General features: G+C 38.5%; 5 protein-coding genes and 1 non-coding gene across 12 annotated transcripts in view; 2 read left to right on the forward strand and 4 right to left on the reverse strand.

Moving 5' to 3' along the window:
• Window positions 1-7,176: 7,176 nt before the first annotated feature.
• Window positions 7,177-14,769, reverse strand: LOC132140831 (cytotoxic granule associated RNA binding protein TIA1-like). Of its 2 annotated transcripts, none has more exons than XM_059549844.1 (12): window positions 14,546-14,769; window positions 13,494-13,590; window positions 13,063-13,161; window positions 12,092-12,146; window positions 11,841-11,928; window positions 11,257-11,332; window positions 11,015-11,123; window positions 10,280-10,375; window positions 10,066-10,150; window positions 9,845-9,983; window positions 9,520-9,665; window positions 7,177-8,682 (listed from the first exon to the last, which is right to left on the reverse strand). In XM_059549844.1, the coding sequence occupies exons 1-12, from the start codon at window positions 14,572-14,574 to the stop codon at window positions 8,544-8,546; spliced, it is 1,158 nt and encodes a 385-aa protein (XP_059405827.1). In that variant the 5' UTR covers window positions 14,575-14,769; the 3' UTR covers window positions 7,177-8,543. The 2 variants fall into 2 exon arrangements, with proteins under 2 accessions (XP_059405827.1, XP_059405826.1); XM_059549843.1 differs by having other exon boundaries at window positions 9,520-9,668; window positions 14,546-14,768.
• Window positions 14,770-14,997: 228 nt separating this feature from the next.
• On the reverse strand, window positions 14,998-15,068 carry trnag-ccc (transfer RNA glycine (anticodon CCC)). Its single transcript has one exon. It is a non-coding gene; the product is annotated as a tRNA-Gly (tRNA).
• A 211-nt stretch (window positions 15,069-15,279) lies between these two features.
• On the forward strand, window positions 15,280-23,962 carry LOC132140833 (transmembrane protein 232-like). Its single transcript, XM_059549847.1, has 13 exons — window positions 15,280-15,425; window positions 15,576-15,687; window positions 15,934-16,039; window positions 16,319-16,479; window positions 16,710-16,806; window positions 17,399-17,520; window positions 17,599-17,747; window positions 17,869-17,980; window positions 19,328-19,490; window positions 21,883-22,052; window positions 22,856-23,139; window positions 23,326-23,404; window positions 23,610-23,962. Exons 1-13 carry the CDS (start codon window positions 15,292-15,294, stop codon window positions 23,775-23,777), a joined length of 1,857 nt encoding a protein of 618 aa, XP_059405830.1. The 5' UTR covers window positions 15,280-15,291; the 3' UTR covers window positions 23,778-23,962.
• A 1,494-nt stretch (window positions 23,963-25,456) lies between these two features.
• On the reverse strand, window positions 25,457-77,371 carry LOC132140832 (alpha-mannosidase 2-like). The gene is made up of 22 exons (XM_059549846.1): window positions 76,908-77,371; window positions 74,158-74,415; window positions 70,977-71,121; window positions 61,122-61,293; window positions 56,266-56,393; window positions 54,630-54,803; window positions 51,431-51,617; window positions 51,043-51,220; window positions 50,732-50,943; window positions 47,529-47,714; window positions 46,050-46,164; window positions 45,887-45,954; window positions 45,522-45,687; window positions 45,136-45,366; window positions 44,923-45,045; window positions 43,782-43,896; window positions 40,953-41,086; window positions 37,118-37,259; window positions 35,367-35,500; window positions 33,639-33,836; window positions 29,270-29,383; window positions 25,457-25,795 (listed from the first exon to the last, which is right to left on the reverse strand). Exons 1-22 carry the CDS (start codon window positions 77,031-77,033, stop codon window positions 25,643-25,645), a joined length of 3,459 nt encoding a protein of 1,152 aa, XP_059405829.1. The 5' UTR covers window positions 77,034-77,371; the 3' UTR covers window positions 25,457-25,642.
• Window positions 77,372-78,382: 1,011 nt separating this feature from the next.
• LOC132140834 (E3 ubiquitin-protein ligase Praja-2-like) lies at window positions 78,383-103,368 on the forward strand. Of its 3 annotated transcripts, none has more exons than XM_059549848.1 (9): window positions 78,383-78,498; window positions 80,678-80,869; window positions 82,155-83,093; window positions 84,118-84,289; window positions 85,037-85,222; window positions 85,713-85,827; window positions 93,142-93,256; window positions 101,771-101,886; window positions 102,957-103,368. In XM_059549848.1, exons 2-9 carry the CDS (start codon window positions 80,680-80,682, stop codon window positions 103,074-103,076), a joined length of 1,953 nt encoding a protein of 650 aa, XP_059405831.1. In that variant the 5' UTR covers window positions 78,383-78,498; window positions 80,678-80,679; the 3' UTR covers window positions 103,077-103,368. The 3 variants fall into 3 exon arrangements, with proteins under 3 accessions (XP_059405831.1, XP_059405833.1, XP_059405832.1); XM_059549850.1 differs by having other exon boundaries at window positions 78,384-78,498; window positions 82,155-83,094; window positions 84,125-84,289; XM_059549849.1 differs by having other exon boundaries at window positions 78,385-78,498; window positions 82,155-83,094; window positions 84,122-84,289.
• A 10,694-nt stretch (window positions 103,369-114,062) lies between these two features.
• The window catches only part of LOC132140843 (tyrosine-protein kinase Fer-like), a 42,319-nt gene continuing 12,202 nt past the window's right edge, over window positions 114,063-144,179 (reverse strand). For 3 of the 4 annotated variants that reach the window (XM_059549861.1, XM_059549860.1, XM_059549862.1), the window contains 18 exons: window positions 143,535-143,815; window positions 143,157-143,330; window positions 142,444-142,543; window positions 140,809-140,992; window positions 132,080-132,217; window positions 131,787-131,906; window positions 131,464-131,586; window positions 130,123-130,312; window positions 129,452-129,547; window positions 129,141-129,344; window positions 128,620-128,742; window positions 122,078-122,134; window positions 121,217-121,332; window positions 120,955-121,049; window positions 120,687-120,810; window positions 117,001-117,155; window positions 115,634-115,756; window positions 114,063-115,285 (listed from right to left, as the gene is read on the reverse strand). In XM_059549861.1, the coding sequence (XP_059405844.1) occupies window positions 115,149-115,285; window positions 115,634-115,756; window positions 117,001-117,155; window positions 120,687-120,810; window positions 120,955-121,049; window positions 121,217-121,332; window positions 122,078-122,134; window positions 128,620-128,742; window positions 129,141-129,344; window positions 129,452-129,547; window positions 130,123-130,312; window positions 131,464-131,586; window positions 131,787-131,906; window positions 132,080-132,217; window positions 140,809-140,992; window positions 142,444-142,543; window positions 143,157-143,330; window positions 143,535-143,744 (2,469 nt within the window). In that variant the 5' untranslated portion in view covers window positions 143,745-143,815 and the 3' untranslated portion in view covers window positions 114,063-115,148. The remainder of the gene's footprint in view (window positions 115,286-115,633; window positions 115,757-117,000; window positions 117,156-120,686; window positions 120,811-120,954; window positions 121,050-121,216; window positions 121,333-122,077; window positions 122,135-128,619; window positions 128,743-129,140; window positions 129,345-129,451; window positions 129,548-130,122; window positions 130,313-131,463; window positions 131,587-131,786; window positions 131,907-132,079; window positions 132,218-140,808; window positions 140,993-142,443; window positions 142,544-143,156; window positions 143,331-143,534; window positions 143,816-144,179) is intronic. The other variant, XM_059549863.1, reaches the window with a different exon arrangement.

A 144,179-nucleotide genomic window follows, 5' to 3' on the forward strand; every position in this document is an offset into this window, starting at 1 on the left:
TTTGAGCTAGAGGTGGGTAGTAAAACGAGCACTTTATCTCCCGGTGCAAATTCTCGTAGCCTAGTTCCCCTGTTATACGACTGACTCTGTCTGCCTTGGGCCTGCAGCAAATTCTCCATAGAGAGCCGCCCCAGTGTATGGAGTTTTGCCCTCAGGTCCATGACATATTGAATTTCGTTTTTACTCTCCGAACGTCCGTCCTCCCAAGTTTCTTTCAGGACGTCCAAGACCCCCCGGGGCTGGCGTCCGTAAAGAAGCTCGAAGGGGGAAAACCCCGTGGAGGCTTGGGGGACCTCGCGCACAGCGAATAAGAGGGGTTCCAGCCATCTATCCCAATTTTTCGCGTCCTCTTGTATGAATTTACGAATCATCAGTTTCAATGTGCGGTTAAAGCGTTCGACCAGTCCGTCCGTTTGTGGGTGATAGACGCTGGTACGTATCGCTTTAATGGCAAATAATTCGTACAATTCGCGTACCGTGCGTGACATAAACGCGGTGCCTTGGTCCGTGAGAATCTCTTTTGGGATTCCCACGCGGGAGATTAAACGAAACAGGGCGTCCGCCACACTCTTTGCCGAGATGTTGCGGAGCGCCACTGCCTCAGGATATCGGGTTGCGTAATCGACTATGACTAGCGCAAACCGATGTCCGCGTGCCGAACGCTCTAATGGCCCGATTAGGTCCATGCCAATTCGTTCGAAGGGGACCTGTACTAGAGGAAGAGGGCGCAATGGCGCTTTTGGGGTGGCCGGTGGGTTTACCAACTGACATTCACGACAAGACGCGCACCACCTGTGCACGTTCTCGTGAATGCCTGGCCAAAAGAACCAGGTCATTAGGCGATTTAGTGTTGCTGTCATTCCCAAATGCCCTGCCATAGGATTGCAATGTGCCGTCTGGAATAGCATTTCCCGACGGCTCTGAGGTACTAACAATTGGGCTGTATCCTCCTTTGTTTGCGTGTCGTGGGTCACGCAATACAACCGGTCTTTAATAATGGCAAAATACGGATAGGAGAGTGCGCGCTCAGGATGGAGGACCTGTCCATCGATGGTCCGGACCTGTTCAAACGCATGTTTGAGGGTTTCATCCTGGGATTGTTCCAGGGGAAAGTCATCGCAACTGGAAAGGTTCAGCCTTGCCAAGCCACTCAGTTCCCCTGGAGCTGTCCCGCTAGGTCCTGGCACAGATTCTCCCACCTGAGCGCTCGCTCCCCCGTCCTGCCGACTCTTACTCCCCGAGGCACCCACGGTTAAACACCTCAATAATTGTTCGAAGCCTGGCCAATTGGTTCCCAAAATTAGCGGGTGCTGGAGGCGCGGACTAACGGCCACCTCCACATAATGCTTTTGGTCCCTAAATTTAATAGCTATGGCTTTTACGGGGTATTCCACTATATCCCCGTGCACACACCTCACTTTAACCATGCGGCCCATATCCAATGCCCCAGATTGTATCAGGCTTTGATGAATGGAGGTCTGGTTACAACCTGAATCCACCAAAGCCCGATAGATACCCCCCTTAATACTCACGGGTATTTGGTACAACCCGGCTTGATCGGGGGCAGCCTGCGGGTCATCCGGGATCCGGACCAATGTCCCCACCTCCATGACCGGGCACCTATCCACAAAATGGCCGGATCCCCGCAACGCCAGCAGGCTGGCCCAGGCCTCCCCGCCGCCCTAGTGGCGGGAAGTGGGTCAGGTGATTGGCGTGGGGAAGTGACAGGAGGCTCCTCGCCCCCCTCCCAGCGAGGCGACCCCGTTCCCCTGGCCGGGCCCCTCGACCCGGCTGCCAGCTCCGTCCCCATCCTCCGTCCCCATCCTCCAACGCGGCGCGGCCCTCGGAGGCCCCCTGACTCGTGTCCTAGGAGAAGGAACATATTTTGGGGTGGGGGAAGAGAGAGAGAGAGAGATAGATGGCAGGGGTTCGCCGACCCCGGAACACGCCGCCAGCTGGTCCTCCGCCAGTTGGATGGCCAGATCCAGCGACGCCGGCCGGTGGCACTGGACCCACTGAGCAGTCTTTTTCGGGAGACGGGAGATAAACTGCTCCAGTACCACCGTGTTGATGATACTCTCGGCGTCGCCTCCTCCGGCCAACAGCCATTTGCGGCATGAGTCCCGGAGCTGCTGGGCCAGGACAAAGGGCCGGCCCGCTTCGGCCAGGTCCAGGGACCGGAAGCGCTGACGATGCTGCTCGGGGCTGAGGCCGACCCTTTGGAGAATAGCTCTTTTTAGGTCGGCATAAACCAGGAGGTTCGGGACAGGCAGTTGTTGGGCCGCCTTCTGGGCCTCTCCTGACAGCAGCGGGATCACCCGAACCGGCCAGCTGTCCGATGGCCACCCACATGCCTCGGCCGTCCTCTCGAACATGTCCAGGAATGCTTCCGTATCGTCGGTTGGCGCCATCTTCGTGAGAGGCATGTGGGCAGCGGCCCCGGCACTGAGGGCTGCCGGCCGCGTCCGAACCTCCCGGACTAGCAAGCTCCGGATCAGCTCGCGGTCCTCCTGCTGGACCTGCATCATCGCCTGGAAACGGCGATCGTGGTCAGCCTGCAAGTCCAGCAGGGCCTGATGGTGTTCTTGGTGCAGGCCCGCGAGCGACGTGATGATCTCCGCAAATGGCGATCCCGATGTTCCTGGGGTAGTCTGCATGGCAGGGTGATTCTCCTTCCTCCCGGGTTTCGGCACCAGTGTAATGAATTGAGGCTCAAGCTCGGCTGAGAAGGAAGGAGAACGGAGTCGGCGTTCTGAGGCTCGTGGGAATATTTATTAAACTCAAAAAGAAACAAAGTCGCGCCACATGCGCTTCACTTCACACGCTCACTGAACACTATTCACTGTTTTCTGGTCTACGGTCTCTCCCGCACGTCTGCTGCTTTCTCCCACGAGTCCTCAGCTCTCTCAGTCTCTGCCGGTTCGCGGGTGGCTTAAATGCCGATTCCCCATGCCAATCACTGCAACGAGAACCAGGTGTTACTTGTTTCTCACCTGAACCACTTACCACCGCTAATCTCCTCACTCTCTCTCCCGTCGCAGACCTCGCTGAACCACGCCTCCGCCGCGACACATATTTTACCAGAGAACCATATATTGTTAGCATGTGTACACTGAAACCGAGATTGATAAAGGACAATTTTATTGTTCATCAACAAGAGGGGGGGGGGGGGGGGGGTTAAACAAAGGACTGTTTAATTACTGTAGTGCTACTATGGAACAGTGAAGCCTTTTTACTGAGGCAATCAGTATCGCTCTATGTCTCCGTAAAATATTTAACTGGATATTTACCTACATTCCTTTGTAGGAGACAAAATGTGCAAATGTATTATATCATTTGGCAGCTCAGTACGCTGCTTGCAACTTGTGAATACTGCAGACCAAGGAAATTGATATTATTTACTAAATATATAACAGAACCAAGAAAAGTATCAAAATATGGGAATACTTTTTTTTATTAGTTTTATTTATTTATTTGGACTTGGGCCAATGAAACTGTATTAAAGGCTAGAAATGCTCCAGGTACAGTAATGGTATCAGATGGGAATACCACGTCAGTGGAAGGTTAACATGCCAACTGTAGGCTACTTCAGAGAGAGAGAGAGAGAGAGAGAGAACCATTGAGAAAACACATGTCCATGAAACCCTGGTGTTGGATTACAACGTCTAAAAATCCATATTACTTTATTTGAAAACCCATGACACTTTATTTGGCTAATGTAATCTCTGATCGTAAAATCCCAAGGCAATACATTTGTAGCAGGGTAAGATATTAGCCCAGATATGATTGGTTGATGTCATGCCAGCCTGAGAACCTACTCCTTCATCATTGGTTTAAATGGTTTAAATCCAATGAACCTATCAGTGTTGGGATTGATCTTATTAAAAAGGGAATGGTTTGATTACTCAAGATGCATCATCCTGGGTACTAGATCATTGTGGAATGTCATGGACAAATGATAGGGTTTGTTGCATCTCCCTGTTGGTGTTGCAAGTAGGCCTTTTTCAGGTTAGTTTCCCAATTCTGAGAAAAGGATTTGCTTTTTATAAAGGGGTTTTATTGTTGTCTTTTGTTCATCAGCATGCTAGCAGCCGTGGTCTTGTGTGGTAAGCAACCATGCGTTTTGCTACATTGGAATTCTCTCTTGGTAAGTATGATGGGAGGTTGTCATGTGTTTTTATGAGTGTAATGTAGGTCATCTTTGTGTTATGTTCAGCAGGTTTAACTACACGTCCAGGGGTTTCCAGTACCTTGGTTGAAGACGAATGTACATCAGTATGACTGCACTGCTGCTTTGTTTTTAGTGTTTATTGTGTAACCGTTTAACTGTTGTGATATAAATCTTAGTTTATACCAATTAAGTATGTGATTTATGAGTAGGAACTTTTAAAGCGGGGGTTTTATACTTTCATTGTGTCCACTTGGGGTAGTGTGGTGTTTGGCCAATTGTATTGCTTTCACAATTGAATGGTGCGAGGTGATAATCCAAAAGGCCCCTGCTGGTAATTTTTCTCCTCCTGGTCATTTTGTAACTGGTACACTTGTGTATTAGGCATGTTTTATATTGTATCCAAAAAACCCAATGTTTGAACCATTATAGTTGTATATAAATAAATTGCAAATGTTTTATACTATCTCTGTCTCCATGCTCACCCTGGCTGTTGGCCACGAACCTGTGTGCCCTTTCGTAGGGCTGTTATGTCCCGGTATATTCCGGGTGGCGTTGTCCATGTATATCCACTTTTGGTGGGTCCCCTCCCCTACCTGACTACTTCTTGCCACACATTGTCTTAAGTCCTATGATGAATAGTTATAGTATATACTTCATTATGTAATTTTAAACTGCGACCGAACACGTTAAATATTTCTTCAAATTCTTCAAGACCCATAACGTACTGTCACATTTGCACAAATGATATGAAAATGTCATTAATATGCAATCATACTGTACTACAGTATAAGATTAACAATGCATTCAAATAGACACGATACATTGGGACTGATTTGAGTTAAACATTAGCTGTGCGACAATGAACAAATTAAAGTAAATGATGATGAGAGACAGGCCAACCTCTACAGCGGCGCTCTCCAGGCAGGCGCTCAGTGGTCAGATTCAGTGGAGGATTTCACTTCAGACACTCCGCTGCAGCTGGAACGAGCTTCCCAGTTGACCACAGGGCCACTCAAATGCATACTGGGAACTGAAGTCAGTAGTGACTCTCATTATTTACTAGCTCATTAACATTTTGGAAATTAATTATTCCTCCCTCATTTCATTGGATTGTTCTTTGTTTATATGGACTTTTGGGAATTTACTAATAATTTAAAGAACTTATGTATAACAATTACACAATAATATATCTCTTGATAAGTTTTTATTATATATATATACATATATATATATATATATATATATATATATATATATATATATACAGTCGTGGCCAAAAGTTTTGAGAATTACATAAATATTATTTTTCAAAACGTTTGCTGCTAAACTGCTTTTAGATCTTTGTTTCAGTTGTTTCTGTGATGTACTGAAATATAATTACAAGCACTTCATACGTTTCAAAGGCTTTTATTGACAATTACATGAAATTTATGCAAAGAGTCAGTATTTGCAGTGTTGGCCCTTCTTTTTCAGGACCTCTGCAATTCGACTGGGCATGCTCTCAATCAACTTCTGGGCCAAATCCTGACTGATAGCAACCCATTCTTTCATAAACACTTCTTGGAGTTTGTCAGAATTAGTGGGTTTTTGTTTGTCCACCCGCCTCTTGAGGATTGACCACAAGTTCTCAATGGGATTAAGATCTGGGGAGTTTCCAGGCCATGGACCCAAAATTTCAACATTCTGGTCCCCGAGCCACTTAGTTATCACTTTTGCCTTATGGCACGGTGCTCCATCGTGCTGGAAAATGCATTGTTCTTCACCAAACTGTTGTTGGATTGTTGGAAGAAGTTGCTGTTGGAGGGTGTTTTGGTACCATTCTTTATTCATGGCTGTGTTTTTGGGCAGAATTGTGAGTGAGCCCACTCCCTTGGATGAGAAGCAACCCCACACATGAATGGTGTCAGGATGCTTTACTGTTGGCATGACACAGGACTGATGGTAGCGCTCACCTTTTCTTCTCTGGACAAGCCTTTTTCCAGATGCTCCAAACAATCGGAAAGGGGCTTCATCGGAGAATATGACTTTGCCCCAGTCCTCAGCAGTCCATTCACTATACTTTCCGCAGAAGATCAATCTGTCCCTGATGTTTTTTTGGAGAGAAGTGGCTTCTTTGCTGCCCTTCTTGACACCAGGCCATCTTCCAAAAGTCTTCGCCTCACTGTGCATGCAGATGCGCTCACACCTGCCTGCTGCCATTCCTGAGCAAGCTTTGCACTGGTGGCACTCCGATCCCGCAGCTGAATCCTCTTTAGGAGACGATCTTGGCGCTTGCTGGACTTTCTTGGGACGCCCTGAAGTCTTCTTTACAAGAATTGAACCTCTTTCCTTGAAGTTCTTGATGATCCTATAAATTGTGGATTTAGGTGCAATCTTAGTAGCCACAATATCCTTGCCTGTGAAGCCTGACATAATGATCTCCAGCCTTGTGCTCGTCAACATTCTCACCTGAGTTAACAAGACGATTACTGAAATGATCTCAGCAGGTCCTTTAATGACAGCAATGAAATGCAGTGGAAAGGTTTTTTTGGGATTAAGTTTTAATTTTCATGGCAAAGAAGGACTATGCAATTCATCTGATCACTCTTCATAACATTCTGGAGTATATGCAAATTGGTATTATAAAAGCTTAAGCAGCAACTTTTCCAATTTCCAATATTTATGTAATTCTCAAAACTTTTGGCCACGACTGTATATGAAACTTACCACGCCTTCAATAATTTTGCTACTTAAAATTTCATGTAGATTTTGATTTACCTTTGTTCCAGATCCGTCCATATGAAAATAAACCTATACAACAAATACATTTCATCTTTAAACCTATAATAACCGAACACCTAAAAAAGGGACAAACCAACCTTTTTATTAGTTCCATAAATTACAACTGTCCCTCACTTGTCATTTCCCATGTTTTCCCTAATAGTTTTTATTTATATTATTTTTCTAATTAACAAACCCAATATGTTCAGTTAGACAGTCTAGCTCAAAGACAGGACAGACAAATGTTGGTTCGCATCTGTATTTTAATAGGACAAAGCAAGAACACATTATAATAGGATGAACATTATTTTAAAAAATCCCTCAAAACACAAGGTCTCAGTTTATTTGTAGGCACTGCCTATGTTTAATTAACATCAGTTTCTTCAAATGAAATCAACTCATAAGGCAACACAATTGGTTTCTTCTTTTAAATCTCCAATGGGCAACAGTGCAAAATACTGATCCATTCAGGTTTCTCGTCTTGATACTGAATACTTCATTAAAAAAAGTCAACAATTCCATTTTATACACATAATTATCACAATTCTACCAAAACGTTTGTTACAGCGCAAGACAGCAGATTCTTCCCCAAGAGTTATCTGAAAGAATCCTTAAACCGTATGGACCAGCATTTAACAGAGCTGCTAATGCTGAAAGATAGTTGTGATGAAGCCCAAAACCCCCTATCCACCCACCATCCCTCCCACCTACCTACCTACAAAAAAAAAGCAGCAAGCAAGCATCCATAATCAACATCTGAATTATCTTTATATAGCATCCCAACAGTTGAACACAGTTGTTTGGTTATTTATATACAGAATGGTATACTGGAATTACAAGCCCTCAAAAAAAGTGGAATGCAAAACAATTTAAAATACCTAAAATTTGCGGAACATCAAATTCTTGTGAAAACGTATTAATATTGTGCAATATTCATCTGCCTTGAAGGAAAAAATGTGGCAGTCATCCCTGCAATTGGTTTAGTTTGAGAAATTGAATGTCTAATTAAAAAAAATACAACAGTTGACATCCATTTTATTCATTTTATAAACCAAACAAAACAAAAGTTGACATTTCACACGATTCATTGGTGTCATCGCTCCCCTCAACAAAACGATTTTGCTTTTAAAATGGCAAGTCCAAAAAAGAAAAAGGCAAAGCTTCATATTTTACAAAATCAGCAGCTGAAATCGCGCTTAAACCAAAAAAGCAAAATGGAAAAAGTTGCAGTTATTGTTGATTTTATTTATAGTACTTTGAGTTAAAAATGGAATAGTCCTCTTGGAATAAGTAAGTCAGACACCAGGCCGAAGACTTGTGGATTTATGTGGGTGTGTGTTATTGTGTCTGAATACATTTGTGAATCAGGGTGTGTTGTTTAATCCCAGTCTTGGGCAACTCGAGACCCCGCGATGACGAGCAAGATCTGCCTCAAAGTTTCAAACTCAAGGAAAATGACAAATGGAGGATGGTGAGGGTCAGGAAAAAAAAAATAAAAATTGGCACCCTTCCCCAGGCCAGGCATCTTGATGGGTGTTTAGGAATGGGGAGGGGGTTGCGTGTAGATCCCTGCTGCGGCCGCAGTGGAGTGCTAGAGTTGTCCGTCGCACAATCAGTGTGTGTGGTATCCTGCAGTGCCCATGCTGGAATGATTGGCTAACACGGTCCCGTTAACTCCCTGCGCAGGCTCCACCACGCCTCCGTTACTCACGGTGCTCACACCGGGCCACCCAGCACCAGCCTGTATGTGACTACAAGACAAAGTGACCGTTAGAAGCTGGAAAAGATATTTAGCAGATACTTTGATTTGATCATACTCACTGAAAACGGTCTCCCATTTACCTGAAAATGTATGAGTGAAAATGTTGACCACAGAATCGACACACGTTTTCCACTAATTTGTTTGATGGGATCTAAGAAATCCCTCATTTGAACTATTGAACACTGCATAAATGGTTAAACCACATGTTGTGTGTACAAAAAAAGTTCCCACAGATTTTGGACAATCATTTTCCCTACAGTTTAAGGATTTTATCCATATATATATATATATATATATATATATATATATATATATTTTTTTTTTTATGCTGCAGTGCACACACAAAAGAACAACTTAAGTATCTATAAGTATCTGAGCTACACACAACTAAGTTATTTTAAGTGGTTGCCAAATATTTGGCTTTTTTTTCTTATAGGTATTGGCTGATGGGTTCTTCACTTTGGCTAACAAGTGTCAGAATTGGGACTTTTATAATGACAATGAATCTGAATGTATCACTTTATGAACTATGTACTGTATATCTACACCACTGAGGTCTCTTAAGTATTGGCATCGGCCATCAAAAAAATAAAAACACACACACAAGTCAACCTCTAATTGTATCCAATGTCAGTGTCTACAGCTGATTTAATTTATTTTATTGTCAGGTTTTCCTGAAGCAAAAAGTACATACACCAATTCACCAACAGTAACTGAGATTATTACTACTACTACTACTACTATTAATTAGACCAGTAAATTGGACTATAATAAAGTAGTCTTCTGAAGTTAAGGAAAATGGAGGCATGTTGATCTGTAGACTCACTTGAAGCTCTGCTGGTTCCAGGCCTGTCCATACACACCGTAAGTGGGTACCTGCCAGCCGTTAGGGACGTACTGACTAATTTGTTGTGCGTTCCCGTACCACTGTCCCCACTGGCCATAGGGTTGTGCAGCAAAACCAACTTTGTTCTGCTATAAAATCAGAACATATGCCCATTAGTTATTTATACATTATCAGGAAACTTTGAAACAATTCTCACTATGCAACATTACCACAGAAGAAAAAATACACCTTTAAATATTGCTGAAACAATTCTCAACTTTTTTTTAAAGAATAAAACAGGGGATGGAAACATACTACTGCTCACCTGGGGTACCTGCACCTGCTGCATGGGGCTCACCATGTCTGTTGTCTCTTTACCCCAGTAACATTTCACCATGTGACCTTCTACGGATGTGCCATTAACAGACACTATCGCATGAGCTGCACTTTCGTGAGAGTTGAACCTGAAGAGATCAACGGTGTTACATCAGCCTCCCCCATTATGACCTGTAGCCAGCACATCTTACTTGAACAACATTAACATACCTCACAAATGAGTAGCCTTTGTCTGGAAACACTCGAATTTCCATGATTTGACCAAATGGGGAAAAGGTCTGTCTCATGAGTTGTTCTTCAGAGAAAAGAGAAGTGGAACACATTACAAAAATGACTTTCCATTCGCATAACTTTGAATTGAAAAAGGTTACACAGACAGCACAAAAATAAAAGTCCAGGTTCTCAAAAGGCAGCAAACACTAACCTGTAAGGCCTGTAGTGACTCCGCCACAATACACAGTGCAGTTGCTGGGGCTGGACTGGTTCACCACTTCATCAAACGACAAGTGCTTGGTATTTGCTGAGAAATTGATTAATTAAATGCTGATTAACTGATGGGCCCCATGCATTCATTTTAAAGGAACACTCCACTTTTTTGAAAATAGCCTCATTTCCCAACTCTGCTATTGCTGCAACTACACGGTCTAATCGGATTCAATGATCTATGCTAAGCTACAAGAGCTATCGCCAGACCCGGAGATCGTCTGAATGGAATCAAAAAACTTTAGGGGAGTTGGAAAATGAGCCTATTTTCAAAAGAAGTGGAGTGTTCCTTTAAAGTTCTTACACAATTTAATTTTTCATTAAAAAAAAAATGAATTTATTCAAAGCTGAGGTCCATTTTGCTGTAGTAGGTGTTGGTTGAACCAGGATTGACAATGATGCCAGACATGTTCTTGCAAGACCTATAGTTAAGGTTATACTAGTGTGACAAGACTTGACGTACCATATTTGAATCGAATGAAATGTGACTTTTAGTGAATAAGGTCTTAGATTAAGCAAAAGCTTTGCGTGGGTTGAAAAAAAAAACATGTAAGATGGGGAACATAAATGACAAAAAAAAAAACTAGCATTTATGGTGCTTTACTTATTCATGGAGCTCAAGGTTATCTCTTGATTAAAAGCAGTGGAGAAGTCTTTAACGCATATAAAAACTCACTTTCATAGGTTGCTTTAGGCGCTGGGGGTTTTCTTGTAGCCCAGTTAGTCCTGATCTGCCTGCCGCCCAACCACTGACCTCCCATTTGCTGAATGGCATTCTCTGCATCCTGCCAATAACCAGCACAACAGGAACATCAGCACATGGCCACAACAGAAGCTTCTGGGATAAGCATTCAAATGCAGATGTTCCCCACCCTTAATTCAAAACCTGCATTTCCTGATGTTGGGATCGTGACTCACCCATTTGTTGAAGAATGAAACAAAACCATAGCCTTTTGACTTCCCCGTTGCCAAGTCTTTGACTACACGTGCATCTCTAAGAAAATAAGAGAAAAAATTTGGGTGTGTTGAGAATAGACAATTTTAACTCCAATGTGCTATTTTAAGAGGGAAAAAATAAGCCAAAATCCTTTGAGACTTGTAAACATATTACTGAGGGAAAAGTCAACCAATGTTAACGCTGCTACACGTTGATGAACTACTAGTTACAAAAACCCATCTTAAGTATTCAAATGGGGAACAAAAAAGGGCCAGAAAACAGTTCACATGAGATTTTAAATGATCCAAGATTATTAAGCAAAGCAAGTAATCACGTATGTATTCAATAAAATGACAACTCCACTATCCATGCAACCTTAAAGTGTGGGCAATGTGTTTTGAATTAGCCATGCATGACCTCTCCTCGAGAAAAAAGTGCAAAGGCCTTAACATGACCTTGCACGTTTCTGGATTTAATAGTCTTTAAACAGGCCTAATGACTCAAAGCAGTTGAAGGCAACTCATTGGTTTTCTTTATTCAAAATGCATCATGTCATTTCACTTACGATATCCTCCCAAAGGGTGCAAAGGCAGCTCTGATGTCATCAGTGGTGATTTCTGGACTGAGGTCTCCAACAAAGACATGGAAGTGATCTGAAGCACACCAGACAAGAGTTCTTTGGACTGACCACCATTTGTAAGAATTCAGCCATTCAGAGTATGAATGAGTGACAGATCAATGTATGCTCTAGGTCTACTAATCAGACAATATTTGGTCTTTGTAAGATTACAGGCATTAATTGAGGTTGGAACTCACTGGTTGTGTCTTTTTTCTGGCTGCTAGGTGAAGTAGCCCAGTTGACCTTTACCTCCTAGAAGAGAGGGATACAGGGAGGAAAAAAATTGAGAGAAAGATTAGAAATGATACAGATATGGTCAAGCTGCTGCTCTCTACTTATCTATTAATAAAGTGCTCTCGTTAACTCTACAGAGGACTGAATGTACAGCAGAGAGGAGGGAGACCTGACCATACTATCTTCATACTCTACTGTCCAAGTGAAACTTAATTTAATGTGCAAAAAATTAAATAAAAAAAGATTGGTAGCAAAAAGGTCCAAATAACAAGGGACTTACTAAACAAGTGAATTTATCAACTTGTATTACTCCTCAAATGGTCCTTCATTACCTGTTGAGGATAAAATATTTTGCACTGAATAGGCAGAAGGCTTAATAATTTGAATCTAAATGTAAAATCTTGTTCTAGAGTCAAATTCTAGGCATATGAAAAAAATCTTACAAACCTCAAACTTTTAAAATGGTAAAATTAAATGAGAAGACTTGAAGCAAAAACTTAAAAAAGTTACAGAGGTGACATGGCTATAAGTGAATTTGATTGAAGTCAATCTTTTTTCAAAATGCTATCTTATGTACAATAAAAAATTGGTTATGGTTGTGATACTTAAGTTTTTCGTTTCCTGTCTGTACTTTAGCACAAAATTCAAATTTCAAGGAAGTGCTACATCCAACAAAGAAAATACAAAAGCATTGGTCAGGTGAATCATGTACTATTCGCACTAATCATTTTATTCAATTAAAGTACAAAATAATTGAGATTTGTATGGAGAAATGTCCAAATCTCCCTCTCAGTTCACATTGCACATCCAGTATACATGCTAACCTTGAACTCGGACTCAACTGGTCGAGTCTACTTCGCTAAAAGCCTGCAGCACATCTAAACTGTCCCACCCCCGTCCCAGCCCAACTCACCCTGTAGATACGATAGCTTACCTTACCCATTATTTTACGCCCGTTCATAGCTGCGATTGTGGCCGCTGCGTGCCTATGCTCGAAGAACTCCACAAAGCAGTATGGATCATTACCTGCCGCCTGAAGGAAAAGGAGTCGATCAGACAAAAGCAAGGTATGTAATGTGGTGTATATACTCATATTTATTATTGCAAATTTATAGAGTTTAAGATCAAGTAGCAGATAAAAGCCAGACTGGGTGGGATATCTTCATGAAAAAGTTACTGGTGCAAGAAACCTTGCAAATAAACCTGAGAGAAAAAGAAAAACTAATGCTAAAAATATATCTTTTAAGATACTTATAAAAAGTTACTGATGCAAAAGAAGTTGTACATTGCATATACACTTCAGGGGAAATATCTTGCAAAAAAAATATATATATAAGAGAGAGAGAGAACAAATCATATACTCACATCCACAATCATTTTACAACTCTTGCAGGGGCCAATTTGACCAAAGAGCTGCATTATAAGGGCCTCGGTCACATCCCGTGACAGGTTTCCTACATACCTGGACAAAAAATAAATAAAAAATGGATAAGCAAATAACAATGAATGACTTTATAAATATTAGAAACATGTTTTTAAAGCTATAATTTGACACACTAAATCATAGGCGCCCATGCTCGCAATCTGTGCCATCTTCAAGTACCTGAGTTCCAATGATCAACTGATTTACATTATAAAGGAATTAGGAAGGCATGAGGAACCAAGGGCCGGTACTTAAACTTAAAAAAAAAACCTCATTAGTCGTCCGACAATGAGCTGCTTTATTGTCGTGTATATACAGATTTGAAAAAAAGAGACGACAAAACTGAGCGCACAGCCAGCGTGAACGACAAGTAACAAAAACTCTCCACTGAGAAGTCTGCTATGACCAAAGGACTCGCATTTTTCACATTTACAATCTGTATTTACACACGTCTGAGTGTCAACTGCATAATCATGGAGCAATTTATAGAAGCGAAGTGTTATATATACGTGAGTGAAAACACTAGAATGGCTCTTTGTCTAGCAATGCTGTAACGACAATGAGCTTCCAGTAAGTACAAGGCAACCTCACACACTCAAACACAGAGAGCAGTGTGTGTGTGTGAGCGGCCCTGCTGGGGCCTCGACAGGCCTGCTGCAATTATCTAGATTAACTCAAACTAGCACATGGGGTACGAAACGCTTTGAAACCACACGACTGTCCTTTGACTAACGCTCGTCGGACACAAATATAACGTACATCTTTAACTCCAGCAATCGGAGCTTTTGTTAAAGGCACACAATGTACACGTCTGCTTTGTGGTTGTACGGTAACGTTAGTTCCCTTTGCATCGCACTTAAGACTGTTAGCAACCACAAGCAAGCTAAATGACAAATAGGAAAGTGTTTTTGAAGCGATAAAACAGGAATGCCTTTATATGATACGAAGCTGGATGTCTGAAGTGTTGGCGTGCAATGGCAATCAATATACGTACAGGGTCTTGGGCTGCTCGTCGTCCATCATATTTTTCCGTTTAAATTAAGACACTGAACCCTGAGAGCAAATCCTCTTGTGTAGATGTTGAGATGATCTCGAGTTCCGCCTGTGTCCCGCTCTTTCCAGTGTTGTTACCCTCTCTGTTATCCGCAAGTCCTGTTTTAACGAGAGTAAATGTGAAATGCCGCCTCGGCTGACTCCAGTTATGAACAATGGAAAGGCGACATAAAATGGCGGAGGAACCGGACCGGAAATGCAAGCGCGCATGCGCGTACGGACTACAAAGCGCGCAGAAAACAAGCTTTGAAAATGAGAATGAAAACGACTGAGTGCTGTATATTACAGTAAACAATAATTTAAGTACACTATATGTACAGTGTTTACAATGGAATGACAGTTCGACAACAGAGAATTTCACTGAAATGTTTGTATTTGCAGACAAAAAGCACGTGCGCCGCCCGGGAATCGAACCCGGGTCGCAAGAATGGGAATCTTGCATGATACCACTACACCAGCGGCGCTGTTTGATTAGTTTGGCGTGTTTAAACGTTTTATTTATTTGAAATAGCTTTATAAAGTTGTGCATCGCAATTAATTGACTCTTTAAAAGTATATATGCAGATTATGCATGTACTGTAATTCATGAAATTGTTTATTGTTGAACAATGTAACCATAGCAACATTTCGCCGTCACTGGCATTGTGGACATTTGGATGGTGAGAGACTTGTGCTGAAACTATCAATATGCCTATCCTCAAAATTCCCATCAAACATTATTTAGGAATAGTGTCTAAGTCTCAACAAGAGGATTTCAAAAAACGTTTCAGAAAAAGGGCCGAAGAAAGTAATACTGCTACAAATGACACCGACGTCAGAAGGTAAGTTATCTGAACAAATAAATTACTAATAATTTTTTTGCTGCGAAAGCCAAAACGAAACAACGAAAAATTGTATATCCATCAATTAAAACGTATATTATTGTATTGTAAAAAACTGACATTAACTATGATATTTGTCGTATTTTATAGGAACCCCTTTGAAACAACAGAAGGCTTCATTGAAAGATACAAGCAAGCACAAGACTGCAAAGAGCAGGAACAGTATGAAAATCTTGCAAAGCAGTTTCTTAGTCGATGCAAGGTATTAGGCCAAACATGCTTCCTTCATTTTTCACTCAGTTTAAATTGTTTTAAGAAAAAAAAACACTTAATTACAGAGATGTATTCGATTCAGAAAAACCATCGAAAAGAACCAAGTTGGGGAAGAACTTAGACAAGTTGTAATAAATCGTCATATTACTTTATCCAGCCACAAGGAGGAGACAAATCTCCATTGATGAAAACACTCGACTCAACCGCAGTGACTGACTTCTCTTTTTGTCCTCAGCGTCGTGCAGGATTCACATCTGGAGGCGAAGGCAAACATGTTGATCTCCCTGGGGCCTGGACACAGCTTCTCCTGTTGAGCTCGTGCAGTGGAAAAGTTAGAAATGGTGTGTCAATAACTTGCAGAGAGTGACAGCATCACATTTTTACAACTGGCTACAGAATTTACAGTGAGAGTCACAGAGACTCTCCACGTGTTGACTCCAGTACGTATTAGCACTTTTATATGCCATAAGACTGAATAATTACAATACTCACATACCATGGTTACACTCCAAGGTACTTCTAAGAATGTTATGGTACATCAATTTTAAAAAGCCATTGTATGTTTTGGTGTATTTTGCTTAGTGGAAAAATGACTCCTGATATATATATATATTTTTTAGATTCTTTGGATGTCCTGGTCGTGTCACTGGACCATGCACCTGTTGATGCAGATCAGATCCCTGTGCTATTCCACCTGGCAGAGTCAGCCCAGTGTTTCCTTTGCTCTGAAACAACTCTTTTGGACCAGCCATCTTCTTCTTATGAGATGAAGATGCTGCAGGTAAATGCCAACATGCTATCAAATCTCTAAACATGGGTCATCCTGTAATTGCAGACACTTTTAATTTATTCATTATTATTATTATTATTTATTCAGATATTTGCCAACTAAACACAAGTAAAGCCTTTTCTCTATGTAAATACAGAATGATCTATATATCAGTCCTTATGTAGCCTATATATCTTTCTTTAATTAACAGTTTCACTCTGATTATTTATTTAATTTTACAGCTTGGTTATTTAGTCTCTCTGAGGCTGTTCATCTTTAAACTGACTGGTCATTTGAAAGGACATCAGCCAAGCAGCAAATATCTTCACAGCTTAAAAGGTCTGAGACAGTCTTAGGTCAGACTTTTTGTCGTATAATAATGACTTTCTATTCATAGTTATGGTTTACCAATGATTCACAATAATTGTTTTTCTTAGATGGCAGAAACAGTCTTTCTTAAATATGTTATATGACATAATATTTACCGTTTTTTTTTTAACTGCTTACTCAAAGTCTTTACTTGTCACACAGTTTCTGAAACTTGACACTTAAACATCAGAACTAAACACCAAATCTGCAAAACCATATGCTAATCAACAGGAATTCATATTATGGCAATGGTGTTTGCAAATGTTTGCTTTTGAGATATCTATATGTGTTATTTTTTGAATGCATAATTTTGCAAGAGATGTGAAGCATTTTGCATTTTGTGTGTGCAATTATTGGACTTGTGTGTAAAGTTTTGAAAAAAAGAGGCAAAGTTTTGAAAATGTAAGCAGTTGAAAAAAACTTGGAAAAAAATAATGACTGAGTTATGTTCTCATGACAGGTGTTTTCGAAGTATAAACGTTGCTTATGTCAAAACTAATGGCAATTAAAATTGGCAATTGGAATGCATATAAAGTTGACAGCAGTCTTCATCTGTTGACAGGCCTGTTAAAATGTGAGACACGCTACCAAGAGTTCCCCAACATGTTATTTGCCGTTCACTTCATGCTGCGTGTCGGGGAGGATCTGTGTGCTCTCCAACTGACCAACGACAGTTCAGTGCAGGTTTGAAGGCTGGGTCAGCTGTATCAGAAAGGGAGTGCTGAATGATTCACTGAAGTGAAAACTCTACGTGATTGACAGGTCTCTGTGGAAGCACAGGAGCATGGTGTTAACCAGATACTATGGCACTGCCTTCTCAGCTATCACTGCGTGCAAAACAATGGCACTCAGCTCTCTCCAGTGATCAAACAGCTTATGTTGCTGAGAGATAAACTTCAACATGACAACTGGTGCGTGAAGTGTTTGGGAGATGCTTTCCGCAGGTTTTTACGTTATGTAAGCAGCTTCTAGGTGGAACTGTAGGTTAAATCCCATAGTAACGTCAGGCTTTTTCACGTTCTCTTTTCTCAGGGCCCACTGTGGGTTAGGACTGATGATTCTGGGAGAGGCTGCCAAATCTAGCATGCTGTGCCTTCAGACACTTATGAACCTTCACATGACCCAAAGACAAGAGAGTTCTCAGGTGCATAAGAAAGTAGAGGGATGGGGGAAAAACACATTGGATCAATGATTGAAAGGAATAGTTCAAACAAATGAGTAAATGAAAATCAGTTGGGTTCAGATACAGATAATGACAAAATTTCAAAGTTGTATGACTTTAATCTAGTTTTTCAAAAATTAATATGCAGTGAAGTAGTTTTGAGAAAATATTTTCCTGAGATACTAAACAAGATCAGGTTAAGTAATAAATTCTTTATTATGATTTATGATTATGATTATGTTTTTTATGCCCCCCAAAAACAATATCAAAATGAATATTAATTGAGATATAAAACAACAATGGTAGAGTAAGCTGCAAATTTTCTTTATTCATGAAGGACCTGTACGACATACTAAGTTTGCCAAAATGTGCAGATTACAACAAAGCACATTGTTCACAGTATCTCAAAATGCAATGCACTTGCCCATGCAGTTCAGCATACAGATGGCCTTAAAGGGGTCATGTCATATGATGTGATTTCAGTTGTTCCTTTCTCTTCGGAGTGTTACAAGCTCTTGGTGCATAAAGAAGATCTGTAAAGTTGCACAGACTAAACTCTCAAATCCAAAAGGGATATTCTTTATAAAAGTTGAGATTCAACCTCGCCTACCTAAAACGCCTCGTTCTAACACATCTACATCACGATCTGGGAAGATTTGCATAACACCGCCCAAATGTTCACACAAAGAAAGAAAGCGTTACTTTTATTCTTGCTGTTGCCGCCGGCACCATGTCATGCAAGAAAAAAAAAAATTGTGCGCACGATTTACTAATTCGTTCCCTCAATGTACTAAAACGTGCACACGATTACTATTGCGTTCCCTCAATTTACTATTGCGTTCCCTCGATTTGCTAAATCGGGCGCACGATTTAGCAAATCCAGGGAACTAATTAGTAAATCGTGTGCACAATTTATAAATTGAGTGAATGCAATAGTAATCGTGTGCACATTTTAGTACATTGAGGGAACGAATTAGTAAATCGTGCACACGATTTAGCCTACTATTTTTTTCCTGCATGTCATGTGCGGGGCTCCATAGGACACAACTAGAAATCAATGGTTATTTTACGGAGGACGAGGACTGTTCCTGAACCAGTAGCCTACAATGCCGGTGTCTGTTTCTATAAAGTTGTGTTATAATTGGAGATTGCTTTGTTGGGGCTGGGTAGGGTCGTTTATGGCGGGTGGGTTGGTATAAAATGTAAAAATGCAATTTGCAAAAAAAAACAAAAACAAAAAAAACACACACAGAAAGGTTCTAAATAAATCTCTATTCATTTGATTCATTAATACTCGTTGTATGATATTTTTGTATGATACTTTCGCAGAGAGCTTCCTGGCCGTGGCAGTTGGACTACATTTACTGCTCTGTTTTAATCAACATTTGCCGAAACAGCTACTGTGCTGAAATTAAGAAAACAGCCCTCGGTGGACAGTCAGACTCTCCTCGGTGCAGACATGCTGGAGGACTTATAACATTGCTAAAACAATGTAAGTGCTTTAAACCGAAAGATCTGCATACAACATCTACATGAGACTAGAATCATAACTCAGAAGGGGCTGTGGGCAATTCTGTCTGACAAAGTGACATGACATTCAGCCAAGTGTGGTGACCCATACTCAGAATTCGTGCTCTGCATTTAACCCATCCGAAGTGCACACACACAGAGCAGTGAACACACACACACACACTGTGAACACACACCCGGAGCAGTGGGCAGCCATTTATGCTGCGGCGCCCGGGGAGCAGTTGGGGGTTCGATGCCTTGCTCAAGGGCACCTCAGTCGTGGTATTGAAGGTGGAGAGAGAACTGTACATGCACTCCACCCCACCCACTCTCTAACCATTAGGCCACGACTTCCCTGTACAGCAGCTTCCAAAAAGTATAATGTCTCACAAAACTAAGATTTTAACTGATAAAACAACAGACAAAAGTAATGGGGAAGTTTTAGGGGAAGTCGTGGCCTAATGGTTAGAGAGTCAGACTCCCAATTGAAAGGTTGTGAGTTCGAGTCCCGGGCCGGCAGGAATTGTGGGTGGGGGGAGTGCATGTACAGTTCTCTCTCCACCTTCAATACCATGACTTAGGTGCCCTTGAGCAAGGCATCGAACCCCCAACTGCTCCCCGGGCGCCGCAGCATAAATGGCTGCCCACTGCTCCGGGTGTGTGCTCACAGTGTGTGTGTGTGTGTTCACTGCTCTGTGTGTGTGCATTTCGGATGGGTTAAATGCAGAGCACAAATTCTGAGTATGGGTCACTTCACTCTCTCACTCTCTAATGAGACACTTTTCTGGTTGTCAAAATGAGGGATCATGTTTGTAATTAATGTGTTGAGCTCTCATTGGTCGAATTGTAAAAAAAAAAAAATATTGAAAACCTCCTTCTGGGGCCTGGTCATATAATTAGAATATCATCAAATGTTGATTTATTTCACTAATTCCATTAAAAAAGTGAAACTTGTATATTATATTCATTCATTACACACAGACTGATATATTTCATATGTTTATTTCTTTTAATTTCGATGATTATAACTGACAACTAAGGAAAATCCCAAAATCAGTATCTCAGAAAATTAGAATGTACACTATTTTCTACCACATCTTTTCCTTCCCTTCACCTCTCTATTAATGTGCTTGGACACAGAGCTCTGTGAACAGCCAGCCTCTTTTGCAATGACTTTTTGTGTCTTGCCCTCCTTGTGCAAGGTGTCAATGGTCTTCTTTTGAAAAACTGTCAAGCCAGCAGTCTTCCCCATGATTGTGTAGCCAACAGAACTAGACTATTTAAAGGCTTTGCAGGTGTTTTGAGTTAATTAGCTGATTAGAGTGTGGCACCAGGTGTCTTCAATATTGAACCTTTTCACAATATTCTAATTTTCTGAGATACTGAATTTGGGATTTTCCTTAGTTGTCAGTTATAATCATCAAAATTAAAAGAAATAAACATTTGAAATATATCAGTCTGTGTGTAATTAATGAACAAGTTTCTCTTTTGAATGGAATTAGTGAAATAAATCAACTTTTTGATGATATTCTAATTATATGACCAGCACCTGAAATGAAACAAGTGAGCAGACCGTTAAATCACTGGCTCACTTGATTCGTTCAGAAACAGATTCAATCAAGGAATGAAACACCATGTTGCTTATTTTTTTCAAATGAGAATCTCACAAGATCTACAAAGTGAAAAATAAATAAACAATAAAATAGATATCAAATAAATAAATAAAAAATGTGGGTTGGGATGTATCTTTATATTGCATCAATTTACATTTTAATTAAAATAATAATAGTAATATTCAATTCTTAGAATGCCCATAGACCTCAACATTTTTATTCCAAGACCCCCTCCTCTCCAAATCAGTACTGCAAGCCAAAACTTTTCTATTCACTAAAACGTTTGTATTTGTTATTACTTTTCAATTACGTTATTTTTTTAATGAAAAACAAATTCAAGATAAATTTAAACATTCCATGTTCTTTTTTTGCAAACATACTTTGCAAAAATGTCACTGCAGATGTTCAACACAACTTAAAATTATGTAAAGCTCAATATACAGTAATTTTGACAAGCACAAGTCAGCCTGCCATACCAAACAATACCACCGGGAGATGCCAAAGGACTGCATAATAATAAAAATAATAATAAAACACACCATTATTCTTCTAAGGGGGTTAGTGGTTTTACTGAGGGGATGCTTTTTGTAATTTTTTTCCACAAGGGGGATGCCACCCTGAGCCCTGGTTACTCAGGTGTGAACTTAAGAACTGACTTCATACATCTGCTAAAAGTATTAGCAAATAGTGTGTCCAAATACTTTTTGGGGCCACTAGTCTTTTATCATACACTGAAAGTAAAGCACATATCTGTGTTTGTAGCACAGGAAGACACATGGAGGCAGCGGTACAGTGTGGTTCAGGGTTTGGCACAGATCAGCCACAGGATCACACTTCAGGAGGCTTTGAGGAACACAGCCCGGTTAACGCTGCAGAAGCACCTGAAGCAGGAGACAGACCCCCGTGTCATGAATGCTGTGAGGATCACTGAGGTACTCCAGCTTCCTGCTGCTACACAGGAAATGTAGCCCAAATATTACAACACTACTCCCAGCAAACTGGAGAAACCCTCATTTGCTTAACCTGGCCTAGATTCTTTAGATTTGTGTTCCTTAAGTCCGTAAACATTAGCTAAGAGACACTGAAGTCAACATGTCCTTATCTGGTAGTTTGAGGGTCATGTGTATGTGCATTGTGGGATATTGTGCACAATGTGCTTTGTTGTTTGGCAATGTATGTATATGTATATATATGTATTTGATATGTTTAATGTTACTGTTGTTTTGATAAATTTATGCATCCTTGCTTAAAAAAGTATGGATTTCTTAAAAAAAAAAAAAAAAAAAACCTTAGTGACCCCAAACCGATATACTGTAAAAATGGTAAAAGTAGAAAGTTACAGTAGTATGTTATCCTGAACAGTGGGCAGGACAGTGTTATTTACAAACAAAAAGTATGAAAGAAAGAAAGAAAGCAGATGTTTTGATATTTCACCCTCATCCAGCCAAATAATGCATAAGGCTTATGTAGATTCAGTCCAAATTTCAAGGAGTTACATTGTGCCTAACACTGAGGTGACATGATAATAGAGAGCTCATGAGGCATCAGAAAGGAAAGTACATCTGAATTTAAACAAAACACTGAAGCACATTGTTGTAATTTTAAACATTCATCTGGTGTGACTGCATTAAACTCTGGCACTATGAAATCAGACAAGTCTAAAACAGAATCTTAATTTGATCCTCTACATGATCAACAGGACTTCCGTTTCATCCTCTTATTATCTCCTTTCCAGGGTGATAAAAGGCTTCTGGAGAACCACAGAGAGAGGATGAGAAGTTCACACACAGTTGAAGTGTGTGTATGCACACAGAGCGAGCGGATCACTGGTCAGCTAGCACACTCTCTTTCCCAGATCTGCTCTTCAGTTCAGCTCACTACTAATTCTGAAGACCTCCGGCACAGAACAAAACCCACCAAACCCAGGAAAGAGGCAGTTTCCACAGCCAAGGCCAGAAGAGGTCGTCCTGAACCGATCACACCCCACTCTTTTACAAAAGACCATCAAAAGACACCAAGGTTATTAGCTTCTCTTCTAAAAATTGCATGAAATTTTGAGGTTGTTAAACTTGATTATATACCACCCATACACCACCCATCCAGTACCATTTGAATATTTCAAAATACCACAGTTTAATACCATCACTGTATCACATGTGCCTCATTTGATCTCTTTCATTTCAAATATGTGCCATATTTGATCAGACAGGGCAAACATGAAGCTTCTCATCTGGCCCTGAGAACCAGGATTGATATTGGTCTGATTAAAGTTGTGGAAGATCAAGTGAGTATTGCCTTCTCTTTGATTTAGTGCAGTAATCCATCAGCCAGTCAGAGACTGCCGATTCGCTAATGGTCCTAATGAAGTTTAGATTAGTATTTAGATAGAGGTACAGTAGCTGTTTGTTAATGGGACCCAAGGAGCTTGAGGCTAAATATGTGCAGAGAATTGCTAAAAAATCTATTACTATTCTTCTGAAATCTTTTAGTGGCAAAAGGAACTGAAAATAATGATGGAAAGAGACAAAGAGATGCAAAAGACCGAGCTGGAAAAAAGAAAGCTAGAGGAAGAGGAGAAGATCACAAAGAAACGCATGAAAAAGGTCAAAAAGAACACAGAACCTTATGAGTACACAACATACCGGCATGAGCAATGAGAAATAGTCCTTAAAATCCAAACAAAAAAGTCTGAACATTTTTTATTTATTTCTTTTTTGTAACATTCCTTTCAAATTACACAATTGTAATTGGCAACACTGGTAAAAAAGATGCATATCAGATAGTCACCACAATTTCCAAGATTTAAAAAAAAAGAATGTTCTCACAAGGTTGGAAAGCATCTGCCTGCTTTCATTATCCTGATTCACTACAGTCACAGACCAATTTGGTCATAAAAGTGTGAATTAAGCAGCTAGTTGGAATACAGTGATCACAGAACTTCTGACTGACCAACAGTACGGCAAGCCAGTTCATATTTTCATAAAAGCAAAAAGAAAAACATGCTGAATCAACTCAATTACCATTCGAAAGAGAACTTGGAGTAAAAAAAAATCACAGTAGCAAGTCAACAAATAATAATCCTTCATCATGCTCAAGACAACTCTTTTATCGACAGTCTGAAAGCAGATTTAAACAAGAAAACACCTCATAAAAGACACCCAGAGTGTAAGACTTCAGGAATAAACATCACAGAATGAAGGAAATGCATTTGAGGAAAACATTCATAACACATGCCATAACATGTTGCAAATCTACAACATACCAGAAAAAATTCTCAAGAACTTTGTCAGGTAAAGCGGGGAGGATTTCTGACTTGATTTAATATAAACCCCGTAGGTCCCATGTTTAAAAAAATAGATCATTGTTGCATAAGACACAAATGTACATTTGCATAGTTTGATTGTGTAATAAATCTAACTTCTAAGATCATTTTCTTTCAAAAACCTCAACACAATCACACAAAGTTTATAATCCATTATAACCACGTCATCATTTTATGATCCGTTACCCCTTTCAACTAAACCACTGAATGAATTTATATTTATATTGATAAAAATATATGCATGTTTATATTCATATAGCCTAATATATTAAATAAAACATTTAATTTCTTCTTTGATAATTATCATCTCTGGGAACAATGGAATTTAATTTTCAATATACATTCTATAGGCAATTATTGAAAGACACCCACCCACCTTTGATGAATTGAAATTGCAACTGAACCGATTTACAGTCCTTCAGACTGCATAAAATAGGCAAAAGGTGGCTTGTATACAGTATGTTTGAAAAAAAGCTAAAGATAGTATCTGAGACTTCTTCATTTCAATTTTAAGTTGCATTAAACCCATTTCAATGAATGTGATAAACCCATGTAACTTGCAGTCCTTTGCAAGGGACATTTAAAAAAACAAACAGACACCATAACAACAATTTATTTGATCTGCATTTGAAAAAACCAAATGTATGATTGTGAAGATATGTGGTTGTTTAAAGATGACAAAAATTTCATTACACTAATTTCTCACTTCCATTAAGACGAACACCACCACCCTGTGAGACTAAGGCACAGTTCTGAGCCAAAACTTTGGGATTGCAACAAAATAATAACATCAAATAAAATTTCTGGAAAGATTCCAATCAATTTTACAATCTGTATATATTAACTTTCATCTGGCGATTGCGAGGTTAAAATGGGAGCTTTTCTCTTCGTCATGTAAAAGAAGTAAGAAGAGCGTTCCTTGCAACATGCCCACTGTAGCAACACTTTCAAACCGTACAACTTGTACGTTCCCAGTGCAAAATTTCAACTCGCAGCACAGTGAATCACACATGAGAAGCGTCACGTTATGTTAAATAACCTGAGAGAGCTGGTTGGGAAATCTTGGAGATTTCATATTGCGCTTTGCAGTGAACCTGAAGGTTTCTGTCAACATTCGTTTACCGAGTCCTTGGCTGAAGGCAACAACCTCACGGCTCTCAAGTGTAAAACACGGAGGACGTGAGCTGATGTGACTGCAGCTTAGCTCAGCTGCAGGCGGTAAGTCCTGATTTCCATGGGTTTAAGGCTGATCTCCTGGGGGTCGGCATCACTATTGAGTGTGTGCATCAGAGACAGCGATACAGGAGTGATGCTTTTCAGCTTCAAATCTGTCAGGAGCTTCTCTAAATGAACCTACACACACACACACACACACACAGTATGGTGATTACAGCATTTCCAACACAACATGTTCAAGTATGCATTGAGTCACAGCTTTAGCTTTGACTTTTTACTTGTAAGAAGTGAGATGGTTAGTATATGTGACAGTCTGACAGGTTTAAGCTAAGCCTCAGTGGAAAGTAAACAACTTGAATTTTCTTATGGGACTTTTTCTGTAAATAGCTCATTTACATAAACATCTTACAGGTGACATATCATTTTTGAAATGTTTCTTCTGTCTCATGTTAATATGCACAGCAACTATCAAGTTCAAGTTTTAGTAATTTTGTTATGTGCTTATATCATTTTAATTTGAATGAGTATGCACCACATTATTGTTAATTTTCGTGTTATTCTTCTCTTTTGAGTCTATGGCACCTCATTGAACCACTTGTGGGAAAGTAATGAAATATGGCACACAGGACAGTCTGAACATTAACCACAGCAAATTTGGAGTCTCTAACTCCGTTCCTGTAGCGTCACCAACAGTCCAGATTTTTGAACCTTAAGGGCTACAAATAAATATTTTTTTCTGAAATTCTCTCTCTCTGAATCCTTGGCTCAAGACATCAGTTCTGTCACTTTGAGTTTTCCAACTTCCAACTCCAACTTTTTCAACTTACAATTTTTACCTCACCTTTAAATCATTAGATTATAAAACCAACCGTTCTGATTCTGAAATCTGATTGGATGAACTGTGTTCCAAGGCTTTGTAAAACAACCTTAATAAGCTTAAAAAAGTAGCCTCATTGGTGCTTCTGAACCCATATGATAGCTTGGTAATTACTGAAATAATGTTTTTACATCCATCCTAGCTCTCCTTGGTGAGCTCATGAGAATTTATTAATAAAGTGGCGATATCTAATTCGTCTTTTAGTTAAAGGGTTAGTTCACCAAAAAAAAAAAAATTTGCCAATAAATTACTCACCCTCAAGTTATCGTAGGTGTATATGACTTTCCTTCTTTCAGACTGAATCCACTCAGAGTTATATAAAAAATTTATTTGATCTTTCAAGCTGTTTAATGCCACTCAGCGGGTGTTGCAGTGCATCAGTCCAAAATAAGTGAAATAAAAAGTGCCCATCTTTAATACAAAGTGTCTCACACGGCTCCGGGAGGTGAACAAAGTCCTCTTGTAGTGAAACTATGTATTTTTGTAAGAAAAATAACCATGTTTAAAATGTAATAATTAATTTAATGTAACTTGTGCTCACTGTTGTACATGGTGACATATGACATATGGAGGTCGGCTTTGCGCATGCGCCGCTCAGAAGTGATGAACGTGGAAGTGCATGTGAAGGATCAAAACTAAACAACGGTCACTAATTAGAAGTACAAAATGAGGATTTGTGAAGAAGAAAGTCGGAGGATTTCGATATAATCCAAGAGGAGACTGGTTTTCCTTTGCTAAAGTAAGGAAACTTTTCTTCCTTTGTTCCTGTTAACAAACGTTGGTTTTCACGAGACTCACCAGCACATGCGCAACGATGACCTCATACTTCATCCGCCCGGAGCTGTTTACATGTACAACTGTTGGTGCAAGCTACATTAACGTGATAATTAAGTTTTGAATATGGATATTTGTCTTACAAAAATGCATTGATACGCTACAGGAGGCCTTGTTCACCCCTTGGAGCCATGTGAGACACTTTTTATATGGATGGTAGGGCTGCACGATTAATCGAACACAATTAATTGAAACTGTCATGCAAATTTTTTCAGTAAAGGTGGTTCTGTGATTAGCAGTAAATCTCCATCACCTGCTTTCAGGTGGAGCAGCATTTACTGCACAGCTGTAGTTCTCTGACAAGCTATGCAAAATCGCATTGATAATAACAGACGATATAATCATACGATTATGAAATTGACAAAATCATTCGCGATAATGACAGCTGTTCGCCAATCTTCTCAGTGTACTATGGCTCTGTGTAATAATGCTGCTCCATCTGAGAGCAAGTGAAAATACCACATTTAATAATGTTTTTACTCCAAACTCACATAACAATAGTCGACTGTGTCTGAAATAAATCTGTTTCTGTGAGATGATGTGGCTTCTTAAACAGAATAATTAAGGCACACAATATTCCACTGTATTCAAAGCAGTGATAATGGCGATTAGAATTTAAAGATATACTTTATTATGATGAAAATTATAATAATAAGGAACTCCGATAAACCATTTATTGCCATAGTCGTGTGTTTATTAGTCATGTTGAATCAATGAAAGCAGTTAAATCTTCTGTTTATTCAGCTGCGGCTATAGGCATTTCCTGGATTTCTTCTTCGGGGATATTTGGATTTTCAGCGCGAGAGCGCCCTCTGGCCTTCGGATGGAGATTTACTACTGATCACAGAACTGTGCTTCACTGAAAGACATGTATGACAATCTCAGCTTCTGCCTAATCAGGATTTATTGCCTTTGCGATTAAATTTGTATTAATTGTGCAGCCCTAATGGATGGGCACTTTTTATTTAACTTATTTGGGACTGATGCACTGCAACACCCACTTAGTGCCACTAAACAGCTTGAAAGATCACAGACAATTTGACATAACTTAGACTGGATTCGACTGAAAGAAGAAAGTCATATACATCTAGGATGACTTGGGGGTGAGTAATTTATGGGCTAATTTTTATTTTGGGGTGAACTAACCCTTTAAGTTTTTCAATAAACAGCTAACACAAAAACTGGTCTAAATGATAAGTCCTCAAGTTCAAAACAGTGACTTAATATTTCAATAGCAGTGGTTAATGTTAGGTTACTAACCTGTTTGCCTGAGGATCACAGGTAAGGTTCAGTTTCTTGCACCCACAGATCATTTAGCATCATACGACCTCAATATACCATCAGAGCCACAGATATTAGGTGCCTTTCAAATTATTTGCCTTTCAAAGTGATGATAGCCATTGACTTTATGAATTTTTATGAATCACCATTTTATATTTTGATTTTATTAACATTTTATTTCATTTTATAAATCACCAACCACGGTTTCACCTAAAAATCTTCTTTAAAGAAAAAAAGTCACCTACATCTTGGATGGCCTGAGGATGAGTGAATAACCAGTCAATTTTCCTTTTTAGGTGAACTATCCTTTTAACAGTTCACTGGAGGGGAAAATATTTGGTTTCTTACCCAAAACTTCTGCATGACTAATGTATTTAGATCACTTTTTTTGGTACTTTTGTGTCCATTTTTAAGCTTGAATGCTCCAGTGCCTTATCATTGTAACTGGATACAAAGTTCTCCCTATTGTGCTCTATGGAATATTAATTTTTTGTTAAAAAATATATTTTCATTTTTGCATGAACTATCCTTTTGGGAGCAAATATACAATCTTTTTTAATATAAGCCTCAATGTCTTCCAAAACTTAGTAGCAGTGATAAGACCCTCTCTAAATTAGTGATATGTGTCTGTGTGTGGGAAGCCATGTGATCTGCTTTACCTTGCCACGTGTGGTGGAACACAGTAGGGCAGTGTTCCGATTGGAGAAGCCACAGTCAAAGCCTTTTCTGTGCAGTATCAGAGCAGCTTGCTCGGATGGACCTCCCCCTTCCTCCTGTGAGAGAAGCGAGACAGAGCCTCAGGCCCCATAAACACAACACTGTTTCTTCTCCACATGCACACACTGGGCCAATTATGGAGCACTGCCTTTCACTCATCAGCTGCAGCTCAGCACCAAAGTGAGAGTCTCTCCCATGCCAACACCATGGAAAGAGCTTCTCCTCAAGATTTCACAAAACAAAGGAACTTAAAGAAATCCTGTTGGTTTAAAATAACTTGAGCTTTATTGATGGCATGTGACTTCCCTTGTATAGAAAGTTGTATAGTTGCAGTTGTATAGAGAATTTGTGTGTCAATTATGTAATTTGGCTGGAGTTTCTGGTATCCTTGTACGTATCGCATCACAGCTACAGCATTTACGAACTTATCATGCTCATAAACATACAGTTCAAATACTGGATGTGAAATACTGGATTAAAACTAGTGATTCATTCTTTACCAATCCACCACACCAAAATTAAACGTTTTATTTTGCAGAAAACAGAAAAAATATCTATTCTTAAAAAAAATATCCAATTGAGTTGTATATAAAAATGTAAATTACAAATAAAGTAGTTTACATATAAACTTTTTAATGATATATTAATTATGCTTGTACTCTTATTTGTTGTTGAAATACAAATATTTAAAATAATCGAATAGAAGCTTGTTTTCATGTAAGATTTATATTAAATTAAATAGAAATAAGCAGGCTAAGTAATAATATAAAGAATATGTAATATAGTGCATATAATAGGCCCCAAGCAAAATGTTGAGGTGAATGTAGTAATGTTATGTGACATTGTTTACAAGCTTATTTGCATCCTACATCATAGTTACATTATACTGTAGTGCATCAAAACAACAGCTATTATTTAGAAAAAATGACAGAATTTAAAAGCTCATGCGGTTTTATTTCAAAAAAAGTATCAAGACGTTTAATTGTGCACTACACTATCTTCTCCAGCCTGTTGTTCTGCACATTACACTGACACCTATTAGTCTGGATGTATTGTTTACTAACTGTAGCCAATTTGTATTTTTGCTGTTGTTATTGTTAGTAATAATTAGGTGCATGACACAAATGCATTACAAAAATGGTAGGGCGCAACTTTAAATCATGTGCCTTAATTTTCTAGAAAGTGTGTATTTAATGTTTATACAGTGTCATTCCCCATATATGTCCTATTCATTGCAAATGCATTTTCCCCAAAACTGGAGTAAGAGGAAATTATTTTCTATTGTAGCACTTCTATGGAACCTGGAACATTCCATTAACTATTTTCTGTCATTATTCATAATAAAATGTACACAAGAATCTGTACTTCATGAACAATGAAACAGGAATATATTTACACACACACTCCTCTGCTCAGCCAAATCTCTCATCACTGTAAACCTGGAGCACTAGATTAACAACAGAAATAGTAAATCACTCTTCACAGGCCATAAAGCTCTCACAACTGAGATAAATGTTTGGTCGTGCAAAGAAAATTATGAAATGTGCTCAATGTCTTCCATGCTTGAAAAACACTTTCCATTTGCATAAAGGGTGTCCTTGAGTGGATATTTCCATGGCAAGCAACAAAGGAACACTCAGACATTGTTAAATTATTTTACTCTATTTCAGTGCACCAAAAGCTCTTCTACACTTCAGCCAACTATCCTATCAGTCCTTTAAATGAATAATTACATATATCGGGAGTGAATTCGACAGTTAAAGGGAGTTTTCTGGCTGTCACTAAAACTCATGTCATTGCTCAATAAAAAAATCTGGGAAAGTATAATTCTGATACACCTTAATGTCAAAACTAAATTTGAGTGGCCATGAATGTAGTCAATAAGTGTGAGAGAAACAAAGCCCAACATTTTAACAGCCGTTTCACTCCCTAGTCAGCTGTCTACCTAGATAGCATTTCTAAGCATTCTAAATATAAAAGCTTGGCAAAATTACCAGTACATTTTTTTTTTTTTTTTATAATATTACATTGGCCAAATTCTAAAACAGCAATTGACAATATCCTCTGTGTATAAGGCAATCCAAGAATGTAAGCATATTATTTGTTAGCTTAGCCACATGTTGAGATAAAATCCTTTTGGAATGAAATGTGCACTCCATGCCATTAGCGCTCTACTATGGTGTGCCCTTGAAAAAAGTGGTTCACTTCAGCATACTTTTAAAAGAGCACTTATTAAGGATAATACAATCTACTTCAGTGTGAACTCAATTACCGTTTTCAGACACTTGAATGCATGTTAACTGCAATTAAGTGAAAACATATTAGAATTTAATTAGCTAATAAATGCATTTAAATGAACTTTAGATTGCTTTTTGATCCATCTTTACATGTAATTTCACAATTACTTTTATTCCGTGTAAAATAGGGTTAAAGTTTACTGCTGTGTGTACTGACAAGCATGGTAAACTAAAGTATTTTTTTTTATAATATAATCTCATTTACTGCATAACAGAATTCTATTGAAACTTCTAAGTCATGTATTTAAGTAGATTTGTTATTATACCTTTGCAATGATATAGTTACAGTTTAGTACAGTTTTAAATGTAATATCAATAACACTGCAGTTAAAATTATAATTAATTACTTTACATATGCCTTAGTATGTTAGCCAACACATCTAAATAAGATGAAAAGTACAACAAATTATTAATCCGTTATGATATAAAACTTGTCATGAAAGTGTTCTCTCTTCAAATACACTTAAGTGGTCTTTTATTTCCTTACAGTACAGTTCTTTTACAGATATACTTCTAAGATTCTGTACACTAAAAGAGCATTTTTCAGTTAACATGCTGCCTTAGAAGGTCTATAGAGAGCGAGGCAACTGACTACAGTTTGGAATATCTTATATTTTTATTCCTGTGGGGTCTACTTTACAATGATACTATAGTTTATGTATCAAAAGTCATAATTTTGTCATAATTTTGTTTGAGCAGACAGCATAGCAATAGTCTCAGTGTCAGACGTCACACCCACGGACTGTTGGCTAAACGTTCTGATGCATATGGGACACAAAAGTGGAAACACTTCAGGAATGTCGAAGTCATCATCAGATTGGTTGAATTCTACAGGATTTTCCGCGAGACGTGTGTGTGTCGCGTTCTTTAACGTTCCACCTGGAAATAAAGATACCGTGGTGCCAAACCCCCTCACGAAAGAAGAAAGCCGTCATGTTAACAACTGTGACTACGAGCACTTATCAGGATCAACTAAACGCTGGATTTTCAAAAGTATGTGAAATATTTAATGTTTGCGGCATAGAATTTTTAAAATACATCCGAGAGTTTTACACACCGGTCTGTTATTGTGGTGACATTTCCACGCCTCGAAATGTGATGATGAATGAAACGAACTTTGATTGGTTATTGGACATGTCGGTCAAACGGCCTCATGGGCGGGCCTCGGCCAATTAAAGCTGCCATGAATTCCAGACCTTCAGTCTGAAGGCTACGCGAGACTAGCATAGCAATAGCATCCATGCTAAACCTGTATTGTGTGATAGATTCATTAAACAATCCAAGCTGAAATATACCTAATAAACTGTTAAATTCAGGCTGACATGATCAAGGATATTGTTAAATCCATTTCGTCTAATGTTTATAACAGAAGGATACTGCAGAATGACAGCATTTGTCCTGGAGTTAAGAATAAGTATCCATATCTATTTATGAATACCAAATAGGCATTGTTGACATGTTAATGTGGACAGTCATGTGCTTATGTTATTTCAATAAACAGGGCCTAGTCACGTGATAGGATTTGAGTCCGTAAAGTTACAGTATGTTTTAAAGGTATAATGAAGTCTTTGATCTCAAAAGATCAAAATAATTGTGAATCCTTATAATAAGACCCTTTAAGTATTTAAGCCAGATTGAATCGCATCCTCTCATGCTCAAATAAGCCCTGTTCTGAGCACTTTTACCTTTATCCTGTCATGCGTTAAAATATTACAGTTCAGCCCTGGGAAATAGTATAGGATGCTAAAATATCAATTTGAAGGTCAATATACTTTATAGCCCTCTTAGGAACTGAGCCAGCAGTCCTGTGCTCCCCAATTACGGCAAAAACAGCTTTCAGCTTCCTCTTTCAAATCCTCAAACAGACCCCAGTTTTTCTTTTTAACAAAACTATTTTGACATAGCATACTTTGTCCAGTTATCACTAGGATTAGCTCACAGAACTCAGGACTGAACAAAAAATTGGGGTGTTTGAAAATCGCTGCTCTAGAAAACAAACACAACTGAGACGTACCTTTGACTGGATAGCACGCAGGTTAACCAGATGCATCTCACAGGGGAAGGAGGCACTCAGAGGACTGTAGGCAGTCAAGGATGGGTTTTCTGAGCGCTGACTGACTGCCATTGAGATGAAGGGATGGTTCAGGTACATGAACGACATGTGACTCAATATAGACGGATAGCTATATGGTGCATGCTCCTCATTCTGGGCCTAAGAGAGAAAAGTGATAGCATTAGTGATAGATGATCAGCAATACATAAACATTATTGTAATGTATTTGAAACTACACAAGTATGTGAATCTGAATTAGTCTTCTACAATGACTATTATGGGTTAGCAGCATATTCAAGAAAATATAGCAAAGTAATTTAAACTATCATCATAAAATACTTATAGTCCCATTAAGTACTGAGGTCTGTTACAGCCACAGTAACAAGAGAAAGAGCATTAAAGCAAGAATGTGCAATCAAACCAACATTTGCGTACTTGCATTGACTAAGTTTCTGGTCTAAGTAGACAGTTACCAATAAGTTATTGTGTCAATCCTACTCAGGGGGGGACAGGTTAAGTTGGTCAAGCTGGTTATTACAACATTAGAAGCTGGAGATGGTTTGTTATTGGTCAATGAGCCGGCAGTCCATCTGTTTAAACATCTAGACCACCTTATAACCAGAAATGGCAAGCTTGGACCCACTTTAAGTCTTGTAATACCAGCTACACAGGCTGTTAAGCTCATCTTCAGCGTCTCAAATAACCATTTCCATGTTAAAGCCATAGAAGGTTATAGTGTTTATATATATATACATACACTACTGTTAAAAAGTTTAAGATCAGTAGAAATTTTCATTTAAGAAATTAATACTTTTATTAAGCAAGGATGCATTAAATTGATCAAAAGTGACAGTAAAGACATTTAAATGTCTTTAAAAATATAAATTTTTATTATTACAGTATTACCGTTTTCATTTGTAATAATAATAAATGTTTTTGACACTGAAGACTGCAGAATTGACTGCTGAAAATCACATTAATGAATTATTTTATATACTTGTAAAAAATACTTCACAATTTTACTGTTTTTACAGTTATCATTTTTGACCAAATAAAAGCAACCTTGGTCAGCATAAATGACTTCTTTCAAAAAAAATGTTAAAAATCTTTCCAACCACAAACTTTCGAATCTTGAGTCTAAAAACATTGTTTAAAAACATTAAAAACTAAAAGCAATCATTTTAAATTCTAAAGTACATTTAGACATCACAACATAAGACACAGTATGAAAAAAATTTTGTTTCTGAGATTTGCTAAAAATGGCATTTAAGTGTTATTAAATAGTGCTTTTAAAGATGAACTTTTAAGTGAGTATTAGATGATGGCAAAAGTAATCTAAATATAACAACGGGGGGGGGGACGCAATTAAATATGCAATATTTTGACTGTGATAATTTATAACAACAATTCTCCTGTAGCTTGATCAGTAGAGCACAGCACTAGCAACACCATGGTCAGCTGATAAAAAATGTGTACCTTCAATGCAATGCAAGTCACTTTGGATAAAAATGTCTGCCAAATGCTTACATGTGTACATGTAAATTAGATCTAATATCATCTAATAAAGGTCTTAAGTGACTTTTTGCAGGGAACTTCCAAAATTCCAAAGATCCAGACACTGAGAGGAAATGGTCATTAATGAATGTACTTTTTTTTTCTTTAGCTCAATTATTTCTCCATCCTGATTACCTCCTCCGCAGAGCTCCTCTTCTCCAGCAGCAGGCGGAAGGAGTTGGCAGTGATCTTATTGTCCAGCACTCCCTGACCTAAACCTCGATTATCATCCTGATTGAGCCTGCGGTCCAGGATCACCTCCAGCTGACCTGTGGAATCCACACCAGTGAGCTTCATTAGGATGTCACCTCTAGTGGACATGCATAAATCATGTGCTCCACAGACCACGAGACCATAGTGCCTGGTGTTTGAGCACCAAACAAATAAATCTTTTTTTGACAAAAACACACTTGGCAGATTGTATTATGGCCAAAAGCACTTAACATTCAACTGTGGAGTATTTTTCACCACCAATTCACCTACGTCTGTAGACCTGCCAGAGTGGAGAAAGGCCACATCTATTCAAACCAAAATCTGAGAATAACAGTTCCTGATGTGTCTACATAGTAGGCTGTCTAACCATTTGCTTATGGTTTTGTAACTGTTGCAGAATTAGGTTGGCATGTGGTATTGATAATGAAGTGAGAGGGATATTCTCAGTGAATTTAGACATTCAAAAGTGTGGGGTAGGTACAAGATTGGTTTTTGCAAAAGTCTCTTATGCTCACCAAGGTCACATTTGTTTGATTGAAAAAGACAGTAAAACAGTAATACTGTAAAACATTTAAATGTAACTGTTCTGTTTTAATGTTTTAAAATGGAATTTATTCATGTGATGGTAAAAGCTAAATTTTCAGCATCATTACTTCAGTGTCACATGATCCTTCAGAAATCATTCTAATATTCTGATTTGCTGCACATTTCTTCTTATTGTCTATGTTAAAAACAGCTTAATATTTTTGTATGAAACCATTATATTTTTTTCAGGATTGAGAAAATTTAAAAGAACAGTATTTGTTAAAACATGAAACGCTACAAAAGTATTTTAATGTGTCCTTGCTCAAATTAGAAGGGTTACTCCACTCCAAAATGAAAATGTTGTCATTAATCACTTACCCCCATGTCGTTCCAAACCTGTAAAAGCTCCGTTCGTCTTCGGAACACAATTTAAGATATTTTGGATGAAAACCAGGAGGCTTGTTACTGTCCCATAGACTGTCAAGTCATTAACAGTGTCAAGGTCCAGAAAAGCTATGGAAGTCGTCATCAGAATACTCCATCTGCCATCAGACGTGCAATCTTGGTTATATGAAGTGACGGGAAGGATTTTTGTAAGTAAAGAAAACAAAAACAATGACTTTATTCCATAATTCCTTTGTCAACGGTCTCCTCTGTGTCTCTCCATATCAGCGTGCTGCGTATGTTCTTCTGTGTCCTCCGTGCCGCAAGGATGCAGCAGTCTATGGGACAGTCTCAAGCCTCCAGGTTTTCATCGAAAAAAGATCTTAAATTGTGTTCCAAAGACAAACTGAGCTTTTAAGGGTTTGGAATATAACATGTGGGTAAGTGATTAAAGACAAAATGTATATTTTAGTGTGGAGTATCCCTCTAATAAAAAAAAAATAAAATAAAATCAAAGCCCAAAATTTTGTATGGTAGTGTAACGCTCAAAATGTGGACATCTGTTAATACTGAGATAAACAGTTTAATCATTGGTGAAAATGGTCAATGTTACAAATGTGTTTATTTGACCAGTATCCAAATAATGCTGAATATGGAATATTTAATAATGCATTATTAACTGCAGAATCTGGGATGTTTCTTATTAATAACTTTAAATTCTTTAAAAAATTAAAAAAATTTAATTAAGATTTTCCAGCACTGACCACTCTTAAGGCTGGCCGCTCCGAGTGACTGTGCAGTGAGCAGAGAGAGTCTGGCGCTGGAGTCCTGCAGGTAGACCATGCTGGTCATGGGGTAGAAGTTTGCCTGCAGGGGGAGCTTAGCCATGGTTTTCCTGGGCTGCACCTGCGAAAACAGCCAAAGGCATTTTTAGCACTGCAGGGTGGAAAAACTCCAAATTCCCCTGTTCAGAGCCCCGCAAATACTGAGTGTGTGCATGTGGAGGCACCTATCTGAAGGAAAAAACACTGCAAATTGATGAGCTTCGATGTGTGTGTGTGCATCACTGGATATTCCACTGTTTTTATTCATGAGGCATTTGTTTTGAGAAGTCAGTTAATTAGTTTGGAATGAAGAAAAGCACTTAATCCTGGCCAAGGCTAGAGAGACGTCATCAGCTAATTAAATGCCATGCCAATACTCCAACATGTCAAAAAAAAACATGACAGGGTGATTCAAACTGACACTTGTTTGTTTTGGTCAGCCCTACAGCACACTCAACTCTTTTTTGATTAATTATTTGTCAAAAGAAGTGAAAAACAAACTGACATTTTCATTATGCCATCCAAAAACGGCTAAGCATTTTGACACTATCAACCAAAATCAAATAAGACTGTCAGAACAATCACTTCAGATAAATTAACTAAAATTAGCAGCCAGCTGTTTGGCGGAACCAGTTTGCCACATCTTTAATATCAGTATCAACAAAGGAATCTTCCCTTTAGCTTGGAAAGAAGTGAAGGTTATTCCTTTACAGAAAAATGCAGCACTGAGCTTTAGTGGTGCTAATAGTCGACCAATAAGTTTACTGTCAGTTCTTAGTAAAGTATTTGAAAAGATGGTTTGTGAACAGATTCAATTCTTCTTTAAGAAGAATAATTTATTCTCTGATTTTCAACATGCATATAGAGCAGGACATTCAACAGGAACAGCATTAACACAGATAACAGATGATTGTTTAGTATCGATAGATGATAATAATTTAATAGGAACAGTATTGTTGGATTTTAGCTCCGCATTTGATGTACTGGATCATAAATTACTATTAGAAAAATTTAAATGTTATAAATGTACTTCTCAAACTGTGCATTGGTTCAAAAGTTATCTGACTAATAGGAGGCAATGTGTATTCTATAATGGAAGTTAGTGAAAGAGTTGCAATGTGGTGTTCCTCAAGGAAGCTGTCTTGGACCATTATTATTTTCAATTTTTACCAATGATCTTCCTTTGGTTTTAAAGTGTGCAAAGGCAGTTATGTATGCAGATGATACAACATTATATCTACCAGCGCAATCAATTGATAAATTATCTGTGGATTTAGATGAGGAGTTACAATTAGTGGTAAAGTGGATACGGAAAAATAAGATGGTTTTAAATTTGACAAAAACTAAAAGTATTGTGTTTGGATCAAATTCTAATCTTAAACTTAAACCAAAATTAAATTTGTCTGTAAAGAGTGTGCCTATTGAACAGGTAGAGGAAGTTAGAGTTCTTGGAGTTATTCTAGACAGTAGGCTGAAGTGGTTAAAACAGATAGAAAATATGGTAACAGTTATGGGAAGAGGCCTATCAGTTATTAAGAAATGTGCAAAATTTTCACCACAGTATTGCATCTCTCAAGTTGTGCAAACAATGGTTATTACTCATATAGACTACTGCCCAGTGGTATGGTCAAGTACATCAAGTAAAAATTTAGAAAAATTACAGTTAGTCCAGAATAGAGCTACACGACTAATTCTGAATTGTAAGTGAAAGGTTAATATTATGAGAATGCACAAAATTTTAGGTTGGCTACTGGTGAAGGACAGGGTAATTCTTTCTCTGCTATGTTTTAAAAGAAACATTTCAGTATCGAGAGATCCAAGTGTATTGTACTCTAAACTTTTGTATAGTAATGCTAGTCATAATTTTAACACCAGGCATGCATTAAAGGGATATTTTTTGCTTCCTGTTTCAAAAACGGACTGTAATGTATAGAGGAATGAAAATATGGAATGAATTGCCATCGGATATTACATGTTTTTTTATCAAGTAAAACTAGGTTTAAAAAAATTGTTTTAGCCTTGGTAGTGGCTAATGGGGACCCAAATAAACAACAATAACCTCTGAAGACTCCTTTGTTGATTATTGTTACTTTTCAGTAAACAGAATTAGTCCAGCTAGCCGTCTATATCTTCGGATCATATCTTTAATTTCAACTCCGGCAACAACACGTTTCATTTTCATCTTTATTCGGAGACTAATGAAAATTAGTTTCCATCACACTTGAGGTGTGTGATCAGCAGTGGTGGAAATGGTCAAAATTCACATTCCTAAGTATAAGCACGTTCATTCAACAGTCACCTGTAGAATTCTCGCCAAATTAAAGATACACTGTGTAGGAATCTGCACACGTGATAATGTAAGCATCGTTAACGACCCCTTATGTTCAATAAACAAGGTAGAATGAGACAGCTGATCAATGACAAAAATTATCCTTCCCATTATGAGGTGGTGTTTGACTCCCAAAAATGAAAATTCGGTCATGCATCTTCGGAACACAAAGAAATATATTTTTGATGAATTCCGAGAATTCAGAAACCCAGAAAGGTAATTAAAGACATCGTTAAAATAACATCAGTGGTTCGTAATTTTACGAAGCTACGAGAATACTTTTTGTGCGCAAAGAAAACAAAAACAACAAATTTATTCAACAATCTGTCTCCTCCGCTGTTTTGTGTTAGCCGTGCTACGCGGATATGTTATTTGGTGAGTAATTAATGACAGAATCTTCATTTTGGATCAACTAACCCTTTAAGGGGATTCACAGGGGCACTTTTGTGATAGCATTTTTTTCTAACCTTGTTATGAAATGTCAAATTTTATGTCAAATTCATAAATTGATATTTAAAAACCTTTTTAAAACTATAATGAAGCAAATACACTGAATTAGAATAAGACACATTTGGGCTGATTCACTCAGGAAAGAAGCAAGTGACTTAATGAATGGGTCATTGAATCATCGACTCACTAGATTTGTTCAATAATTAATTAGCTTGGACATGTCCAGTGGCTCAGCTGTGACTTTGTTTGGAACTATTTTCATTAATGAAATACAGCAAAAACAGAGTTCCTAAAATATAAGTCACTTAATATAAACTGCTTGTTTATTGAACTGTTTTATTAAACCAGTATCACATTTGCAAACACTATTTATAATTATTAAAAAGCTGTCACTCATCTCAGTTCATGACGGTCTCACAAACTTGTTATAATCAAAGACTGCAAACTTAACACTGCACAATTAGTCTTATTTGCATTGTGTCTACACTTTGTTATAATGAGAGGATAACTCGGCACTGAACAAATACTCCAGGTTTAATTAATTCAATTAATACAGCTTTATCCATATAAAATTTTCTGTGATGGCATCTGTTAATATTTTCGAAAAAAAATCACGATTCATCCTAGATAATTTACCTGAAGCAGTCTGCTTGCGGTGTCTGTTCTGTGACCAGAACGCGCACCGATAGAGAAGCATTTCTATTGGCTGCAGTCTGCAGGTATTATGGCCAATCACAAAAGTCAACATCGCGCATCTGGCTATGTTTTCATTATAATATTTTGCACCTATGTTCAGAACTCAGATCGTGTTCACAGGCTATCAAATGGATAAAATGTACAAAGCCCTTTCATTTCAACCTAACCAATACTATTTTGCCAAATCCAGCACCAAACAGTGCCTTGCCTTTACAACAAACACTTGCATATAAACAGTGTAAATTTTATTGTGTATGTGTGGGTCAAAGAGAGAATAAAAAGAATATACTGATGTCCTACCTGGTAGCCATTGAGGTCAGTAAAGAATCGATCTTTGCTGTTCAGATCTGAGGTTATCCTCATTGCAATTTCACGGTTGGTTTCGCCTCTTATATCTACAGTGTTATAGATCTCAACAGACTGACCCTCTACACCTATGAGAAAGAAGGAAAGCAAGATGGGTCAAAATAAAGAAAGACTGGATATCGTTTTCCTCCACGTTCATACTACAATTTCTGTCAAAGCATCAACTGTATCTGAATATTGAAAGGAACCGTTCACAAAAATATCATTCTCATGTTGTTTTAAACCGGTATCCTGTTATTGTTTTCTGTGGAACACAGTTTTTTAGGAATTCTGTGAAGTGGGTGTTTGTGTACTGAATACTTTTGAGTAATTTAGCAAGAACCACTAAAGACCACTTCCTTTTAGACCGATTAGTATCATTAGGCTGATAATGCGCACAACAACATCTCATTTACTGTTTGGCGCATAATCGCAGACAAACTGCCAAAATACAGCAAATTGTACATTTGCCAACAGCAAATGACTGCTTTCCTTTTTTAACTTTAATAACTTGTTTGCCTGTTCCTGGCTTGAGCTGAATTTGAGCAATTAGATTTTCTGAGTACGGTGAAAATAAGTGAACACTCCTTCATGCTAAATGTACATTTTGAATTGGACTAATTGAGCCTTTGGGAATAAAACAGTGCAATTAACAAATATGTTCGATTTCCTTTAATTAAAACAAAGATGGAGGTTAACCAGGTTAACCTATAACAAGGTTATGTTTTTATGGCGTACGATAGCTCGGAAACTATTCAACATGAGCGTGTCCTCATTAGCTCACAGTGAGATGGTAACCTGACACTTTTAGTACTACTACTGCTCAAAAGTTACTGATTTGAACAAACACCTAAGCATACATATTCAATTTTTTTTGTCCTACAGTCATAAATGATATCTCAAACTGTGTGGCTTGATATTACTTTGCTGATTTGGGTGGAAAGGTTCTAGATTTACACTAAAGGATCGGAAACATCTCAAGAAACTAAAAAAATGATAGAGACTTGGGGCGCTTTTGACTTGAGCGACAGCATAACAATCCCTAGCCAACACACACATAAAATGAAAACCATAATTACTGGCATATCACTTAAGACGTACTGATATTAAAATGATAATTAAACAGGATTTGGAGTACTACTTGTGCATAATGCACATTTCTTAATATTACACCCAAAATGTGTTTTTAATGTCACTACTGATGAAGATTGTATGATCTTGAATAATATCAGTCTTTTAATGGAAGATATTTAAAGTGTACCTGAAGTATACTTGCAATAGTTCCACTTTGGCACAATCAAATATACTTCACTATATCTTTAGTTGGACTTCAGCGCTACTTCTGCACAATTCAATTGCAGTAAGTAAAAAATCAGTTGTTTAAATTGAGCAGACTTTGCAGTTTAGTATACTAACGAACAACTGCAGGATATTTTGATTAAGTACATGAATATGTAAATGTATTTGTAGTATGCTTAGCGTGAAATAAATTTATTGTAGTATATTTATGTTTCACTAGGGGTGACTTCAAAACAAAAAACTTAACCAACCCCAAACTTTTGAATTATAAAAAAGTAATTTACAAAGTCACAAAGAGCAGCATTTGAGTATCATGATAGTAGTCCACACAACTGTTATGGATTTATTCAATAAATCAGTTGATTTGGTTTCAAAAATCCATCTGAACAATAATCAGTGTATATGGATTAAATAATGTAATTTAATTAACATATTACATGAATGCACAACATTTTTGATACTGTTCGGATCTTTTTTGGAGTTTGAAAGCTTCAGTTGGCATTTGTTTTAATTACATGGAAAAGAGCGAACAGTACATGCTTCAAAATGTCTCCTTTTGTTGTGTTGTCATCTCATTGTAAAACGTCTTTTGTTCTCCTTTTGTTGTGTTGTCATCTCATTGTAAAATGTCTTTTCATAATCACAGAGGCAACCATTTTGTGTGTGAGACGAAGGTACTTCTTATTAAGCTTTGCATACTAAATTCCAATTTCATCTCAAGGGAATAACCCACCAGAGGTTTTGCCTCATACTTTTGTCTTTTTTTGAAGAAAAACAAACGTCACTGGGAGAAAGGTCCCTAAGGCTAGGGGGCGATGGCTCATGTGACTGCTCTGCTCTTTCAAAAACACTCATGTACATTATCTCACCCAACCATCCAACCCCTGGTGCTCTTGGGAAGAAAGCCAGGAACTCTTTCTGAACGCATTTCATTCTTTCACAAAATGATCCCACTTTCAGCACACCATTAAACTTTTGTTGGATTGTGTTTTGTCTGCTATCAAACTTCCTTTTGATCCCGATTAAATTTGTAACTTAGTAGCTTAATGCACTGCCTTTTTTAGCACTGACGATCACACAGTTCAAATGATCCATTATAGCTTGAGGAGCATTCAAAAGTGTACCTTTACAATTCAAAAGATTTATATTGCAATATCTGCGCTAGGAAAATGCTTTGTACAGCGTCCAATATATTAAACAAGCTGCTATAGTAATGTGAATAAAAGACTCTCTTAAGAAAGATTATTAATGGACGTCATCTAGAAGCATTTCAAGGATGTGGAAGTTCTGGGGGTTTTATTCCAGGGGTCAGTCAACTGGAGGTTTTCTGAGGTTACATTGCTAATTATACAGCACTTCCTTCAGACAACTATTCGAACTTTAAAATGTCATTTTGCAAATCCCTGTGTAAATTCTTGATTTACATACTGTAAATAGTGTTGACTGCAAGCGTGCAGGTGATGAGTGTTTGCTGTTCTCTCTTACCCTGGATGTTGTAGAGTCGGAGAGTGTGTGTGATGTGCGTGAAGGTAGTGGTGACTTCAGAAAACAGCGGCCCTTTAGTGACTCGAACCACCGGCGGTTGAGAGGGAGAGTAAATCTGTGTGACAGAGAAAGAAAATCAGTGTGAATCAAATAAAACTCATAAAAGCTACCAAAGACACTGCATGACAAAACTGCCTAATGTCCTGATTAAAGACAGAGTTGAGCTCTTATGAGGTTTCCCAGTGTTTGGGTGGATAGCAGATAAAGCTGTGAGCAGTGACTAAACTGTCGTTACGTCTAGAAATCCAATCAGCAGGATGACACACTGTGATGTTATAAGTTTGAATGAAAACTTACAAAAAATACAACGTTCCAGAAGATTCTCAAAGTAATCATTTGTTTGCCACAAATTTACCACAAGCCTGCCAAAAATAAACAGTTTTTAGAGGAGCACCGGTTTTCCATGCACCGGTTTCACGGCTAAATAAATGATATTTGTTAACGTAAGAAAGGTGCAATGCAAATAAAGCTTAGGTATTATATTTATAATACTAAATTTATTAATAGTAATTCTAAATATTACTAAAGTTAATATTCCTATAAAAATAATATTAGTTGTTGTTGCATGAAAATCTAGAAATTATTTACAGTTTTAATGACGGTATTTTCTGCACCCCTATTCAGCAGCAGCAAAGCTGAGTAGAACGGTAAAATGCAAATAACAATACAAATTATTATGTTAATGCTATTATTGTTATTAAGGAAAAAGGTAGGAAAGATGCGATGCAAATAGTATAAAATATTAATTACAATAATAATAGTTTTATAATAACAACTCTACTACTACCACTACTAATAATAATTATAAGTTAATATTATTAAAGGAATAGTAACTGAAAAATTTGAATCCAGTCATTATTTATTTTACCAAGTGAATGACGGTATTTCCTGCACCACTATTTACAACGGCACCAGCATCGTAGGAGAAGTGCTCAAGCTGCGGTGCTCATGGGAAACCTGGTTTGAATCTAGGTCTAATCATGATCTAAACCCAGTCCACTTTCTCTTGATTGCTGGTTTCTTTTTCCTCTATTTACAATGTCTACAAATAAAATGAATAGATTATCAAAATAGTTTTTACTGTTGCTTCTTTGTCAGGCAGGAACAGGTAGGCGCCGCTCTTGTCTTTATTGCTGGTGGTGCCGTACCAAACAAACTCCACCTTGAGCAGGTGCTCCGAGTCATCCTCCTTCAACTTCATTTTCTGTAAACAGATGTTTTCAGAACATTTGAGAGTCATTCCTACATGTATGAACTTACAACAAAGCCAGAGAGCTGCAGTCTATAATCTAACCTCTAAAAGACCTGTAGCTGTGGAGACGGAGAGCTTCAGGTGAAGATTTTCAATGTGCACAAAAGCCGCATCTTGTTGGTAGAACTGTCGGAAATGCTCCAGTTCAATGTTTGAAATCTGCATGCCATCCTGAAGAAACATGTACTTAGCAGCTTCTGTCCTTGGCTCCATTCCTTCCATCAGCTGGTACACGCTCAGTCCCAGAGGAGCAGCTTGAGCCACAAACGACAACTGTCGTGGAATAAACACCATGAACGGGCTTGAAGAGCATTTAGATGACCTCAGAGCTCAAATATGGACTAGTCTGAAGAATCTACAATCCTCAATAACAATACACAATACACCCATAACGCTGTGATTTAATGCACTGATGTAGCAGATCTCACCTGGAAGACGTCGGCAGCAGCATGACTGACATCATTCCACACCGCGCTGACTTGAGCACGGACCACATGACCCAGAGCATCCAGCACGCGCACTTTAGGACTCGTCACATATACTGTGACCATGGACATCCTGGCTTGCTCTGTCGGGTTGAAGACCACCAACAACCTGGGAACAGCAAAAAACTAAGCATATTTATGAAGAATTATATGCCACACAGATTCTGCTGCCTTTTGCTGCTGCCTCTATCTATCTATCTATCTATCTATATATATATATATATATATATATATATATATAAGAATATAATTCTTTTTTTTTTTTTTTAGGAATGTAATTAAAAAAATTGAAGGAATTGTTGATTTACCTTGGTTTTTCGTGAACTTCAAAAATTATTTTGCGAGGTAATGTATCCTGGGATGGCTGGACATCATCCTGTAATACAGAACCAGCAAAAATGTAATGTTCACATAGCAATTACCAAATTTCAGAGCGATGCCATGTTATGGATGTACAATATTAACGCTCACCATCTGAAGGACGGGATTTGAAGGATCATGGTAGTATGTTTGTTTGTCCTTGAGCACCAACCAGTGAGCTGAGCTCACAATCACTCGCTTTACATTCAGAATTGAGTGAAACAACCTTAGAAATAACAGATCATTTTAAAGATTTTTACCATGTCTTTTACCTGATAATATCAGATAATAAAAATCAGAAGTTCGCAAGTGAGCGCGATCATCCCTTCGTCTTTACTACTGGTTTTAATGGAAAATAAACATGAACGAACATCTCCTCAGGTAATCCCTCAATCAGTTTTTTCTAACCACAAAAAGATGTCAATAAAACTGTTTGTAAACAAAATGTCACGCAGCATTAAGTCATCAATGTCCACATCTCGTTAGTTCACTTGAGTCTATTTTTATTATATATTCTCATCATATTTTACTTTACCTCTTAGTGATGTCTTAATTCATTATTGTATGTTTAAATAAATCTGTTATGACAGCCACTGTGTAAATATTTCAACAACAAATAGAAATGTTATAATTTAGACATTCATTTAAAAACTTAATTAAAATTTACATGTTTGCATTCTATTTTTGATTAGTGACAGTGTTGATTTTAATAGTGTTGATTATTAGATATAAAAATAAACAGTAAATTTGAAATTTAGGTTTGGGTTCTGTTTTTTATTGTAACCATACAGTAATGTAAAAGGGCTCTCTGTAGTTTAGAGCATAAGCTTATAATTATAGTTAACCGCGACATCAAAACCGAGGTACAAACCGAACCATCATATTTGGGTACTGTTACACCCCTACATCATTCAAAGGTGAGAGTAAGAAGTTTTTACTTTTTAAATATTTCAAATAATTCTGTTCTTTTGTATTTGCATTCATCAAAGAACCCTGCAATAAAATAACACATAATAAGCAGCACAACTGTTTTCAACATTGATAAAAATGTTTTTTTGACCGAATTAGAATATTAGAATGATTTCTGAAGATTCTTATGACACTAAAAAAAATTGAGTATAAAGACTGCACTCAGATTTGCGATCACAAGAATACATTTTTAAAATGTATTAACGTAAAAAAAAAAAAAAAAAAAAACACTTTCTGTATAATAGGATTTTTTTTTTTTGTCTGATAATTATTTTCTGTATAATGTATAATAGGATTTGTTTTTTGTTTGGTCTGATAGTTTTTTACATTTTTTTTAAAATAATCATTTAGGTTAATTAGCCCTAGAAAATGTACTATGTTTTCTTTTAAACTTTTGGCAGTCTTTTGTTTTGTGGATATATGAATACATTCATTATTTTGTCATTGTGCAATGGCTATTAATCAGACGGTAATGACTGCTTGACGAGCAGTTTGAAAGTTCTAAACGACTGACACTTTGGGGCGAAATGCAACAAACTTATGCAAATATTGATGGTAGTGAAAAGGTGGCATATGTCTTCCACACATTCACTTTAATATATTTCAAGAAAGATGCACTACCTGGTTCCATAGTCCACAACCACCCAGTCTTTGCCCGTGCCCGTGATGGCATCATGATGTTGAAAGAGACCTAGATTGCGTCTGGCTTCTGTCATTAACTTGTAATTATCCACTGCAGGGTAATTTTTAGGCTGGCCGTACTTCTGAATGTTGGCCAAGGTCAGAGAGTAGAGGACCTCAGCTGCCCTGCAGACAAACATGGAAGAGACATATGAAACTCCCTCCTGCGCAAGATCAAAAGTCCCCTCAAATCCACACAGAATAAATCCACAGCGTTACAAGAACCCATCTGGCATCAAAATACCTCCTGAATCCGGCTAATGTTCACGTTCCAGTAAAAGAAAGATAATAGTCTGGTATGGTCACTGTTGTGTTGGGAGTGTCCGAGTGAGAACAATAATACCAGAAGCTCTCCACATTTTAGTAACAATAAAGGTGTCGTCTCTCCAAATAATGACCTTCTCAAATTTTCTACAGGAGATGAAAATCTATAGCTAGACGTACCTCACAAAACCTGTTCAACATGAGTCATATTTCACATGTAAAAAAAAAAAATTAAGAAAAAAGAGAGATATTGTATTTTTTCTTGGCAGTGGTTCTCAACCAGGGGCCCAGGGCCTCAGCAAATTTCCAATTGGTGCGCAGGAACACTTAAAAGAATTTTTAATGAAAAAACATTAAAAATAATGTTACTCTAATCTAAATTAAAATGATACATATACATTAACTCTCAATAATTACTAAATCAATGACTAATATCTAAAATTGATAATTGTTCTAAACTGTTCTTGAAGCATCTGGAATCACAAAATGAATGATGGTTCCTTTTTTCAAATATGAATTATCTCGGTTTCTTTAAAAAGTCTGAAAGAAGCAGCTTTGTCATAATTACAGCAGAAATACAGGAAAATGTTTAGCCTACATTGGAGTGGGGCTTTGATTATTTTGTTGAACAGTGGCTGTCAAAAATGTTAAGAACACATACGTTAAGGAAATTAAACCAATTTTTGCATGTGAAAATATGTAAATTAATTTTAAATAAATGCATCTGAATGTACAGAATTCACACATGATGTTAGTAGTTGTTTTATTAGTTTTCTTTATCCTGATTTAAGTAAAATAATTGTATTACAGTAAAGAGAATCTAATCAGAATAATTGATTTCCAGTAAAATGCAGGTAACATTTTAATTTTCTTTATGAAAAATATAATTTCAGTCTTTTTTTTCTTATTTTTTGTGTGAAATGTGACATGGACAAGTTTTCTTGAGACTGACCTCTCATCTCTGCAGAAAATGATGGCCTCTAACCTGAGTACATCAGTAAACTAGAGCGACACAATCATACATGGTTTAAATCCTTTTTTTTTTTTACCCAAATAGATCTTTGAAGTGAGTTGATAAAGCAAGACTAAATGGATTCAGCAGATCAAACATTTCAACATTTCTACTGTATGGTTCACAGACCGTAGTTAAAATATAAAAACACAGTACATGTGACCTACATATTTCACATCAAACATACATCTGCTTTCTGCTCCTGCAAGAACAGCCAAAGACTGCCTTTACTAATTAATTAAACATGAAATGACCTTGGACTGAATATCTCTAATCAATCTACTGTGTGTGTGTGTGTGTGTGTGTGTGTGTGTGTGTGTGTGTGTGTGTGTGTGTGTGTTAGAGAGAGAGAAATTGACCAGAGCTGAACAAAGTCCTATTTGCTGAGTGAAGAAGCCATCGTGTAGAACGGGAATAGTTTAACAACTGCATACTGATGAAAACCATCTCCAGCCTACATTTAGACACCCATACAAATGCAAATACAGTCTTAGATAGAGTTCTCAGCAGTTATCACGTTTTGTCATAAACAATGAATTGCAGGACAGCCACTGACATACACAAACACATACATTCAGTATGCATAGAATACATAATACATAAAAAACTAGTTTTAGTTAATGACAACACTGCTATACTGGTATATATATATATTAAAAAAAAGTCTGCAAAAGCATGCAGAAAAATCAATATCTATCACTGAAACATCTCATTATCTAGAACCAAGCCAATTAACAAGAGCTGCGAAGAAAAGATTAAATAAAAAAGAAATAACAAGGAGTTGTTTCTTTCACATTCCACAAATTAGCAATAATATTCCTTATTTCTTAATAAGATAAATTGGTATCTTTCCAGGGCCAATATCATGTTAGAAAGAAGTCAAGGAGTAATGTTTGTAAAGCACCCACAGATGAGATGGTGGCACAGTCAATGGCCATGGTCAAATACTGAATAAATACTAAAGCCATTGAGTTGGTGGCTCAAAACAGACTGCTTTAATTTGCTTTGACCTTGTCACAGGGCTTCAGACTTATCGTGACAACACAGATATGTGAACTTTAGCTTTGTGTGTTAGTTAGCAGCACCGCACTGGTAACATCTGTTCACAGAGCTCCATTTCCTATAGACAGACTCAGTTCAGGGGCCAGTTTCGTAAACTGCTTAGACTAGTCTATTTCTAAAACTTGAAAATGTGAAAAATGCTAGTATATGTGTGTTAGGTCATCTGTATGTTAGTGTACTTATAAAAGCAGATTAAAAAAAAATTACAGTCTTTTTCTGATGACCAAACTGAAAATATTTGGGTCTCTGAACTTAGAGAAAAAAAGTGATCCGATTTTTGAAAAAGCTGAATTTCCAGAAAATGACAATAGTTTATACAATATGAATTGCAAATTTAATTGCACATATTAGCATGGCATTCTGGTTCATAATTAACTTGATGTTAATTTTGAACTCATGGTCTCAAATGCAAATCAAGTCCAGGGATATGGAAATGGTATTTTTTATTGTTTCAACTTTTGGACATTGAGAACCATACCAAAAAAGTTTATACAGTGCATTTATGCAGATTAATGCAGTGCATTTCAAATTTTCTCATTGGTGCAATGAATGACATTTTTGGTGCTAGAGAGACCAATAAAATAAATTCTCTTTGCTCCCTATAAACTTTTGCAGATCATTTTCCAATGTGGTTAAACTTGTCACTGATCTCTTCCACAGACTGTTTCAGCAATGAGTATCAAACTTTTCAGTAGCACACATTAAAATTTAATTACTCGGTTTTATGTATTTGCTGAAGCCAATTTTTATTTCCAATGTCACTGTAAAGATTCACAAAGTGCATTTGGATTTGTTCAAGGCTTACCTGAGGTGTGATTCCAGCACTCTGTCCAGTCGTTTGTAGAACGGCCGTGAGGTGAAGTATCCGCTCCAGTAGTGATCGTCTCGATCCGCATAAGTGAAAAAGTCTCCACTTACCACAGGCAAAGCCAACTGGCCGACATTCATGCCAACCGGATCCATGCCAGTGCTTTTACGCAAGGCCTCGAAATAATCTGAAATAGTTCCAAATTGGGCCTGCAAAATAGATACATAAGAAGAAATAAACAAGTACACCAAGACTTCAAAGTGTGGCCAATTGAACAAAACACTGAAGTCTGTCTAAGGATACCAAACCTGGACATGAAGCTCAGGGTGAGAATTCATGTAGTCAAAGAGTTTCTGGTAGTTTTCAAACTGTTGGTCCCATTCAACAGCTTCAGTGTAACGGAAATCATCTCCAAGTGGTGCCAGCAGCACATTGGTCCGAAAAAGTTTGGATTTCTTCCTGTACTGGTCCAATAGCGTCTGAGCTCTACATATGGAGAGAATAAACTAAGTGGAAAGAAATCTAAAACTAATCAGAATCGAGGGAACACAAATCCACAAACAATGACACAAAAAAGGGATTAAAAACCGTAACTTATTGAAACAGACAGAGCTTTTTAAGACATGGTTAGAAACAATCATTGTTATTTCTAGGTGGGTAGTTTCTAATGTCTGTGCCTGGTGTGTATGGCTGTACCTCTCCTGTACATTGTTATCTGTGATAGCCTGAGGAGGAACTCTCCATGGACAGCCGATTCTTCCTCCCGGCAGCCTTTTAAAGTCAAACTGGCAGCAGATTTTTGGGTCAGGACCACATGTATGAGGAACATCGTAGCTGTAAAATGGCATCATGTGACACAAAATATCTGAACTTGAGTCCTGATCTGTTAAAAATCAAAAACAAATGCAAAGTTACTAGTCTTGTGTGGCCACACTGGTGAACTTTCCCCTAAATTTCACGAACAAAAAAAGGTACACTGTCTACTGTTAATAGTGCAGTGATAGATGAGGCACAGATTATGCCGAAAATCAAGCAGCTCTCAGTCGGTCAACGTAAAATTTACAATTTCGATTCTGCACCTAAAGACTAATTTATTTCTGATTTATAGTTAGCGTTGCTATTGTGCAAGTGATGTCACCAAGCCCTTTCGTTTTTGGGCCTTTCTTGACCATAAGTGCACAACACCCACTTTCCCTGATACAACCAATGGCTTAAAGATGGATCGACTCCTATTTTACTCGCTGAAACCGTTTCACTTGCACATAATTCAGAGTGCGATTTTGGCGAGCAACTACGAGTCCATTCGGTTTCAAGGCTTTAAATCATGAAATGATCCACTTATGTCAAAATCAAATCATAATTTATTTGCAGTAATAATATTCAATTACCCATTCAGCACAGCATGTGCTCCAGAGTGACCTTCATAAAAGCTGTGCGAATAAATAATGCAAGATTTTCCTTTAAACAAGGGACCAGATGTGAAGCACAGAGTAGTCTGGCTGTCTGTTTAATTGTGATATATGGAATTACATTGAGTTGAAAGCTAATTCAGCCTGGCATAGAGTGCACGTTGTGGCAGCCAAATGAACTGTAATCATATTTGTTCAGCACCAGCTACAGTCACAGATCTAAGTTCGGAGTCCATTTTTCCAGGGTTTTTTAACACTAGGTCTGGGAAAAAACAGCATATCCCAAACAGATGCATGACACTGAACAGGCAGACAACGGAAAACAATAGATGGGATGTGGGATGACATTTCCTCTGACTTCTCTTTTGTTTGCCCTTCTGAGAACACCTGGCTCCAATTCAGCCCTTGTAACGTTTTACTAATTTCCCTCGGCTCTTATTTTTCATTCAAATCATTAGAGAATAAATACGAATGAAGCAAGATATAGCAGCTCCAAAAAACACAGACTTTTAGTGAGGCCAGTTCTCCTCAAATTCACAGATGTGAAATATCCGAGTAACCACAGGTGCAGTTCATCACAAATAAATATAGGCACTCACGGATTGAGAAACTTTGCCCTACATAGTAAGAGATTTGGACAGTTAAAGGTTGTAGGGCTTTGTGTCTTTCTAAATGCACAAAGGCTGATGCTAATTAGGTTATACTTAACATTAAATATTTACACGTTTTGCCTCATTAATAAACATTTTCATAATGCAAAACTAACTAAAATAATTGTTTTAAACTGCTTTTCAAATGCTTCATGTTTTAAATATTTATTTCAATAATCATTTTAATATTTAGCGTATAGCCTTAACTGAATTCATAAAAATAAAAGAGAAAACGTTGGTAGTTCAGCAGTATAGCATTAAGCAAATGTACTGTTATTAGGTGAGCTTCTGTAATACACCTTTGTTTCTTTCATCTTCTTCATTAGAGTAACAAAGCAAACACATTTACATTATATGAGACCAAAAATAACTGTTACAACAGCTTTAACCTTTAAATCCTTTTTATTTGTAAATGGTTATTTTTAGGTTTTAAGAAAATCAGAATAATTTATATTATTTTCATGACACCACAGAAGAAATGCCATTTACAGACTTGTGAAGTGTGGTCTGAACTAAAGGTTTCGCAGCAGTGCAAAGAATATTTCATTCTTATAAGTAGTTCTGGTTAGAAACATCTCTACAACATGGCTGCCGTTGTTCTCCCTTCTGTTTATTAATTAATTCTTCTCTTTTTGCATTTGAACTTCTTTTAATGAATTTATTATAAATAGATGCTGTTTGGAACACATTGATAATGCTTCATAACCAAAAAGTGTCCAAATGCATCAATCTGAACACTACGTATTGTTTTATTATTTAAAATCTATTCATACATTGTCTGTGCATTTATTTTGCTTTAAAAATGGTTTGAACTTCGTGCTTTGTACTCATTTGTACTTTTTTTGAACAACATTTGGCATGAGGTGTTGAGCTGAACACTATTGACGTGTAGCTACATGCAGGATGTTACCAAACAATAATTATCCAGCCATTAATGATGAAATGCTGAGGAAAGAGTCTAGGGTGTGTTATGCACGGTCACTGCACTATTATTATCATTAATTTAACCAAGCTTCCTGTGCAATCTAAACGCTGGGTTTAATCCCCGAGCAGAAAGTTTTGATGCATAAAAAACATGCTGGAAAAGCAATATCAACCCATCGCAGACCCACAACATAGCTTCAAGCGCATTTGATTAAGGCTGATCATTGCAGCTCCTGTCAAAATCTCAGTTTGTGCGATTATCTTTCAGGGTGAGCGTTTGAATGACCTCCAGTGATGGAGATGTATCTGGAACGGGAGACGAGCGTTTCCTAGCCACAGGCTTTGTCAGGTCTGTTACCAACTACTCCAGGACCAGCAGCTGCAGATGCTTCACGGAAAACTGGACTTATCTCACTTCGACCTCTATTTCTAAATCATGAGGCTAAATGTAGCGAGCACCCCCACCTACCCAGGTTTTAATCAATGTAATCGCTAAATAAAAGATGGGACGTGTGAATGGCACCACTGAGCAGCTCATATGATTACAACAGAGATTTCCAATCAAACGTGTGAGGTCAGTTTTGAGACTTAAAGGGACAGTTGACCCAAAAATGATTGATTGCAAAATGATTCTGCAAAACATCTCCATTCGTGTTCTATGGAAGAAAATAGCCGTATGGGGTTGGAGTAACATGATGGTGACTTTTATTTTTCATTGTGCTTTCCCCCTAACACTGATTTTGCCACTTGAGTCAGACTGAAAAGTCAGGTATTTTATTGTAAGTGGCCTATGTTCAAATGCATCATATTTACTAGTTCCACAGAATATCATCATAAATATTAAAGCACTAAAAGCTTAGTCGTTTTCTATAACCTTATCCTAAGTTTCCTACATCAAGATCAGCTGCTTACCCCAGTTCTGTCTCCAGAAGAACTCCAGGGTCTTCTGAGAGGCGAAGTGTTTTTTCACTGAGTAGTGGACTCTCTGGATCAGCATGTTAGATAGACCGGCTTGTCTCAGCAGGTAAGCCTGGGTAGGAGAGTGACCGAATGGATCCACAGCCCAGCCAGTCTTGGGTTTCACTCCTAAGAAAAAGGGGAGGAATAAGAAGTACAGTATTATGTACAAACTAGTACTAACTATACTATAACTGTGTAGTACTGTGAAGTGCTTTCCATCATTACATGTAGTTAAAACATAACATAACTCAAAAATGTTCACAGAAGCTTTAGTATGCTTCTGTGCACATTTGGTCGTGATCGTGCAGCCCTATATTTTTTAATCAGACAAATCTATTCTTGGTGAGTATAAATATTAGTATTCTATTTTTTTTCTATTCTGTCTGTTTTCTTTTTATTATGTGTACTGCGTAACTGAGACTTGTTAAAGCACTTGTATATCATTGCTCTTTTGTTTATTTTGATTGCTTCCATTGTCCTCATTTATAAGTCGCTTTGGATAAAAGCGTCTGCCAAATGACAATGTAAATGTAAATGTATAAGATACATCATTCAAACATATAAAAACTCCCACTGACCCCAATCTTCTGAGCGACAATGTATGTGTAGAATTCTTTACCTATAGCACCCATCCCTTGTCACATTTTAACAAACAGCAAGGTCCCATTTTTAGAGTGGATAAAGAAAAACTGGAAATGTATCCAGCAGAGCAATTACAACAGCTCTGTATGTAAAGGGAGGCGATTCTCAGAAGGAACTCAAGGAATAGAGTGAACCACAGGGGACGCAGGTAATCTTGAAGGTCACATGTTCTCTGAAGACACCCGTGTCTCTATTCATGAGCACGCGAGCATCAGCAAACCTGAACACAGCTGCACATAGTTTTCCTCAATGTAATACTGGGTGCATGGCATCATCAGCAAAACAAGTGTTGTTTAAAGCCAAAGACTCACTGTAGTATCAGTCTCTCCAATCAATCTAGATTTCAGAAGCGGTCCACAGACAGCTGAGATATCAGGAGAGCAGATGGTAGAGTGGATGTGTAGTAATGAGAGCCAGGGTTCTGCTCCATGTTTTAATACACTAATAATGAACACTGAAAAAAAATCTCTCAGAGGTCTTTGAGTCAATATAGGAAGCACAAATATGTAGAAGAGCCAAAAATCCTTACAGTATTGCAGTTAAGAGGTTTAACATTCGGGGTTTCACAACCCACATCTTGAGCTGAGGCTGATTGAGAATTTAAATGGGTCTCAAACCAGATATTATTACCCAGTTTAACATAGGACCACCCACAGTACCTTCCAGCTGGAAAGTTCTTTCTCGATCTAGCAAGTTCTAATCTAATTGACTGGCTTTATAAAACATCTGTATCAGTCCGCCTGGAAATAAAGTTGCATTCATCTATTTTCCCACACCCGTTTTTTTTATATACCGGTATATGTATAGTGCGCAGTTATGAAGCATACTTGATGCATTTTTGCTGTTTCTGTGATTTTTAGATTTGAAGTGGAGATAGACCACTTTGTTGTAACTGAATGAATGATAAAGGGGAAATAACCGGGCGAGATGCAATAGATTTACATACCCAAATTTCTCTCCAACCACTGGTGACCTTCAACTAACTGATCTATCAATGCAAAGTAGTGAGTGTTGGCTTCGTCAGGCATCACCCAGCCTCCTGTAGCCACTTCCAGCTGACCGCTCTCTATCAGCCTGTGTTAGAGAAAGAGAGAAAAAAAAAGAGATCTTCAACCTACCTAAAGTCAACATGAAACTGCATTCACAACTCGTATTTCTGTGATGGATTTATTTAATTTTTTTTAAATATAATTTTTTTTTTATATTTCACAAGAAAATAAAGTAAGGTGGGACTTGATTGGCCATAAGTAATGTAGGCCATGACTTTAGAATTCGCACCCACTGCTTTTTAGTTTGTGATATGGTGGGGTGATTTTTCTGCTTTTATCGAATCATTACGAACATAATGTTTTGCTATGATTTTTTAATCGAGCAAACATGGTTTTAAATAAAAATATTAGCAAACATTACAATTAGACATGATGACAATACACCAATCACCTGACGTCACACCTGGTCAAACACATCCGAACCAACTAAAGGGTAAGGCTAATAGCAGCCAAATGTATTAAACATCATAAACCCATCTTTTTAGGCAAGAACGAGACATGGGTATCATGTTGGTTAATAAAATATGTTTAATGGGACTGAATTTGTATTGACATGATTACTATTTAAATAAAAAAATTGAAACTGATAACTAGACTGTAAATGTTTCCTTTCCAAGTTATTCAGAGAGTGAATAAATTTATTTATAGAAAGTAACATTATCACGAACTTTGAACTATAGCGAGTAAAAAAAAAAACAGTAGTTATAATCACTGAAGCTGTATACACCGTGAAATTAATCTCTTACTTCATTTACGTGCATCTGTGCTTTGTTGTTTATGATAAGAGAATTCGTGGAATTCAGTCAGAGAACGTGCGCTCACTCAAAACTGATGGGTTTCAGCGATGACTAATCTGAAAGCCTCTGATTAGCAATTGCAAGCTCAACAGAATTGTGCGTGATTGATTAAATAAGTAAATTTGCTTCGTATGTCGAAGAGACCACAACCAGAATGCTAGTATTTTGCAAGCAGATTTGACTTTGCAGCAGAGAGCTCAAAAGCACCGCACCTCAGCAACTGCTGGTGCTCCTCTGGCTAAGAAAAAATCGAGAGTTAGAGGTAGTCATTTGGCTGGACAGCTGTTGTCAAACAAAGTAGCTTTCCTTTCTTCAGACATGCTGCCTTTAACTGAAAATTGAGTGTTTACTATTGTCCTTTAGCAATATTGACACACTATTTTCTGATTTAATACTGTAAAGCTGCTTATGGTTAAAGGTACTATAAATAAAGGTGACTTGACTTGACATGCTGGAGATGAAGTATCTCTTGCAAAATCTCCAACCTGAAGACTCAGTTCTTACTGCTACTGTGGCTTCCACGGAGGTTGCTCACTCACATTCATTATTCTATTGAAGAGCCTACCTATTTGCCCTATACTCCTCATAGCCCCCCACTCGGAACGCGAGAGGGCACTGAGCTGCAGGGCTTATATTCCCTCAGTTCAGCTCACATCACTAAGTGACTTCCTTGGTATGTTTTTTTTTTTATCTATCTGGTTGGTGCTTTGATTATCCACTGAAATAGCACCATCTCTGGTGGTCATCAGTTGCATACATAACCAGCGTTTTGTTTCATGCAGATGTTTTATGAAGTATAGTTTCACAAAAAGATAAATTCAGACTTGTTTAAGTTCATTCTGTTTTTGGTTCAGATAAAAAGGCTTATAAACTTTTCAATAGTAAGAGAAAACACAACATATTATAAACACATAATTTATTTTAATGTTTGAATTTAAGGCAATTTTAAAAAGTTATTTACGAGTGGATGAGTCAGACTGTTTTTTCTGTTCACATCTGGAACATTAATATTGTTTTATGAAACGTAGTTTTTTTTTTTTTTTTACTTACAGTAAAACCAGGAATGTATAAAATATATAAAGCATATAAAAATAAATTTCTATGTCTTTAAACTAAGATAAGCAAAGCTTTGAAGAGGACAGAGGGGCTGCTAATGTTTCACCACAGTAACATCATCGACAGCTTTTCTTCAGGGTTTTTACTACAAAGCACTTTCTCCACATATGCAGCTTTACACACAGTAGCTAATTTTTTATTTTTTTTGATCATAAGGTTTATTGAGTTTTGCCACTGCAAACTAATTATTTTCTTGAACAGACAGTAGACACCTTGGGTAATGGCATCCCTTATTAGAAGTGGAGTTCTCCAGGCCTGATTGCCAGTCAGCAGCTTTTCTCTGTAATGTTGAATATTTCAGCTGCGAATCGTATAGCGTGGCCCTCTGGAGGCCAGTAATAAGAGCGGCGGTAGCAAAACCAAGAGCACTAGCTCAGCACGTAACTGACAGAAAATTTCGAAATTACTTAAAAAAAAAAAAAAGAAAATGGTATGTTATTCTGTAATCAATCACTGACTACGAAAATGAGCCAATGGGCAGCAGTGCTTAGACATTTTATTAAAGTCGATATGAAATCAAAAACCACCCTATTCACTTTCTTTGTACTTGGGTTTATTGTGCATGATTTATCAATGAATGTTATTTGAAAATATATATATATATATATATATATTATAGCTTTACAAACCAAGTAAAATGGATTACGAAAATCATTATATGTTTCACCCTACTGTGAACTTTTCTCCATCATCCAAGACATACTTGGTTCATTTTACACTACAGCAGCAATTTAGACCATGAAATATAAGTTTACCCCATTTAGAAAGCGAAATTTTAAACTAAATGCTTCCTAGATCATGTTAAATGTTGAGAAGGCATGAAATTGAGGTTCCAAGTAAAATGGCATATATATATATATATATATATATATAGGGGGCCTGGACAAGGTGGGATTAGGCCATGGACCGCAAGGTCACCTGGACGGAGCTCTGGCAAAGCGAGCCACACCGCATAACCTTCCTGATTCGGGCAGTGTACGACATCCTGCCTAGCCCAGCAAACCTCTGTACGTGGGGAAATGCAGACACACCAACTTGCCAATTGTGCCCAGCTCGGGGAACACTGGAGCACATTCTGAGTTCCTGCCCAACAGCGCTCGGCCAGGGTCGGTACACTTGGCGTCACAACCAGGTGCTGAAATCTATTGCAGACACCATCAGCAAAGAGATCAGCAAAGGCGGCCGAGGGAGCAACACCAATTGCTCAATCGCATTTGTTAGGGCAGGAGAGCAGCCACAAGCAGGGAGGAAGGCACCAGCAGGGATCCTGGCATCAGCCAAGGACTGGAAACTCTCTGTGGATTTGGAGAAGCAGCTGAAATTCCCCCAGCACATTGTCAGCACAACTATGAGGCCAGATATCATTCTAGTCTCAGAGAGCACCAAGAGCATAATCATCATGGAGCTGACTGTGCCATGGGAGGACCGCTTGGGAGAAGCCCACGAAAGCAAGATGACCAAATATGAACATCTGGTCACAGACTGCCGAGCACAGGGCTGGAAGGCGAGATGCATGCCTATCGAGGTTGGCTGCAGAGGATTTGTGGGGCGCTCCCTTCACAAAGCCTTTACTGCGCTGGGCATTACAGGAACAACAAGGAGCAGGGCCATTAAGAACATCACAGACGCAGCCGAAAAAGCCTCGAGATGGCTTTGGATCCGCAGAGGAGCACCATGGGGGCAAGCGGGTGCTACCTGAACACAAATCGCGGTCTGATCAGCCGCGGCTGGGTCGCCTGGGCGAGGGTGTCTGATTTTGAAAGACCCGAAACACCAGAGGACCTCAGGTAACATCATTGATGATGAGTTCAGGTGCATCTGAAGATGTGTTTCAAGATATATATATATATTCCAGCATAGATTTTAATTTATAGATTTATCTGAAGTTCCCATTTTCTGTAAGGCACCAAGCAGACTCCAGAGCTCAGACATCTTGATTTATTCTGAAGATACACCTCAATGTATGTGGCAGTAAAAGAAATTGAATCATTATGCTAGACCTTGATTTGGCTGATATAAAATGAAATAAAACCTGCTCAGGCCTGCCAAAAATCTTGATTTGGAGTCTGCCAAGGCCAATCTTGGAAATAAATGGGTGAGGGGGGGGGGGGGGGTGGGGGGGTTGTAAATGTTCAAAAAGAATAGAGCTTGTTTGCTTCGAACACTTTCTTTGCATCAAATCAATAGTGAATAAATATTGGTGTTGGATCTTTCATTTGGCTTCAGCCTTCAACTCAGGCCGTTTTGAAAGATGCTCTAATTGGAATTCAAACCCACAGCAGAAATGTTTATTACATTTCCACATGGCATTTGTGTCTTTTCCCAAGGCTAGCTCAACAGTGAACACAACCAATTCTGTATATTTGACATGCTTTTATAGCCCATCCTCTCTTGTGGCAGGGCTGACCTTGTTATCATATGTTAATATGTACTAATGACATCTTTGAACGAGTAACACTGATGGGGTTAAATGGAATACATGAACACATTTTAGGAAATGTTCAAAGAGATGTGGTTATGGTTATGAAAATAAATACATACTAGAAACTATATTTGTGTCATCACACAAATTGTATGTTTGTATCATAACAATATCTCGAGTTAATTTTGTTGTCGTTTTATTTTTGTGCATAAACCGTCACCTGAGAGGTAGGCAATAAAGTAAAAACTTTGAGCTTAATTAAAATGGGACCAAAAGCACAATGGAGTCCTCCTCCACTCCTCAACATCTCCCAGTCTTGTTTACACCACACCTGTGTGTAAACGTTGCAATTAATGAATCCATAAATTACACCGACGCATGAGGATATATGGATATCAACAACAGAGAAAAGCCTCACCTCCTGACAGCATCTCGTTTCTGCTCATCGATGTTGTCCCACCATTTGGAAAAATACGAGATCTCAGACCAGATCATTTTTCGCCGTCTGTCTTCATGCAATTTCACCACCATGTTGTTGAGAATGTGTTGCGTTTGGTCTTTATAGTAGTCATCGAATGTCTTCAGCCAGCCTGAGCAGAACAACACACAAACTTGTTAAACTTTGACTTGACATTTAAAATGGTGGATAAAACTCTGTCATCATTTATTTACTCTCATGTTATTCCAAACCATCCTTTCTTCTGTGAAACACCAAGGAATATGTTTAACAGAATGTTCAAGCTGATAAATGGGGATCAGGACTACCGGTTGTCACCTTTTACTTTCAATGTATGGAAAAAGAGCAGCTTGGATATTCTGCTAAATATCTCATTTTGTGTTCAATGCAAGAAGGTAGTAGTAAAGTGAAGTGACATTCAGCCAAGTATGGTGACCCATACTCAGAATTTGTGCTCTGCATTTAACCCATCCGAAGTGCACACACACAGAGCAGTGAACACACACACACACTGTGAGCACACACCCGGAGCAGTGGGCAGCCATTTATGCTGCGGTGCCCGGGGAGCAGTTGGGGGTTCGATGCCTTGCTCAAGGGCACCTAAGTCGTGGTATTGACGGTGGAGAGAGAACTGTACATGCACTCCCCCCACCCACAATTCCTGCCGGCCCGAGACTCAAACTCACAACCCTTCGATTGTGAGTCCGATTCGCTAACCACTAGGCCACGACTTCCCCAACAAATTACAACTATAAAGAGGTGTGCAACAAAGAAGCATTATGGTATCAGTGTGTTTTTGGGTAAAGTATACTAATGCAATCAAAATTATTCAACCCCCTGAGTCTATAACAAGTTGCAAATGTAAGCTTTTTTTTTTGGGAAGATTTTTTATAGCATCGACAACAGTTAAGTGGCATATTGCAAGTGGCATTGTCAATATATAAATGTAAAAAAAAATTGAGTTTGAAAGGTTAGGTACAAAATTAGATTAAACACAGTTAACCCTTTCGGAGACTCTACAACAAATCGTAACTTGTTTAAGCTATTACAAATGCAAAAATTCAGCCCATGCATGTGGTAAAATTGAGTAGCAAATATGGTCAAGTCAAAAGAGATCTAGAGTTATAGAGAATTTTTTGACAATGTTTGACCATGCAGTTGGACCAGTTTTGTTTTCTTGTCAGTCTTTGCTGTTCCAGGAAGTGGAAATCTTGACTGTATTAAGGACATTCTTTATTGGATTCTTTGAAGTATCAGGCCATTTTGGCAAAGTTTGTATTGTCTTTGGTGCATAGACTGAAGCTAATGATCATTGGTCTTTCCAGCAGGCCAACCACCCCAAAGTATACATCTAAGCTTGGTTCAGGAATCAGTCATAAAATGTTTTTGAGTGGCCTGTTCAGTTTTCAGATTCAAATCTCATTAGAAACATTGGCCACACTTTATTTTAAGGTCCAATTCTTACTAGCAACAAACCATTAACTACATCTGTTTTCCTCAATAAACTCCTGTTCATTAATAGTTAGTAAGGTAGTTAAGTTTAGGTATTGGGTAGGATTAGGGATGTAGAATATGGTCATGCAGAATATGTGCTTTATAAGTACTAACAGCCAATACGTTAATAATAGTTGTTCTAATAAGCAACAAGTTAATAATGAAAATAGGTCACTATACTAAAGTGTTACCAAATATTTGTTGAGATTTGAAGAAAGCAGTTGATACATGTCAGCACAAAGAGACAACAATTATTGGAGCTAACAAATAATAAAAGATTATCTCTGTAACTTTTGGGTGTTGCATAAATTTGTACATGTTTAGAGCCAATTTGTTTACTGATGCCTTGGTGTAATTGTTTTTCTCAAATGTTTTTCAAGGCAAAAGAATGGTTTACAGCTCAAGGAGGAGTGAATCATTTGGATTGCAACTGTAGTTTATTCTAGGTAGTAAACATAAAAATGGCACCGTACTGGAATATGGTCTCATTTATTGAAATATCTCATGATATAACCAAACACTACCGTTCAAAACTTTAGAGTCAGGAGGTAAAATAACTTCATTTTAAGAATCTCGAAGACAAATGACAACATCTAGCAAAACTACACAATTAGTCAGGATGCTCAGATTCTGAGACAAATTAAAGTTATTAAAAATAAGATGGATGAGATATATAAGGAGGAGAAGATTAAAGAGGCATTTGAGTTGTATTATAAATGTCTATATTCTCAAAAGACAACAGGTGCATTGATTAAAATGTTTTTAGATTCTCTCAACATTCTTTCTATTGGACAGAAACTAAATAATCTCTTAAAAGAAAATTACACATGAAGAATTTAAAAGAGCTTTAAGTAATCTTATAAAAATAACAAAATGCCTGTTAATGATGGCTTACCATCAAAGTGGTTCAAAATATTTAGAACAGACATTTCACCCATTTTTATCTCATCAATTAATTTGACTATTTCCCTTCTTGGAGAAAAGCAAACATCCCAGTAATGTCTCAAAAGGAGAAGGATAAAACCCTATGTAATTAGTTTAGAACTGTATCAGTTTTGAATGTACAGGTGCTTCTCAATGAATTAAAATGTCATGAAAAAGTTCATTTCAGTAATTTAACTCAAATTATGAAACTCATGTATTAAATAAATTCAATGCACACAGACTGAAGTAGTTTAAGTCTTTGGTTCTTTTAATTGTGATGATTTTGACTCACATTTAACAAAAACCCACCAAATCACAATCTCAACAAATTAGAATACTTCATAAGACCAATAAAAAATAAAATAAAAATAAAAAACATTTTTAGTGAATTGTTGGCCTTCTGGAAAGTATGTTCATTTACTGAACATGTACTCAATACTTAGTAGGGGCTCCTTTTTCTTTAATTACTGCCTCAATTCGGCGTGGCATGGAGGTGATCAGTTTGTAGCACTGCTGAGGTGGTCTGGAAGCCCAGGTTTCTTTGACAGTGGCCTTCTGCTCATCTGCATTTTTGGTCTCTTGTTTCTCATTTACCTCTTGACAATAACCCATAGATTCTCTATCGGGTTCAGGTCTGGTGAGTTTGCTGGCCAGTCAAGCACACCAACACCATGGTCATTTAACCAACTTTTGGTGCTTTTGGCAGTGTGGGCAGGTGCCAAATCCTGCTGGAAAATGAAATCAGCATCTACAATGCTGGTCAGCAGAAGGAAGCATTAAGTGCTCCAAAATTTCTTGGTAAACGGGTGCAGTGACTTTAGTTTCCAACAAAAACACAATGGACCAACACCAGCAAATGACATTGCACCCTAAATCATCACAGACTGTGGAAACTTAACACTGGAATTCAAGCAACTTGAGCTATGAGCTTCTCCACCCTTTCTCCAGACTCTAGGACCTTGTTTTCCAAATGAAATACAAAACTTGCTCTCATTTGAAAAGAGGACTTTGGACCACTGGGCAACAGTCAAGTTCTTCTTCTCCTTAGCCCAGGTAAGACGCCTCAGGAGTGGCTTAACAAGAGGAATATGACATCTGTATCTAAATTCCTTGACACATCTGTGTGTGGTGGCTCTTGATGCCTTGACCCCAGCCTCAGTCCATTCCTTGTGAAGTTCAATCAAATTCTTGATTCGATTTCGCTTGACAATTCTCATAAGGCTGCAGTTCTCTCGGTTGGTTGTGCACCTTTTTCTTCCACACTTTTTCCTTCCACTCAACTTTCTGTTAACAAGCTTGGATACAGCACTCTGTGAACAGCCAGCTTCTTTTGCAATGAATGTTTGTGGCTTACCCTCCTTGTGAAGGGTGTCAATGATTGTCTTCTGGACAACTGTCAGATCAGCAGTCTTCCCCATGATTGTGTAGCCTAGTGAACCATACTGAGAGACCATTTTGAAAGCTCAGGAAACCTTTGCACGTGTTTTGAATTGATTAGCTGATTGGCATGTCACCATATTCTAATTTGTTGAGATAGTGAATAGGTGGGTTTTTTTGTTAAATGTGAGCCAAATCATTACAATTTTACCAAAGACTTAAATTACTTCAGTCTGTGTGCATTTAATTTATTTAATACCCGAGTTTCACAATTTGAGTTGAATTACTGAAACAAAATGAAGTTTTTAATGACATTCTAATTAATTGAGAAGCACCTACAAATTGTTAGCCTTAGAGGACAACAGGCTCAGGATTAGACAGATTCTTCATGTAATTCAACAAACTCAAAAAGATAATTTTAAAGCAACTTTAGGAACCCTGGACACAGAAAAGGCATTTGATTGTGTGAATTAGGAATAGTTATTTCATTTTTTACTAGCAGTATTTGAAGCCAGAGACTACCATCAAAATGAATACTTTCCTTAACAGAAAATACATAATTATAAAGTGAAACATGACATGGGAGTCCCCTCTTACCCTTATGCAATATATACTGACCTCTTGCTCAGGCAATCAGATAGAGGACAAGACAACTGGGGAAATCTGAAAGACGGCCGCAGAATTAAGACCACTGATGTATTGGTGTGGTTTAGAGGTAGAGACAAAATGAAACAAAAATGAAAGCAGATCCATTTTTATCTTAACCCACTAACTCAAGTGATAAAGGATGTTCATTTGCACAACCAAATTCAGATTTTGAATTGAAGTGGCACACAATCCAGATTAACCAGGGACGATGGATAGGTTTAAATAATTTGTTTTAAAAGTTTTATCAAGGAATTTCCTCCATTTGCACAATTATAAAGGATGGCAATACTGAAAGCCTTTCAAACTTTCAAAGACAAGTTTGGCCTTGAAAACCAAGACCTATTTCAATACTTGAAAGAGATAATGGATAAAGCTCAGATTAATCAAATCACACAATTTATTATACAGGGATACAAGAAAGTTACAAAAATTATAGTATCCAAATTATATAAAGCGATAAATAATTATAAAGGACATTCAACAGAATATATATGAAAATGGGAAAAAGAAGAAGGCATCACCTTGACACTGGACAAAAGGAATAAAATATGTACTAGCCTACATACCTCAACAAGCTCAAAAATGTGCCGTGAGTTCTTTTAAAAGAATCTGACAGGATTGTTTATCACACCGTATCAAACGGGTGCTCCCCACCCATGTTGGAAAAACAGTGTGCCAGACAAGGCACATCAGGCACATAGACAGTATTTTGGCAATGTCCAAAGATGAATAGTTTTTGGGAGGTCATATGGTCTCCTATTAATAGTATTTTTTCTCTCTGTATTCCTAAGCCATTCTGTGTTCAAGTTTTGGGGGATATTCCAGATGAAGTTGAAAAGAATGACAGATGCTTGTTTAAGACTTTAAAACCTATCTTGAGGCGCACTCCGTTGAATGTATACAGGTGGCGCTACTGAGCCATTTTGCCACACCCACTTCTGAAACCTATATCAGATGTACAATTTCACCAGTTCTGACACGTGTGCAGTTTCATGAGTTTTGGAGCATGTTTAGGCCCTCAAAAATATTAGAAGTCAAGTGTGTCATTTCTGCGACTCAATTAGCATGAAATGAAACTGCAAACAAAAAGAGGTTTCGCAAATACTCCCACAGTCCTCTACTATTTATACACATAAACAGTCAACAAACTTACACCCTGCAGACAGACACTCCGACTTTCATAATAATTAAATATATTTGAATCCCACATGAAATGTTAATAAACATGAAATGACAGTTTGTGTATATTAATAATTGCAACTCAAACATTCAGAAAACTAAACCTAATAAGTATAAAGATGTAGTGACAGCTGTCTAAACACATTAAACTGGCATGGGATTATTCTAACATCAAAAAACATTTAAGGTGATATCATAAGCAACAGACCATAACTGACAGTTGCTACACATCCTTTACTGTAAAACATCAGATCATGTCACTTAACAGGAAAAAAACAACAACATGACCTGCAAAGAACTGGTTTTCCAACTAAAAGTCAACAGTGGTATATCCTGAGGGGACTATCTTGCTGCTAGCTAACTAAACACTAATAAACACAGTAAATTACATCATATGATGAATGTGAATTCAAAGTTAATTATGAATTAAATGTAGGTCTGTTCATGCACACTTTTCGTTTTCCTTTTTACATCAAGATTTTGACGAAAAATAACAATGGAACAAAAGTGGCAAGTGAAAGAAAAGTTGACACAGAAAAAAAAACAGGACAGATCAGGTTACCACACACACACAAATGAAGTCAAACATCAACGTGTGTGAGAAGAGTGTGTGTTAATTCACCTGGTAATATTTGCTTAAAATAACTGAAATGGGTTCATGTTGGATCACTGGTTATCCATCAACAGTCTAGTCACACTTGAGCACATACTCTGAATTGTATAGCCTTCATTTATTTAAAGTTTTGATTTATTTTAAGTACTATTTTAAGTAATTATTAAGTTTTTAGCATCTTGTGCCATGTGTATTGCATCTTTAACACAGAATTAAGCTTAAAGAGTCTCGTAAGCCCTTATTTTTTAATTTTTTAATTTATTTATTGTGCTGCATCAAGCTGAACACAGAAACAACTTGTGTAAAAATCTGCTAAAAATCACATGTGATCGGGATCAAGTGACCCTGCCATGGGGTTCTCGGTTATGTTATTTCCTGTTTTAAGGTTTCCCTGTAACATAACAAAATGGCTTCCTGCATGCTTTCGATGTTTTTTTGTTGTTGTTTTTTTACCCAACAAAAATATCAAAGTACACTGAAATGACAAAATAGACTAAATGTTTATCATAGAAGAAGCACAAATTTCCTGAAATATTTATATTTAATAATGCTTAACATTTCCTGTAAATGCAGACAGCATAGATATGATTTCATATTTATTTGTAATTATAAAAAACATTAATCATAGATTAAAAAGATATAAATCTAGTAACAAAATCCTACCATCAAAGTAAGAGAACATCAGGTAATATCTGTCATATTAAACTTATTTTGGTGAGTTAAAATACTGACTGCTGTGTATCTGACAATAATTTCCTTTTTGTCCCTTCTCATATGTAATGTAAAATATGAGGTGCACACTTGGTAATTAACACGGAAGGGTCAAGTAATAAACCTCCTGTTTTTGTGGAATGCTATTTCATTATTAGTTCTTTTGCCCTGAGTGAGATGACTGTGGAAAGGTACATCAACTGTCATCTATCACAGATATAGAAATACCCTGGAAAAAAACACAAAACGACAAGTCTATTTAGTTAACTGGTTTAAAGAAATATTCAGAGTTCAATACAAGTTCAGCTATAAACAGCACTTGTACATCACCCTAGGAAGTAATCTCTACTATCCCTAACTACTTGTAAGCTAAAACTCACACTAAAACCTTTAGTAAGGCACTTTATAAAGGACAAAATAAACACAATTCTTAAAGTATAACCATGTATATATTAGACATTATATTGTATCTTTGAACTTTGTTGTCATGGCGACTTTATCACAATAAGCACAAGGATAACTGAAAAGGACCTGATGTAACTCTGACCCTGTTTACACCTGGTATTAATATCGCTCTCAGGTGATCTGACCAGAAATGGTCAAACAGGGTTTAAAATGTGTCCTAACACCAAAACCAACTAAGGAGATGGTCAGAAGTGCAAGTGGCCACATGATTATAAGGCCTTTTGCACCGCTTTAGTTCCAGAACTAAATGTACAGAACTAAAGTACTGGGATGATTTTGCACCAACTATTTCCCAGCACCATTTAAAGGTTTACATTACCACCGACAGTATGTACTAGGACGTGATGTAAGCCGGTCGACAGAGATGTCATTTGTGCACGGCGTTCAACAACGTTAAAGAGAAGAAGTACGTTAACAACAGGAGGATGGAGGATGCTGTGATCGGAGCTGTGTTTGTGTTGTGTCTCGCGGGTTTCACAATAATGGACATGGAATGTCGACGTATACGTAAAGCGATTGTTTACAGTATGTTATATGTCGTAAGATAAAATCAGTAATACATGTACTAATAAACCAAATTTGCTTGAGTTTTAATTAGACTGATTGAGAAAGAACTTCCTTCCAATGTAGGCTGCATCAGTTTTACACACAACAAATTCCGTTGACGTCCATCCACCTGGAAAATTATTCCTTCCTCATAAAGGTTTATTTAGTCAGACTCAAACATAGACAGTCTGTATCTGTATCTATATCTCAATCTATAAAAAGGTTGTAATTAGGGATGTAACAATACGCAAAAATCACGGTTCGGTACGTACCTCGGTTTTAAAGTCACGGTTCGGTTCATTTTCGTTACAGTAAGGGAAAGAAATGCAAACATTAAACTGCAGGTTGTTTATTACTATAAACCTTTTTTTTACAATTTGTTAACACTTTTTTAAAATACTTTTTAATAAAATTTATATAAAATAAAAAAAGATTAAGAAATAAAATACTGCTGCAAAGTTCTCCACTAAATAAAATACTCTCAGTCTCAAACCAATATCATATAATAAAATATAATGAAAAATATAAATAAATAACTATGATTACAGTGCAGCATTACCAATCCCAGCTTGTAGGCCTGCTCATATTTAAAAAATATATATAACTTTTCCAAAGTGTAAAGTGCAGCAACAACAGTTTCAGTTTTTAGACCTGCTCAGATTTCGTTATTGGGTTGCCCCGATTGGAATTAAGAGCAAAGGTCTGTTTAAATGCCGACGGGAGCTGCGTTTGAATTACGGTCATTTTTTTCCTAGTTGTAGTGATGTTCACACTCACGTGATGCCTTTTGAAAACCTTAGGCCGGTGACACACTGGCATATTGCACCTGTCAAACATAGTCTATTTTGCCGTCAATACTGTTGACGGTGTCCTTTATCAGTAGGCTTTATCTTTATGCTCAACATGAAGTATAGATATTGTTGTCGTGAAGACAAGATCCTGGTCTGTCGGCGCCTCAGTGGCCTCCCTCTATGTCACCTACAGTAGCAGCAGCGCGCCAGCGCCGCGTCAGGCACGATTCTGGTGTGTAAAGACACAGAAAACGCAAAGCAGCAGTCACGCAACTGACACGCAGCAGAAACGCCACGCTCACGCCACGCCACGCAGCCAGTGTGTCGCCAGCCTTAGAATCAGCTGCAGGGCAGGATTAGCGCTGAACGCGGAGACTTCTGCCACTTAATATGTTCGTTTGGAAACACGAAAATGTACCTATGTTCCACACACAAAAAATTGCATTCGGTCATTCGGTACACACGTGCACCGTACCGAAAGCCCTGTAACAAAACGGTCCGGTAAGAATACACGTACCGTTACACCCCTAGTTGTAATGTATTACTTATGGACGTGCTTGAACAAAAATTCAAGAGTACCATTTCTGTTTTTAAACCATTCGAAATACTGCCTGCTTTATTTGCATGACTCTAACAGAAACTGAATACACTAATAATAATAATAATCAACATGTGTCTGTGCCTGAAAGCACACACCATCTCTGTATCATATATATATTGTTGTCTGTTGAGGAAGTACAGATGTTCCTCTCGTTGATAGCCGAGAGCCGCCTACTCTAAAGCTGTACTAAACTGCAGTGGAAACGCAATCCCAGCCGTGTCGAGCCATGCAGTACCGTACTGTACTTAGCTGTACCGAGCTGTATCGTACCACACAGTTGTAGAGTGCCACTCACATTACTCACGTAAATCCCTGGATTTAATCTAGGTCTGCAAGTCATCAAATTTCAGTCATTAATCACAAATGTTTGTTCATACATCAAACAAACAATTGTCTGTTTACTTGATAAACAGTGATGCTCATTGACTACAAACACAAGACAATAGCCAACAAACATTAGCACTCACCAGGGTCATTATGTGAATGGGGCACAACAAATACTTGGAGTGGCTCATTGTCCCATTCATCGTCCTGATAAGAGATATCAAAGCCTTGTTTCCATACTCCACCATCAGGGTTATCAAAGCGGAGTAAATCATAAACATCCAGCATCTGGAAGAAAGCAGGAAAGAACATGATTTTATTGGACTATAATAGACACACCTCTATTCAATTCCTATTTTGGTGACTAAGTACAGAAGTCAGTTTATAATACTACATGTGTACATAAATATCTATTGGTTATTGAAAGTGAAAATCATTTTGTGGAGTTACTTAAAGGCTAGGCAGGAAGAAGTATGAAAATTCTCTGACAACTAGTTTAATGATAACAAGAGCATCTTCGTGGCTTCTCTGTGATAAAACTCATTTAAGCATCAATTAATTCAAAAGATGACAAAAACCATTATTTGTTTGTAGTGGCTACATTTATTTAAACACCCAGATGGCACTTCTAAAATGTGGTGCTAGCTCATTACAGCTGGCGGTTTTCTGAAACAAACAATCAAAAATCATATTCTCTTAAGCATTTCTTGCATGTAAACTCAAAGTTGTTTATTTGGACAGGAATTCAACTGATTTATTGACAAACACAACACAACCCTGGTGTTTGTCAAAAAACAGAAGGTAATTCAGCAGGGATTTTTTTCTCAAGTGACGGGTGGAAAAGCACCAATATTTCCAGGTTGGATAGCAATACAAATCATAGACTTGCACCTGTAGATGCTGATATTACATCACGTCCCCGTATGAAACAAATAAAGGCAGAAAAGGGCTAAGGAAAAAGGCAAGCCATAGACAAACGCACATGCAAATATATGCAAAAATTAGTCTGCTAGCTTGACACAATTCAGGCACTGAAATATTTCTCAACCTCCACAGAACAGCAAGTGGGTCTCCAGAAAACAAGTCTTGCTGGCATTGATCTATCCGTGTTTACAGTAAAATTGTTCAGGACTAAATAAATATTTTTTTAAAAGTATATTGTGCATTATAAAATAGCAAAACATAGTTTCAAGGTGACTATGAATTATTATTCCCTTACTTTCTCTGGCATGCCAACCAAATGCTTATGGAATGATGAATGTCTTCCTGATTCATTACAGTATCATAACATACGTCTATGTTAATAGACTATGTTTGACAGGTGCAATATGCCAGTGTGTCACCGGCCTGAGGTTTTCAAAAGGCATCACGTGAGTGTGAACATCACTACAACTAGGAAAAAAATGACCGTAATTCAAACGCAGCTCCCGTCGGCATTTAAACAGACCTTTGCTCTACGTCTTACAAAAATATGATGATATTGAGATGTTAGTTTTGAGGAAGAATGGATATCGACTCCCTTTTCCACAATTAATTAACTGCCTTCTGAATGCATGTTTTCTTTCACATAGGGCTGTTCGATTATGACAAAAATCATAATCACGTTTATTTTCGTCAAAATTGTAATCATGATTATTTTACACAATCATGAGTGGGCCACATATCCCAAACTTTATATGAAGGATTTATTTAAAGCAATATATATCAAAAATATATATATTATCTGTAAATAAGGTTGCTATGACATCTATATTTTAGAGACCAGAGGAATGTCAAAAGTCTCAATACCACAGCAGAATCATAGGGTAAATAATATTAGTAAAACATAAAAAGAAAAAAAAAATCTACAAAATTATTGAAAATAATTAAACTGTCACTCAGTAATAAAAAAAGCAAAGGACAGATACAATAGAATGAAAAGAATACTATAAAACAAACTGTGCTTTAAGGTTTTTATTAAATGCAAGTCTACAGTATTCAGTTAAATTAAATTAAATTAAATTTATGCATTTAGCAGAAGCTTTTTATCCAAAGCAACTTACAGTGTATTCAGGCTATCAATTTTTACCTATCATGTGTTTCGGGGAATCGAACCCCCAACCTTTCGCTTGATAAGGCAATGCTCTACCAATTGAGCTACAGGAACACTGCCTACTACAGAAACTGAATAACCTAATGTAAAATAAAACAGCATAGTCTTCACTTTAAGAATTAAACAACATTTGTTTCTTATTAAAGCTACAAAAGTTCTTCAGTCAAGAGCAGTGTTCAATTTTTTCTTTGTCTTTTGTTGTTTGATTAATATTAAGCACACAGTCGCAACAGGAAAAAAGCCCACTTTCACTTTTAGAGCCGCACGGCTCCAATTTATTGTAACATGTATTTTCATTCTCAGCTATTTACGTTTATTACATAACTGATGAAGGATTAAGTGAATAATAACTAAATGCTGCATTTTGCCACGTTGAGCTAAAAGATGACTTTATATGTCCATGTTCTGTTCCATCTCTGAGCACATAACGGAAATCCTCCCAACGAGCAGCGCTTTGAAAAACATGAATAAATAAAAAATCTACTTTAATAAATCAAGCACGTCTCATTTTGCAAAAGTCACGTTACATGATTTAACTGATTTGTATGTGAAATTGAGCTTTTATGGTGAAGAGCGAAACCACACCACTGGAAGGAAAGCAGAATGTGGCGACAGAATCGTTTTATCTTGATTCATGTATTTTCATAATCACTGAAGTCGAAATCAAAACTGTATTTGGATGAATTGAACAGCCCTTTTGGCCTATGCAAATATTACATACAGACTGTTATTTAAAACTGGCTTATTTCCAGGTATTGTTGCAAAAAAAAAAAAAATCTTCTACATTTTTTATAAATTGTTGTAACTTTTTATGTAAAGAAAACTTTTAGAAATATATAAATATAAACTATTTATATTACCACAGCCAAAAGTATGGGGTTTGTATAAATGTTGTTTTTAAAGTCACTAATGTTCATCAAAGCTGCATTTATTTGATATAACAAACACAGTAAAAACAGTAATATGTGTGTGTGTGTGTGTGCGCGTGTGTGTATATATATATATATTGTGTGTGTATATATATATATATATATATATATATATATATATATATATATATGAATAATTTTTATATTATTATATATTTTATATTTAAATTTTATATCAAATACTGACAGGGCAGGTGCTGTAGAAATCTGTATCACTGGGCTAAAGCAAATTAAATATTATCATTTAGCCCTGACAATCAATTGGTCCACCTAATCTTAACACTTGTACACATTATTTTGTACCTGTACTCCATCCGCTGCCTTGGAGTAGGTCTGTGCTGCAAACTGGCAGTCCTCTGAGTGGATAGGGAGCAGCGCAGGAGCAGGGGGCAGCAATTCCCAGTTCCCCTGACTCATGTTCCCTTCAGGAAACATTTTCCCATCTTTCACAGTGTCCCTCAGGTTAATTACAGAGTCTCTGATGTTGGCAATGATCTCATTGTTCTCTGCAAGTAGTCTTTCTAAGTGGTCTATTTTGTCCTGCAGAATACCAAGCTGACCCTGTACAGAAAAACAGAGAAACACTTAACACTGGAAAAAAAAAATCACATACTCCTTCAGCACAAAACTCAGACAATGACATTAATTTAATGCATTACTACATAACTAAGCAAATCTGAAAATAGTACATCTCAGACTTTGTTTACAAGACATATAATTTTAGAAAATATCATTTAACATCGAAAGTTATTTAATGCAGCATCTGGCCACAGATCAGACACAAGCACAGTGTCTATGAAAATGGCAGAGACTAAAATGTACAATTTTAAATTCTCCCACTGTGGCTCTCAAATGTCATTCAAAAGAGGTGTTTGAATATTTGTCACGCCAGATTATAGTACATCAATGTCAAAGAACATCAGTATTAAACCTTGGAAAACTCTCAGGAGATTCAGATTTGCTGCTGCCAGAGTGTTAAGATAAGTGTTAGAAGTCTGGATTTCAAATAAAGTGTATGTGAGACATGTGAATCCTGTAGGACTTGTTAGGGTAAGCCTAAATTCACTAAACATCACTGTTTCTTGGCTGTCAATCTTAACCCTCTGTACACATCACAAATGTGACAGTTTTCCAATATAAAAGGTTTCTGTTTCTGAAAAATATAAAGCATACATTTAAATTGGTCGTAAGGGAGTCAGAATTTAAAAACGGACTCCCTTTCGATTCATGGGCTCATCTGAACTGGCCACACCATCAGGAAGCTGTACTGGAAAACAAATCACTTACAGTAGGCTACATTTGAGTAATGACAGTGTTTTTGAATCAGTTTTTAATCACACATTTTAACAGTATTAAGTGGAAAACGTAAGGGAAAAGAACAATAATTTCATCTGTCTCAAAACCGAGTGAACTGCCAGTTGAGAAGCAACAAAGCTGTTTGCGCATTTTCAGCTCGGCTTCTACTGACTCTCCATTGTCACAGCAAAGCAAATGAGATTTTATTAGCTAACAGTCTGAATAGAATGAGATGGAATAAAAAGACTATGAAATAATGCCAAAACTAGATTTTTTTTTCTGTTGAGCTGACCTCTCAATATGCATGCAAAAGCAAATGTACAGCGCGAACAGTGTAGTCCAATTCATGAGCAAATGACTCTTATGAGTCGATTCAATAAATGAATCATAAAAAATACAATCGTATGATTTGGGTTTGACATAACGAATACTCAACAAAACGTTTTTCTTTCAGTCAAATCAGACTTGAATTTAAGAACTACTTAAAGGGATAGTTCGCCCAAAAATGAACATTTTGTTTATCTGCTTATCCCCAGGGCACCCAAGATGACTTCGTTTCTTCACACAAACGAAGATTTTTAACTCAAACCATTGCAGTCTGTCAGTCATATAATGGAAGTGAATGGGAATCACGGTTTTGAGAGTCAAAAAAACATACACAAACAAAACAAAATTAAACCCTGCAGCTCGTGGCAATACATTGATTTGTAAATGCAAGAAACTGAATAGTATTTATATCGGTTTTTTACCTCTGATTCACCGCAATCTCTGAACTGTCCTGAGCGAGTTATCAACAGTGAGGCTTCTTCTAATTCTTGCTTAACGGCAGATCGGAAGCAAGACTTTTAAGTCCATTACTGCCACCTATCTCTCAAATGGACCATTGACACTCTTAATTGAGATTGTAGATAGTGTCAGTGGTTCATTTCAGAGATAGGTGGAGGTAATGCACTTATAACTCTTGCTTACGATCTGCCGTAAAGCAAGACAGTTCGGACATTGCGGTGAATCAGAGGTAAAAAAAAAACTATATAAATACTGTTCAGTTTCTTGCACAGACCTATTGTTTCGTGTCTTTACACATCAGTGTATCTTCACAAGCCACAGGGTTTAATTTGGTTTTGTTTGTGTATGTTTTTTTAAACATAAAATGTATATTTTTGGGGGTGATCTTTCCCCTTAAGGCTACATGAAAGGTGCATGAAATATGTTGTTTTTATGACAAGGTATTGCTGAGGATACATTTTTGCGCCTTTTGTAATGACACCTTAACTGCAACCATAAAAATACAGTATTCATTGGAGTATGTGCGTGTTTGAATGCAATCACACTCAGTTTTGAAACAACCTCTGAACGCTGGGGACCGCGGGTTAATGACCTTTGAGATCAGTTCACTGTCCGGAGACAAACTGGCTTTCTTTTAATTCGCTTTCTTAATTGCTTAGAACTGTATCACAATAAGTTATTCAATAAAAACACACGACAAATGATTTGAGAAACAGGAAATGCAGGAAACGACTTAGCCTACTATTCACAGCCATCTTTGTGTCACTGTATTGTTTTAACAGCAAAATGTAACATGGAAGGAAGCAAACTATAAATTCAAACTACTGTCTTTTATCAACCACATCAGCATCGACTTAATTTTATATTAGCCTGTAAGTTCACAGACCAGCAGTCTAAACCAAGAAAACACACATCTGCTGACAACACTGTCCATATAACACAATTATTGATAAGCGTAAGACATTACCTACCTTTTGAATTATCTCTCCATTTGGGTTTTTGCTATGATCTATGTGATCCAACATCAGGTACAATGAAAATACCACAACACAGAATATGGCACTGCCAAAAACTGTGAACTGTCTGCTGAGCTTCATATCTCAGATGAGTCCTGTACATTCACATGAAAGGCAAACTTTTAAAAGCATGTGACTCGCGAGCGGTGCTCCTGTAGGTGACAGAAGGCAGAAGTGAAAAAGAAAGGTGTTTTCGCCATGAAGAGTTGTGCGGAAGGGGACAGACACCTTCTCTAGCTGACGGCGGGGGAATGTCGCGCTGTGTGTCCACGGACTGAAATCCACTGCGATCTGTCTACAAAGTTTTGACAATGCGGAACAGTTTGTGTGATTCAGCAAATTGTGATGGTAAAACAGGCAAAGGAAAAGCGCCAACCCTGCCCCCTTCCTGCAGCGCTTACTGGGCTACAGACAGAGAAAAAGTGAGCGTGGAGTTGCGCCGCCTAACGAGGGAACACATCTCTCTCTCTCTCTCTCTCTCTCTCTCTCTCTCTCTCTCTCTCTCTCTCTCTCTCTCTCTCTTACACACACACACACACACACACAGGCAATCGGTTGAGCCCATACATTTTAGTCAATTTACTGTTGAGGCTGTGTTTATCTGTGGGGTCCCAGAGATCTAAAATAACCCCCAAAAAACATTTGACAGACACTTATACTTAATAGCCTGCACTGTAACATAGCTTATCTATAGAAATTAAAAAATATGGAATTTATGATAACTAAACGTTTGTTTAGTGTTATTGGTTTAGGCCTATATTTTATATAAATGTGTTGTAGCTTATATAAAAAAAATGCAAACCCAATATAATGCAAACCCTACAAGCAAACCCCTTTTTTTTTCAGGCACTGGTCAATTTTGAGATTTTGAGTTATTTTGCATCTTGTAATCTTTGAAACTAGTGGGAAGAAAACACCCAAAATACACATTTAAGGGTTTATTTTCTTACATTTGATCTGTTTGCTTGTGTACATTTCAATTACAATACATATCTTTGAAGACCATTTTCTCAAAATGAGTTTTTTCTCATGCACTCAACAAATATGCATTTCTTAAATACATCTGCACTTTTTATTCTTTTTTTTTCTCTTTTCGGTACTCTGAACATTTATACATAATGGTTTGTTCATTTAACGTCAGGCTAATTTGTATAAAATCTTATATAAAATATGGTGATTTTTTTTTTCTGGCCGTCTGGCAATATTTTATGATTTATGGAGTGGATTTTATGATTTATGGAGAGATAAAGTGGTATATCCAAAATCCCCATCCCATTCTACCCTGCCCTGTCTCGTCCTGTAAGCCTTCCACCCCACCCCATCCTATCCTCGCCTGCTTTCTGTTTCCAGGTGGGCTTTAAATTGCACACGTGGTGTTGCAGTTGGTTTACAACTGCCTAGCTGCAGCCGATTACGGCCAATGATACTCACAGTTGATTGGCGCACATGTGTCACGTGACCCTTAAGTTTCGTGGTGACGTTCGCAAGAGTTAGTGTTTTTATACAGTCCATGGTTGTGACACCGGAGGCATCCAGGAACATACAGGTACTGTCCGTTAACAAATCACACATTTCATAAACCAAAACATCGTGAGTTTTCTGCGTAAATTTGGAGGAATGAAGGCGTCGGCAGACATTATAATCCACGCCCTGGAAGCAGTGTCTGCAAACATTAACGTTAGCTCGTTAGCTGAGCTCAACTTGTATCACGGCCCATATTTAACTGAATTGATCTGCTGATCATGTGAATCACGAGATTTGTGTGTTACTTTGGTTAAAAATCTGCTTTGAGGGCTGTATATTACATTTATTGCAACGATTTATCTCCATGTAACGTGACAAGCGATAGCATATGTTATGCACCTTTAGTGCGTATTGTTGACGGATGGGACGTGATGTGTTTGTTGCAAACCACAAAGACAACAATAACAAGACAGTGATGGGTTATAATCAGGCTGTGCTAAAGCACTGTCGTGATGTTACTCTGATAAACATCAGTGTGAGCTGTCATAGGCTAGAAAGCTTTAATTCTTTCTAATCCTTGTCCTGGAGTAGCCCTGCATTGCACATTTGGGATATTTCCTGTGTTTTAACACCCATGACTTCTTAGTAGATGCTCCAACACCTGAACAGAATGTGTTTTATAAGGGATTGAACCAATATTTAAAAGATTGCTGCATTTTCTTAATCAAAGATGGGTAATCTTGGTTAAAATTTAATCCTCTTTGTTTTAGGCCTTGTAACACTGTGTGTAATTTAATGCATTAGGTGTCACATAGTATGTTTTCATTTACATTGTTACATTTAATCATTAAGCTGATGCTTTTATCCAAAAAGGAGGAGCATCTCAAGCAATTCATCATATACGAGTCAATAAAATGTACAGTACCACGAGGTCGAGTTGCAAGACTATGTGCCTTTGTAATTAAATTATTTAAGTGTCTATTTTTACAATGATCTCAAAAAGTATGTAGACACTTGAAAGTTAAGTTTGCTGATTTTTAATGAGCTTTGTATTGTTAGTGTCGGTAGTAGCAGGCTAAGTAAATTAACAATATGTACTTTTTCTTGGTGTAACCTGCACCCGGGTATCCTGTTTATTTGTCATGAAAGTTCAATGGATGACTCGGAATGCATTATTTTGCTTCATCTGGTGGATTTTTGACAACTCCAGGGCTTTTGTTAAACTAAACTAATATTCAAACTTCTGGATTTTTGTATTGCCGCCCATGGACAGTCATATCAACAGAGGAGCAGGACCAAAGTCAGAAGTGAATTACGGGGGTTGAAGTTTTTTGTCAAAAGAGAGTGCAACAGCTACTTTCTCTTTGTTATTTTTTCTCTAGTCATGGAGCACTGATTTCAAGGGGGAAAAAATCTTTCTAGTGTTGAGACAGTCAAGATTTATGAAAAGCAAAACTTGCAAGCAGTGAATTATCCTTCAAGGTCTGTTCACACCAAGGACGATAGCTGTAGTTCTAACAAAAACTTTTTAATAATTGTTCTAATTCTTTGTGAATGGGGAACAGAGGAACAATGTAGCTGAAAGAACAAACGTTTTACAGCTGATAAAAACATAAACAGGCAATCTGAGTCTATTTGACTTCAAAGAGCTTGAGCATTTAAAGTGGCAGATGACATAACGAGTGAAGTGACATTCAGCCAAATATGGTGACCCATACTCAGAATTCGTGCCCTGCATTTAACCCATCCGAAATGCACACACACAGAGCAGTGAACACACACACACACTGTGAGCACACACCCGGAGCAGTGGGCAGCCATTTATGCTGCGGCGCCCGGGGAGCAGTTGGGGGTTCAATGCCTTGCTCAAGGGCACCTAAGTCGTGGTATTGAAGGTGGAGAGAGAACTGTATATGCACTCCCCCCACCCACAATTCCTTCCTGCCGGCCCGGGACTCGAACTCACAGTCCGTTTGAGTCCGTAGGAGTCCGTTTGACTTTATTATGCAAATATATACGAGAATGGTGAGGGTGGGTTGAAAGTAGTTTTAAAATGGGTTTCGGTTTCTTACTCGAACTCACTCGAACTCACAACCTTTCGATTGGGAGTCCGACTCTCTAACCATTAGGCCACGACTTCCCCCATAATCAGACTTACAGGAAACAGAACAATATCTTGTGTTGGTGTGGACAGCTAAATGGTTATGGTTATCTTCATAGTTCTTGTTCTTGGTGTGAATTTATGCTTCTGTTTCTCGTAGGAATGGGTCAAGAAGCAGGCAAGTCTGCATGGCCCAAACCAACAGGAGGATACCAGACCATCTCAGGCAGGAGGTACGGCCGGAGACACGCGTATATCAGTTTCCGCCCAGTTACAGATAAACAAAGAGTTGCATCCACTGTGGACTGTCTTAACATGGAGAGGACGAGTGGTCAAAAGGACCCGGCAGTGGGTACGTACCAGCTGGGAATGGAAACCCTCAGTGGATAATTAAACTAAAGAGTGACTCAACATTTAAACCCAAGTGTGTCATTTTCTCACCACAAATGAGGAAGAAAAACTGGTATTGGATGAAAAACTGATCCCACTCCAAACTCAAGCCAAGCCACTGTCAATCCAAATAAACAAATTATTCTGGAAATCAATTTAAATATGGCTTACTTGTAGTTTTCACTGAATATTATAGTAAAATATTATGTTAAAATAACAAACTTTGGCTAAGTAACTGGAAATCTGTGAGCAGTAATAGTGGAGGAATGGATTTTGAGATTGAGGTTCTCATGGTGAATAAACAGCTTTGTAATATTGGGAATGTAACGGGGATTTTGAAGAGCTGAAATATGCTTCCATGTGTGGGTAGTTCTGCTTTAGAGTGAAGCATTCATCACCTTTAAAAGGTGTAGACAGAAACCCTGTAGGAGTCCGTTTGACTTTATTATGCAAATATATACGAGAATGGTGAGGGTGGGTTGAAAGTAGTTTCAAAATGGGTTTCGGTTTCTTATGTTTTTATAGGGTGACTGTCAGGAAATGCCAAGGTCATATTTCACCCCTAAAACCAAATGAAAACAAATAAAATATTTTTCATTAAGAAAATGAAGGATGTTGTCAGGACCAGTAAGACATATATATATATATATATATATATATATATATATATATATATATATATATATATATACAGCAATTAAGCATGTTAAAGCATGCTCCCATTTTCTTACTCTGAATGGTCTCTTAAAGTCCCAGAATTGATAAAAATGTAATTCTAGTTTAGCTATTTATTAAAATGTTTAATTATTAAATAATGAGATTTTTCTTCATAAAAATAAATGGTTTACATTGTGAAGTATAATTATGTACATGGCACAATAGTATTTATTAGACTGCCTTTAGTTTGTCATTTTTAAGTGTTTATGTAATTTTAATTTTCAGGACAAGGGGACAAGGATTTTCATTATTTTATTACAATAATGAATGAGGTTTGGTTTATTACAGTATTTATAATTTGGGGGTAAACAGTTTTCATGAGACGATACAAAGAATCAAAATGTTTCTAAAATAGGTTTTATGTTTTGTAATTCAAAGAATAAATCTTATTATATTCTTGTAAATTTGGGGGAAATGTAACCAGAACTTTTCTTTGTCCCACTCAGTCTATAGTGCATTTACACTTACTTCCAATGAAGTTATATCCTGTGAAGGAGAAAGAATAATAACTAAAAACATTTTTCTTCTAGCATCAAAGGGCAACATTTCTTCAGTGCTTCAGAATATCCTGCCGACAGCATGCACAAATGCAGTGCACCCAGAGTTAAACGCAGCATCAAATCAGGATGGCCACAGCAGGAGGCAGTCTTCAATGTGTAGACTCACAAAAGTGCCCTCAAACCATTTTAAGAGACCAAAGAGTGACCAGGTTGTGCCATATGACAGAAAATCTTATTCTGGCATAGAAAAAAGGGAGCAGGCAAGAGTGTGGCCCATCAGCGAATACCCTAAGCCCAACCCGGAAGCTCCGAGTTACATCAACATTGACGCCTATGAGCCTGACATCAGCGGGGCCGAGGAGGAGGACTCCAGTTTAAATCCATCTCAGGCTGCTCAGACGAGACTTGATGGTATCTGTGAATTGGGTGGAAATTCGCTTGATGTATTTTCAAAAAGAAGTAAACATTCAGTGGCACCTTCTAAAAGCGCGACAGACCTTTGCTGTGAGCAGCCAGAGTTTGAAAGAACTTTAAAAGCAAATAGGAAAGTTAGTCCGTTGTTTGTTGGTGAAGACCAAGCTCCAAAATGTCATGGGGTTACAGCCAGCTCTGCACCCGCTTCCTATAGAAGCACAGGAAAAACCAACCCTGATGAAACATTTCAGTCCGAAATGGTCGTGAGGCCAAAGATCCGCAAACAGACGAGCGAGACTCGCCTTGAAAGGAGGAAATGTTCTGAAAAAGAGGAAGTAAGCCATTTGTCAGGCGCAGCAGTCAGAAACAAGTGTGGCTCAGCACCTCCGGGTTTCCTCACACAAACAAGCCCTAAAAATGAGTTGCTCTTTGACTATCCACCCATGGCCTTGAGTGACCTCCACTCTGAGGACAGAAAAAATGAGGGTGACAATAACGCCGGTGATGATGAGAATTTCGGAGAGAAATGTGACCCATCGATGAAGGTCGATGAAAGGTACAGTATTGCATGTATTTCCATTTAATTTATTGCACTAAAATGTGTTTAATGAATTGTACTAAATTAATGTAAAATTACCTTTTTTACCTTCATGTTATTTATGTAGTAATGAAAGAAAATCTTTAGAGAGAGAAATCTTTCACACCATTGTTAAAAAAAAAAAAGTTGAAAAAGGTATTTTATGCTCACCAAGGCTGCATTTCTGTAATCAAAAATGATAGCAAAAACGCTAATGTTGTGAAATATTATTGCAATTTGAAGTATATATGTTCTATTCGAACATATTTTAAAATGTAATTTATTCCTAAGATACAGAGCTAAATTTTCAGCAGCCGTCTTCATCAGTGTCACACAACTCTTCAGAAATCATTCTAATTTGCTGCTCAAGACACTTTATTTTTTATTTTATTTTTTTAGATCTACATTAATGTGGTTCTTAAAAATTTCTGGAAACTGAGATACAATTGTTTTCAGGATTCTTGGAATAGAAAGTAAAAAAAAAAAAAAAAAAACGCGTCCGCTTGAAATATAAATATTACAGACTGTCTTTATTGTCATTTTTGATTAATTGAATGTATCCCCAGACTTAAAACGGAGTTCAGCTCAGTTATAGAATTATTTTTTTTTTAATTCAATTTAAAAAAACAAAAAGATAATATTTTGGTCCCAAATTTTATGTGTGAGCCTGTTACTTATTTTTTTTTTTAAAGATATTTGTATACCATTGTGGGAAGTAAATACTATTTTATACATGTTTGCTTATTTATTGAAAATTACATAATTGCTCAAAAACAGACTTTTAAATTGGTTCCACAGAAATTGCAAAGTCAGGTGAATGAGCCTCATTTAAAAAATCCTCCTAATTGTTAAGGTATACACTCAGGAAATGAATGGGGTGCCAAAGGTGCGCTCAGTGGGTGCTCATTCTGCATGCTAGGGCACTTCAGCTAAGAGGATTAGACTGACTTTAACAAAGTGGGCTCACGTGTGTCTGTGGATGTATCCTGCTCTGTGTTCTCCGCAGCAGCTCAGAATACAGCGAGGGCGAGTGGTCTGCCTCGTGGACGTCTGACTCTGGGCTGGAGAAAGAGAGGAGCACAAGCGAGGAAAGCTGGGAGACTCTGCCTGGCATGGATGAGCCGCCTGACAGCAGCAGTCTGGAGGAAGTGCCTTCTCTCAACCTCACTTTAGAGTAAGCACACATCCTCTAACAAACTCCAAACACTTTAGTCTTGGATCATTACTTACATCATTACTCTGCTGCCATCCCATTGACTAATACTAGTATTTCTAATGATTCTTTGATGTTTTACCCCCTCAAAAAAACAACATTGAGATATCTGTTAATATAGAAGTTTTAAAGGATTTAACACATTTTTAATAAGCTTTCCAAAAATAATCACTTGCCAATTGAAACAAACATCAGTGAGAAAGCCATCAGTTGTAAGATTACATCCCTTTTCATTATTTAGATATTGTATGTAGACTATGTGCATTCCCTTTCCTGATCACTTCTTGTCTATTTTTGTGGCTTTTCCCCTTTATTCATCTACAGAAATCAAGCTAATCATATTCTGTTCATTTTAAAGTAGTAGATATGAACGATCAGTGAGCTGCCTTGCTGATCACATTTTTGGGGCATTATAAGCATGTATTGAGTTAACTAGGCTCACAAACTCACATTTGGCACACATAAAAAAGTTTTCTGGGTAGGCCACTTAATAAATTGGCCATTAGGATGTGTTTTTCCCATCATTTACTGATAAATGAGTCCATCTACAGCAGTGATGTGCACACTGAACACAGACACGTGCTTACTGCTATTATTCCAACATCTTTGGTCACTGGGGACAGAGTGAAATGTAATTTAAATGTGTTATGCATTTAATGATGTTAAAACATCCCTTTTTTCCATTGTCTTGTGTGTGGTGTTCTTCAGGGAGCAGACCCCTCTGGAGGAGGGCGAAATCCCCTGGGTCATGTATAATGAGGACTCGGGCAGCAGCAGTGATGAAGACCCTGATGGTGTCAGTCAGTTTGTGCACCCTGGACTCTTTATCCTGGATGGAAACAATAACCTGGAGGATGATTCCAGCATGAGTGAAGACCTGGACACAGAATGGAGGTCAATAAACAAAAAAAGCAATATTGTTATGTTATCCTTTAACTCTTACAGGGGAGATCTCAAGAAACATGTCAACTTAAATTGTTGTACTCTGCATACTCATTTATGCAGATTAAAAAAAAAAGTGTAACTGTAATGGGATCGTTTTACTCTTGAAAGTTAGATGAGGTCATTTTTTTCCCTTTAACCAATTATGCATTTCATTATGATAATGAGAATTTGAAAGGGAAATGTGCTTGTCATAAAAATATATCACTGCCTCAAAAAATAGACTTCATTCCTTTATGCAAAATAAATAACTAAAAATTTGGGTGAAACATGGCATGTATTTATTAGATGCACCCCAAAGATGCATGCCTGAAATATATAAAATGGTAATTAAATGTATTTACTATAATATATTACAAAAAGAACTAGTGGTTGTGTCAGCTGCCACATGAAATGCTGACTAAGAGAGAAAAGCTGTATTTAGAAGTCTTTTGTTATTCAGGTTTCTGGATGAATTTGGTGATGGTTTTGGGATGGCTCAGGCAATCTCTTACGTGGATCATTCCCAGCTCCTTACTTACATGGCGTTAGAGGAGCGTCTTGCTCAGGCTATGGAGGTGAGGGATCTCTGCAATGTTGCATAAACTTGGCTTGCACAATTTGTTGTTGGGGGTGGGGGGGGGGTTGATCACAATTTAAATTATGAGTTTAGAAACATCTATATCTATCTGTTTACCCATCTGTCTATCTATATACAATCATGGCCAAAAGTTTTGACAGTGACAAATTTTGTGTTTTGCAAAGTTTGCTGCTTAAGATGTTGTGGAGTTCATTCACATTGTCTCTAGATTGTGTAGACTAATCAGATGCATTTGTAATGATTGCTAAAAGCTTCAACGGCCAAAAAATGAACGTTTTACAAAAAAGCAAATTTCACTGTTTTTTGATCCCGACACAAAATGACCAGCGTACAGTCGTGGCCAAAAGTTTTGAGAATTACATAAATATTGGAAATTGGAAAAGTTGCTGCTAAAGTTTTTATAATAGCAATTTGCATATACTCCAGAATGTTATGAAGAGTGATCAGATTAATTGCATAGTCCTTCTTTGCCATGAAAATTAACTTAATCCCAAAAAAACCTTTCCACTGCATTTCATTGCTGTCATTAAAGGACCTGCTGAGATCATTTCAGTAATCATCTTGTTAACTCAGGTGAGAATGTTGACAAGCACAAGGCTGGAGATCATTATGTCAGGCTGATTGGGTTAGAATGGCAGACTTGACATGATAAAAGGAGGGTAATGCTTGAAATCATTGTTCTTCCATTGTTAACCATGGTGACCTGCAAAGAAACTCATGCAGCCATCATGGGATCGGAGTGCCACCAGTGCAGAGCTTGCTCAGGAATGGCAGCAGGCAGGTGTGAGCGCATCTGCACGCACAGTGAGGCGAAGACTTTTGGAAGATGGCCTGGTGTCAAGAAGGGCAGCAAAGAAGCCACTTCTCTCCAAAAAAACATCAGGGACAGATTGATCTTCTGCAGAAAGTATAGTGAATGGACTGCTGAGGACTGGGGCAAAGTCATATTCTCCGATGAAGCCCCTTTCCGATTGTTTGGGGCATCTGGAAAAAGCCTTGTCCGGAGAAGAAAAGGTGAGCGCTACCATCAGTCCTGTGTCATGCCAACAGTAAAGCATCCTGACACCATTCATGTGTGGGGGTGCTTCTCATCCAAGGGAGTGGGCTCATTCACAATTCTGCCCAAAAACACAGCCATGAATAAAGAATGGTACCAAAACACCCTCCAACAGCAACTTCTTCCAACAATCCAACAACAGTTTGGTGAAGAACAATGCATTTTCCAGCATGATGGAGCACCGTGCCATAAGGCAAAAGTGATAACTAAGTGGCTCGGGGACCAGAATGTTGAAATTTTGGGTCCATGGCCTGGAAACTCCCCCAGATCTTAATCCCATTGAGAACTTGTGGTCAATCCTCAAGAGGCGGGTGGACAAACAAAAACCCACTAATTCTGACAAACTCCAAGAAGTGATTATGAAAGAATGGGTTGCTATCAGTCAGGATTTGGCCCAGAAGTTGATTGAGAGCATGCCCAGTCGAATTGCAGAGGTCCTGAAAAAGAAGGGCCAACACTGCAAATACTGAACTCTTCAAGTTCAAGTCTGCTTTATTGTCAATTTCCACATGTACAGTACATACATACAGAGAATCGAAATTGCGTTACTCTCAGACCCCGGTGCATACAGATAACATTAACATTAAAGCCTAAAAAAATCTAGATCAAATATAAAATGTAGATACAACTATACAATAAGGGAATGTAAAAACAAAAAGGCATATAATAAAAAGTTAAATAAAGCAGCGCAAGGCAAATGACAGATATAGTGCAAATCAATGAAGTGAAGTTCAGTGGTGCCTGGGGAAGAAGAGGGGAGGGGGGGCAAGTTCGGGAGGGAGTTCAGCTTCCTGACAGCCTGATGGATGAAGCTGTCCTTCAGTCTGCTGGTCCTGGCCTGGAGACTCCGCAGTCTCCTCCCTGATGGCAGCAGGCTGAAGAAGCTGTGTGATGGGTGAGTGGGATCACATGTGATGCAGAGGGCTTTGCGGGTGAGACGTGTTCCATAAATGTCCTGGAGGGAGGGGAGAGAGACACCAATGATCTTCTCAGCTTCTCTCACTATGCGTTGCAGAGTCTTTCGGCAGGACGCGTTGCAGGCGCCGTACCACACAGTGATGCAGCTCGTCAGGATGCTCTCGATGGTGCCTCTGTAGAAGGTGTACATGATGGAGGCCGGGGCTCTGGCTCTCCTCAGTTTGCGGAGGAAGTATAGACGCTGTTGAGATTTCTTGGCCAGTGCTGCGGTGTTTTCAGTCCAGGAGAGGTCCTCTGTGATGTGCACACCCAGGAACTTGGTGCTGCTCACTCTCTCCACAGTCGCACCATTGATGGTCAGAGGAACGTGCTGAGTGTGTGCTCTCCTGAAGTCTACAACAATCTCCTTTGTCTTCTCCACGTTCAGAGACAGATTGTTGTCACTGAACCACTTGGCCAGGCGGCTCACCTCACTCCTGTAGTTTGTCTCATCTTTGTTGCTAATGAGACCCACCACAGTCGTGTCATCTGCAAACTTAATAAAGAGGTTGGAGTTGTGTGATGGTGTGCAGTCATGGGTCAGCAGAGTGAAGAGGAGGGGGCTCAGCACACATCCTTGGGGGACCCCAGTGTTCAGTGTGATGATGCTGGATGTGTTGCTGCCGACTTGTACTGCCTGAGGTCTTCCAGTCAGAAAGTCCAACAGCCAGTTGCACAGCGAAGTGTTGAGCCCCAGCTACATCAGTTTGTAGATGAGCTGTTGAGGGATGATTGTGTTGAATGCTGAACTGAAATCTATGAACAGCATTCTGACATATGAGTCCTTTTTGTCCAGATGGGTGAGTGATGAGTGGACGGCAGTGGCGATTGCATCATCGGTCGACCGGTTGGACCGATATGCAAACTGGAAGGGGTCCAGGGAGTGGGGGGGAGGGCAGACTTGATGTGGTGCATAACTAGCCGTTCAAAGAACTTCATGGGGATGGGGGTAAGTGCAACAGGACGGTAGTCATTGAAGCAGGATGGAGATGGCTTCTTCGGAACTGGAATGATGGTTGTAGTTTTGAAGCATGTGGGAACAACAGCCTGACTCAGTGAGATGTTGAAAATGTCTGTGAAGACATCAGTGAGTTCTGCTGCACAGTCTTTCAGTACACGCCCAGGGATGTTGTCAGGACCCGGAGCTTTGCGAGCATTGATCCTGCTGAAGGATCTCCTCACACTGTCTGAGGTCAGCGTCATCACCTGGTCGCCGGGAGGAGGTGGAGTTTTCTGTGCAGTGGTGCTGTTTTGTTGCTCAAAGCAAGCGAAGAAGGTGTTCAGCTCGTTCAGCAGAGAGATGTTTTTGTCACAGGTCCGTGGTGGGGGCTTGTAGTCCGTAATGGTCTGTATCCCCTGCCACAGGTTCCTATTGTCTCTGCTGTCGCTGAATTGATGAGCTATCCTCCTGGAGTGCTGTCTCTTAGCCTCTCTGATGCCACGGGACAGGTTGGCCCTAGCTGTTCTCAGGCCCACCTCATCTCCAGCTCTGAAGGCAGCGTTCCGTGTCTTCAGGAGTCTGTAGACCTCCCCTGTCATCCATGGCTTCTGGTTGGCCCGGACAGTGATGGTTTTTGTGACCGTTACATCATCAATACACTTGTTGATGTAGGCAGTGACAGTCTCTGAGTACTCCTGGAGGTCAGTGGTGTTATTGCATGTGGCAGCCTGTTTAAACATGTCCCAGTCAGTTGTGTTGAAGCAGTCTTGAAGAACCTCTGATGATCCTTCTGGCCACACTTTAATCTGTTTGTAAACTGGTTTGGCGACTTTAATGAGCGGTCTGTATGCAGGCATTAGCATAACAGTGATGTGGTCTGAGGCTCCGAGGTGGGGGAGGGGGAGGGCTTTGTAAGCTCCTCTCTGTGTGGTGTAAACAAAGTCCAAAATGTTATTACCTCGTGTTGGAAAGTTGATGTGCAGGTGTATTTTTGGAAACACACTCTTTAGGTCAGCATGGTTGAAATCCCCAGCTATGATGAGAAAAGCATCAGGGTGTGCTGTCTGCTGCTCACTGATGTGCTGGTACAGTTCATTTAGTGTGTCGTTCCTGTTGCTGATAATGTTGAATGGGGGAATGTACACCGAAATGAGCAGTATAGCAGTATATTCCCTCGGCAGATAGAACGGCTGGCACTTAATAATCATAAACTCCACCAGGGGTGAGCAGTGTTTGCAGATCACAACAGTATCGCGGCACCACGCGTCATTGATGTAAACACAAAGCCCGCCGCCGCTGGTTTTTCCTCCCGCGACGAGAGCTCTGTCCGCTCGATAGCACGTCAGCTGGTCGAGCTGAATAGTGCCGCCTGGAACGCTGTTGCTGAGCCATGTTTCCGTGAACACAAAAACACAACAGTCTCTTACAGTCCTCTGAGTTGAGCGTAGTAATCGAATGTAGTCCAGTTTATTGTCCAACGAGCGAAAACACCGTTCTGTCGGGACAGAGAGAAGCTGCTGCGTGTGGACGCGCCGCCATCTTGGTAGAGTGTCATGTCATGTAATGTCATGTAATTGTCGACAAAAGCCTTTGAAACGTATGAAGTGCTTGTAATTATATTTCAGTACATCACAGAAACAACTGAAACAAAGATCTAAAAGCAGTTTAGCAGCAAACTTTTTGAAAACTAATATTTATGTAATTCTCAAAACGTTTGGCCACGACTGTACATTAATTGACTAATCATATCAGCAGCACCTGTGAAAGTGTGAATGAGTACTAGTCAGGTGAAATCACTATCACACTATTTAGATTGTAAGAGCAGACTGATTGCTATGAAAGGAGAGATAAAGCACTTCCAATCATTGTGTTCTTGTTAGCATCATCACTTTGCTTCAAAATGGCCTCATATGCAAGGAAACCGCTACAAAGAATATTGCACCTGAAACAACCATTTACCGGAACATCAAGAACTTCAAGGAGAGAGGTTTGACTGCATTGATTAAGTCTTCAGGACGTCCCAGCAAGCGTCAGGCCTTTCTCCTCCTGAGGAGTCAGCTGGAATCGTGTCTCCAGCAGTGCAGAGCTTGCTCAGGAATGGCAGCAGGTCATAGTGAGAGCATCTGCACACACAGGACAAGACTTTTGAACTTCTCTCCAAGAAAAATGTTGAGGACAGACTGAAATTCTGCAGGAAGTAAAAGGATTGGACAGCAGAAGACTGATGCAAAGTTAGTTTCTCTGATGAAACTCCCTTCCGACTGTTTGGGACATCTGTAAAATTGATTGTTTGGAAAAGAAGAGGTGAACGCTACCATGAGTCCTGTGTTGTGTCAACAGTGAAGCACCCTGAGACCATCCATGTGTGGGATTGCTTTTCAACCAAGGGAGTGGGCTCTCCTAATTCTGCCCAAAAACACTGCCATGAATTAAAAAATTGTCTAAACGTCCTGCAAGAGCAACTTCTTCTAACAATCCATGAGCAATTTGGTGATGATCCCTGCATTTTCCAGCATGATGTAGCACCATATCAAAAAGCAAGAGTGATAAAGAAGTGGCTGGAAGATAATTACATTGAAATGTTGGATCCGTGTCCAGGCAACTCTTCTGATCTCAATCCCGTAGAGAACCTGTGGTCAGTCCTCAAAAGGTGAGTGGACAAGCAGAAGCCCACAAATTGTGATCAACTACGAGAACTAATTAGGCAAGAATGGATCACCTTCATTCAGGATTTGACCCAGAAGCATATATCCAGCATTCCAGAGTGAATTGCAGAGGTTATGAAGAACAAGGGTCAACACTGTAAATATTGACTAATTATACATTTTTGCCAATAAAAGCCTTTTGAAACTTCTGATATGCTTATTGTTTTTCAGTATACCATAGAAACATGTAGAAAAATAATATACTGAAGCAGCAAACTTGGAAAAAAACACAACTTTTATTTACATGCGTGTAGGTTAAGTAACGTTGTGTACGTCACACAGCGGCTCTCCGTTCACAGTAGTTCCACAGGAACTGTTATCATTTACATGTGTGGAGCATCTCAAACTCCATCTCTAAATGTTGTGAGTTTGTGTTTATTATAACGTTCATCTGGGAATGCAACGTGTGCCATTTTCATCAGATTTGTAAGGTAAATTTATAAATCTACACAAGCTCAGGAGAATACATTGCGGTTTCAAAATAAAAGCTCAAACCCTCACACTGAGTTTACACATTTTGATGTCCACATGTTCTTTTAATTACAGTGGCTATAGCATTTCTGCCCTAAAGAAATGGCCAAATATGAAAGATTTAGTGGAAATTTGAATTAAATGGTGCTTGGTCAATATTAAACCAGTATTAGATCGCACATGAATGTCTAAAAATAATCAGCAGGCTGTTGGCGCCTCTGCAGGCCTTTGTTGTAATGTGTAATTCACATCAACTCTGTTGTTTATTATACATTGTATTTTAACAGTTTTGTTTAATAAAAACATGTTTTCTTGCTTTTGATACTTTATTTGAACTTGAATCACTTGCATCTATTTTTATTACCGCGAAAAAAAAAAAAAAAAAAAAAATATATATATATATATATATATATATATATATATATATATATATATATATATATATATATATATATATATAAGCAAACATGAAATCAGTTTTATTTCCAAATTCAGTTGGTTTTTTTCTATACTCTGTCTTAATGGTTTTACTCTGAAACACGCAGCTGATATATATTTATTTAAGTGAAATGAAGCTTTTGCCATTTGTTAATTGTGCAAAGCCATATTACGATTATGGTTTTATTTCGATTGATCGTGCAGCTCTAGCATTAAGCATATATTAAAATGTTTACCAAACAAAAGTTTAGTGTTATTGCTGTTTGAATCACTGTGCAGTCTAACTATATTAGGTTTTGATTTCACCAACAGTCTTTCAGTCAGATGAGTATTTTATTTTTATTTTTTTAATAAAGAGAAGCTTCTTTTATATATCACCTGGGCCAATATTAATGGTCAAATTTAAATGGAATCTCAAGATGCGTTTATTTTGACTGTTCGTGTCTTAATGAGATGAGTTTAGTAGTCTTGCATAATGTATGCTGCTTTTTCATTAACATTATAAATAGTGTTATACAAATAAATGATCCATCTGAATTCAACCAAAAAGACGTTAAGAAATTGGACTCGGTTGCTGACTGATGTTGTTAAACCCCAGCAAACTTCATTGATTTCAGCCAATGAGAGAGCACTCTAGCAATGTAAGGCTTAATGTATAATTAACCTGCTTCTATCTTTATCCAGGGGAAATGAAATATGTTAATGTGTTTTGTTGTGTTGCAGGCAGCACTGGCTCATCTGGAGTCTTTGGCTATAGATGTAGAGCAGGCTCATCCCCCTGCCACTGAACAAATCATCAACTGCCTACCTCAGATCACCATCAATGCTGAAAACACTGGTACTACTTCCTTTACTTGTAGCTAGATAAAGTGCACAAAATACAACGCTGCAGTCAGCAAGTGTCTCTACTCTAGTGTAAGGTTTTTAATCAGTCTGTTCAAACAGTATGCAAATTTGGACAGACTCAGTGTTTAGTAGAAGTTCCGTAAAAACAATTAGAAATGTTATTTTATGGGGTTTAAGCATACTATATTATTGGATAAGTCTGGCATGTCACTAGAAAGATGTTGGTTGTTGCACTGGCAGATCAAGTATTTGATTGACATTTTTAAAAGAAATGAAATGCTCAATAAAGCCTTTAGAAATGCATGAATGTTATGATTACTATAATATCTACAAACATGCATTTGGAAAGTAGATGCATTTATATTTTAAACATACAGTTCCAATTTTCAAATTTTTAAAAAGGAAAAACAAATAAATTCACAACTTGAAAATTGACTAATTGATTTGTCACTGTAGTTTTGATATGTTCAAGATTCAAGATTTTTATTCATCACATACACAATTATATAGAGCATAAATAACCAGCAGTGAAATGTGAGTTGTGTCCGCTCCATGGACAGTGCAATTATTAACCCTTGTGCGTTGTTGGGTACGTTTTCGTCCACTAGGGGGTAAAGTTGAGTCTTATTTTGGCCACAACTTTCTCTGTGTTTGAGCTAATGGAATGATTTTTGGTGACACATCTTATTTTGACCCATATTTTGGGAAAATGCTGAATTGAATTTTTTCAAAAACTCAACGGTACACTGTAGGCAAATTCACTACCCTTTCGGGATGTTCGTGGATGAAAACATCCACTCAATTAAACTGCTGTAGAAATGTATCAGATAAATATTTTTTTCATTTTTTTTTTTGCATAAATCTATTAATCAACCTCAGTCCTGATCAAAACTACCAATTTGTTTTAAAAATTCCAAGATTTTAACTTTTTAATTACCAAGTTCATAAATGATGTCACTGATTTGGGAAAAAAAACACACAAAATGACTTATTTTCAATATAAAAAGTGATTATGGACTGGATTTTTTTTTACCTTTTATCACAGTCTTGGGCATGTCAAAGATTAGTAACAAGATTGGCTTTGATGCATTGTTAGTTTTTGTGCAGCATTAGATTAAAATTTTTTCTCCCTAATTTGTTGTTGGTGGCTGTTTTTGCCCCATTGACTTCCATTATAACGACATTTTTTGATTGCAAAGCCATGACACCATATAATCATGCATTCTTGATTGTTTGTGGTTTTCACTTTTGGGAAGAGGTAAAAAAAAAATTTTTTGAAGTTGATCACTAGGTGGGACCATTAACCCTTTAAATAGGCCTGTTCAAAAAAAGGCTTGGTTTCTGGCTTGTATATGGAGTTATATGGAGCATAACAGCAAATTATAGTGTTTGTGTGTGTGTGAGATTCTTGATTGTTGGTGGTTTTCCCTGTTGGGAAGAGGTAACATTTGTTATTTTTTACAGTTGATCACTAGGTGGGACCATTAACCCTTTAGATAGGCCTGTGCAAAAAAAGGCATAGTTTCTGGCTTGTATGGAGTTATATGGAGTACAATAGCAAATTATAGTGTGTGTGTGTGTGTGTGTGATAGAGAGAGAGAAGAGAGAAAGAGAGGGTGTGAGAGAGACCTTTGTGCACTTACCTTGTGCACAGTATTTGATGTACAGTATTTGAAAAAAATCAAAATATGCACCTCATGCTCTCAGAACTACAAGGAGTAAACAATAAAAAAAGTGTGTTTATGCACCTGCTTCCTATTGATGGTGAAAAGTACAGATGGCCTATAAGTGAAATGCTCCTCTTTTCTTGATGGTAAAGCCAGTTTAAAACCTTAAAATCCTGTAAAAAAATCTACTTCGCATCAAATTTATGAATATAATGTATTATGAACCAAAATGCAATACCAACTTCAAATAAGCTGCAGCTCGCTGGAGGGGTCACGCTACATAATCATTTCTAAAACTTTGGTACAAGTCAAGCCCTTTCTCGTGTTGCTTGCTGCTCTTCTCACCATTAAATATCCAGCACGATGGCATGCAAGTGTTTAAATCCACGTACTTTGCTTTTGTTTAGTCTATTCGCTTGATAAGTCTGATGTCACGTAGCAGCGCTTCCATGTCCCAACGCTCTATCAGTTACCACAAGAAAACAACAAAAGGTGCTAATATAAACTCACAATGTGATAGAATACTAGCGAAAAAGTTATAATAGTAACCTTTAACTCCATACCGAAGTACCAGATAGCCAGACAATGAAAATATAAATATAAAACAAATATATAAAAATTATTTGTGTTTGGGACGCTGTGAGCACGGAGACTGTAGTGTATATCGTAAGTTTGAAAGCGTTTAACTTAAATTATCAATATGAATAAACAGTGCTCATAAACGGCTGCTGAGGTCATATTCTCAAGTGAAGCGAGTTGAGGCCTGGACCCGGAAACAGCGCTTCTTACGTCATCACTTAACAACTGAATACTTTCACCACCATTAAAAGGCAGCAGGTGCATAAATACTCTTTTGTTTACTCCATGTAGTTTACTCCATTTACTCCAAGAGCTGAGGTGTACATTGTGATTTTCTGAAATACATTAAGGTAAGTGCGCAAAGGTCTCACACACACTCTCTCTCTCTCTTTCTCACACACACACACATACACACTCAATGTAATATGCTGTTATACGCCATATAGCTTCATATACAAGTCAGAAACTAAGCTTTTTTTGCACAGGCCTATCTAAATGGTTAATGGTCCCACCTAGTGATCAACTGTAAAAATAACAAATGTTACCTCTTCCCAAAAGGGAAAACCACAAACGATCAAGAATGCATGATTACATGGTGTCATGGCTTTGCAATCCAAAAATGTCGTTATAATGGAAGTCAATGGGGCAAAAACAGCCACCAACAACAAATTAGGGAGAAAAAAATTAAATCTAATGTTGCACAAAAACTAAAAATGCATCAAAGCCAATGTTGCTACTAATCTTTGATATGCCCAAGACTGTGATAAAAAGTAAAAAAAAAAAAATCCAGCCACAATTACTTTTATATTGAAAATAAGTCATTTTGTGTGTTTTCCCCCCCCAAAATCAGTGACATCATTTATGAACTTGGCAATTAAAGAGTTAAAATCTTGGATTTTTTAAAAACATTTGGTAGTTTTGATCAGGACTGAGGTTGATTTAACAGATTTATGCAAAAAAAATGAAAAAAAATATGAATCTGATACATTTTTACAGCAGTTTAATTGAGTGGATGTTTTCATCCCGAACAACTCGAAAGGGTAGTGAATTTGAACAATCCACAAGGGTTAAAGAAAACAACACAGATGAAAATATACATAAATCTAAAGAAAAAAAAGCTATGAAAGAATAAAATACAAGTAAACAATAAAAATATAAGAATAAAATATAAAAAAGATCTATATTGTAGAATTAAATATAGAACGCAAAATAATGTGCATGAAAGTAAACTGTAGTCTTAAATATAAAGATACACAGGGATGTACAATGTGCATATGTGCATTATACTGTAGTCTTAAATATTAAGATACACAGGAATGTACAAGAGGCAAATGTGCAAACAGGTTGACACTGTCAGTGTCTCTATGTGAGGTAGTGAATGATGAAGATCTTACTGATAAAGTGAATATTAAGTGGAGACATGTAGATGTTAAGAGCCTGGTTTTGAGTTTAGAAGCCTGATGGCCTGGAGGAAGATACTCCTCTTGAGTCTCTCGGTTTTTGCCATCAGGCTGCAGATGCGCTTACCAGATGGCAGCAAAGTGAAAAGATGGTTACTGGGGTGGATAGAGTCCTTGATGATTTTAACAGCTCTGCTTTTGCAGCGTTTGAGGTAGATGTCCTGCAGGGCTTTGCAGTCTTGACTGGAGCTGTTCCCATATCACACTGAGATACACGGAGTCAATACACTTTCTATAGCACCTGAATAGAAAGTTTTCAGGATTGCTGGTGAGATCCTGAATTTCCTCAGCTGTCGCAGATGGTACAGTCTTTGCCTGGCTTTATTAACCTTTGTTTGAATGTGTGTATTCTTAAGTCAGGTCCTCTGAGATGTTTACACCAAGGTACTTGATGCTGCTCACCCTCTCCACAGGGGTCCCGCTGATCATAAGAGGTGTATAGGGCTGCTGCTGTCTTTTCTTGAAGTCCACAATCAGTTCTTATGTTTTGCTCACATTCAGAGAGAGACAGTTGTCCTGGCACCATGATGTTAATTTCTCTACTTCATCCAAGTATGCGGTCTCATTGTTGTGAATGAGGCCCAGAACCACAGTATCAACAGCAAATTTGATTATAGATGTGGAGCTGTGCGAAGACACGCAGTCTTGTGTGTAGAGAGAATATAGCAGGGGACTCAGGACACAGCCCTGCGGTAGTGATGCGCGGGTCGGGGTTTTTTCCAACCCGCGGGTCCCGCTTTTATGAAATTATTTGGCCTGCCCCGCAAATAAAGTTAAATTTCTTGACCCGCCGCACGCATCACAGAAGTTACGTTGCTACTTAGACCTTCGTATCGTAACCTTATCAATATAGGCTATAGGTAATTGCACTATGATGGTTCATTCGTGAACAAATTTTTTTGGTGAACGAATCGTTCTCGTTTACGTAATACAATGACCATAGACAGTAAAAGACTCATTTCTCGTTCAATGAAGTTCCTCCCACAGCAGCGCGCGAGCGCGGCGCTATTAGCAGTGCATGCGCAGCTCGTGAACAGCTCCGTGAACTGTTTCATCCTGTCAAAAAGAGTTACTCAAGATGTGACGGAGCATATGACTTGTTGAATGTAGTGAACGAATACAATCTTCTCATAGGTGAAAGAGTTGAATGAACTGATACATCTCGTTCGTGAATGAAATGAATGAGTGTATACAGGGTCAGTCGGCCAAGCATGTAAATCTCGATCAGCAATCAGCAGATACAAAGCTTGTTTTCATATTGGAATACAGAACATAACTCCACATTTAATCCCCGATAAAACCTTGTGCTTTGTTAATCTGAACAATTTATTTAGACTATTTATTTAATGCGATCATGCACACACTTTAATAAAGCCAGATCAGTTTTTGTCACAAGTAAATACGTTCGTTGACTTAAGACATAACACATAAGACACTCTCTTTCGCCAACTGCTGGCGTATTTGTGTAATATGAAGAAATGGTCACTGAACGAATCAGTGAATGAATCATTTTGGTGAACGAACTGAAAATCAACAAATCTCTTGAAAGAATCAAAATTTCCACCACTAAATTCCATGCAACATAAATGGATTTTTAAAAATTTTGTTTTTAGTGACCCGCCCCGCAATAAAGTGCCAATTTCTTAGCCCGCCCCAACCCGACCCACGGGTTACGGGCCCCGCAGGTTATGAGATGACCCGCACATCACTACCCTGCAGTGCTCCTACGTTCAGGGTGATGGAGTTGGAGGTGTACTGGCCTACTTTCACCATTTGAGGTCTGCCAGTGAGGAAATCAAGAATCCAGTTGGAGAGTGAAGAATTCAGGCCAAGATCTATGAGTTTAGAAGCTAGCTTTATGGGGACTATAGTATTAAAAGCTGAGCTATAGTCGATAAATAGCAGCCTTACATAGTTCCCGTTATTGCTGTCAATGTGTGTGAGAGAAGAGTGCAGGATGTGACAGATGGTATCATCAGTGGATCTGTTTGGGCGATCCGGGATGGAGGAGCAGATGATGTTTTTAACCAGTCCCTTAAAGACCTTCATGAATATTGATGTGAGGGCAACTGGACGATAGTCATTCTGACAAGAGGATTTATTGTTCTTAGGCACAGGGATGGTGACGGATTTTTTTGAATGAGGTGGGAACCACCGATGTAGCAAGAGACTCATTAAAAATGGAATTAAACAAACCAGTGAGCTGATCAGCGCAGGACCGCAGAACACGGCCAGAAATTTCATCAGGTCCGGCTGCTTTCCTTAAATTCACTCGCTTTAGAGCCCTTCAAACCTCGTCCTCCGACACGGTGATCACATGATGATCACTGATCTGATTGCTGCTTCCTGACGCGCTGATCGGCAGACTCGCACTGCTTAGATTGCTTTCAAAGCGGCCATAGAAAGTGTCTCGTCAGCCAGCGACGGATCTGCTCTCACCTCTGCAGAGGATTTGTTTCCAAAGGCACAGATGGTCCTTAGTTAGTCCTTGCCACATGCGTCGGGAGTCCTTTAGCTGGAAATGTGACTATGCGTTCCCTGTATCTGAGTTTGGCGGCTCTTACTACGCATCAGAGCATAGGACGATGCTTTGTACTCGCTCATGTTTCCTGACAGAAGACCGGTGTTGTAAGCAGCAGTGCGTTTGTTTACTGCTGCACGGATTGTTTTGTCCACCCACGGTTTCTGATTTGAGAAGGTCCTTATAGTTATTGTATCCATAGCTTGTTCGGCTAGCATGTTTACAAAGCTTAATGCTACATCCGTGAACTCGCTGACGTCAGATGAACTTGTCCGAAACATGTCCCAGTCTAGGTCATCAAGAGCCGCCTGTAGCATGGCTTCTGATTGGGCGGACCATCGCGTCACCACCCTCTGCACCGGGGGATGTTACAGTACATAAAGCATATTCAAAAGCATATTTATGTAGTGATCATCATTGATATTGCATGATCCATTTTAGCTTTATGAGCAGTGTCGAATTTTGCAATTTCTGAGTTTGAGGACATGAGTGGCTCTTAATTGACCCTTCGCAAAGGGGGTGGCACTTACTTATCTTTGCTACATCTGACAAGCCATATATAGCTAAATATAGGCGATATAGCCTAAAAAAAAATTAACCTTTCACGATATAATGTTCCATATTATTTGGTATTGGTAATCATTGAAAAAAAGTTATAACCTGTTTAAAGCAAAAAGCAGTAGAAAAAGGTTTGAATTAAACCAATGTATTTTTTTATTTTAGTTTTACAGTCAAACACAAAATAAAATTTAAACAAAAATACCCTTTCTTATATTTTATATGCAGATTAGCATTAAAGGGATAGTTCACCCCCAAATAAAAAATTTAATTTACTCACCCTCATATGAAATTTCCCTACCATGGAAGTCAATGGCAACCACCAACTGTTAGATTACCAGCAATCTTCAAAATATCTTTTATGTTCAGCATTCGAAAGCAACTCATACAGGATTGGATCGACATACAACTGTGAACCTCCTGACTTAACATGGCTCTCTATACAGCTCTTGTGCAAGATGTGAGGGCAACAGTCATAGTTGTCCATCTCAAATGTGGAGAACATGCATTCTGTGTGAATGGCTTGGTTTTGTTTTAACCTAATCAAGATTGTCTCTGCAATGAGCTTCTATTTTTTTTTTTTTTTTTTTGGAATGAAAAACGCAGCAGCAGCACATCTCTTGGGTTCAACTTGATAGGCTAACAAAAACAATAAAATTCAACAATGACACTTACATCATTGCCACATCTCGTGTCCCACTGTTAAGGCTCCTTGGACACACACCTAAAATTCAAATGCAACGTTTTTGCATTTGAATGCAAGTTTTTATTTTAAATTTGACTAATATTGCTTTATTATTCTCCTCAACGCAAGCAAGCACAGCACTCATGTTAACGTGTTCATGATGACCAGCGCGTGAACCGATCGTATCTTCCTCTTTACTTTACTTAATAGCACAAAATAAACATGAATGAATGACAGAAGGTATCTTGTTTCAACTGCTGAAAGACTCTCCTGTCCGGTTTGTCGAACAAAATAGCAGATTCAGTGTTATGATGGGTCAGATCGTCTGTCAATACGACTCCAGGCAAAGGGTTAATTCCAACATGACATACAAGTGTTCATGACTGGTCATAACAGACATGAAAAGTTAGTAATACAGAACTTGTGAGCTGCAGCGGACAGACTCTTTGTGGTATATTACAGTCTGTATTGGAGTGTTACAAACAAGGTGTGCGTTTACATGATTGTACTGTATTTATAATTTTCTTCCTGTTTCTCACTGCTGCCCATGTGAAGTGTTATGCAGATGGGAAATTGTAGTGTGTATGAGACACACTTGTGCATACTGTTCAACCTATCTGCCCTAATTAGTATTGAAAATGACTAATATCACAGAATTTAAGATGGATGGTGTGCACATTGGGACGCAGCCTGACAGACACAGAAACCCAAGTTCATCACCTACTCCTTTTTAGTGCAATACGAACACCAGATGAGAAATGTTTTTCACAAAACTCAACACATGGGATGAATGCCGGGAAAATCATGCTCTCACACTAATGTCCCACTTCAACTTTATTGCCTGAGTGCATTTGGGAGCAATAAATCTGCTTTGGAAAGCAAAAGTTGACTTCGCTTTCAGCCCTAATGACTGAAATGAATAATTTGATGTGTGCGTGACTGGATCGAGACATGCTAAAATATTTGGCTTGGTGTTGTAGGTTCACCGTTGAGTCTTTTACATACTTTCACATGCACACTGTCTTTGGTTCTGCAGAGCTGGAGCAGTGCTGTGCCATCTGCTGTTGTGAATACGTCAAAGATGAGATCGCAACCTTGCTGCCGTGCCGCCACATGTTCCATAAACTCTGTGTCACTCTCTGGCTCAGAAAGGTAATGCAGTTTTTTTCTTGGCGCTTGTGAAAGAGACAAATTAAATAGTTATTTCAGCCAAAACCTAACATTCTGTCATCATTTACCCCCATTTTGATTCAAACATTTTGTTTATCTTCAGAACATGAATCAAGAAACTCAATATTCTCTCATCCTTTCTGTGCATCCATTGAAAGTCCAAAACTTTCACGTGTTAAATCCAAAAAGGGTTACACTTTATTTTTAATAATTCTACATTTAAGTACGGATTAATTTTAACTATGGTAACTATGTACTTACTATATGGTTTGGGTCAGAATTAGGGTCTGGCTTCTCTTACGATTACTTAAATGTAATTATGCATAATTTATTATTAGAATAATAAGTACATGTAATAAGGACACCTTAAAATAATCCAAAGAATGTATTGTAAAAGCAATCCATAATGCATCCTAGTTTTGTATAGACATGATCATTTTATATAATGTAGAGATTTAATTTAAGTATTATATACATTTTCAAATGTATAATGTATTTATTTCTTATTTTTATATCTTGAGCTCATCAAATATGGTAAACTTGAAAGCTTTTTTTCAAACGGTAAAAAACAAATGCCAGAATTTATTAAAGACGTGGGGAAAATTTGAACTAAAAAGGCAGATATAGTTCTTTTGCGACTGACTCTATTGTATGTGCTTTTGAAGGCATTTCCCTGTCAGGAGGTGAATATTTCAAAGAATCACGCAAGCTGATATACTGAGATTTGCGTTAGTCAGTGTTACTGGTGTTCGCACGTGATTTAACGCCCAAAAAAACGTTCCACTCCCATTGGCACTTTTATGGCAGTGTTCTCTCATGCTAATTTGCTTTGTTTAGTCAATGGATAGACTATAATCTTTGAGGTTCCAATATATCTATTTTACGATTTCAATAAATAATCTTAATTTGTGTTTTTTACAGTCCTCTAGGTTTGGAGCAACCCATCGTAGTGTCAGTAAATGAAGACAAAATATTTTGTGGACTGTCCCTGTAAGATTAGAATTTTATAATGACATCATATGTACCTAATACTGTCTTTCCACTTTTTTCAGTCTGGCACATGTCCAGTGTGTCGTCACGTTCTGACCCCGGCGGTGAGCGAACCTGTGTCTTCAAATGCAGAACAAGAAACGCCGGCATCCGATCACAGCGCGTCTGGAGGAACGTGTTGAACGTCAGTCATACACCAATCAAAACATCCCACAAAGAAACACTTCAGTCCCGCGGCCTGAGCTAGCATTCAGATTCCATTTAACTTAGTGACTCGTGCTGCAATTCATGGTCCAAGCGTGGCGAACTTAAACTTATTTTCTAAGAAAATACGAATGCGTATATATTCATAGGAAGCATATTTATTCATGTTTCAATTGCAATGCTTTTGTAAATCAAGGCTAAACGTAATTTCACGTCATGTCAAGTAAAACTCTGATGCAATCCCTCAATAAAAGCTTACATTTGGTTCAAGTGATCATTTATTTGCTCAATGCAGGTGCTTTCCACCCTGAGCATGTGCATGTAGCTGGATATGAATGATAATAGCTGTGCGATATATTTCACTGTGATTCGTAAGCGTATTTGTATAAATCATCCAAATGATGGTCGCTGAATAGGTAGTTTTCACAAAAGTACCTTCGGGAGCAATATCATTTCCAGACGACTGTGTGCGAGCGGCTGACAGTCTGAACTGGAAAATGTGATGATGGGAGACTATAAATATGAAATGGCTTTGTGCTGTTTATTGCTAAGGCAATTGGCATGTATTGAATGTTGTGTTATTTACAGGCAGCAGCTCGTATCTCTGGAGAAAAGCATTGCTGCAGAATAATGCTCACACATTATTGTGGACTCTATTTACTGGAATCTTGCAAACCGGACATATTATTTCTGTATTTTTGGAAGACAGCGTTAACATGACTAACTAAACCTTCCGGCAGATTTGACTGGCTGGGAATGATCAGAGAGATGAGCAGCTGTAGGCTCTTTCCACAAATAGGGTGTAAATTGGTGTCCCAGTTCAACAATGAAACACAATGGGTCTTATTCACTAATAATTACATGGATTATTCATATCTATATGCACAGGATAACTTCTCATGAAAATACACTTAATTCGTGTATTTTATAATTCACAAATTTGGAGCATTTGAAATGAATAGTAATTTGAATAAAGCATATAAGAGCTTCCTGCATAACTTTTCCTTTACAGCTTTATATTTGTCTGCTTAAGTGAGTTTTATTGGTGGTGTGTGTTTGTGTATGTGAAGACATTTAGAAGAAATGTAAATGAGAAAGTTATTGATGAATTTGAGAACATTCTTATGCAAATGTTATGCATAAAATTGTGTACGCACAGTTAGTGAATGAGACCCAATGTACTTTAGAGAGGAAACTACTGGATAAGCTATATCTATATTATTGCTGTCAAATGATTAATTGTGATTAGTTGCATGCAAAATACGTTAAAGTTATGTTTATATATTAAATATATATGTAAATGTGTAAACATTTTCTAATTATATGCTGTGTGTGTGTGTGTGTGTGTCTATATATATATATATATATATATATATATACACACACCGTACACACACATCATGTAAACAAAAGCTTTTATTTTGGATTTGATTAATCATTTGACAGAACTAATATTTATATTTAACACCATGAATACTCACTCAATTTTAGACACAAATGCTACAATTACTTCATGATTTCCACCAAAATAACACAAAATTTGATAGTTAAGTCACATCTAAGGTGACACCAGTAAGCAAATTTAATTCTCAATTTTTTTTTTTTTTTTGTCTGCATTCACCATTCAACTCTGTCAAATTTATCACAAGAAAAAGGATTTTACAATTAGATTTTTTATTTTTTTTTATTTATGGGATTAATCTAGAAAAAGTTATTTAATTAATTTTAATTCATCTATAAACCAACGCTCTAACCATACAACCAAAGTAGTTTCAAGTTTGTATTTCTCTTAATATTTTTGTTTGTTATTGTTGCTAGAAAATAAGACCTTTCCAACCATTTTCCCAAATTTCAGTAGCAAGTTTAAAAAACAACTTAGACAGCTTATATAATATTCAGTTTGACCTCCTGAAGGTTAAGCACTTCCCTTTAAACAGTATTTTTTTATTGAAAGCCCCTGTTGCACACACATCATCATTCAGTTGAGCTTTTCAGTGCTCCTTTTGATAGAAGGACCAATTCTCACCCCAACTAGCTTATTAGGATGCCTATTAACATATTGGCCATTTATTAGAAATCACATATTCTGCATGACCATATTCTACATCCCCAATACGTAAACTTAACAACTATCTTAAGCAACAAATTATGAGTTTGAGGCAAAAGTTGTAGTTAATGGTGAGAATTGGTTCTCTTACGAGAGTTCTCTCGTACTGCGTCTTAGCTAAGACGCTACGGGAAAAGTCTCTTTTCACGAAATACTGAAGCAAAAAATTATCCTTAATTTTGTATTTTTGTAAAGCGCATTTGCAGCAGTACACAGCCATAGGCGAGACGGCTTGCTCGCTCATTGGCTGCTCTGCGGCAAGTGCACAGCCTATCGAGCACAGGCTGATGCAATATCAGACCAATAAGGGCGCTTTGCGCCCTTCATGCCACTTCCCGCCGAAACGGGTGTAGCCCAACCCTATAAAAGGAGCTTGAAAAGGCTGACTCACCTGATTTTTCATCTCTTCAGCGAAGCTCACGCATCGCTGGATCACAAAGGAAGCAAGCGCCGTCTGATAGGCATCTCAGCGGGACGAGCCACTTCTGAAGCTGCTGGCCTTCGCCGCCTTCTGCTGCCGTTCCTGCTGCGCTCTCCGGCGCACATATCCTTTCAATTCTGTTATATCCTACTGTTCTTTATGTGTGTGTGTGTGTTCGCCCTGCGACACACACTCGTAAAAGAGCTTGCGTCTTTTTTTAAAATGCCTTCCTGCGGCTCGTCGGAGCCCCACTCAGCAAGGGAGACCGGTACGTCATCTGTGTCTCCTGCCTGGGTGAAGATCATGCAGCGCTCGCTGACGGCGGATGCCCTCACTGCGAGCTGTTGCCATGGTGACTGAGGACTCGCTTGGCCTTTTTCTCTGAGCCTGCATTCTCCGCTGCGCTGAGGCGCCGTAAAAGCGCCCCTTCCAGTGGATTCCGGAACCGTCTTCAGCTCAACCGAGCTCGCCGGTTCGCCCTGCTTCACCGGCCTCCCCTGCATCGCTTCCCGATGGGCAGCGCCCGCTGTTTGCCACCCCGTCGTCCGAGGAAGTCGATATCAGGGCCGCGTCTGGGGAAGAGGACGCGCGCTTTCTGCTAGCTTCGGGCAGTGAGGGCTGGGCGAGCTCCGAGGATCTCGCACCCTCTGCTCAGAAGCCCAGTAAACGAGCTGACATCGAGAAGGAGCCGAGGCGAGTGCTCACGCTGGCCGCGACGAGTCTCGGCCTCGAGTGGTCTGCACCAGCGCCCCCCTCTCGTTCCCGGCTGGATGGTAGTTTCCTTTCGGATGAGCGTACTTCTCAAAGCCTGCCTCATTTCTTCCTGAGCTTCATGAAGAGGTGGCAAAGGCTTGGAATGCTCCATATTCAGCTTAAACTCGTTCGTCTGTTTCACTAGCATTCTCCACACTGGATGATGCTAAAAACAGGAACTACCAGTCACTTCCGCCGGTGGAACAGGCGATAGCGACGCACCTTTGTCCGCCCTCTGCTGGACGGCGGACGAAAGCGGTGTTGCCATCTAAAGCCTGCTGCATGACGTCACCTCTGCTCGCGCGAATCTTCTCTGCTGCTGAGCAGGCTGCGTCTGCACTACACGATGGCTGCTTCATCGAAGCACCGGTGTTAGAGTTCCGCTGTGGCTGAGCTCTCACCCAAGCGCGCCGCTGTTTTCAGTTCCAGGAATTGTGACTGTCTCAGCTTTTTCTGCAATGCGCAAGCCTGCACAGTTGCCCGCTTGCCTGCACACGAAAAAAAAAAAAAAAACACAACAGCTTCAGCAACGCAGCTCGAGACCCCCTTTCTCGCTCTACCGGCCGTCACCCCGTGTCGCGGGGACCGCGGCAGAGGATTACGGTGAGGCCGGGAGCCCCGAAGCCATCCTAAGAAAGCGCCGGTGTAGGAGTCGCCGCGGCCGAACTCTCACCTAAGCGCGCCGCTGTTTCAGTTCCAGGGATTGTGACTGTTTCAGCGTATTTTGCAATGCGCAAGCCTGTACGGTTGCCCGCTTGCCTGCACACAAAAACCGTTATCACGGCTACCCAGATATTTCCCGAAAAGGTGTAATTTCTGGCGTCCCGGCCACGGCCGATGGTGCTACAAATGTAGTGACGATGCCCACTCCTCAGTGCCCATCTCCACATATAAGCACAGCCCTTCACACAGGGCTCGCGCCCATAAGAGCGACTCAAGTCGATCGCGTGCACTGCATAGTGATTGTGGGCACTGAGGAGTGGGCACGTTTACTATGTCACACGCGTCATGTGGTTTCTGTAAAAACGAAACCCGTGCACATTCGTCCAGCCACGGCCGATGGTGCTATAAATGTAGTGACGATGCCCACTCCTCAGTGCCCATCTCCACATATAAGCACAGCCCTGCACACAGGGCTCACGCACATAAGATTGACTCAGGTTGGTCCCGTGCGCCACATAGTGTATGTGGGCACTGAGGAGTGGGCACATTTACTGTCACACACGGCGCGGGGTTTCTGTAAAAACGAAGCCCGTGCACGTGCGCTTTGCCCAGGCAGACAGCGAGTCGAAAGTGGTAAATGTGCACACTTGCAGCCCACAGTTACTCGCAGACATCACGAGTCCCACGGGACCCGCTCAGCCCTCCCCCAATCGGTTAAGCACCGGGACGGGGTCGAGGAGGAGCGATCTGCCCGCTGTGATCAGCGCACTCCCCGCCTCAAATGCCACAGGCGTAACGCCCATGGTGCAGCGCACCCAAGCGCCGCCGTTGCCCAGTCAACAGAGCGCGCTTCGCATCCAGTATCCAGATGCATGGTCAGCGCTTCCAGGGGTTTCAGATTGGGTGCTAGGCATTATAAAGAGAGGCTACTCGCTACAGTTTTTTCGACGCCATCCGCGCTTTTTAGCGCGCGTCGAAGCTACGATCAAAACAGAAGTAGCACACATACTTCGGGCCGAAATATCAAAACTGTTGAGCAAAGGGGCTGTAGAGCCAGTGTCTCGAGCTCAAAGTGAGGGGGGGCTGTACAGCAGATACTTTCTGGTGCCAAAGAAAGACGGGGGTCTCAGGCCCATACTGGATCTAAGACAGCTGAACAAGGCATTGGGGAAACGCAGTTTCAGAATGCTTACGACCAGGAAGCTCCTCGTGCAGATTCGCAGAGGAGACTGGTTCATGTCAATAGATCTGAAGGACGCGTATTTTCAAATACAGATAGCGTCAAGTCACAGGCGATATTTGAGATTCGCCTTTGAGGGCCAGGCATACCAGTTTACAGTCCTGCCGTTCGGCTTGTCCGTGGTTCCTCGTACGTTTACGAGGTGCATGGACGCAGCGCTCGCTCCTCTCAGACTCAGAGGCGTGCGAGTGCTGAACTATTTGGACGAATGGCTGATTCTGGCTCAATCACGAGCGGAGCTCGTGGAGCACAGGGCCGTTTTACTCGATCACCTCGAGAAGCTCGGTCTCAGTGTCAATTGGACGAAGAGTTCGCTGAACCCCAGTCAGACGATACTGTTTTTGGGTATAGCTCTGAACTCATGTTCCATTCTCTCCGCTGCGGCGCGACCGTTTCACTCAAACATTGTCAGAAGATGCTGGGTCTCATGGCCTCAGCATCTCCGGTTCTGCAGCTGGGCCTGTTCCGCATGCGCCCCCTGCAGCTCTGGCTGAAAGCGCGGGTATCTGGCCGACTGCGTCTCAAGGTCGATCAGGGCTTGGTTGCAAACGGCTGGTACCAATCAGGTGTAAGCCTGGGGACTTCCTCGAATGTGAAAATGGTGTCGACGGAAGCCTCCACTTCGGGATGGGGAGTGCTGCTCGAGGGCAGACCGTCCTTTGGCCTGTGGTCAGAACGGGAAAAGCTCCATCATATCAACTGTCTGGAAATGCAGTGGAGAACGCGCTGACGCGCTTTTGTCCCCGAATCAAGGGCCGCCACGTCTTAGTCCGTTCGGACAACATGTCTGTGGTGTCCTACATAAATCGCCAGGGCAGTCTCGGATCCCGAAACCTGTGCAGGCTGGCGGAACGCCTCCTGGTTTGGGCTCAGCGCAACTTGCGCTCGCTGAGGGCAGTTCATGTGCCTGGGCTACAGAATCTGGGTCCAGACAGGCTGTCCAGAGACAATGTTCCCACGGGCGAATGGTCTCTACACCCGCAAACAGTCCGGCTGTTGTGGGAGAGATTTGGCAGGGTGGAGGTGGACCTCTTCGCGTCCCACGAAAACGCTCGCTGCCCCGCGTTCTTTTCCAAGAACGAAAGCGCGCTGTCACGGAGATGGCCGTGCTGCCCGCTTTATGCTTTCCCTCCCGTCTCCCTCCTTCCGCAGGTGATAGAACGGGTGTGAGAAACGAGATGTTCAATACTGCTTGTAGCACCTTTTTGGAAGAACCAACCGTGGTTCCCAGATTTGATGCAGTTAGCAGACGTCGCCCCGTGGCCAGTGCCGTTGAGGAGGGACCTCCTCTCGCAGGCCAGGGGTTCGATTTGGCACCCTCAACCGGAGTTGTGGTCCCTCCATGTGTGGGCGCTCAACGGTTACCCGCTGATCTCGCAGTGGGAGTGCTAAATACCATCACTCAGGCTAGAGCTCCGTCGACACGACGGCTGTATGCCTCGAAGTGGTCGGTGTTCTCCAGCCTGGTGCACAGCTCGGGGATGTTCACCCCTTAGTTGTGAGGTGACGGAGGTTCTCTCCTTCCTACAGGAGCTGTTGGATAAGGGCAGAGCCCAATCCACGCTCAAAGTTTATGTGGCGGCCATCACAGCGTTTTCTGAAACAGCGCTCGGTCAGTCAATAGGAAGGAACGATTTGGTCATCCGCTTACTTAGAGGAGCTAGGAGGCTGAATCCTCCCAGACCTCCGTCAGTCCCTATGTGGGACCTCGCGGCGGTTTTGGAGGCCATGAAGGGTCCCCCTTTTGAGCCTATCCAATCAATTAGCCTCCAGCATCTGTCGTTCAAGACAGTATTCTTGTTGGCTCTCGCTTCAGTGAAGCGTGTGGGTGACCTGCACGCGCTCTCGGTGAGCCAGTCGTGCTTGGAGTTTGGGCCTAATGACTCAAGGGTCATACTCAAACCTAGGCACGGTTATGTGCCGAAGTCCCTCAACACGCCGTTTTTGGGCTCAGGTTATTGCCCTGTCTGCTCTGTCGGTGTCAGGAGAGGATAGAGACTCGAGTCTTCTTTGCCCTGTTAGGGTTTTAAGAGCTTATGTGTCTTGCTCCGCTGTCTTTCGACAGACTGAGCAAGTGTTTGTCTCGTTCAGTGGACGTTCCAAGGGAATGGCTGTTTTGAGACAGACTCTATCCCGATGGATAGTTGACGCCATAGCATTAGCTTATGCTTCCAGGGGCCTTCAGTGCAAGGCTGCTGTCGGTATAGTCTAATCAGGGCCCTGAGGGGAACTCTGAGTTCATGAGCGTTATGCGCTGCCGACTGTTATATGGGCAGTATTGCGTAAGACCCGCATTGCCACATTGGTCAGGCCTTGCCTCGGCTGTGTGATGTCATATTGCCGCATCTGCGGATGCTGCTAGATATGGGACGGAGGGCTTCCCCCCCTTCCTGTCCTGGACTCTCTGTGAGTCCCTCGGGTGACTGTGCACTGTAAATCCTGGGCGTTGCTTCAGGTTTATTGGTGTGTAACCGAGGTTACGTTAGTAACAGAGTACGACTTTTAAAATAAACTGTGACCCTAACTTTTAACTCATTTCAAGCCGCAAATTCAAAGAATCCAAACTTTATTGCAAGTGTACAATATAAACAATCAGCAGACATCGTTATAGTTGAATGTCCATCAGAGAAGTGTTATGAGCAAACACAGACAGATGAAAGAAAACTACATGGAAAACAAGGACTCAAGCCTTCTTAATGTCAACCATTTCACTTTTCATTTTTCCTCTTTCAGTCGGCAGGGGTGAAAATCTAGTCCAGTGTTGCTTTTCTACTTTTGTTCATGGATCGATCATTTCCTGACACAGCTATTTTATGCCGTTTTATATTAGGAGATCATTTTAAAGCATAAAAAGGCCAATAGTGCAATCAATACATTAAGTGTTTCCATCACAAAAATAAAAAGGAAGAATTGCCAATCCTAATGACAACAGAAACTTTTGCTTATTGTTAAGGACTTTGAAAAGAGTAATCGCTGCTCTAACAAAACAAGCCTTTTTCTGATGGATGTTTACATGAGCAAGTCAGACATGGGAAAGAGAATCTAATGTCTCCGAGTAACACCGGTTTCAAAATGATGTGAGACACAATACTGGAGTTTGCTTTAATACACTGACTGTAGGAATTATAGTGAATGGTACAAAAAAGCAAAAGGTTAAAATGATAGAATTATATTACAGTATTTCAAACAACACACTATAGGGATAATTGAGAAGAAGAAGAAAAAACGGAAGAGCTCACTCACCAGTAGTTTAATTGACGTAAGCTCAGCTTCACCAGAAAAATAATATAATAATTTTGAAAACCCACTGGTGAATCATGCAAGGATACAAATCCAATTTATTATACAGTAGCTTTGTGTGTAAATTGTCTCCAGATTTGGATGATTGACGCATGCATTGTATTGCATGTCAAACTCCATTGACTACTGGCTGCATTAGTGATGGCAACAACGTGAAGCAAAAAAAAAAAAAAAAAATTTTGCTGAATAGAAAGAAGCACAGTCAATGCTATGGGACCCTCTTTACATATTCCGAATGTGCAAATATTAGAGCAGTATTGATCTGGGTCTTCATCGCTAATATTACAGCTGAAAGTTGACGCATCTTCCTGACAGACATCCACATTTGAATATCATTAGTTTTGCAGTGAAAAAACCAAACACCTACAAAATTACATTACTGAATCTACAAAAAAGTATTTACAAAATACAAAAGCAATGCTTTGATAGAGTAAACCTTGAAGAAACCACTATTCCATTTTTTTGGAAATGGAATGACAAATTTATGTGACTCGGGAACAAAAACTTGTGTACATAAGCATGGAAAGAAAATGGCACTTGACCAAAATGGCAGGAAACAACCTGGGAAATTCTTAATACAAAACACATCATGGTCTACCCAAACCTGGAATACTTGTGTAGGTAAATACATCTACTAGGGTTGCTTGAGAAAACCTGATCGTAAAATAGCACAAGAAATCACAATCCAAGACAATGGCATAGATACAAATAAACATGCTTGGGACTGGCTTTGGTTGCTGGTTACGGAGGAAAAACAACAACAACATGAAACACAGTCAGAGCTTTTGTTGACGTCTAATATGTTACATGGCAACATTGTAAATAGGGCTGGGCAATATACAAAAAAAAATGATATCTCGATATTGTCAAATTTTTTACGATATTCGATATATATCTCGATGTTTGCATTTAAATAATAAAAAATAAAACATGATTTTCTTTTGCCCATAAAAAAAAAACATTTAGATTAAACGGCTAATTTAAGCAGTTAAAAAATCTAGACCAAGAGATCACTTACTGCTTTTTATTAATGAATACATGTAGGCCTATATGTAACTGAAGCAGTGCAAATTAAGTAACAGTTACAGAAAGTGCATTCTGTCAACTTTTTAGTGCATGCAATTCACAATTTAAACTATGCAACTGGGATATTTTATTTTAATTTTTTAACAAGTTTTTAAGCTAAGAACACAAGTCTGTCAACTGTCTGTGGTTTTAAGAGAAGCTCTGTGGCATGAAACTATGTTCTTAATGACACTAAAACCCTCTTATATGGGGAGCTAGTTGCTGAAGCACATAGCTATTTCTTATATATAAATATATATAAATGAATACCAAAGACTTTTGCATTTTCTCTGTCTATATTATGGAAACTGGTAAACATATCAGTGAAATTCCCCAATAGTAATTCCACATGGCCATAGCCTATGTTTCTCTATTCAAACATCAGCGGTCGAGTAAGTGCAAACAATACAGTTGAGATCTCACGACAGAACACAGACCGGCTGAACGACGCTTTCATTAGATCGCTCAATTCCAGCTTGTTAGTGTTTTCAGATTATCGGCGGTAATTCAGATTACCCTTTCGCAATGAGGAGTGAGCACGTGCGCGTGGTTGCCAGATTGCTTAAAATAAGCAAACACCTGGAAGAAAATGTATCCTTGTAACAGTGGAGCTCTGATTGGGAGATTTAAACTCTTGTTATCTGGCAACCGCTATCATTAAAGCTCTCGTAGTAGAGGGGCGTAGAGCAGTCAGCAGTTACAGGTTCCTTTTTTGGACATTCGGCGCGTTCTTTTGGGAAAGTATGCTTGAATTTGAAATATTCGATATTCCCGATATATTCAAATAGTACATCGTCGTCAAAATTATTCCGATAGTATCGCTAATATTCGATATATCGCCCAGCCCTAATTGTAAATGTAAAGAGATAGTTCACTGAAAAATTAGAATTCTGTCAAAATTAGTATGAATTTCTTTGTTTCTAACTGATGTTTTGAAGGCAATCTGCTCTTTTCCATACATTGAAAGTTACTAGAACTGTTAAGCTACAAAAAGTACCAGAAAAGTATCAGAAAATCAGTCTATTCGACTTGTTCGCTCTGTGTGACCGAATTAAATCAAACTGAAGTTGCTATTCAACAAAAAAAATTTCATTTGATGCATCATATTCGCTTGTGACAATGAATGGGATTTCGGCGTCATTAAAAGTATTGTCGGTACCTTCACATTACGTATCTAAATATGTACAAACCACCAACGAGAACAGAGCTACAGTGGAGCGTGAGATTTGAAATATACTGCAAAAGTCGTATAGACCACTTTTATGATATTTTCTGGTGCTTTCTGAAGCGCAAGTCTCCAGTAACCATTTTCTTTTACAGTATTGAAAAGAGCAGCATGAACATTATAGTAAATTTCTTCTTTTGTGTTCTACAGAAGAAACTAAAATCTTAAAGCAATCGGAAAAGCATGGGGGTGAGCAAATTATGACAGATTTTTATTTCTTAAATTCTGAACTATGACTTTCAACTTTGAATGATATTACCATGAAGAGGTGTAAGATTGAAGTGTTTCAAGAGCTTGTAAACTGTGGATTGATGCAGTGTCCATGCAAGCAGTCTGAAAGTCAGAATGCCACCTGACTGTAGTAGACTATTGCTGTTGTTATAAATGACACTTAGGTAAATCTATGCATTTGGTCTCATTGCTTGACGAGTGCTGAAACGCTGGAATGTCACTCAGTGAACGTCTCAAGGATGTGGTTATTTTGTGTGAATGACAAACACCTGTATTTTTTATTTTTCCCACAAAGGGTCCTATTACTCCAGTAACATAAAAATGGCATAAAAAAAAGTCTTGACTATAAAACTCCCCAAACCATTAGGTTTTAGGACTTATAAAAAAAGAAAAAGCAATATTGTTATTGGATGGACAAACAGTCCATCTACACACATTCATTTGCATATTGTAAAGGGATAGCTCCCCAAAAATGAGCATTGTCATCATTTATCTATCCACGTCCTTCCAAACCAGCATGACTTTTTCTTTCCCCTGGGAACACAAGATATTTTGAAGAATGTGAATCAAGTATAAAAAAAAAACAACATGAGACCCAACGAACCTTCCCTGATTGGACCAAAAACGCTTTTCAAAATGTGTTTTTGTGTTGCAGAGAAGAAAAGTAAAGTTCTGCAGGTTTGGAACAACAAAGGTGAGCAAATGATGACAATTTCATTTTGGGGCAAACAACCCCCCCTTTTCACTGGTGAGGAATACTCAGTGGCATACTGAATACACCTAATACATCTTATGTGCTGTCTGTCGTAGCTTAACTGTTGCTCAGTTACCAAAAAACGGGGGAAATCTGCATAATTTTAACATCAGAGCAAAGCTGAGACCTCTCTCCATGCTAATGGCTCAAAACAGCTGGTGCATAGGCAGTTCACACAGTAATTGCATGTCATTTGGAGGGCGAAACATTCGTTGTGTTTCTCTCTGCAGATTAGGGATCACCTGGATGTGAAGTTTGAGTTTGGCCTTCCAGCCATTTCCTCATTAAAGGCTATTTTTTCTTGACAGAGGCCAGTTCTTTCTGAATATCGACAAATTTGGGTCGATTCTCAGGCTTGTACTCCCAGCATCTCTGCATGATCCTGTACACCTCGTCTGGACACTTCTGCGGGCAGGACATTCTGTAACCTGCATTCCACACAAACAAACGTTCTGTCAGGGTTGATTATAAATCAATAACTGACAGTGGATAGATGTTGACATGATTATTAAAAGGCTAACAGAGATTGCAGCACAAAAGTGCTAAGGTACTGCACGCTGTGTTGTACGTTCTGTGCAGTACCTACTTTAAAAGAAAGCAAATGTGAAATAGTATCCAGTTATTACAGAAATAAAAACAGTACATTTTTATATAATTTAATTAAATATTTAAAAAAAAAGCTAAACAGAACAAAATATTAAAATAAAATAAAATGAAATGAAATCATTCAATTAATTCATTCAAACTTTACATCAATCTGGCTCTGGATCATTTACCTTTTTCGACCTGTTCTCGAGCCTGCTGGTTGGTCATTCCCGGGTAAGGACACACTCCTAGACTGAAGGTTTCCCACAGGAGGATCCCATAACTCCACACATCACTCTCGGAGCTGTATCTCCCTGGGATTTAAACAACATGTCAAATGGCAGTCTGGATCCAAGCACAAAAATACTTCTTTTGAATGCACTTAAGTGTTAAAAGTAAAAAGAGCTTCCAGGTCACTGATCATTTAAGTGTACAAAAAAAAAAAAAAAAACTAAATACACCACCAAAAATAAGAAAATAGAAAATGTGTGTAAATTGTATGGTGACAAATAGTATAAATGTACCAAAAAAAACACAATATGGGCCAAAGTGTGTTACTAGTTTTCTATCATTTGAAACTGTTGGTGTTATTTTAACACTATCCACATTCAATGAGAGTAATAATGATCTAAATATGACAACAATCAATTTAATAATCAGCAGTAGTAGCCCACTTTTAATGCCATCAGTCTCATACATTCTCAAGCTCCCATGATCTCCTGGTTCTTGGCACATGTCGAGTCGGACATGAAGACTCGCTCTGATCGGATCATCCATTCAGTGAGTTTCTGAAGAACGTGGGTAGCCAACAGTTTCTGGTCCCCATTGAAGATTAAAGATCAAAAACATTCTCTCTCTTTTGTTCATTTAAATCAGAGCTATTGGTCATTGTTATGTTTGTTTGTGGGTTCTACAAATATTTAACCAATAAAAAGCATTCAAAAGAGCTTGTGACTGAAGCTTGTAATGCCATTGGATCCATTGGTTTGAATAAGTACAACGTGTACTTATTTTCTTTACTTAAAAAAATACAATTTTTTGTGTTTGAAGAGTGTTGGCATTGGAGTCTTGGCATTTTCCATCTAGTTGTAGTTGTTTACCTTTTTTAATATCCTGTGAATAGCAGTTGATCTTTTACTGTATATCATAATATTTTGGACAAATCTATTAAAAAAGAAGAAAAACCGAGTGCCCATGTAGCTACAACAAACTTTATACCCTGTGATTTGATGAGAATGTAATGTGATTAATCTGCGGCTGTTCTAATGACTGACAAAACACACCCCGTCAATAGCTTGTCAAAAACTTTGTCAACTCCATTTAAGCATGCTTTTCAGAAAATGTAAAGTGCAAGTGTCTGATCATATACTATAAAGCCAAAATATCAACCATGATGACACATTGTTCAATTATTTTGGGGGAACTTTCCCTCTTTCTGTCTTTTAAGTGCTTAGTGTTGTTTCATGTGATTTTTTTACTTATGAAAACAGTACTGCGGCAGGAAAAGAGGTTGAGAAACACTGATCTAAGAGCAGCACAGACACCGTCAGTGCTTTACCATAGTTCAGTGCTTCCGGTGCAGTCCACTTGATTGGGATCTGTTTCAGTCCTGATGAAGAGTAGATGCCATTGTCCTCCTGGCGGGACATCCCAAAATCACTGATCTTCAGCACATTGTTCTCTCCCACAAGGCAGTTGCGAGCAGCCAGATCTCTGCAAGATTTCAAGGAAAACAGTCATACCACCTCATAAACATTGCAACACATGCACTCTCGGCTCACAATCATGACTGTGATTGGACAATTCACACCTGCCAACAAAATCATCTATGGGAAAATTGGTCTAAACTGGTTTCAAATCAGAAGGTGAGAAAAGTAAACTTCTGCCAGCAAAATGATTGTGAGGGGCTGAAGCAAGGGGTCTAGATCAACAATTATCCTGTGATTACAATTATGAACACCCGCATTCTGGTAAATGTGCCCAATGAGATCCGCAACAGCCAATACAGACATCATCTGCCTTCTGCTGTCAAAAATATACAAGTGTTCTCATGTCTTACTGTTCTACAACTACTATGAGATGAAAATAAAAGTGTTATGCAGCCATTTCTTTTTTTTTTAATCTACAATAGTGCACAATGGTTTCACGCTTGTTTCATTTATAGGCTTGTTATAAGCAGTGTTGGGCAGTAACAAGTTACTAGTAACACATTACAGTAAAAATATTACTTTAATATTATTAATTAAATTTTAGTTACCAGGTAGTTACCATTCAAAATACTGTCTAGTTTCTATTTACTTTTATGACACAGTCACAAACTGGCTTGAATTGGATTGGATTGAAAAATTCAGTCATTTCTATCAGTTTTCCTAATCGTTGTCGTGCGTGTATGCACGTGACATCACCAATGCAGCAAGTAAGATTTGTCGGCAGAAGGAGAAGACCACATCATACAGCAGAAGGAAATACAGCCATTATTTTAATTTAGTAGAGAGAATGGGGGGACAAACATCATTGTCACATGTAAATTGTGTAGAAGGAACTAAGACTTTATCTACTGCGAATCCCAACATGTTTGGTTGGTTCTACCTGATTGAACCCTGTTGCGGATTTTACTTTGTTGCTGCTCTATTAAATAACATAAGTTGTTTAAAATATTGTGGCTTGTCAACGGTTTGGGCAGAATGTACTCTTCATTCATCTGTAACTTTCATGGATTCAGAGGCTGCAAAAATTATGCAATTACTAGGTTTTTGGGGTGTAATGGAAATGTAATGAAAACAGGAGTTTAACTAGTAACTGTTGGCGGGGAGTAAAGTTATTTTAAATAGTAATATTTCAAAATATCAGTTTTCTCCATATATTTGATTAAATAAATGCAGCGGACTGGGTAGAAAAAAAAAATAAAATCATATCATAAGGTTCAGAATTCAAATCTAAAAGGGATACTCCACCCCAAAATGAAACTTTTGTCATTAATCACTCACCCCCATGTCGTTCCAGCACAAACAGCTTACGCTCTTCTGTGTTAGCCGCAGCACAATTCACGTTTCCTATGTGTATTTATGCTTTGATTTGAACAAAAACCGCACATCTGTGTGGCACGGCTGACACAGAAGACCGAACAAAGCTTTTATGGGTTTAGAACGACATGAGGGGTAAGTTATTATTAACAACATTTTCATTTGGGGGATGGAGTATCCCTTTAATAAAGCAGTCCCTTATCTATTTATTTATTTTTTAAGTCTAGAAAAGTCGATCGTCATATTCTTAAGGTCTCTCTCTTATATAAGGAAGATGATTACAGTATATCCAAACTCTTTCATCCCCAACCAGTGATTTAAGATTCTAGTCTACAACCAGCGCTGTGCCTCTCTGGCATTTATGCTGAGCAGACATCCTCAGCCATACAAGCATATTAGGTTGTCACATCCCAAAAATTGCTTTGCTGACATGAGATGGGGAAAGACAGTGGGGGGGGAGCGAATAAGCTGACAAAAAGGTGCTCAAACCGCTGCCACCCCCTAACATGATCATGTCTGATAGTAAATGGATTTTAGCGGGGTGCTGATGGAGCCGTGGCAGTGTAAGCGACCAGAGCTTATTTCTGAGCGACATGTATTCAGCCAGCCAACTCTGGCCTCAAACAGCACAATGCACCAAAGCCTATTTCACAGTTTAATAATCTCCACCAGAAAGAAGCAAGAAAAAATGAGGCTTGTTTCAGTTATAGAAATAGAAATACTTCTTAAATATCATCAAATATTAATTTAAGTTTAAATAGCCTATTCACAATTTTATGTGTCTTTTAAGATAATTTTTTGTAAAATGTTTCTATGAAGAACTAAAATCACAAAGACAGCACAATCTCATATAACCTCAAACCAACACAAAATCACCCACAGCCCAATATTTTGGAGCGAGGAGCAGATTTTTAAAAGTCTGAGCGTCATGGTTCTCACTCGCTCCACCACCGCTCCATCACGAGTACAATTGGATCTCTCCGATCAGAAGGTTATAATGACGGCAGTAACCGAGTGGGAAGTTAAAGGCTAGTTCTCAAAGAGTTTGTCTGTTCCTTTAACTGAATATTTTCGGGTTAAAGTATGATTTAAACAGATTCAGCACATTCACACGTAATCGCTTTCACAATAATGCATTTTTAAAGAAGTAATCTTACAGTGCTACTTCATCAGTATCTGATTTTGAATGAGCAGAAATATGTAAGAAATGCATCGATCTGTAGATAAAATAACTGATGAAAATGTAGCCTAGTGTTATTTTCATCACAAAAAAAATTTGCACAGGAGAAAGCAGGAATTATACCTTTTAATGCTGACAATGTTATTAGTTTGGCATGTAGTAGGAAAAAAAAGCTTGCACACAATAGCGTAAGGCGCTTTGAAACTCTCCTGTTATATTATTTCTTTATTTTTTTATTTGAATATAGGCTACGTTATGAACATAACATTGAAATACAAAAATACTGAAATACTTTAGCCACAGAGCGAAGGCGGAGCGATGTTTCTGGTATCAGTGAGCGAGGAGCAGAGTGATTATTAAATACTCAGAGCGCGGAGGGGAAATTGTTGTTAAAATACTCCGTCATTTTTGGTTATACAGATAAAAGTAATCAATCCTTTGAATCCGTATACGTTTATTTGTGTGCACTCAGATTAACAATGAAATGATGTGCTTCTGTAAAATAATTAAAGCAAACAAGATAAAAGTTTCTGCCGTCTGGACATGTGAACTTAAAATACATTAAAAAAATAAATAAAAAAAAACGTGTGGGTTACCATGGATGATTTACATGAAATGTAATGTGTGTGCAATGCACATTAAGATGGCTTTCAGTTCATTAAAATAACAAAACAAAAAAAATATTTAAAATTTTTATTTTAGTGAAGTGTATTTTTTTGTTGTTGTTGTTTTTTTTACTTTAACTGACAGATTCCGGCCAAAAAAAAAATACAACCCAGGAGTGGGCAGGAACGGGACTCATTCTTCCCGGATTGAAACGGGATGGGATTTTCCCCCAGTTTTTTCGTGGGATTGGGACGGGATGGGATTTTTTTTTGCGGGAGTGGGACGGGACATTTTTGAAAATCCACTCCCGTGTCACCCTCTAATTTTTTTTTTTATACAAATTATATATTACCTTTGTTTTTCTTCTGATTTTAATCTGACATGTTTAAAATGTCTGCTTCACTTCTATGCCTGTTACATTTCAGTTTTTCTCACCTGTGTATACAGTTCTTCAGCTCCAGGTATGCCATTCCAGCAGCAGCATCTAATGCAAACTTTACCAGTTGCTTTGTCTTGAGGTCCTCTTTTTTCTTTCTTAAGAATGATAAAAAGTCCCCGCCTGTTGAAAAATGGCAAAATAAATTAGCTACAGATATGCAATAAATTACAAGAGAGACACCAACATCCCCAACTAATTGATGACACTTTTAACGAGGAAGGGTTTCAGCAGCTAATGGCTGAAGCAAAGATCCAGTTTACTGACCTGGTACGAGCTCCATTACTATGTAAATGGGCTGCCGTTGGGTACAGACGCCTATTAACTTCACAATGTTGGGGTGATCGTACTGCTTCAGGATCCTAGAGGTGGAGTTAAGCATAACTTAATATGGACATGACCACATTATTTCATCACTCATTTTTAGGAGAATATGAATGAAGCGAACATTATTTCTTGATGTTGGAGTATGAGATATGGATAAAGAGCAAGTGTGACGTAAAGCATAAAGCGGTGAATGTGGGTTCACCTGGCTTCTGAGAGGAACTTTATCTTGAGGTCTTGTGGTAGATCTTCCTTACAAGTTTTCACGGCCACCAGGGTTTTATCTCGCAGGGTTCCTCTGAAAACCTCACCAAAATTTCCCTGAAACAAAATGTGTCCAAAAGCATTTTTTAAGTGTCTAAATTTTATTATTTGACATAAAAACACCAAAAAGAAACACCTTAACATGGCTTTCTGGACATACAGCAATGGGTCATGATAGATGGCTAATTGTCCAAAAAATGACAAATTTTTGTGTTTTTTGTCATATTTAAACAAACTGGTCACTTTTTCTTACCATGCAAATTATGACCCATAATAAGTTATTTTCATGCTATTTATTCAGAGTATACACTAGTGTTGAAATGTTTGGGGTTGGCAAGATTTTCTTTTATGTTTTTAAATTAAGTCTCTTAAACTCACTGAGGCTGCATTTATTTTATCAAAACAAAATTATTGTGAAATATTATTACAACAAATAAAACCGTTTTCTATTTAAATACATTTTAAAATTCAGAACCGCTGCTGAATTAACATTTCTAATTAGCATCCATGCTGATAACAGGTTTTATTTTCTTCATATTTTTGCTGAAACGTGATTCTTCTTTCATTGTAATTTTTTTCAGGATTCTTTGATGAATATAATGTCCAAAAGAACAGCATTTATTTCAAATAGAGACCTTTTGTAACATTTTAAATGTCTTTAGTGTCACTTTCAACATTTTTGATTAATTTTAAGCATCCTTGCTGAATAAAACTATTAATTTATTTAAAAAAAAACAAAAAAAAAAAAACAAGGAGGTAGTCTAAACATTCCTAAACACAAGCACAATGCATATGGACTTACTTTCCCAAGGAGTTCTCCAAGATTGACGTCCTCATGATTGAGAATCCATTTCTTATCCTGAGCAAACAAACAAAAAGAGCAAATGATCTTTCTGACACTTGTTCATTAATGAACTAATGACTCGTGCAGAGACAAACAGAAGAGAGACGCTGAGTGTCCTGTGGGTCAGTCACTGTGCTGCTGCTCTGATGAATGATAATGATGCAATTATCACCTCATTCTCCAAAAGCACTCGCTTAGACAGAGACATTATGGAATATCTATGGAATATCTCGACAGACATTTTGTGTGTGTGTGTGTGTGTGTGAAAACTCTTTTATTTTATTTACGTTATGTACAATTGTATTTGAAAAAGGGGACACTATAATGAGCAATAAACAGCAATAAACAAAAAAAAGATGTTGGCTATATGTACAAAGTCCATTTTATTTCTAACGGCGCAGCAGGAAGATTTTCCAGAATATTCCTTAAAAGCCATAAAAACAATTACTTCTAAATGCATGCATTTTTCTGTGATTTTCTTTCGTTGTAAAACACACACATATGGATAAAAAAAAATCACTTTCTAAAATCTCTGTGCATTTACAGTAGCACTAAAGACATTTAATACAACACTGATAATGGCATCAATTAAAGAGTCATTATTCTAAACATCTTGAAGATGAGTGACATTAACCAGGACAATAATGCACTTCACTCAATATTATCCAAAACTGAGCACAACAAAACAAGCAGCAGAATCTGCTTTAAAACTGTATTTTCAGAGTTTTAGACACAGCTTACATTAGTTCTAAAGATGTCATTTCAGACTTTGTCAACTAAAGCTGCTCAAATTGACCAAAACGAACATATTAATGGCTATATGGTAGCTCGGTTTTTTCACAAGTTCATCAAACAACCGCAGAAAGAATATTTCATCAAGCACGGTGAGTAATGGCTTCTCCTGCTATTGTTATTTGGACCTCTTGCCACATGTACAGTTTATCTATCTCTGTCGCTGATGAGGGATTCACATGTGATAAATGCAGGGAAATAGTTAGGCTGACAGAGAAGATTTCAGAATTAGAGACATGCATCCAAACTTTAATTGAGGACAGTAAGAATGTTAGGGCTCTAGATATGGCTTTGGATGCGTCTAGCTCAGAGATTCCTGTACATTGTTCGGTTCCGGCAACAGAGCCCCTGCAGCAGGGCAACTGGGTGACGGTGAGGCAGCGTAGTCGTGGGTCAAAACACCACTCTTCTGTTCCGATTAAAACATTAAACAGGTTCTCCCTACTCAGTGATGCGCCCTCTGAGAAACCTGATGAAAGTGCTCTAGTTATTGGCTATTCTATTGTACGGAACGTGAATATAGAGACACCAGCCACCATAGTCAAATGTTTACCGGGAGCCAGAGCGCCTGACATCTTGGCAAATTTAAAAAGTGCTGGCTAATGCTAAGCATAAATACAGTAAGATTGTTATTCATGCCGGCGCTAATGATGTTCGACTTCGCCAGTCGGAGATCACTAAAAATAACATTAAAGAGGTGTGTGAACTTGCAAGCACGATGTCAGACACTGTAATATGCTCTGGACTCCCCATTCCTGCTTACTGTGGTGACGAGATGCATAGCAGATTGTCATCACTCAATGGCTGGATGTCTAAGTGGTGCCCACAAAATAACATAGGTTTCATAGACAATTGGACGAGCTTTTGGGGCAGACCTGACCTGTTGAAAAGAGATGGTCTTCATCCCTCCTGGGGTGGCGCCACTCTTCTCTCTAGAAATATGGCAAATAGTCTTAGTGTTTATACTTGACTAACTGGGGCCCAGATCAGGAAGCAGACAGACTGGCTAAACCGACCGTCTGCTAGCTGCCTCCCGTCACAGAGGTCGGTTAATTCTCAGCACATAGAGACTTTTTCACCTAGATATCACACTATAGAGACTGTGTCTGTTCCCCGAACTAGAAAATACAATAAACGTCCAAACCAAGTTAAGATTAACAATTTAATTGAGGTTCAACAAATAAAAAACAGATGCAATATGGATAAACAAATGATAAAGCTTGGCTTATTGAATATCAGATCCCTTTCTACGAAAACACTTTTTGTAAATAATATGATCACTGATCATAATATAGATGTGCTCTGTTTGACAGAAACCTGGCTAAAACCTGATGATTACATTATTTTAAATGAGTCCACCCCCCAAGATTACTGTTATAAACATTAGCCGCATCTAAAAGGCAAAGGTGGAGGTGTTGCTTCAATTTATAACAACGTTTTCAGGATTTCTCAGAGGGCAGGCTTCAAGTATAACTCGTTTGAAGTAATGGTGCTTCATATAACATTATCCAGAGAAACAAATGTTAATGATAAATCCCCTGTTATGTTTGTACTGGCTACTGTATACAGGCCACCAGGGCACCATACAGACTTTATTAAAGAGTTTGGTGATTTTACATCCGAGTTAGTTCTGGCTGCAGATAAAGTTTTAATAGTTGGTGATTTTAATATCCATGTTGATAATGAAAAAGATGCATTGGGATCCGCATTTATAGACATTCTGAACTCTATTGGTGTTAGACAACACGTTTCAGGACCTACTCATTGTCGAAATCATACTCTAGATTTAATACTGTCACATGGAATTGATGTTGATAGTGTTGAAATTATTCAGCCAAGTGATGATATCTCAGATCATTATTTAGTTCTGTGCAAACTTCATATAGCCAAAATTGCAAATTCTACTTCTTGTTACAAGTATGGTAGAAGCATCACTTCTACCACAAAAGACTGCTTTTTAAGTTATCTTCCTGATGTATCCAAATTCCTTAGCATATCCAAAACCTCAGAACAACTTGATGATGTAACAGAAACTATGGACTCTCTCTTTTTTAGCACTTTAAATAAAGTTGCTCCTTTATGCTTAAGGAAGGTTAAGGAAAACAGTTTGACACCATGGTATAATGAGCATACTCGCACCCTAAAGAGAGCAGCCTGAAAAATGGAGCGCAGCTGAAGGAAAACCAAACTAGAGGTATTTCGTATTGCTTGGCGGGAAAGTAACCTATCCTACAGAAAAGCATTAAAAACTGCTAGATCCGATTACTTTTCTTCTCTTTTAGAAGAAAACAAACATAACCCCAGGTATTTATTCAATACAGTGGCTAAATTAACGAAAAATAAAGCCTCAACAAGTGTTGACTTTTCCCAACACCACAGCAGTAATGACTTTATTAACTACTTTACTTCTAAAATTGATACTATTAGAGATAAAATTGCAACCATTCAGCCGTCAGCTACAGTATCACATCAGACAGTGCACTATAGACCCCCTGAGGAACAGTTCCACTCATTCTCTACTATAGGAGAGGAAGAATTGTATAAACTTGTTAAATCATCTAAACCAACAACATGTATGTTAGACCCTATACCATCTAAGCTCCTAAAAGAGGTGCTTCCAGAAGTCATAGATCCTCTTCTGACTATTATTAATTCCTCATTGTCATTAGGATATGTCCCCAAAACCTTCAAACTGGCTGTTATTAAGCCTCTCATCAAAAAACCACAACTTGACCTCAAAGAACTAGTTAATTATAGACCAATCTCGAATCTCCCTTTTCTGTCCAAGATACTAGAAAAGGTGGTATCCTCACAATTATATTCCTTCTTAGAGAAAAATGGTATATGTGAGGATTTCCAGTCAGGATTTAGACCGTATCATAGTGCTGAGACTGCTCTCCTTAGAGTTACAAATGATCTGCTCTTATCATCTGATCGTGGGTGTATCTCTCTATTAGTTTTATTGGATCTTAGTGCTGCGTTTGACACAATTGACCACAACATTCTTTTGCATAGACTTGAACACTTTGTTGGCATCAGTGGAAGTGCATTAGCATGGTTTAAATCGTACTTATATGACCGCCATCAGTTCGTAGCAGTGAATGAAGATGTATCATATCGATTACAAGTGCAGTATGGAGTACCTCAAGGCTCAGTACTAGGGCCGCTACTCTTCACGCTTTATATGTTACCCTTGGGAGATATCATCAGGAAACATGGTGTTAGCTTTCACTGTTATGCTGATGATACTCAGCTCTATATTTCTTTGTGGCCCGGTGAAACACACCAATTTGAAAAACTAATGGAATGCATTGTCGATATAAAAAACTGGATGACGAGTAATTTCTTACTGCTAAATTCTGAAAAAACAGAGGTGTTAATTATAGGACCTAAAAACTCCACTTGTAATAACCTAGAGCACTGTCTAAGACTTGATGGTTGCTCTGTCAATTCTTCGTCATCAGTTAGGAACCTAGGTGTGCTATTTGATCGCAATCTTTCCTTAGAAAGCCACGTTTCTAGCATTTTACATTATAATCCTCTACGTCCGCTAAGTTCTCAAAACTCAGGCAATTTGATAATACCTAGAATATCAAAATCAACTGCGGGCGGCAGATCCTTTTCCTATTTGGCACCTAAACTCTGGAATAACCTACCTAACATTGTTCGGGAGGCAGACACACTCTTGCAGTTTAAATCTAGATTAAAGACCCATCTCTTTAACCTGGCTTACACATAACATACTAATATGCTTTTAATATCCAAATCCGTTAAAGGATTTTTAGGCTGCATTAATTAGGTAAACCGGAACCGGAAACACTTCCCATAACACCCTACGTACTTGATACATCATTAGAAGAATGGCATCTACGCTAATATTTGTCTGTTTCTCTCTTATTCCAAGGTCACCGTAGCCACCAGATCCAGTCTGTATCCAGATCAGAGGGTCACTGCAGTCACCCGGATCCAGTAAGTATCCAGACCAGATGGTGGATAAGCACCTAGAAAGGACCTCTATTGCCCTGAAAGACAGCGGAAACCAGGACAACTAGAGCCCCAGATACAGATCCCCTGTAAAGACCTTGTCTCAGAGGACCACCAGGACAAGACCACAGGAAACAGATGATTCTTCTGCAAAATCTGACTTTGCTGCAGCCTGGAATTGAACTACTGGTTTCGTCTGGTCAGAGGAGAACTGGCCCCCCAACTGAGCCTGGTTTCTCCCAAGGTTTTTTTCTCCATTCTGTCACCGATGGAGTTTCGGTTCCTTGCCGCTGTCGCCTCTGGCTTGCTTAGTTGGGGTCACTTCATCTACAGCAATATCGTTGACTTGATTGCAAATAAATGCACAGACACTATTTAAACTGAACAGAGATGACATCACTGAATTCAATGATGAACTGCCTTTAACTATCATTTTGCATTATTGACACACTGTTTTCCTAATGAATGTTGTTCAGTTGCTTTGACGCAATGTATTTTGTTTAAAGCGCTATATAAATAAAGGTGACTTGACTTGACTATAAAATAAACATTTATCATGCTGCTACTGCTGCCAACATATCAAGGGAAAAAAACTAAACATAAATACCTCCAAACCAAAGCATATTTGGTCTATTCTCTGCTACCAGTTACTCTTTAAGGGTCTTTACACTTGTTTTCTTTTTGTTTGTTTTGTTTTTTTAAGAATCTTGAGTGACTTAAAAATGAACCCACTTCTCTTTAGATTCACACTGTACATAAAATCGCTGTCATAAGAGTTCACTTATTTGGAACAAAGTCAAGTCAAATATTATTAGCAATAAAATTATTGCAAACATGAATAATAACAACATTATGATTATTATGCTATTATATATTGTTTTTTTTTAGTTTTATAATGTTTCTCACTCCAAATCTGCTAAAATGATCATGTCCCAAAAACATGTATAATGTATAATAACCCATAATTATATAGCACCTTATAATTATAATAAAGTTAAAGTCAAGTCAAGTCAAATTATGAATAATTATAATGTATTATACCCTCTAAATTAGATTAATTAGACTTTATGTAATGCATTATAAAGGGATGTTAGAATATCCTTTTATAATGCATTACATAAAGGCTTTAAGTAAAGTGTTACCAAAAAACATTTAGGGATTTTATGTCAATTAAATGTGCAGTTTTACACAGTCTAAATGCATCCCAGCATTCACGGGGTCTGATAGTGTTTTTTGCATGCTGCAGCAGAAACATCACCACTATTATGATTTCAGTCAACATGCTGGGATGAGGTGCTTTACCCCATCATCAAAAACCCATCAGAGGAACAACACGGCAGGTAATCATCCGACCTGACGGATGCACACATAGACACACGCTTCCTGGGGGAATCCAGCCAGTGTAGACCCCCATCAAGAAAGGAGTTCAAACTGATATTTTCTAAACCATTACAGTCTTTTTCTGTAGCCAAGCAGAAATCAACACACACACACATCAGCAAGACAGGTTGATTTGAGAAGTGCACTGCACAACATCAATCTAATGTTCAATGTAGCTGCACACGTTAGGGAAAATGAGCAATGCACTGTCCCAATTTCTGTAATAAGGAATTTTATGGCTGCAAATTGGAAATATAGTTATAGCTTTACAAGTGAAGACATATTAAATGACTGTACTGAGAGCAGAACAGCTTGATAAAATGAAAAGAGAAACAATGTTTCACCTTTATGACAGGGTTCAGGAGCACGACCCCAGATTTCTTGGTGATGACTTGCTTAGTTGTGTAATGATGCTCTATGAGCTGTGGGATTGTGGGGAAGCCAGTGCCTTCAAATCTGTACTGATTCTGCAAACAAGAAGAGGCTAGTTAAATCAGACAGTATAGTGAGCTTGTAAAATCAAATAAAATAAACACACTAAGTAGTGAGCTTATGAAATAATATACAATAAACAAAATTAAATCCTAAATGTTTCTGTGTGCACCGCATGATCACTGATCTCTGTGTGCGAGTGATTTGTGTTTGTGCGTCAATTAAAGCAACAACAGTGATTAAACTGACTTGGAACTACCTGTGCATTAAACGGTTTCAATGCATACCAGCCAATCAGAATCGAGGATTTAGACAGACCATGGTATAAATGTGTTACATAATGATTCCTTCTTCACTCATTTTTGAATCTAAAAATATTCAGTCTTTGGATGAATAATGACATTGTTTTGAGTCTTTCTGATCATGTACTCACATCAGCAAACTGAATGATGAAATGTCTGCGCTGTCCATCTGAGAACACAGACAGCACATATTCTCCAGGTTTGCCGTGGCTCTCGCGCACCAGGAAGTCTCCCTGCTGCTTCAGCAGCTCCTGGGCCTCTGTCCTGGGAATGGCACCGTGATACCACTCTTGCTCGCCCAGCGGTTTCTCACTTGTGGGTATCACATCAAAAAACTGAAGAGGAAAAAAACACAAGGAGGTCAAGGTAGAGAACATGACAGGACAGATAGAAATGCAGAGGTGATGATAGAAAAAGCAGGAGACTCGGTTATGAGACTTACTGATGAAGAGCCCAGTACAGACTTGGGCGAGCGGATGATTCCAGCGATGGAGTGTCTGAGGGTGTCAAACTTCGATACCTTGTCTTTGCTTTTATCCTAAAATATAATGTATTTTTCAGTGACTACGTTTAGCAGGCCATTCATCAAGCATAAAGAGTATTAAAAAATTGATAAAATACACAGATAAATGGTAAATAAACACTGTACACATGCTATGTGGTACCAGTTTCAGTACCAGGACATTTTAATGACTACAAAGACACAGGCACAGTATCGGGCTTGATGATTGATATTTCTCATTTTTGCAATGCCCACTTTTGTCCTCAGCACTTTATGAAAGCCAGGAGCAAAAAGATTACCAATCATTATATTGCAACTAATGATATGACCCCTTTAAATTATAGGTATATAGATTTAAAGACCACAGTTGCAAGTGAAAAGTCAATAGAGAATCGTCCCAAACTCCTCTTCAGGGATATGATTAATATGAGCTCAAATGAGCAAGCACAGAGTCAAGTCAAAAACCTATCAGAAATAGTACAGCATCTGGTCACCTTTGGCATACTTTTTTTAACAGTCTATGATTTGGGGGACACAAATTGTAATCTTCCGCACTCTATAAAAAATGATAGTGTGTGATTTAGGATGCAGTTTTCTAAGAACTGCCTTACCATTGAGTTGACTGAGCGGGCATCCTCTTCATAATTGACGACAGGCGGTGGTTCTTTGCCCTCGTTCTCTTGCATCTTCTGTTCTAGTAGTTCTCTCTGTGCCATTAGTTTGGCCTCTGAACAGCGCAGCATCTGGACCGTCTGTCTCAACTCCTCCAAAGACTGCTTCTGACTGAGTAACAACACCACACTGAAAAAAAGAGCGAGATTACACAGTTCAATCCACAATGAATGAACACTGCCTTTTAATCTCTTTTTAAGTTTTTTTTTTTTTTTCTTAACGTTACGTCAGAGGCAGAAGAACTGTCAGGGTTATTTCTGTAATCTACCGTAATCTGAAATGCAACCAATGAGACCACAAAACATACCAAAAATTTATTTAATACATGCATGCAAATTAGCAAAGTTTTTTTTTATCCATTTTAAGCATTTACATTTATTTTGACAAAGCCTTTTTCACACTACACACAGAATTACAACAGAATGTCATGAATTTAAATGAAAATTTTCAACCTGAGTTCAATTTGCTCTGCATAGCAAAAATTGGCTCAGTCATATAAATGCTCATGGCTTTTATTCTGATTTCTGAAAAGGAGATAAAAAGTATCCTAGAAACAAATATGAAATATCATCCATGACCAAGAAATGTGTACACAAAATTGCATATGAAAGATTAAGTCCATAAAGTGTGGGGAAATATAAATGACTGCATACATCAGCGTAGAGTTCAGTTGGCTAAATTGGAAGTTCAGGTGTAGAGCTGAGCAGCACTGCCGCCCATTTGCAGAGGTGATTATATCAGCATCTCTTGCACTGGATTACCCAGCAGACCTTAAAGAATGTGCTGAAGCTGGACAAATCCTCATCTAACCAGCACAACAGCACAGTTCACTGAGCTCCATCAGTCCGAGCCTTTTCATCTTCACAGAGGTGCTGAGGTCAACAAGGATCGGTCTGCTCAACCTAATGAATCTCTATGGAAACACTTGAATTCTCCACACTTCACTACTGCATTCACTGTTTCAGCTAACACAGAGAGAACACTGAAGCAGGAATGACCATGAATGGAAAAAAGACCCTGCTGCTTGACATTGTAGAACTCCTGAATTAAAAACACAACTAGTGTAAACTAACATTAGTGAACAAGCATTGTGAACATAGTGGCTGATATTTCTATCTTTATTTTCTGCTTTTTAATTTGTTTCTGCTTATAAACTGAAATTTGTTTTCATTGAATTTGTTGTTATCTTGTGGCCTCCTTAGTTGAGAACCACTGGTTCAGAGACAACACCCTGATTTGATATATTCTGTGAAAGGGTTGAAAGAGGTTCATTCTCTCACTCTGATTTCTTCTCAAAGGTTTTGGTAGATTCCTCGAGTTTGTTCTCCAGGTCCTGCATGAGGTCCTCTTTGCTGTGAAGACTCTCCTGGGTTTGGAGCAGCTCCTCTGAGTTGGACTTCAGCCTGAGATCAGTCAAACACACATCTTTACTGTTATCTACAATATAAGGTCTACTACTTATGCCTGGTAGCATAAAAAAAAGAACTCTGATTCCTGAATATGGAGACCATTATTACCAAAAATAAGGATTGTAGCATTCATGCAGATCTTGCATGTAATACCCAGCTCTTAAGTGACACTGACTGAGAAATGAGCAACTCACATTGCTTGTAAACTGTCTGCTGTCAAATTATTCCACAGAATCTCATTTGCTTGAAGATTCTCTGTTTCTTCTAATAGCGTTGCATCAAATTCTACAATTGGTTCTTTGGCTTCTGGTGATCTGTTGAAAAATTAATTGAAAAGATCTCAGAGATACTTTACATTTTTGAATAGTTTAAATAGTAAAAAAAATACTATTTACTTTACTATCTAAAAATAAAAAGACATTAATAAAATTAATCTTACCTATAATACATTCTAATCAATTAGCATTTTTATTCACAAGTGTCTTACTTATTAATGTCGATGAAGTTGTCATACTCTGACAGTGGATCGATTTGGTCGATGGAGGTGTGTATTTCTTTGTGGACCTTCACTATTTCATCTGTTAACAGGCTGGTGATTTCACTGTACTCCTCCAGAATCCCCTTACTAGAATTAAAAAAAAGAAAATTAAAATAATTATTTGTATCCATTTATGAATGTACAATGTCATTGACAGGCGTTAATTTACTTGGATTATTATTAACATCAGTGGTGCTTATTGAGCTCATGCTGAAAGGGTTAGTTCACTGAAAAATTAAAATTATGTCATTAATGACATTAATGATAATTAATGTTGTACCAAACCCGTAAGACCTCCTTTATCTTCGGAACACAGTTTAAGATATTTTAGATTTAGTCCGAGAGCTCTCAGTCCCTCCAGTTAAAATGTATGCATGGCCTACTGTCCATGTCCAGAAAGGTAAGAAAAACATCTTCAAAGTAGTCCATGTGACATCAGAGGGTCAGTTAGAATTTTTTGAAGCATCTAAAATACATTTCGGTCCAAAAATAGCAAAAACTACGACTTTATTCAGCATTGTCTTCTCTTCCGTGTCTGTTGTGAGTGCGTTCAAAACAAAGCAGTTTGTGATATCCGGTTCGCGAATGAATCACTCGATGTAACCGGATCTTCTTGAACCAGTTCACCAAATCGAACGGAATCATTTTAAATGGCTGTTTGTTGTTGGCGGCTGTACTGCGTTTGAGCTCCGTCACTATATTCTTTTCATTGACTATTTTTAACTCAAAAAACAATTTTATACATCATCGTTTCCGTTTATATAACGTGTGAATATATCCTCTATTGTATTCTACAACAAAAACAATCAGAGCGCCTCGCTATCACTAGTTTTATTTTGATCTCCCGGGTCCGCTATTAGCTTTTAGCCCGTTAGCATCAGCGGCGTGGTTGCAGCTAACTGCGCTAACATTGCTAATACTCTATTCACACACATTACCACTGCTGTACTCACTGTTACTTGCTTTAATGGCGGATGAATGTCTCCACTCTGTGCAGCTCGAGCTCGAGGCCGTGGGAAAGCAGATTCGCGACCTGGAGGTAAGGCAGGCCCAGCTGAGAGAGCGGAGAACCGCGCTGGAATCATCCCGGGCTGACGCTCACAAGTCCGGGGTAAGTATACAGCGATCTGTTAACAGTCCCACCACGTCTACTCCGTGTGTTTCTCTGCACAGGCCCGGTGCACCCAGGACGCGATCTTCCCAGATGTCCTTCACTGCGACGCCGGGACACCACGGACCCTGGGTGCATCCACAGCGGAGGACGCGAGCCGGGTCCCGGGCGACGACTTCTCCCCCTCCTGCCTTCGACATCTCCATCCGGAACCGCTTCGCTCCCCTCCGCGAGACAGGACGCGACGCTGTGATCATCGGAGACTCCATCGTCCGACACGTAAGTGCTACGTTAGCCGAAGGTAAAGTGCACACTCATTGTTTGCCTGGTGCTCGTGTTCTCGATGTTTCTGCGCAGATACCCGCGATCCTGAAGGTCGACGAGAGCCCCAGAGCGGTCGTGCTTCACGCCGGGGTTAACGACACCACGCTGCGGCAGACGGAGACGCTGAAGAGGGACTTCAGCAGCCTGATCGAGACGGTTCGCAGCACGACGCCCGCGGCGACGATCGTCGTGTCAGGACCACTGCCCACGTATCGACGAGGACACGAAAGGTTCAGTAGACTTTTTGCTTTAAATGAATGGTTGTTGTCATGGTGTAAAGAACAGAAACTGCTATTTGTTAATAACTGGAATCTTTTCTGGGAGCGTCCTAGGCTGTTTCGCGCTGATGGATTACACCCCAGCAGAATCGGAGCGGAGCTGCTCTCTGACAACATCTCCAGGACACTTCGCTCCATGTGACTAGTAAGACAATTCTCTAATAACTATTATGATGAGTTTTGTTCCACCCGCTTAAATGATAAAAGTACTTGTGCTGTAAAAACTATTAAGACTGTGTCTGTTCCCCGAATAGTGAGGTCAAAATATAATGTAGGATCTAGAAAAAATCTTATCGTAATTAAACCAGAAAAATGTAAAGTAAATGAACAAAAACAATTTTTAAAGTTTGGGCTCATAAATATTAGATCACTCACACCCAAAGCAGTTATTGTAAATGAAATGATCACAGAAAATAGTTTTGATGTACTCTGCTTGACTGAAACCTGGCTAAAACCAAATGATTATTTTGGTCTAAATGAGTCTACTCCACCAAACTACTGTTATAAGCATGAGCCCCGTCAGACTGGTCGTGGAGGAGGTGTTGCAACAATATATAGTGATATTCTCAATGTTACCCAGAAAACAGGATACAGGTTTAACTCTTTTGAAATACTTTTGCTAAATGTTACACTGTCAGACATGCAAAAGAAATCTAATGTATCTCTTGCTCTGGCTACTGTGTATAGACCACCAGGGCCGTATACAGAATTCCTAAAAGAATTTGCAGATTTCCTCTCAGATCTTCTAGTTACAGTTGATAAGGCGCTAATCATGGGAGATTTTAATATTCACGTTGAAAATGCAAATTATACATTAGGACTTGCGTTTACTGACCTAATAAACTCCTTTGGAGTCAAGCAAAATGTCACCGGGCCCACTCATCGTTTTAATCATACACTAGATCTAATTATATCGCATGGAATCGATCTTACTGCTATAGATATTGTACCCCAATGTGATGATATTACAGACCATTTCCTTGTATCGTGCATGCTGCGTATAACTGATATTAACTATATGTCTCAGCGTTACCGTCTGGGCAGAACTATTGTTCCAGCCACCAAAGACAGATTCGCAAATAACCTGCCTGATCTATCTCAACTGCTATTTGTACCCAAAAATACACATGAATTAGACGAAATTACTGACAACATGGGCACTATTTTCTCTAATACATTAGAAGCTGTTGCCCCCATCAAATTGAAAAAGGTTAGAGAAAAACGTACTGTGCCATGGTATAACAGTAATACTCACTCTCTCAAGAAAGTAACTCGTAGTCTTGAACGCAAATGGAGAAAAACTAACTTGGAAGTTTTTAAAATTGCATGGAAAAACAGTATGTCCAGCTATAGACAGGCTCTAAAAACTGCTAGGGCAGAGCATATCCACAAACTCATTGAAAATAACCAAAACAATCCAAGGTTTTTATTTAGCACAGTGGCTAAATTAACAAATTACCAGACGCCACCTGATTCAAATATTCCACCAACGTTAAATAGTAATGACTTTATGAATTTCTTCACTGATAAAATAGATAACATTAGAAATACAATAGCGAATGTAGATTCTACAGCGTCTAACACTTCAGTTTCATCCATCGCACCCAAAGATAAACTGCAGTGCTTTACAAATATAGGACAGGAAGAGCTAAATAAACTTATCACTGTATCTAAACCAACAACATGTTTATTAGATCCTGTACCCACTAAATTACTAAAAGAGCTGTTACCTGTAGCCGAAGAACCGCTTCTCAATATCATTAACTCGTCGTTATCTTTAGGTCACGTCCCAAAACCATTCAAGCTGGCGGTTATCAAGCCTCTTATTAAGAAACCAAAACTAGATCCTAGTGTACTGGCAAATTATAGGCCTATTTCAAATCTTCCATTTATGTCTAAAATTTTAGAAAAAGTTGTGTCTGCTCAATTGAGCACCTTCCTGCATAAAAATGATCTGTATGAAGAATTTCAGTCAGGTTTTAGGCCCCACCATAGCACAGAAACTGCACTTGTTAAAATTACAAATGACCTGCTTCTTGCGTCAGATCAAGGCTGCATCTCATTTCTAGTCTTACTTGATCTTAGTGCTGCGTTCGACACCATAGATCATGACATACTCATAGATCGATTACAAAACTATACAGGTATTCAAGGGCAGGCTCTAAGATGGTTTAGATCCTACCTGTCCGATCGCTACCATTTTGTTTACTTAAATGGGGTGTCATCTCATTTATCATCAGTAAAATATGGAGTGCCACAAGGATCCGTCCTAGGTCCCCTTCTATTTTCAATATACATGTTGCCCCTTGGTAATATTATTAGAAAATACGGAATAAGCTTCCACTGTTATGCTGATGATACTCAGCTATATATTTCAACGAGACCAGATGAAACTTCCCAATTATCTAAGCTAACAGAGTGTGTTAAAAATGTAAAAGATTGGATGACAAATAATTTTCTCCAATTAAATTCAGATAAGACAGAGATATTAATTATTGGACCAAAAAACACCACACAGAATCTTGTAGATTACAATCTGCAACTAGACGGATGTACTGTTACTTCCTCTACAGTCAGAAATCTGGGTGTTATATTAGACAGCAATTTGTCTTTTGAAAATCATATTTCCAATGTTACAAAAACTGCATTCTTCCATCTTAGAAACATTGCCAAGCTACGAAACATGTTATCTGTTTCTGATGCAGAAAAGCTAGTTCATGCATTCATGACCTCTAGACTGGACTATTGTAATGCACTTCTAGGTGGTTGTCCTGCTTCGTCAATAAACAAGCTACAGGTAGTCCAAAATGCAGCAGCTAGAGTCCTTACCAGGTCAAGAAAATATGATCATATTACCCCAATTTTACAGTCTCTGCACTGGCTACCTATTAAGTTCCGTATCTGTTACAAATTATCATTACTTACCTATAAGGCCCTAAATGGTTTAGCTCCTGCGTACCTAACTAGCCTTCTACCACGCTACAACCCATCACGCACCCTAAGGTCACAAAACGCTGGACTTTTGGTAGTTCCTAGGATAGCAAAGTCCACTAAAGGAGGTAGAGCTTTTTCACATTTGGCTCCCAAACTCTGGAATAGCCTTCCTGATAATGTTCGGGGTTCAGACACACTCTCTCTGTTTAAATCTAGATTAAAAACGCATCTCTTTCGCCAAGCATTCGAATAATGTATCTCTTAAATTGTGAGTGTAGTTGCATCTGCATTTTTATTCTTTAGCTTGGGTTAAACTAATTTTACTTTGTTGGATCAGCAGCTATGCTAATGATGTCTCTATCTTGTTTCTATGTTTTGCCACGGGATTTACATCCCGTGGTAACTAGGATTTACACAAGCTCCAGTCTGGATCCAGAACACCTGAGAAGAGATGATGCTGACCCTCAGAGGACCCCAGATGATCCTAACCTTGAATCAACAAACAGAACTAACAATTATTGCTACATGTGTGACTGCATCATATAATTACTATTAATTAATAATATTGATAGTTCATCATCTAGCTGACTACGTCTTGTATTATTATTATTATTTTTAATTTTCTGTAAAGTTGCTTTGTAACGATTTGTATTGTAAAAAGCGCTATACAAATAAACTTGAATTGGTTCGCGTCTCTAATACGCATTAAATCCACAAATGACTTAAGCTGTTAACTTTTTCAATGGGGCTGACACTCCCTCTGAGTTAAAACAAACCAATATCCCGGAGTAATTCATTTACTCAAACAGTACACTGACTGAACTGCTGTGAAGAGAGAACTGAAGATGAACATCGAGCCGAGCCAGATAACGAACAACAGACTGACTCGTTCTTGAGTCAAGAACCGTTTCTGTCAGATGCGTCCTATTCGAGAACCGAGGAGCTGATGATACTGCGCATGTGTGATTCAGCGTGAAGCAGACCGACATACAGAGCGTCTGAACCGAACTGATTCTTTTGATGATTGATTCTGAACGGATTCTGTGCTAATGTTATGAGCGCGGGTAAACTGAAGGGTTGAATCAAGGGCAATCATCGCAAATGACGTCATTACATCAAGGGCAAAAGAACCAGTGAACCGTTTTCTTCAACCGGTTTATTGAATCGAACTGTCCGGAAGAACTGGTTCGCGGAAAAGAACCGAACTTCCCATCACTACTGGTGATCCGAAAACTGATGCAACCGGTTCTTGACTCGAGAACGAGTTAGTCTATTGTTCATTATCTGGCTCGGCTCGGTGTTCATCTTCAGTTCTCTCTTCACAGCAGTTCAGTCAGTGTACTGTTTGAGTAAATGAATTACTCCGGGATATTGGTTTGTTTGAACTCAGAGGGAGTGTCAGAAACACATTTAAAAAGTTAACAGTCAAGTTAACTTAAGTCATTTGTGGATTAATGCGTATTGGAGACGGGAACCGTTTAAAACGATTCAGTTTGATTTGGTGAAGTGTTTCAAGAAGATCCGGTTACATCGAGAGATTCATTCGCGAACCGGATATCACAAACTGCTTTGTTTTGAACTCTCTCTTACAACAGACACGGAAGAGAAGACAATGCTGAATAAAGTCGTAGTTTTTGCTATTTTTGGACCGAAATGTATTTTCGATGCTTCAAAAAATTCTAACTGACCCTCTGATGTCACATGGACTACTTTGAAGATGTTTTTCTTACCTTTCTGGACATGGACAGTATACCAATGGAGGGACTGAGAGCTCTCGGACTAAATCTAAAATATCTGAAACTGTGTTCCGAAGATAAAGGAGGTCTTACGGGTTTGGAACGACATGAGGGTGAGTTATTAATGACATAATTTTCAATTTGTTTGGTGAACTAACCCTTTAAGAGAAGGGTTTTGAACAACACTATTATTTTGCTGATTATGTAAATCTATTACTGATCAATTTTTAAATGAACTGACAGTTCAGCTAATCAGTAGTTCTGAATATATAACTTCTCTCTGACTTTATGTCCAACATCGAAGAAACTTCTGCATGGTTGTTTGACCCACACTGAATGGTCATATATAATACAGTGGTGCGTTCTAAATCAATCCCAGAAGGCTCTTGCAAATGTTTCCTTTGTGTGGATTAACCTCCACTTCAGATTAGCGCAAACTCTGTGATTAAAAAACAGCTTAAGAAAAGAAAAACCCCAAAGAGACTTCTGTTCTCCGCTAATCCTCGGACAGCTCTGAGATATTGGATTGGGGCTACATTATGCAGTAAGGTTTTTAGTGTAGCTGCACTGGTTGCACAAGGTCTACAAGAAAAGATTTTATTATACATGGCGGTCCAAAGCATTCACAACACCCAGACACCGTACAATCCAAAGACTACACTGCCCTCCCCAGGTCAAGAGGAAGCTGTATTCTCCTCTCAATGCCTAAAAACCTATTTGAACATATAGAACAGATATAACTATTATGGGCTTAAATTGTATACTTGCTAAATTGCACAATATTTACATTAACTACTGTTCATAATTTTTTATGAACTGGTCAACTGTTCATATTTATTTTTTTATGAACTTTAATTCAGTAAGGAAGGGCAAATTAAACTGATAAATACATTCATAATGATATAAAAAAATAATAATTATATACACACACACACACACATATATACATATATATATATATTAGGGGTGTGCACGGATAGTCGAACATTCGAATATTCGTTCTGCTCTAATTATTCGATAAATAAAAATTATATTCAAATTTCGCTATATTTTTGCTTGTCATAAATTTTTTTTTAAAAAGGCCACAATAAAACCTAATTGGTCACTTTCTGTGTTTCTCCACGGCCTATTTGAAGATGTATGCAAGCAAAAAACAATTAATGAATGAATAAGAACTGCGGTCTTCTACATTACTTCAAATATGCCGTGGAGAATCACAGAAAGTGACCGAATTCAAGAACATTATTGCGGCGTCTCTCAAGCAACGAATAAACACCGCTAACTTGGAGAATGCAGTGAAAACTCCTCTTCTCGCGTCTGCCCTAGACCCTCGGCACAAACATCTCAGGTTTCTCGATGAAAACATGAGAGAAGTAAGAAAGAAAAAAAAAACTTTTTTGAACATTATCAGAACATTTTCCTTGATCGTTTTCTCCACAGCCGGCATTATTATTAACAGACCAAGGAGCCAAATTTCCCCCGATCATGTTTACATGCCTGTGTTTCTTAACAAGAACATGTAAAACAATAGAAAAAAAATATTTGCTGACAGTTTCAAAGTTAAGTGTAAGCTACGTTCTGTACAATAGCCTAATTGCTGCAGGCTGCTTTACGTTTTTTCTTTGTCCACTTTTTTTTTTTTTTTTTTGCTTTTAATCTGTACTTTTGTTTGTTTGCGCACATTGTTAAAGGTTTTCAGCTACAATACACGATGTGTAATGTTCAAGCTTATTGTGTGTAAGCTTGTTCAAAAATGACGGAAACAATAAATGTTGCTGAAAAATAACGTCTGTCTCATTAAACGTAATTTAAATAAACGAATATTCGAATATTCGTTTTTTGTGAGCTCAAATATTCGAATGTGATATTTGCGGAAAACGCCCATCCCTAATATATATATGTGTGTGTGTGTGTGTGCTCTTGTTTTTATATAAACAGTATTACTCAAAGAATCCTAAAAACATTTTTATCAACATTGATAATACTAAGCAATTATTTCTTCAGCATTAAATCGGCATATTAAAATGATTAATAAAGTATCATGTGACACTTAAGACTGGAGTAATGGCTGCTGAAAATTTAGCTTTACCATCACATAAATGAACTGCATTTTAAAACATATTATAATTTGGGCTGTGCAATTAAATCGCATGCAATTGTCGTCAGTAAAGCCAGTTCTGTGATTAGTAGTAAATCACCTGCATGAAGCGGCATATACTACACAGAGCCGTAGTTCACTGAAAAAACTATCCAATGTTGCGTTCATTATCATTAAGTGGAGTCTGGACCACTCACAGTGCATTGATCATCTCCTCCTGCATCTTCTGCAGTGAGTCCAGCAGCAGAGGCAGTGCAGTCTCATGATAGTGCTCCTGATGCAGCTGTGCGCTTTTCACCGCTAGCACATACTGGTTGTGCAGGTTATGCAGCTTCGTGGTGGCTTTGTCGTATCGCTCACGGGCTTTTTCAGTCTCTTTGCCTGCAGGAGAAACCAGTGAGATAAAAGGTGGAGTCCTCTGAACACCTGCTTGTTTTGTGAAAGCCTTTTAGAAATGCAACTTTGTTATACATGTAGTTGTAAATAATATCCAAGTGATATTGGTTTTTAATGCTCAACACCAACTTGAACCCCTGAACCAGAGGGGACACTAGAAGACCTTAGCAAACTGCCAAGATGATTTAAAAAGATGCAAGCATTAAAATAAGCTAAAATAAAATAAAGATGTAAACTTGGAAAACCTAGATTTTTTTGCTTTGAACTGACATGAAGGTGAGTAAATGGCAAGCAGAATTAGACAACTAGAGTGCACATTAGAAACCTACAGTGCACAGTGCAGTAATCTAATTCAATAAATTATTCATGGTTCTATAACACTCTAAAAAATGCTGGGTTAAATATGGACAAACTCAGCGATTGGGTTGTTACCAACCAACAGTTGGGTTAAATGTTTAACTCCTAACACTAGGGTTGGTGGGTTCAAGCCAAATTCTGAATAATTGGTTATATATAATTCTTCATGGTATTTAGAAATGCCCACGATACCAATATTGTGCATATTCATTACCGCATTAACGAATACGGTACATGTCTAGCCAGGACATCGTTAAAATAATCCATGTGACATCAGTGGTTCAACTGTAATTTTACAAAGCTATAAGAATACTTTTTGTGCACAAACAAAACTAAAATAACGACTTATTCAGAAATGTGTCGCCTTCGCATCATCCTGGCGCCATTTTGGAGTGAACAATGTATGCAATGTATGAATATGTTTTTTATGTTCAGATCAAAACATAAACAGCATATCCGCATACAGTGCTGCTGACACGGAACAGCATACATTATTTACGTACGTGAAATATGTTCAAATTAAGTTAAAAAATAGCAATATAGGGTGAAGCAGAAGAGACTAATTTATGATTCATTATTTTTGTTTTCTTTGTGCACAAAAAGTATTCTCATAGATTCGTAAAATGACTACTGAACCACTGAAGTCGCATGGATTATTTTAACGATGTCCTTGCTACGTTTCTGTGCCTTGGTCGTGTAAGGATCCTTACTGTCTATGGGAGGGTCAGAGAGCTCTCGGAATTCATCAAAATAAATCTTAATTTGTGTTATGAAGATGAACAGGTTTGGAACAACATGAGGGCGAGTAATTAATGACAGAAGTTAAATTTTTGAGTGAACTATCCCTTTAAGGACACTGAGCTTTGCCATTTATCAGACCTCAGCACACTTACTTCCTGTCACTGAATGTTGATATTGAACAAACCCTGATTTTAACTTTTAAGCCTAAAACGTTTTCATTTATTTGACTCAAGAAAAATAATTGATTCGTAACAGTCATTTTGTTGTGAATCGGACATCATGACAAATCTAATATTTATTATTAGAAAGAAAGACCAGAGAATGAATAAACGGCTCACCTTTTACAACAGCCTCCTTGTATTTGTCTCTTGCTAAAACAGCATCCTTAGTTAACTGCCTGTAGGTGTATTTCAACTTCTCAAGATCGTTTTTAGTTACCTATGAAGGACAGAAGCCAAGTCAAAACCGATCCATCACACTGGTCCCGTTTAAACCTGGTATTACGATGCATTTTCAGTGATCCAATCACAAGTGGTCAGCTGAGACAAACACCTGTGCTTCACATGAGTTTTAAATGTGAACACGTGTTCGGATTCCGTCACACTCTACACCACTTTCACCATATCACTGCGTGCAAAGCACAAATATGATTGAATAAATAAAGTAATTTCTCTGCTTACGAGTGAGTGAGAACAAAAGCAAATGGAAAGAACATGAATAGGCTAATAATGCTGAAAAACATAACCAAGTAGGAATTGATTGTTTTGCTGCGCTTCATCAAAACACGTCCCATACCGATCACGTTTGGCCAGAGGGTGGCAAGTATAGCCAGCGATTTTTCAAATACATTCAACTACATGAGTGTCTACCCTACAAAAGCAGTTTCATTACTTATGGAAATGGTGGAAAGTGGACAAGCTCAAAATGATTTCTATTCCATTTAGACCTGTATTTAAATGTCATCGACTTGTGATCGGATTAATGAAAACACATCTTAATACCAGGTGTAAACCGGGCCACTGATGTTCTCTGAATCTATATAAAGGCTCACCTTGTGCATCTCAGACTCGATCTGCTGGTGGAGGCTTTGGTAACTCTTCTTCACCTGCTGCTTGTCTTTGATCATCATTGTGAGGCGGTGGAGAGGCCCTGAGTTGAGGTCCTCAGCGTGGCACTTCATAATCTTGCTCAACTGCTCTGTCTGCTGAACCATGTTGGTCCACGACTGATAACAAAAACCACATACCAAGATACAAAATGATAGGATAAGAAATGTGGGTGAGTGAGGGTGAGAAACAAACAAAGAGATGAACAGAGGTTGATAAGGCGAGACAAAAACAGAGAGAGCAGGTTGCAGAATGACTAGTTGTGAACATAAATAAAACAACAGCTCCACCTGCCGACCCGAAATGCAGCTGTGGGCCGTTACCTTGGAGACCGTACTGACATAGTGGATCTGAGAGTTGTTGTCATGCTTGTCCACCTGCTGACTGATGTTGAGCAGGAGAGATGCATATTCCTTGTCGCTCTTCACCCGCAGGGTCATGAAGCGCTTCACCGTCTCCAGCAGCTTCAGCTCCCAGTCCTGCAGCTTCACCAGACCCTCGTGCGAGTTGTGCAGGTCTCGGCCGAACCCCATCTTGCTCGCAAGGCACGCGCTCTCTCTCTCTCGTTCAATGGGGGGTGCTGCTCAGGTCTGCATTGCTACTGCTGCAGAGATATGATATGGGTAGAGACAATGACTGGTAAGTCGAAGTGCATGAACATATTTGCAGTTGTTTTCTTCAGTTGGTTTCATATGGTTTATCATTATCTGTAAAAGTTAAAAATGTAATATCTTTAAAATGTCATATGGCATGTAACCATGACACAAAAAATAATGGTTTATTTTCCTTACATGTTGATAAAATGCGAGTGTACATATCTGAATTTAAATTTATTTATCTTTCTTTTACAAACATCATAAATGACTAATTCATCGATATCATTATGTTTTGGAGAGTCACACTATACAGTCTGAACTAACATGGTGCTATCATAAAAAGGTCAAATTATTTGATATTTTAAGAGACTT

This window comes from Carassius carassius, chromosome 5 (genome assembly GCF_963082965.1).
Source record: "Carassius carassius chromosome 5, fCarCar2.1, whole genome shotgun sequence".
Classification (NCBI taxonomy): Eukaryota; Metazoa; Chordata; class Actinopteri; order Cypriniformes; family Cyprinidae; genus Carassius; species Carassius carassius.

Bases quoted from the DNA above. Each gene is read 5' to 3' on its own strand.
- LOC132140832 (XM_059549846.1), bottom strand. From the start codon at position 77,033: ATGAAGCTCAGCAGACAGTTCACAGTTTTTGGCAGTGCCATATTCTGT. The intron at 56,394-61,121 runs GTGAGGCTTTTC...TCTCTAACACAG, and splicing joins AAACGAGATGCTGTCAGGAG to GCTGATAGAGAGCGGTCAGC. The intron at 45,955-46,049 runs GTGAGCGTTAAT...TCTGTATTACAG, and splicing joins CAAATCCCGTCCTTCAGATG to GATGATGTCCAGCCATCCCA.
- LOC132140833 (XM_059549847.1), top strand. From the start codon at position 15,292: ATGCCTATCCTCAAAATTCCCATCAAACATTATTTAGGAATAGTGTCT. The intron at 15,688-15,933 runs GTATTAGGCCAA...TTTTGTCCTCAG, and splicing joins AGTTTCTTAGTCGATGCAAG to CGTCGTGCAGGATTCACATC. The intron at 17,748-17,868 runs GTGCGTGAAGTG...CTCTTTTCTCAG, and splicing joins AAACTTCAACATGACAACTG to GGCCCACTGTGGGTTAGGAC.
- LOC132140834 (XM_059549848.1), top strand. From the start codon at position 80,680: ATGGGTCAAGAAGCAGGCAAGTCTGCATGGCCCAAACCAACAGGAGGA. The intron at 83,094-84,117 runs GGTACAGTATTG...TCTGTGTTCTCC, and splicing joins ATCGATGAAGGTCGATGAAA to GCAGCAGCTCAGAATACAGC. The intron at 85,828-93,141 runs GTGAGGGATCTC...GTTGTGTTGCAG, and splicing joins GTCTTGCTCAGGCTATGGAG to GCAGCACTGGCTCATCTGGA.
- LOC132140831 (XM_059549843.1), bottom strand. From the start codon at position 14,574: ATGATGGACGACGAGCAGCCCAAGACCCT. The intron at 12,147-13,062 runs GTAAGCTATCGT...CCTCTCTTCTAG, and splicing joins GGCGTAAAATAATGGGTAAG to GAGGTAAAGGTCAACTGGGC. The intron at 9,984-10,065 runs GTATGTTAATGT...TGATCTCTTCAG, and splicing joins AAAGGCTACTCATTTGTGAG to GTTCAACTCTCACGAAAGTG.